The sequence below is a fragment of the Neolamprologus multifasciatus genome, chromosome 1 (assembly GCF_963576455.1).
Source record: "Neolamprologus multifasciatus chromosome 1, fNeoMul1.2, whole genome shotgun sequence".
Taxonomy (NCBI): domain Eukaryota; kingdom Metazoa; phylum Chordata; class Actinopteri; order Cichliformes; family Cichlidae; genus Neolamprologus; species Neolamprologus multifasciatus.
In genome coordinates, this window is record NC_140439.1 from 23,026,293 (window position 1) to 23,170,471 (window position 144,179).

The window sequence follows — 144,179 nt, forward strand, 5'->3', positions numbered from 1 at the left end:
CTACAAGGTTGGCATTGGTGAGGACGGAGAGATGATGGGCTGCTAAAGTCAGCCCACTGGGCATGTACAGCAACACACAGCTAAACACAGCCTGACGTCTTTGGCTCCTGTTACAAACACACTGGAGGCACACAATAGGCATCTTTTTTTTAGCTCTGTTGAGAATTGTTAAGGGTGACCTTCTCCATATGTTTCTAAGCATATTCAATCTTTCTTTCTACCCAGTTCACTTGCATTCAGAAAAAGTAACATGTTCTATGCTTTTACGGCAAATTAAATGGTTTTACTGTCTCAGCATGTCCTGGATGCCTGCCAAATCAGCTTGACCAGCAAGTTCATTCAAGACTGTTTCACTCAAATCTTGTTCCTTCATTCATGACACACTCAGCCCAATGGCTCAACTCTGTTCATTTATTCTTCAGTCAACCTATAATCAATATCCCCCCCCCCCCCCCCCCCCCCACATTTCCCTTACTCAAGCTAGCCTGCCAAAGGCAATCGTCTGACCACCATGAGCCTAATTGGATTTGTGTGTATTGGTCTAGTCTTTTTTATGGTTTAGCCTCTTAATTATAGGGGATCACTACTATTTGGTGTGGCAGTCTGACCTCAACCCCAATCCGACACCTTTGGGAGAAATTGGAATACCAGGCCTTATCCATAACTAATGACTAATGCTATGGTGATATATAGAAAAAAATAACAAAAGAACAACATGCAGCTGGCTTTTAAAATCCTATAGCAAGTCACAGAGGACATTCATATTAAATAGGATTGGAAGAGATGTTCAGCAACATCCTCATGTGACCAGTAAACATCTGTAACATCTGACAGTGTATTTTTATTGCAGTGTCCACATACTTATAGAATAGAAGAATAGAATAGCCTTTTACTGTGATTGTACATGTACAACAAAATTGTGGGACTAAATAGAGATAAATGCACTGTTTTTTAAATCAATACTTGATAGGGAATACAATGGATTGGCATTTATTTAGTACTATATGTGGTACTTTTCAAGTGCTACAAGGCATTTTCACTTTTTTATATGTTTGTACTTTATTCTATTCACCAGCTGCATAGAATAAAGTACTGTGCATACAACTGCATATGACCAACTGACCCTTGACATTTGGAAGGTGGAAAGAATCTACAATCCCTGGTGGAAACCCACACATGAGCAAGGAAGCTATACAAATTTCACAAAGAAATACCTCTTGTTGAATAAATAATATTTTCAGTGTTATATAACACAGTAGTAATGTATGTATGTTATTGCTATTATGGCAAGTGTTATAAGCACAATGACTCAGTGTCATTCAGCTTCAAATCCTCCATAGATCACTGCAAACTTGAATTTGTTGCCAGTAATGGCTGAAGAGAAAATTCTTCCTGTGTCCTTAATAAGAAATGATAGGAAGACACTTTAAAAGTGCCTGTGGCAGACCTGTCAGTTGAAAAATTGATGGTGTCCCAGTCATTATCTCCTCTCAACACATGGCTCTTCAATGCAGCAGCGCTGGTACTTCAAAGTATGCTTTTACATAAGGGCCAAGCAAGTGGTTGTTTCCACCTGCTTGTTAGTGTGGTGCGCTCTGTTTACTTGTATAAGGTCAGATGTACTCCTAAGAACGAGGAAGTATTTTGGATCTGTGGATTATTTATGAGTGTTCCTTTGGCCCACAGTTCTCGTCTGGTGCCAGTGCAAGAAATTTACTGTGTCTGCAGTAGTCTGAATACTCATTGCACTATTTAAATACAGAGCCCAGAAAGACAGTGAAGAAGGTAAAAATGAAGAAACACAGTAAAGGAGCAGGAGAGAGCAAAAACAAAAGATCAAGATTACCCCATACGTGAACAAATGTGTGGTATGAGAAGAACTGTATATACAAAACATTACATTAGTGTAGTGATGCATAAAAAGAATAATAATAACAGTATGCAGTGAAAGGGAAACGAAAGAGAATAAAATCTTTTATTGATGGAGGGAATAATGTGCTACCTTTTGTTTTATTCAGAGTTATATTCCTCTGAGCAATAACTCCAGCTACACTCATAAGAGAAAGAATGTTGGTTTTATTATTTAAGGCATAGCAGCCAGCCAAGGCTGCTACGCCTGAGAACCTTCACAGACATACAGCCAGCCAAGGGTTTGGAGGAAACCAGCAGGACATGAAACAGCCATTGAGAGGGCTGGCTAAATGGCTTTTTGAAGTCACTTTGAGCGCACATATAATTCATTTCAGTTTACAGTGTCAGACATGTCACATTACATTTACATAACAGCTTTTGCAGCAAAGTCAATCCATACATCTCTTAAAATTTAAACATCAGATAAAACCTGCAGGCATTTGGAGTGGCAATGTCAAAACACGAAGTAACATGTAAACTTAACTTTTAATCTATAGTAGCTTCATTTAGCAGGGAAAGCCAGCAATAACAACTACAGTACAAGTAGTTGATCTCTACTTGTTGTTATCCAGCTCATTTATTTGCACGCTAGTTGAGGAATATTTTATCCTGTGAGGCCAGCTTATCACCTTAATTTCAAAATGATATCGAATCGTACAACCAGCCCATTTTTCCTGTATCACCACATTACATTTTTCCTAGAACCTTTGTGGTATATATATATATATATATATATATATATATATATATATATATATATATATATATATATATATCTATGTATGTATATATGCATTTTATCTGTAAAATGTTTTGACCTGGCAGATGTGCTTGAAAAAAAAATACAGAGAAAGGAGACAGAAGAATAAATATATGAATATCACTTTACTGAAAAAAAGTGATTTTAATATAGCAAATTCTCTACAGCAAACTCAATAAACTAAGAAAACTGGCAACATAAAAAAAACCATAAATCCAAAACAGTGTTACTAGGCAAAAGAGACAAGAAATGTAAGGAAAATAAAGTAGGCAGGAGATTTCAAAACAACATAATGAATTTTCCACAGATTTTTGCAAGGCTTATTTTTCCAATTAATTATTCAGGTCCAGGGATCACTAAGACACATTTATGGCTACACTGCAGCCTTGGCTGCTGCTGAGTCATCAGAGCATTTCTCTAAATTCCTAACATAAATTATTTAAACTGGACCCAGGAAACCTCTTTGTGAGCATTTGTGAACTCTGTTATTAGAGCCAAAGGACAAACTTTGGAACAGGTGAAAGCTGCACTGGTGGAATAAAAGCAGAACTGGGCCTGTGGTTACAGTCTAAAATAATCCAAAAGGCCTTAGAGAGAATGTTATCAGAAGCTCATCAGAACGTCATCACAGGAATGCAGCCATTATAGAAGCAGCACTTTGTACACAGCATGAAGACCAGAGCTGATTTTCACTGACTGGCCATATGGATTCCCACTGATTGGTGCCTGAAAGTATTAATCTGATATGGATTCCCACTGATTGGTGCCTGAAAGTATTAATCTGATAAGCAGAACTGTTCCAAAGTGTTAGGAAGCCTTCAGCACTTCTTTAAGTAAGAAAAGTTTGGCTCAACTTCCTTTGACTGTTGGCCAACACAGATCAGTCATCACTAGGAGATTAAGCAGGATCTTGTTCTTAATCTGACACCAATCTCCCAAAACAAAGCTCATGTGTAGTATGTCTATACATAGTCACACACAAAGGTTTAACTTAGCCCTCTTGACCTTTTGTATTAGTGCTAAAATAAAATACACCAGCTCTCTGATTTTACTGTCCTATGGTAGTATGATTATTTAAAATAAATAACATTGAAACAGGATTAAGGTGGGATGATTTTATTATCAGTTTATAAAGCATTTCTTCAGGTCTGGCTGTACCTTTCCCTGCTTCGAGCTGCAACCCCCTCCCCGTCGTAAACAGAATAAGGGTAGGGTGTCAGCAGCAATCGATTCAGAGGACATGTCCTAAGCCTGGTATACAATGGCGATGGCTGCAACCCGCTGCAGTGTGCTCCTTTATGAATGGGGAGCAACAGCAGCTCCTTGAAAATTAGATGCTCAGTCGACTGACAAAACGGACACTTTGGGAATGCACACATGCACAGCTCTGCAGCTGCCCTAACACTGACGGCACAGCACTCTAAATCGCAGATATCAGAGATCATGCCGGGTGGATGTGAGCTACAGGAACTCGCAGAACATTTGATTTCCATTGAAAATGCCTTTATTAACCTTAAACAAAATGAGTTACATTAAAACCCGAACATGAAATGAAGGTATGTTTCAGCTACACATGCGCACATGGTTACGTTCCATTGCAGAAAATACCTCGGGGTGTAGATGTTACAGCAAAAACTGGTCGCACAGGAATTACAGAAATCAAAAATATCACTGACAAGACAGCAGATCAAGGAAGAAATGTTGTAAAATGGTCATGGACAGAGGTGAGTTAGGCTTTCGATGGTGAGCAAAAGCAAAAATACGACAAACGATGGCAAACATTTTGTTCGGTAACTATTCACAAGAAAAGCTTTACAACATCACATTTCCTTCTTCTTGCTGGATTAGACTGCACTCACTTAGTCAACTACAATCATAAGTCGCTCATATTAAAAGTTATCAAACACTAAAATATCTCCTTCTTCACTGTCAGAGTTTACATATTTTATAGTCACTTACACTCACCATCTTAAACTTCTCTTACACATCTCTAAGTGAACTCACAGCTTAGTAAGATGAGAGTACACCTATATTTGTGTACATAGTGTCCAATATAGTCCTTATTTTCACGCTTTGTTTTTCCTTTACATTTTGATGCATATTTTCAAGATAATCTTTAACATTTCGGGAGAAAATATCAATTTGTGACTTTCCTAATTCTAACAATAGCATTTACTCAAATGTTCCTGGAGACAAATTTGTTTGCCTTAACAAGTTTTTTTTTAAAACACATTACTTTGATAACACTTTACAGCACCAAAGGACAACAAGCCTGTACCATTCTAATTTCTCAATTCTGCCTTTAAAATGACTCAAAGTACACACAACATAGCAGGAAGACATTCAATATGAAACATTAACACATTTACATACATACTTATATATCAGTGAGTTATGAATTGATTATGGTGAAAATCTAAGACCACAGACCCATCTTCTTTGCAGTAGAGATGCACCAATAGCAACAGCAGTGTTGGAGATGCCAGAATAAAAATAGCATCCAGATTTGTTGTCTACAAATGACATTTTTATATTGCAAAACTAGTTCGACAGTTGCATTAACAGGGCTGTGGGATCGCCACAGTTTTCACAGTTTTCACAGTTTTTGCGACGCTAAACCAACAGGTTCAAATGTAATGGATAACAGACAAGACAATTATATTCACACAGTCTCTTGTGTCAAGCAACCCCAACACTTTATTGTTATCTAGTAAGCAAATACCACCACATATGAGCCAAACATTAAATTCAAAAATCACAGTCTATGTTGACAGTGATCAGTTGGCTATTGATGCATCTCTCTAAGCCCACATCAGTCACCTCAGCCTGGATAATTAATGCTTTCTGGTATTGCATTGCATTGATGCTTGAACAAAGTTTACACAGACCAAAGCAGACAATATGCAAATACCCACTGGTGTAACAGCATAATACACTAAATTCTGCTATGACAGGACATTAGATATTCACAATGTATTTAAATAAACCAATGAGAGAAATTCAGCTCTGTACGTGCTAAAGTTAAGTTGCATGATTGGAACTACCATCGCTCATCTCATCAAAACTGATCTAATATGATCAGGTAGAGCACCGTAGCCCTGACATAAATTATGTCATCTTTGGAGACAAACGATACTGATGGATTCACAGTGGAAGTGCTCCAAAAACTAAGTGGTTATAGGAATAGTCTCTGTCAACATCCCAGGGCGATGTCCTCATTAAATGGAGAGCTTTCCTCTGAGGCCATGATGATGTAAACAAAGGCCAAAGTAATGTTCACATTACAGTCTGAGCACTGGAATTAAAAGCAACATGTCTGTTGTTCCTCTAGCACCTAAAGGCTAAACTTTGCACATGCTCGCTTTGATATTATTGTACAGATTTTTAAAAGCGCTGTGGATATTGCCATTTAACTAAAATGATTTGAACAACAGACAAGCTTCGTCAGCCACAGTGAAGGCGAGAGAGTTTGGAAGGCTGCTCGCCTCTGATCTAAGTAAAAAGACCTTAGATGTGAGACACACTTTTGTCCAGAAATGACAATAACATTTATAAAGGTGTACTGTAAGATGAAAGCGAGCAGACAGTTTGCAATTTGAGAACGAAAGACAGTCAATCCGTTCACATAAAGTATAAGAAGTATGAGGAGCAGCACTATTCTTGCACTGATGACTATCGTGTACATTTAAAGCAGTTAAAGATATTTAAACACAGCCACCTGTGTGACAGCTATTTGGACTATAGACAGACCTGCTCTGTGAAAAATATAGTTAAGCAGTGTTGTCAAGAATCTTAGATATTTTTGTTTCAAGGCTGTACATGTACAATAGGATGCTTTTCTTTAAATATATTAGTTAAAAAATAATTGTTGTGAAAATAAGATCTGTTCTTTAGCAGTCAACCTGAAGAAGAGAAGAAACAAAAAAGTTCCACAGGTAATCAGAGGTAAACTTAACCTTTCAAACAGCCACTTCAGACATTTTCCTTGTGATAAAAGCTATGCTGGAGGATTTCATTCATCTAAAACAAGAAATTACTGTAAAGAATAAAGAATAAGAGTCCTGAAAAACCCGTTCTTTATCGTTATATTTATAAAGAATTCTTATATATATATATATATATATATATATATATATATATATATATATATATATATATATATATATATATATATATATGTATAGAGAGAGAGAGAGAGAGAGAGAGAGATTTAACATTACTTCATCGTCTTTGAACTTTGTCAAACCAGCTTATTCTTCATAATTTAAATATGCAAAACGCAAAATAATTTATGTTGAGTAGGCTACAAATGTATTGCTAAGAGGCAGATTTTTGTATGGTTAAGTATGATGTCCCTGGATTGTTTTACATTGTAAATTTAATGACGTTAACTATCTAATGCATTTAACTCCATTCAAGCCCAATGAAGAAAATACTGTACAACACAAATCATCAACTCCCTACATTATGGCTTAGAATAAGGCATTTAAATGGCGTGATAGTAGGAAATAATGAGTTGAATATCTAAATTAAATAACCACCTTATATCGCCATCTTTTATCGGGGGGGGGGATAAGACATGTTTACCCCAGTCTGCAGGTGACCACCAGGGGCGTATGCTATCATGCGCTAAAATGCTTTCTTTTTGCTTTTGAGTCGATGTTTGCACACATGCAAACTGACAGTTACAGCATCTTGAAATGAGTAGTGATGCCTGAAGTTGGCATTACTCGGCACGTTCTCCGTGGCGCGTGTTTTTATATTACATAACGAGAACATGCCCTCCCAAAGGGCATCAAGCTGTACAGAGCCCTGACATCAAGGCAACATATCGAACAGCATCCCACACCGGGAAGCTTATCAGGCTTAAACAGCAGGCCATTTCAACCCTCGGTGCGTCGCCACCACAGGGTCACTGTTTGAAATATCGTGATAAAATATTTTCTCTGTCACGGAATGTATACAGCTGACAATGACGGAATAATAATAATATGAATCTTTTGTTTTACAGGCTTATAAGGTACCCGGGGATCAATTGCGCTCAAATGGCGCAAGAGTGTCACTGCATACGTCAAAGCTCAGATAAAATGAATCCATCCGTTTTCCCATTCCCGAGGTGGAGACATCTTGAACCGGTGACGACGGACTTTGTAGTTGTTGCCGTTATTATTGTCCCAAAACTCTTGACCGCCGACACAGTACTTAATTGCAAATTGCAATGTTCCTCCGTTGTCTGGGTATGTGGGCATAATTATCTTGAAACAGAACTTGTCAGTGTCACCGTCGCTCGAGTTAGGAACATAGGACGCCAAACTGTCCATAAAGGTTATCCAGTTGTTTAGGGAATAGCGCAAAGAGACGCTCTTTTCGAAAGCCAGATTCAACACGCGCACGAAGCCGGAGAGGCTGAATTCGTCTGCCTCCACGGTCTCCAACAGGACGTTTACCTCCCTCACTTTCTGCTCGAAGCCGGGTAATGTGCCTGGGTTGGTGAACTGCAATTCCATGAACACAGACTGCGCAGGAGCCCGGGGGAATTTTGTTTCCAAGTGATGAAGGTGAAGGGGTCCCTTGGGTAATTTTGCCATTATGCGTTCAGGCACCTCGGGAACATCTGTGTCGTCGAAATGCTTCACTGAAATGAGCTCCAGGCCCAGGGAGTCCGCGAAGCGGACTTTTTTCTTAATTGTTGGGCTTCTGCTGCGGGCGATCTCTAACTTTGCTCTCTCTGTAGGTGTAGGCAAAGACTTGCACCTCCGACGCAGATTAGGGCTCTGTGGGAGCTTCAGGGAAATCTCCCTGCCCCTTGGCCTCTCATTCACCACTGCGCTCTCGATAGGCTCACAAGTGGCGTTCACCATGTCAAAATCCTCCCCATCTTCAAGCCTCGGATTTGCCGCTGCAAGACTCCCGAATAGTCCAGCTATGCAGCTGTAGTTCCTCGGCAGGCAGTTCTTTGGGGGAAGCATGACCGAGACAGGGTGCGCAGACTCCGCTTCCATAAAACGCTGGAGTCCCTGAACTGCAGAGCTGGAGTAGTCGTAATGGAGAAAAACCGGCGATGCAAGAGATGGAGCCGTCAGGTGTTAGTGTGCAACTCGAGGATAGGTGCTCTGCCTGCGTCAGAAGCTGACACTCTGCAGCCTTGGACCAATAAACCAAAGTGTTGTTGCTTTCCACAATTAGCGCGACTCTCCTTTTGCAGATGCTTCATTAAAAAACTAAAAACCAAAAATCCATCATAAAATAAATATGGAGAACTGTTTGCTCAAAACAACAACAAAAAAACAAACAAAAACAAATTCCTTCCTCTTCGCATCAAATATCTCCTCGTTTCCACTTGAATGTGGGGAAATTCATCCGTGTTCTCTCACAGCTGATCTCTTCCCGGGGCAGAGGTTGACGTCTCATCTACATTTACGTGCAGAGATGCGCGTTTAACTGACCAAAATGGTTTCCTTCACAAGTTTTCCGCTGGTTTACTTCCCCGTTTGAACGCTGCAACATTGAAAACAAACCGCATGAAATAAATAATTTAGGTGCATCAAAAACAGTTATGTGCTTTTGTCTTCAGTCTGGTACATCCAGATATTGTGTGCATAACTAGATTATCAAGCGGTCCCGTGTAAAAAAAATAAAGCTATTGTATTGATTTTTTAATACTTAATACAGATATAGGACAGTAATGTGCCGGTAGTAGTCTGCAGCAGGAGCGCAGGAACCCCTCCCCCTTTCTCTACGGCTTGACGATACAGGCTTTTAAGTGTCACCATGACGACGGCGTTGCAGTTGGTCTCTAAAGGCATTCACCGTTTCTTCCGCTTTTGTCCTACAAAACTCTCAATCGGGAAATAAAAAAGTCGCCACCACGACAGATAGCACACAGCAGAAGTTGTGAGTAGCAACAAATATTATTCATGTATTTCTCAATTTCCTCGTTTAATAATCCAGTTTGCTTTATTTTGGTAAGCAAAATCAGCGGTAGGTTTGTTAAGTTGATCATATTTACAGTAAAAGTGCTACTCAAGATGTATTTTTAAGTAATTAAGGAAATTCTGTTTTCTATGACCCTTTCGAGATCTCACCATGAGTCAAAGGACCTAACTACATCATGACCTCGCAAGAAAGGGATTGTACAGCTGTGGACAGAGCAGACAGGGAGCTGTCAGCACCGGAGAACGCAGCTGGCGAGCACGAAATAGCAGAAAGGAGACTTATTGAAAGCCTTTTAGATACCAGCGAGGAGAACTTCTTGAATGAGAAGGAGCTAAATGAGTTCCATTGTTACTCTGGTTGGGAGGATGCTGTAAGTGATCCAATATCCTGTTACTGTACCTCTCTTAATTTGTTACCTATATGTAGTTGCAATTTTGTTTTTAAGTAAGTGTCTATTATATATACAGTTTGGACTCAGTGATAAATTGAACAAGTATTTAGACGCCTTCCCTAATTCTTATTTTTTGTGTTTTTTTACACCTATGTGTTTCAGATAATCAAATTGTAATATTAGTCAATGATAACTCTAGTAAATACAAAATGCAATTTTTAAACAATTATTAATTCATTAAGGGAAAAGGGCTATCCATTTCTATCTGCTCCAATCTATCAAAGTCATCTATCTATGAAATCTATCAAAGCCAGTCTGGAAACAGTTGCAAAATCCTTTCTAAGGCTTTGGGAGTGCAGTGAAAGACAGTGAGAGCCAATTTCCATAAATGGAGAAAACTTGGAACAGTACTGAATCTTCCCAGTAGTGACGGACTACCAAATTTACTTCCACAGCCCGTCGATGACTCATGTAGAAGGTCATAAAAGAACTCAGAACAACATCTAAAGAACTGCAGGCCTCACTTGCCAAGGTTAAGATCAGAGTTCATGATTCAACAACAACAAAGAGAGTGGGGAAAAAAAGACATCCATGAGAGAGGTCCAAGTAGAAAAACACTCCTGAACAAAAATAATATAAAGGCTCTCCTCAAATTTGCCAGAAAACATGGAAAACATGGAAAATATTTTGTAGAGTGGAAGGTTCCATTACATTGGATGTAAAGCTAACACAGAGTTTTATAAAAAGAACATCATATTAGCAGTTAAACATGGTGGTGGTAATGTGACGATCTGGGTACGATGAGCTGAAACACACCAGCAAGTCCCCCTCAGAATGTTTTAAAAGAAACAAAAACAAAATGAAGGTTTCATAGTGGCCTAGTGAGTCTTAAATGAGATTGGGATATGTTGACATGACATGACCATTGATCCCTGAAAACGTTTCAGTGTGGCTGAATTAAAACAATTCTGTAAATAACACTGGATCAAAATTCCTCCACAGCGATGTGAAAGACTCATTTCCTGATGCCAAGGGTGGCACAATCAGTTAATAGGTTTAGGAGCCAATTACTTTTTCACATAGAGTGAGCGTGATTTGGATACCCTATTTTTCTTTTTTTTTTTTTTTAAAAATCATCACTTAACAATTAATGACCCTTTCTGATATTAGTATTGATTATCTGAAGCATCTAAGTTTGACAAATGTGCAAAATGCAAAAAATATGGTCACATTTTATAATGATGGACAGAATCTGACTAAATGGAATATCTTCATTCACATATTATTAATCACATCTGTGCTTTTACTGCTTTCCTTCTATTTGCATGTTTCTTACTTGATTCAATAAGTATTTTTACTTTGTGATTTTTAGCTTTAAACATATCCGAACTTAACAAAAAAAATTTGGTTTTGCAACAGGTTTGTGGTTGGGCCAGAGTTGTTCCCCTGAGCTGCATACTTTTGACTTCAAACACATACAAGAAACCAAAGCATAAGGAGGCTGACAATGGAACTCCTTCATCTGATGACCCAGTGCCTTCTAATGGAGACAGCTCAGCCAGCATTACAGAACAGCACTGTGAGTCTCATGCAGGCCTGGATAATTTTAAGAAGTTTGTGTCAGTAAATCAGCAGACAGGATCTTGGAGTCAAACTGCTATGGCAGCTCAACAGACAGATGCTGCAGAATGTCCTTTCCTTAAAGCCATGCAGAGAAATCAGACACATCTCTTACTGGAAGAAAAGATATACAAGAGAGGGATGGATAAAGAGACACTTTCTCAGCTTCACCATCTGTCTTCAAAATATTCTGTGCCAGAGAACAAGCCTGCTAAGCCTTGGAAACATAGTCATCGTCCCAATAACAGAGTGGTTCCCATTAAAAACTTCAAATTTCTACCACCTATTAACCCACCTCACCTGATTGCCAAGGCCAGTGGTCATCTCTGTAGACACAAGAAGACTCCAGAGAAACAAACCTCAGAGAAAAACTGTTTTCTTTTAGACAAGCAGCGTGGAAAAAGGGGAACTAGAGTGGACACTGCTAGTAATTCAGATATTTCCACTTTCTCTGCAGCGCTGACCTCCAAGTACCAGACATTTTGGCAAAACCCACACAATGTTTTGATACCAAGAGGTATTAAATACAATGTCTTCCAAACTTGACTCAATGCTCTGAGGACTAAAGTCTCTGACAAGGAATTTCACAAATGCACCCGAGCTGCCTCACTTCACTTTTAAGCTGAACGAGGCATGTGAAATAAAAATCTGTCACTTGAACATTTAAGTATGCAGTAATTTTAGTTTCTCAGGTACAACTAAGAAAAGGCAACATCTTTTATTATAAAGGGCATCCTGTCTGTCAGCCTCACTCATCACATACCATTAAAATACAGTTAGCTGGCATAATAGTGGCACTGGTGGTCGCTAATATTTTTAAATTTAAGCAGACTACAACTTGGTCAGAACTTTAACATTGCACCGCAGCTTGTTTCTCATAATATAAACTGTGGCCAAACTACTGCATCTGCTTAATACAGTTTAACTTTTATATTAGTAAACAATGGATTGGTAATGGTTATGGATTATGGGTGGAGCCAAGGTTCTTTCTAAAAATGCCAAGGGTCATGTTGGTTTCCAGGGTCAACATGACTCATGGCCTGTTTTCAGTCAGTTGTTATAATACTGTTTAAGCTGTGGCAGTTTTGTTACCTTATTACATTTATCTGTATTGCTCTAATTCTTTTCCCTACCTACACAGATGTAAAATAAATGCACAGGCCTGGATTTAGTAGGTTTATACTGGGCAGGTTGTAACTGCATCAGAAGAAGAAAAAAGGTACAATATTATAAAGGTTTTTTGTTTTAGAAAAAACTACCAGTAATAGTGCAAAATTTGTTTCGCACAACCAAATCTTAAGAGACGATGACATCATGTGTGCAATTATAATACTGAACTCAAGATCACTTGAATAAAACATGTATGACCCACTTATGACCTTTTTAAAAAAATAAAAAACAAAAACAAAACAGACATTGATCATGTTTGTCCATCTTTCAGCAACTACTTTCCTATTTTTGTTTTGGGAAAAAAAAATAAAAATGAACACAATCAACACTTGCCAGCAGTTTATTAACAACATCTATAATGTATCTTGAACAATAATTAAAGGCAGCCATTAAGTCGACACATTTAGGCAACAGAAAAATCAAATAAATTCTGCAAAAACAAATATTTTGTGCTGGAAAAATATCTGCATGCACTCCCTTCAAAGAGAAAGCAAAGCACTGTAACAGACACCAGAAAGTGACATAGCTTCTACCCATTCAAATATAGGCATTTTCCCCCATTCCACTAAACCTGCAAGGAAACAGCTCTATTGTATTAGAATTTAGGAATTAAAAGTCGGAATTACTGCTTTAAAATAAAACATGTTCAGACTTCATAGGCGTGAACCTTGCTAAAATAGAGAAATAATCCATAAACCAACTGGGAATAGTGGGAGAAAAAAAAAAAGCATAATATGTCTGGGCACAGAGTCATTATTGTGTACATTCTTCAGTTTTAATAAACATCCATAAAGTGTAATGACATTAAACACTATTCATTTAAGATGTGATGGAATCAAAGTAATTATTTTCAATCAAATGCTGCAAAGGAATATTTTCATGTGACACAGCGTAAATCTTTCCATAAACATGGAGCAGAGGCATTCTCACATTGCATGCAATCACAATAAAAACATCAATACTAAACAGATAAAACATGCAAAACAAAGACTGAAAGGATTCAGATATTTTTCATTGTTTATTCATCATGGTATATTCTAGTATAAACATGACTTTGAAGCAGCAAATTATCTGTAACAGAACTCAAGTTAATACTTGGGTTAAGGCACCAACACAACAAAAATGGAAAATAAACAAGGCCTATAGCTCTGTGGTCTCATGTAGAACAGTCTCTATGTGGTGCCTATGAGGTAACTGAGGTCACAATATAACAAAAAAGAAAAGTGGGGGTGGAAAAAAAAGTTACATTTAGTGATTTAAAAAAATTAGTGTGGAAAATTGGGTCTAAAATGTAAGTCCTTTAAGTTAAAAGAACAAAACAAAACACTGTGCTAATCTGTGCTAATCCTAGCTCTAATCCACTGTTTTTGTGTATGGTAACATTACTGGATCACTTCAGCAGTGTACTGCTAATGTATACACTTACATCCAGCTAATGAATAAGTTAGAGACGATGACAGCCGAGCCTGCTTACTGACTTAAGTCTTAACTAGAGGCCTTGACACAAAAAGTGTTTACAAAACATCAGACATCACAACCACATTTCAATGCAAGGTGCGCAACACGGGACAAACATTTTGTTTTTTACTTTGTGCCAGGTTATGTTTCAACGACACATCTTCTGCTTTGAGAAATGCAAAGCCTTTACTTTGAAAAAAAAATCTCACTCGTCATGTTTTCAGCTGCCTGCAATGTCAGAGTTTATAGTCTTGTTGCCACTGACAAGGTAACATTGAAGATGCAGCATTCAGATGCACATGTGCAGAATCAATATTTTATGTTGTGCTGCTTAAAGGCTTCATGCGCATTGCATACGTATGTAAACTAAACGTACAATATTGTATACTGTACAGCTGAGATAAGATTGTTTTACAGCAGTACATCTATATTTGAAAGCTGTCATACAAGGTAGCAATTTTACAAGCCTTTCATGACAGCCATATATAGGTATGCATGTCATCCCTTTTAAGTGTAGAGCTAAACTTTATGTAATGTTAAATGTTTTTACAACTTCTTAAGACCAAACAGTGACCAGTCACAGCGGCTACGCACTGAAATATACAAGTAAGCTTGCATTTTAGACAAGACACGTACAATGTTACCTTATGTGCAAATAAATATGTAAACTGTCACGGGAGCTCATGGGTCATGCCCACTGAGCTAATAAAGTGCAGCAATGCTGTCAGGATAGACACCAGGAAGGGCTCTGGACATTATGCCCCCAGTGGAATGGTTGAAAACATATCTGCAGACTTCTTGCTGCTAAGACTATGGTTTTATTTGCCAGAGGACAGCATAAACCATTTCCTCTTATAGGAAGAGGCAGATATCAGAAACCTTTATTGCAAAGGCATGGGAAGCTTCAGCTGTTGGGTTTCTCAGAATGCTGAAACAGAGCACAAAGTTCTTCACATGTCTGGGTTTCCACAGAGCTGAAATGGGACTCCATGTTCCACGCCAAGTCCGCTGACAGGAAGTCATCCATGACAGTTTGGGTTTCGTTGCTGGTCAGGAACAGGTTTCCTAGGCCTTCTGCTTGGCTAGTCACAGTCTGTGTCTCTGTGCTGTTCAGCAGTCTTGCATTCTCTCCTTGAGTGACAGGAGTCTGAGCAGAGAGACTCGTGGCAAATGAAGGGAGATCTGTTTGTGTTTCTGTGTCTGATGACTCTGTGCTCATAGAAAAGCTTGAATGTCGCAAGATGCTGCTCAGGGGCATGTGGCTTCCGGCATTCAGCAGAAAATTGAGGTCAGTCTGAGTTTGAGTATCAAATAGCTCCAAGTCGCTGGCTTGGGTTCGGCTTGGTCCCTCACTTTGGTCCAGATCATCCATCAGTAGGAAGTCTGTCTGTGTCTGAATGTCTAGAGACTCCATTGGCGTGTCACCACCCAGTCCTCCCAGCTCACTCTCCTCGGTCTGTGTCTGGATGTGCACAGCATTGAGGAATTCTTCAAAATCAAAGTCTATGCCGTTATGTTGCTCCTGAACAGAGCTGAGACTTGACCCACAGCCTGCAGAAGCCTCTGTCAGCACCTGATGGCCTGACATACTGTCAGACAGGATGTTTTCCAGGTCATTTAACAAGGTCATTGTTTGGGTCTGGTTGTCTGCCATGTTGTTTGCACTCAGCTCATGCGTCTGCACCCCAAAACACATACCACCTTCTGATTTTGAGTCCTCATATATAGTGCTTCCTGCAGCACAAAGGGTGTCATCTATCTCCAATGTTGTTTGGGTTGACACACTGAGGGAGTCATTGCCAAATAGGTCTGAGCACATGACAGCCTGGTTCTGAGCCTTCTCCTCTGATTGTGGCATGGCAAAGTATGTCTGTGTCTGCCTGGTTTTGTACGGAAGCACAGAAGAGGATGAGCAGGGAATTTGGCTCAGGCACTGGCTGTCTGTTTGAGCTCCAATAGACGATGTGGATTTGGCTCGGGAGAAGAATGTTTGGGTTTCAACACTTACTGGCAAAAGGACTTGGGCACTGACACTGATGTCTGTTTGGGAGCAAGAAGACACAGAGGACTCACCCGCAGAGCACAAGCCTAGTCCCTCCCCAACCCCTACTCCTGTGGGCATTTTTGACAAGTACGATTTGTCTGTCTGAATGTTGGTGGAAGTGCTCCTTCCTCGCTGTGCTGCCATGCTGATGGTTGAATCCTCTGCACCTACTGGATCCAGATTGACTTGCACTCCTGTGCTAATAGGCCCTTGGCTAGAGCGGGAAGTAGGCATGCTATCCTTGAAACCCAAACTTTTAGCATCAAGTTGGGGTACCACTGCTCCTGTGGCTTGTGGAAGGAGCTGAAGGGCACTAACAGAACCTTGGCTATCTACAGCAAGCACTACAGACCTCAGAGCCCCACTTTCTGTAGATGGAAGGAGTACAGGCAAATGAGCCACCTGCATCACAGGAACACTAACCAAAGCCATCTTGGGTTTTGGTAAAAGCAACTTCTGCAGGCTCCTCCGGGAGTCTGGGATAGTAATGGTTGTATCAGAAGGGAGAGAAGTGTCTGTCTGCTCTGTGGCAGCAGGGATGATCTGGAAGGTTGAATCATTGATCTTAACCTTTTCAGAACCACTTAACAGTTTTTCCATCTTTCTCTTTTTTACTGGGGGAATTCTGCAAAATAATAAATAAATTAGATAAAATGATAACAATAATAAATACATGGAGAGAACAAAATACAGTATATGAATGAAAGTGTTGGGGTTATCCCTGTACATGCCTGTGCTCTGTTGGAATTTCATGACCCGTCCTGTAGATATGTGAGAGTAGAGCAGCCCTGCTAGCATAGGGGCAGCCACATGTACAGTGGTAGGTCTTTCCACAGTCTTCTATGTGCCTCTTTAAGTCCCACTCTGTACTGTAGCCATTGTTGCACTTGGAGCACTTATGTTTCTTTTCTGCATGCATCTTCATGAAGTGCTGAAATGAAATGAATCAAAAGCAGAAAATAGCTTTAAAATACAAATGTCCAAACAGAATTTGAAAAGGAAAGCACATGTCCATTTACTTCTTTCTAGTGATTCACCCAGTTAAACATCACAGTATAATTTAGGCAAAACTAGGAAAGAAAGGCAACTTCTCCCTGTGTTTTGCGGTGCTACAAGAATCAGAGTAGAAATGCTAAGATGGTATTTCATATTGATACATGTGTTTCACATTAGGCAGTTCTTTTTTCCTCAACCTATTGTATCAGAGGCTTTCAGTTCAGACTACAGGACACTGTATACAACGTAATCATGCAGTAAATTATTTAACATTGCTTACATTAAAAATGCAAGGTTATTTTTTTAAGTTGCACAAGTGGTTCTTAAAAATAGAACAATAACTGATTACATTTCACAGAGGAAATGCTTACTTGCTTAACCAGGGAGAACTGGGAGAAAGGTCTGTTAGGGCCTCTGGGACAACCCTCAATAGGACAGCAGTAAAGCTTCTGAGAGCCCTTCATGTCCTTTCTGACCGTGGGATTGACAATACCATCCTGGGGGTGATAATGACAACAAAGTATTAACAGAGGACAAAATACAGATATATGCATTACAGATACTTGGATCAGAAACATGTGAATGTAAGACTTAAACACACATTCCCATGCTGTGTTTATATTTAAGAAACTCAAATTACAATATAATTGCTAATGATATAAAGGTTGATTTCCCCCATATTGTCGGGTCTTTACCTTACTATAAGCACCATGGGATGACTGTTGTACATACAATTGTCTCTGATTTATAGTATTGAAGAGATTCATGTGCTTGTGCTGTGGAAAAGATAAGGCTAACAAACACTGTCTGCTTTGTGATAAGAATATAACTAAAAAGCCAAATTTTGGAGACAGCAAATCCAAATTTTGTGCTTCTCTCAACTGCATCATATGGTCGTAGGCTGAAGCCTGAGTCATGTCACGACTCTGTGATTGGCTGTAGCTCAGAAGAGAAACCAAGCAGATTTACTGTCTTTCCTATGGCATGGCTAGCCTATATCAATTATAAAGGTCAAATCTTCTCTCCAACAGACTAGCCAATACAGTGGTAAATCAAAGTAATAGTCTCTAAACTGTTCTTTCTGCTAAGGGAAGTGATATGGTTTGAAAGGCAAGCAAATTCTGGATTAGAATAGTCTCATTAGTTTTATGGACTGACCTGACTGCACACAGTCAAAAAAAAATAAATAAATATATATATATGTAATTTTTTTATTTCTAAGTCTTCATAGGGAAACGATATAAACAGTGATGAAACAGCTGTGGAGCGATGCAGTGACGTTATGGTGCTGTTAAATATAAACAGATATAGCCCAACTCTAGCTCCATCAACTATGCAGAAGCACTGAGCGAGCAACTGTGGCATTTTATGCACTTTATCATTATGTCAACCATAATATCATTACGGCTGCTGACAGAAGTTTCACATAGCTGTGGATTAAAAGTAACACAGGCAAGCTGTGCTGCCTTCTTGTTGCTCGCTTTCTTTCCTTTCCTTTGTGCCTCTTACAGGCACTGTCTGAGGAAAGTGTGAATGCACCATGAAAACCCAACACAGTAACCAATATAACCCGTTATTCATGGACTGCAACGAACATGGACCAAACACAGTTCATCCAACTTTACTGCAGCTTTTAAAGTTTTGGTGTAAAAACGGAATTATATTTAGAAACTGATTGCTTAACTTTAAACTTTAAACTACACCTGACTGCAACTCAGATTTAAATAGTAAAACCGGTGGTTTCTTTAGGCCTTTAAACGCTCTCCTTGCTGGGCCAGCATGGGTTACTTCTAGGAGCTAATTCAAATTCTAACATTCACCTATTTTAAACAAAGAGCTTAGTCTATTGCAGGACAAAGGCAGTCTTTCCCAGCAAAGAACTTCATTCATTGGGAGACAGTGAATTATTGCGTCCCACGAAGTGCCCAGTCCAGTGAGAACAGAGGAACTAGGAGTTAGTACAGCTGAGGCGGTTTAAACATTTAGACCAAAGTCTAAGTATTGTGTTCGTGATAGACAGCACGTTGTTTGTGCGGTCGTATTCCTGAGAGACCGTAACCATACAACGACAAATAGATTTCCAGCTTTGCGCACACACAGCCAATTTAGATACTCCCAAATTCCCTGCCCTAGATTACCAACTCGCTAAAAACTAATATTTAATAATAAAGGGGGTATATCTGTATATTATTAATGCAATAAGCACCGAATTTCTCGTGACAAATGCAATAATTGATAACATAAGCGGCTAGGTGCAGTATTGCTAACTCGCTAATAGTAAACAGTCACCAATTAAATAACAGTCAAGAAGAAACTTACTTAACTTTTACCAAAGCTCGATTATGTTGTCCCAGCGTTATTGGCAACACATTACTACGACCATACGTGCTAGCTAATTCGAAGTTATGGATGACTTGCGTTTTTTTAAAATGATAGTTTTCTCTAAACCGAATTAGCCAAGTTAGCATCGCAGTTGAGTTCACTTGTAAACCATCGGAATAACCTGATTTAGTAATTAGTTACCTTTATTCTGTGCGACTTAACCAGATGCATGTTCAACGCAGGTGTGTTAGGGAGAATCTTGCCACATCCTTCCACGGTGCATAGGATGTTCGTCCTCACTTCTTTGGTCAGCTCCACGATGGTGGGTTTTATCATTTCCCGAGACTGCGGCAGAGCTTCTTCGTTACAGTTTAGACTGCCGGCATTAGCCTTATCACTGTTACTCGCCTTGCCCGTTGAAGAGGCAGCCATGTTTCTGTGTTGACAGTGCATTCCGTGTTTGGCAGAGAGCCCCAGCAGCAGCATTGTATGAAAAGGATCATTCCGTCCCTCAACGCTGCCTGTAAGGCTGCATTGCCACCTTTCCACTCTCCTGTTCGGCGGCAGGGAATTTTGGCTTACGTCACATCCTAGATAACATTCGCATTTCCGTTTTGCAGAATAATGTGATTTTTAACATATACGGATGGACGAATAATTATACTTCGAGTGCATATAGCGCGGACTCTAACCCGGTTCAGCATCACTAATGACAAGTTCTAGATTTTTTCTTTTGTTTTGGATTTTTTTTAATGAATGCCACCCACCTAATTGAAAAATGACTATTTCATTTTTTTCTATATTTTATTCCTGCAACTATTTTTGATGAATGATCCCATTTCATTCTCCCCCAAAGGGAGAAATTATGTAATTAATTTTGGTGAAAATCGGGTTAAGATTGCACTAAATGTGAAAATCAGTAAAAAAAAAAAAAAAAAAAAAATTAAAAAATGTGCATCACCTGCAACCTTCACAACAATATGATAGACCTTTGGAGACATAAGCCAAAGATTTAAGCCAATTCTGCTCCACTCATGTTGATAAAAATGATAAAACCTATGATATTAATACATATATGTCATAGGGTTAGGGTCACATGACTTCACAGTGACACAAAAAGATTAATATACTATACTATATATTTCCATATTAACAATGCTGACATCAGCATAATCCATAGAAACTGCTGATGTCATCAGGATGATATAAACACACATAATCTGGGAAAACTGCACACATCATCATATTGTAATAAAAACATCATAGAACAGCAAAGTCCTTTGGCGGGACTTGTGCTCTCTGTTTGTATGTCACTAATGTTTGGAGACATGTTCTGCAAATCTTCAGACTCATTACTCGCCTTTTAATTCTACAGGCCTCTAATACAAAACACTCAAAAGAATACTGTTTATCAAATCAGAGCTTTCACTTTGTCCTCTCAAAATGTTTAGATTCAGTGTCTGGGTTTGTCATCACATCAGATGTAAACGGAGGTTTACATCAGATAGGGTCCAGTATCTTTCAAATTTCACATATCTCCCAAACTCCCCCAGTCTAAGTTTATTAGTTAACATATGAGGCTACTATGGTTGGTTAAGACAGATCTATTTAACTAATAAACACCTTTCACTTGTGTAAATCACATCATATTTACAACCCCCCCCCCCCCTTTTTTTTTTTAAATGGACACATGTTTTAACAGGACTAAAGAATTGCTTTGACCAATGATGCTTTAAATAAGCTTGAAAGGATTGTTTACAATAAACTTGAGACTAAAGCTTTTGTATACAGACACAAACAGAGTAAAAATGCACTTTGAAATAATGTGCATGTGAGGTGTGAGGGGCTGGTTTCATCTGATTGCTATGCAGAAGAAAACTTTATATTAATGTGTGGTAAAATTACACATTTGTATCAATACCAGAAAACAAATGACAAACCTCAGGGATATTTAAAATTCTGCTTTTATATGCAATGCTGACAAACAATAAAGTGACCAGCAACTACTATACCTACAGCTGAAGATATAAAAATACAAGAATAAAAATTTCTTATTGAAACAGACTGAAAGTTTTATTAACAATGACATCATTAAAGTATGAAGTAAAATGAATGGACTAATGGACTGACCATGCTACAAGTTAAATCAAGTGTCTGATGGTCATTTCTGTGATGGCTTCATTTGCGATGAAGGTCCAGGGCCATTGTCTGTGATAACAAAATAATTTTTTCCCTTTAAGGGAACGGATGAGAGAAGGGGTGTCACAGGGGTGGAAGCAACTCCTGTAAAGTAGAAAAAAAAAGTTTAAATAACCATTAGAGAAACCAGAAATACAACAATGAATATCAGGTTTTAACCTGCGTCATAACCGAGAATTCGTCTATTACCTTGTCACTATCAGTATTTTGATTGTCTCCACCCACATTGAAAAATGTGGGAAAGAGTTGCAAAGTGAGGAGGATTCAGGGACATAACAATTAAACATAAAAGCAAACTTCCTTAGAAAAGTTTCCTCTTCCCAAAGTATCATGAATATTGTGATGTAGCTTAATGTAACAGCATTACTATATGGCTATTTCTTCCCGGACTTGGGTGCCCTCTTATGGACACTTGCAGAGATGCAGTTAATATTTTACATGACTTTGTGATGTACCAGGTTATAGTAACATAACTTACTTCCTTACAAAAGACGATGATAGTTACTCTTATGACTGTTTTTAACACTTTCTGTGTACCTGAGGATGCAGAGTGTCTGAGTGACTCGAGGAGATTGGTGCTTGCAAATTTAACAACACATCTGAATGCCTCGTCCCGCTCTGTCATGGTCTTATTGGTGTGATCTCTGAATTTTGTTTCCAGCTGATGAAACATTAACAAGGAACATGGCAGCATCTGGGTTAACATCTGTATCTGCGAAGCAGTGAAACAACAACTTAGACATTCAACTTCTTTTACTTAGTCGGTGTTGTCCAGCTACCTTGTAAACTGCAGACTGTAGTTGAGGTAATAGCCCATCACCAAATGCCTCACAAGACATTTGATGTCTGTTTGCTGCAGACCCAGCTTGCTCTTTTTCTATGTGAAGGTCTGTACATATAAATAAAGACAGACATAAAACCAACATTAAAAAAATTTAAGTACATGTTTCACCATACAACAGACATGCATAGAGAAAATGGCTTAAAGAAAATCAAAAAGTTTTAAAACATACTTGAGACAACACGATTCCTTTCTGCCAGAGGGCTGGGAAACTTGGTGGGAAACACCTAGGCGGATTTAAAAGAAAAAAAGGTCAGAGCAAAATTCCACTCATTTTACTCTCTAAAGCAGTAATTTAAAAAGGTGAAAACACTGCATGCAGCCCACAAAATCTAAGAAATGAAAAAAATAAAAAATAAAGTCAGTCTTAACTAGTAAATAATTCTAAAAAAAAAAAAAATCATGCATACTTGCAGATACTGCTTCATAAGCAGATCTCTGATGGCAGTGAGCTTCCGTCCACTGAGGTTAGCATCCTTAATAGCTTGATATCGGGTGGACAGAACCAATGCCTGCAAAGCAAACAAGTCTCTTAAAGTAGGATGGAAACAAACAAGGAAACTGGATAAACAATGTGAAGGATTAACCACAGAAGTCATCTTTACCTGTGACAACAAAGGCTTTTGTTTTGAAGTTAGGCTGCTCAGAAAGACGTAAGGGGTTTGAAGATAGTGAACGACATATGTGGGTTTCAGGTGGTTGGGGCGAGAAAAGGTGTCTCCCCATGCTATTCGAATCCACACAGCTTCATCTGTGTGCTTCTTTATCTTGATAGAAACCTTCAAATATAAAATGAAAACGGACTGATAATGCAGGAGGTTAACAGAGAAGCATGTGAAATGTAATTTGCTGATAAAATGATTTAAAAATAGGATTTTTGGGTGTAAATTAGATGGAATAGCTTACATGTCTTATTAGCTCACTGAGGTGGGATTTAAATTGTTCCTTGAACTGTGTCAGCTCTACAGAGTGAGCATCATCTAGAAAACAAAAAAAGATGAAGATATTTATAAAGACAGCAAGAAATTAAAATATTATTTAGGCACTTAAAGCCATCAGCAATTTAATAAAGAAAACCTCCATTCAATTCAATTGTATTTATACAGCACCAAATCACAACAACAGTTGCCTCAAGGTGCTTTATATTGTAAGGTAGACTCTACAATAATAAAACAGAGAAAACTCCAACAATCATATGACGCTCTATGACCAATCGCTTTGGTGACAGTGGGAAAGAAAAAACTCCCGTTTAACAGGAAGAAACCTCCTTCAGAACCAGGCTCACGGAGGGGCAGCCATCTACCGCGACCGGTTGGGGTGAGGGGAGGAAGACAGAACATTCCCTGAAAACCCCAACAGCTTCAATATTCAACGAAGGTTCAAAACTTATAGGCTTTCAGCCCTTGACGACACAGAGCAGGTTACTGTTTCAACATACCTTGAGGGTCCATGAGCTGGAAGGCATACCACATGCCCAGGTTGGGATTCTCGATGACATCTGTATGAAACCAGGGCGACACAAGCACTGTTAGTGAACTGTAAATCTGTCCTTACCACTGATATAGCAAAAAGCCAAAATGATAATATATGATAGTAATAATATAATATAGTAACTTCGCTCGACTTACGTATCATTTCGAGCTCAGCTATGTGTTTAACTGTCAATTCATTTTCCTGTGAAACACAACACTTAAGTTAAACACTAATAGAGCAAACACCATAATATTTAATAGTAGTTTCAATGTGAACATTTTTACAGTGTACAATGAACACATAGAAATAACAAATTATATTGCCTAAAACCAGCTAAATACCTCGCAAATGGCAAGTAGTTTTTCTGTTAACGCCCATTTTGATTCTGTGTAATCTATGGACTGCCGCTGCGTCGCCGTCAAACGGCTCCACTTATCCAGCGTTGTCTTCAGCATTCGACTCGGTATCCGTCTTACGAGTCGCTCCAGTAAACGTTTAACAGTGTTGTCCATGCTTCCTTTAAAAGTGACCGAAATAGACAGACAGCTTGAATTTGAGTAAAACAGTCGATCTGTTCAGCTTTCACGACAACGCACACCACAGTCGATCGATTCCAAACAAACCGCCCAGAATAAAAGCACACAAATCCACCAATCAGATATTTGCAAAACGGACTCACGTATTTACTTTAGCGCCCTCTGCTGTCTTGGAGTTACATATTAATTTAAAGTGCCGCTGCTACTGACGTGACAAACCGTGCTTATACGAATCTGTATATAATAATGACCTTAATAAGACCCTTACATAAAGAGTTAAATGTTGAAAGAAATTAGTGACCGTCGTTGAGTGAAATTAATTATGACACACAAAAAGTTCATAAAGTTCACACAGCTGCTATAGAAACTGTTGAAAAAAATAGAAGAAAATTTGTCATCTCTAAGTCAAAAGTTCAGGTCACGGTTTGGAAATTTTGACTTACTAACTAAATTAGGGTCAGGGGTTAGTTAGGTTAGGCTAGGTTTGACCAATGAGTAGTTTACTTAGAGCATGAACACTATTTATTAATTTTTAGTTTAGTCCATTTATGCATGCACCTTCCGAAATGAAAAGGACAAAATAACAACCAAACATAAATAACTAAATAAATAAATAAAAAGAGGAAATATTGTCAGAGGAAAAACGGTAAAACCCATCACTCGATTGTTCAAATTACGTAAACACAAACCACACAAAATACAACCCCCCCCCCCCACACACACACACACACACACACACGCCACACACACACAAACAAGCAAAAAACAACAAAAGAACCGTAAGTAGGTAATTAAGCATCGTTGACATTTTCGAGTTATTAATTAATTCATGTTAAATAATGACATGAACATTTGAAAACAAAAAAAACTTAGTGACGGAAACAAGGTTTAATGCATTACAGTAATAGTAAGTAATGGCGAAAAAACAACCATGTGTAGCACAGGTGACCAAATAGTACCGTACCCATTCACAAAAACCGAGGTGCTTGGTGAGGAGCCTTCTTGTATTTCCTGCAAACTCCCGTCATCATTTGTCCCGCCTTTTGTGGAAAGTACGCACGCCATTGGTGAGGCCAAAGAAGAATATAGGCTACGATTCGCCCTCGACTCTTGTCACTCAAATTGTTGAGGCGAAACAGTTACGAAAGCTTCACGCCCTGTTAACAGGCAGGCACGTCCTTTAGATTGTAATTTCTTGTAGGTTAAACCGGCGATAGTACTACTACAGCTCATTTAGTTCAGTTCATTAAGGCGTTAGTGACTTGCAGCAGACCATAAAGCTTCTGCAGTTGTTTAATGGTTGTATAGATTCATCTTCTGTGAAGTTAGCTTGGAGCTAGTAGTTAGCAAGCAGTGCCTTTTTTACCCACTGGAAACTTCTCAGATGATAAAGCCTTTGCAGTGGTAAGTGTAATTCAGCTGATAATCCAGTGCTGACATGAAGTTCATTATAAATTACTATATACGCAGTACAGATCCCCAAGTCTAGTCTAGCTAACATAATGCCAAAGTAAATGTAGATGGTACATCTGACACAATGCTCTTGTCTCTGCCTCTGTGTCTGCAGGTAAGTGTCCACTGGAAAAAACTATCTCGGTCATCACTATGACACATCAGGATGGAGAGGGATGGGGAGGTGTTAGTATCCTTTAGAGGAAATGCTGCTGACGTACTACAGGGATGTCAAACTAATTTTACATCATGGGGCACATACAACCCACTTTGATCTTGACAGGATGTTTATGCACTCCTTGTTTTCCATTGCCATCCAGTGGGGCAGATTGGAGTGCTTCCCAGAATGCTTCTGGCCCCCATGTCTTATGTTTGATACCCCTGATATACGGTATTTAAAGTGCAGTTGAAGCAGTCTGTGGAATAATTCATTCAAACAGTTAAAATAATTAATTTAATTATTGATTCATTAGTTGTTATTGATTGGGCAAAAGATCAGCAGTTCCAGATGTGGCAATATTTTGCTTTCTTGCTATATGTTATTGTATACTGGCTTTGAATCATATTACTTCTAAGATGCCCCCCTTGGGCTGAGTATTTTACGTTGTTTATAGATGAGAGTATGTCCTCAGTTCATCTCTTGCTTGTTGCCTTTCAGTGTCTCTGCAGTTCTTCAGTAAGCCCTTAACTCAAAATGCACCCTGACCTGTCACCTCACCTTCACACAGATGAGTGTAATGAACTAATAAGTCAACTGAGACAGTGCCACAAAGAGGTAAGTCAATCTCCAAATGTGACTATTTCTCTATGCTTCATATGCATAGATATAAAATTGTGTAAAACTTTGTTTGCGTTTACGATCAGCACAATATTCTGAAGTTCTTTGGCACATGTAACGATGTGGACCGTGCCATGCGTCAGTGTCTGAAGAAAGAGGTCTGTCAGCTTTTTAATTTTTTTTCCACTTATGGATAGGACACAACAATCAATCTTATTAAAAGATTTTTTTTTATCTCTCTTACATTCATTTCTGTCTCCTTACTATTCAACAGAGACTGGAAAAGCGGGAGCGCAGCAAGCAGCATGCGATAGAGATGAAGAAGAGGCTGAAAGAAGGACCTAAAGACAGTCTCTAAGGGACATTTTACTGCAACTGTGCCACTGGCACAGCAAGTTAAACCTACTGAAATTTTGGCACACTGAATGAAGCTTGACACTCTGTACCAGGCTTCCTCAGCTGACATTTCATGTCAGGACAGATGAAGAGCTATTTCTTTATAAGCAGTGTGGGTGATTTCATTTAATGGTGTGCGTCTCCAAGAACAAAATGGTAATCTTGCCATATTGATGCTTATATTACTGGTATTTTTAAAGTTTTATTGAATAGCAAGTAAGCTCAATTAAGCTTACATGGGTACTTTTTATCAGCTACATAGACTAAAACTTGAAGTGTTGACAACAATGTCAAGAGGTCAACATAAAAAAACCCATCTAGTACTTGAGATTGAAGATTGAGTTTGGGGATTATTATTCCCCCACCCCATCTTTGCAGCGGACTACTGCTCCATCACTGATGTGTCTGTTGGCACAAAACCACAGCAAGGATTGCTCTGTTAACATCTAACAGTATCTATTGTTGAAGATTTCTTTGAATTGGGAATCATATTGATTCTTTTTGAATAAAGTAAAACTCTGAATTAATGTAAGAATCTGTTCTTGCTTTAACATGGTGCCACAACAACGCAGGACACAGTATCAGTTTCGCAGCATGTAACACATGTAGCAGTTATATGCATTTTGCTAACAAAATGATCGACACGAGTCTTCTTCTTTTTCTTTTTTTTTTGGTAATTAAAACCACATCAGAAGTGTGAGGTTTTCTCTGAGTGTTAGGTAAGGTTAGGCTAGCTGTGCAAACCATACGCAGAAGCCTTGTGTTTGTGCAAATGTAAAAACATGTTGTCAAAGAATTTTCTTTATTTGAAGCAGCTCATTCTACTCATCACAATGTATCAATAACTCCTTGACAAACATTTAAATTATAAGGCAACCCAAGGTGTGCTTTCAGACAGTGTAGGGAAAAAATACACATGTATGTATGTGTATTTAAAAAGTAAAATAAAATATAAACCTGCAATTTGTAATAAATAATGGAGCAAGTTATAACTGATCTACTTCAAATATTTTCATCAAGCACACTTCAAACACATGCTGAGCTGGCGATTTGGGGCTCAAATCCATTATAAACTCCCATAGCCCTAAATAAAGTTTCAAACCAAAGAGATGCTTCTGTCCAAGTTGACATTCAAAGACATTTGATATTTTACAAAATAAATAAATTAAAGTCCATGAATCTTCAGCATGAGCAACGCTCAGCAGACCTGAGTGACTTGTGTTCATTGATGCTGTACAGAAGCCATATTATACCTCTTCTTATGAAGCAAATGACACAATATAAATAATCTATCATCAGATTAGTACAATAGAATTAAAGACAGGGTCTCCTTTCATGGATCTAATAACCACAATAAAAATTTTTGTACAGAAACCTGAGTATACGGCAATTTAGATTTTGTTACATGAATCACATTTCCTTTAGACAGTAAGTGTAAAATCATTTGGTGTGACTTTAAAGGTTTTAGATTTAATGCGCTCAGGTGGAAGTCTGGCATTGTTTGTTTTTGTCAACGTTTGGTTGACAAAAACAAAACAAAAAAAGCTTCCAACCTTATTATCCCAGCAATCAATGACCACAAAATCATTTAACAATCTCACATTGCATTAAATCTTATACAAATGTTAACAATCTGTTTACACCACAGACCTCAGCTCATACTCACAAAGGTTTTAAAGCACAATGTAAAGTAAATTAAATGAGCCCATGTCTCTCACTGATCATGTACAACACCTCTATTTGTAAATCATATCTTCAAGTGACAAAAGTGTTAACATTTTGGTCATGAAGGACGTAAGTTTTTATTTATACATTTTCTGTTTTCTGGGCCTATTTTGCTAATTCACTTTTCTGCAGGGTCACGAAAAAGAAGCCGGGGTGCCTCTGGAGCAAAGTAAACCACATGGCACGGCACAACAGTTATTTCAAATAAATACAAAAATAAAACGCAACATTTCTAACAGTACTTACAATGGTGGTACAAAACATACCCTGAAATACAAGGAATTCAGACAAGCAGCACATTTACAGTATATTACATGCAATTAGTTACAGAAAAAACAGTCTACATTATATATATATATATATATATTATCATATATAACTGCAAAATGGACACCTTTTAAAAAATGTACACAGAGCTAGACACATTTACATTTTGGTAAAACAAAATAGATCCCTAAATATCATACAGAATATAAAACTTCTTGAAACTTTGAATGATCACATGCAGGTTAGGACAGGAAGTGGATTCCAGCAACAAAAATGTTCAATTTCGACATTATTGTTCAACGACAGCTGAAGATGCTTGAGAATCCAGATATTTTCATCTCTTCTGTGCTCTAAAAACACACAGCTAAGGAAAAAAAACCCACATCATCTGGGATTTGTTTGTTGTTGTTTTTTTAAAAGAATGTTCATACATTTTATATAATGACAATCCGCATCAATTACTCAATAAAGGCTCCTATATGTAGCGCAGAGTTTGATCGGATTCATCACCAATTTTCCCCTGTGAGAACTGCAGCCAGTTACTTTCAGCATTTCTATTTAGTGCTAGCATTCACAGATTTGTAACAATTATCGGTGCATTATTCCAGCAAGAAAAGAGAAATCCTGGCATTTGTCTGATTATTTGTAAAAATTAAAGACAGTATTCTTGCCTATATTGTTAAAGAGGGAAACGACTAAAGTTGGATGGATCACAATAGCTTTATTGTTAAAAAAAAATCACCTGAAATACTTTTTATTTTATTTAAATGGAAGAATTTAATTTCATCTACCAGGTTATTTTAATAATGTAAGCAAACAGAAATGCTCTTTTTAATAAAGATGTTTATGTAAGAAAATATAATTATGAGGAAAAAAAATTCCGCACTACTTCATGACTACATACAGTCAATACAAATAGGAGAGAATGTGCATGATAAGGAGCAAGCAACTGTGTCCTCATGCAAACTTTGGTTTACACTTCAATTCAAAACAGTAAGAGACTAAAAGAAAAATCCTGGAAAAATGCATCCTATGTACACAAAGCAACTCTTTTACACGCTTGTAATAAATATATATTATTCTTCTATATATTATCATCACTGTCATGTGCAGTCAGAAATACATTTAGTATTTCATCCATCTTGTTGAATAAGTCTCACATATGTACAGATGCACTCTGTACCTCCCTGCGCTTACGCAATGCATATTTGGCCCTTTGCCTCATTAACACAGAGCGTGGAAATCTGGGAAAACAAAAACCTGTTTTAGAAAAGTGATCATGACTGAATTTAATTTTTAACAGATATACACAGAAAGAAATCAGAAAGAATTCTCCTGCTGATAGATGGAAATAAAGGCCCATAATGAGTTTGACACCACAGCACTGCCAAACTGATCCCCCTTTTTTGTTTTTTTAGGTAGCTTCATACCCACACTGATCATCTATAATTTCTGTGGTGGGATGGTTACTTTTCACTTGTCTTGTTCTGCAGGTAACTGAAGAGTGCCTCTAGTCCTTTAGTTGAGCACCATAGCTGCTTCAACATCTGACATTCCTTCTCATTCACTTCCTCCAGGACGGACATGAGGATACTCCTCACCAGGCATTTAGACTCTTCTAAGACCTTTAAAACACACAGACAAAAGGGGAAAGAGTTATTTCATCTCCATCCTTAAGAGACACCTTTGCCTTCTGCATTGTGTAGATGAACAAGACTTACCACTGCGCTACAAGATGCCATTTCCTTCACACGCAGCATCACCTCTTGGTTGAATGTGGTTGGCCAGAAGACCTGTGACACGAGCCCTCGACTGCATGCTTCTTGTGCTGTGAGTTTTCTTCCACAGAAGAGCATCTCATTGGCCTGGAATGAAGGAGAAAAAATGCTATCGGTGGAACCACATAACATTACATGGAATTTTGCTAAAAAATAGATTTTGATGGGACCCACAAGAGCGACGCCCAGTATTTGAGGGAAGGTATAAGAGGAGCATCCAGAAGGAGTGAGGTGCAGGGCTGCACATGGAGTTTGGAACCAGGCCCTTTCACTGGCCCACACCACATCGCACAGTGGCAGGATGGATGCTCCTAAGCCCAGAGCAGGGCCGTTTATTGCCACCACAATGGGTTTCTTGAAGTGGATGAATGCCAACACAAAGTCCCTACAGGGGTCACAGAATGATCAGCAGTGACTCTATCAAGACTAATGGTAACACACAAAAGAGCTGCTGCCTGTAGTGGAGTGATTTCTTCTTACCGTACAGCATCTGCGATGCGGCTGCTCTCTTTTCTGCGGTCAGTGGACAGACGCCCTATCAGATACGATGGCTCCAGGCCACTGCAGAAAACAGTCCCAACTGAACTGAGCAGTAGTAATTTACTGTCATCCGCAGCGGCATTACCCAAAGCTCGACAAACTTCCTTCATGATCTGAAGAGAAAGAAGAACAAATGTGTATTACATTCAAACCAAACCAACAAAAGAGGACTGGTTGGGAAGGAAAAAGCTTAAATATAGGTTCTGAATCCTCAGAGTAAAACTGAAGCTCCACTAGGTACATCATTATTTTTTATTGCAATGCCCAGAGCAGAGAAAAGAAAAAAAGACCAGCACTGGGACTGCAAGACTTCCTTCTGCGTCCTTAGCACATCACAGCATCTAACAAAATTTCACTTTGAAGGAACAAGCTTGAGATATTCAGTTCAAACATGCTAATGCTAAATATATATAAGTGTATATATATATATATATATATATAGCATAAATACTATACAATTTACATTCTCTATTTAAATTTAAAGGGCAAAAAATAAATCAAAACAAGCTTCTAGACTTTTGCTCCAATAAGCTTAGTTTCTGTGTAGAAGGTCATCTTAGCGGTGAAATGGTTTCTAGTTACTTGATGTTACTCTGTGAGCAGGGGTTGTTGTGGGTAAGACGTTAATGTGACAACTAGCACTATGCAGCTTGTTTGTTGCTGCCCGTCAGCAACAACTGGCTTAACTGTATGTTAACAATTCCCACTCCTTATGGCTGCATGCGTTACAAAGGAAGAAAAGCTGTGTGTGTAAACTTCTAAATGTTATAATAAGAACATTTTTTTAAGAAGGGTATATTAAGAAAATATTGGTCAGACTTTACTTGAATATAACCTCCTTGCAGTATGGTATGTCAACAACTGGGCCCAATACATTTTAGTAGTCTGAAAAGAGACACGGTTCATGCTGCCAGTAAAAACAATATATGCAAAATTCAGTATTAAGAGTTTGGCCTTTGTCTCATCTGATAAACAAGAGAGTTTGCCGACATTGTCAGACAGTCAACCTGACAAACCCCAGCCCCACTCCCACACCACCACTTCACTGTCTGCAGTCAGTCTGCACACTGTGTTGTTGCATTTTAATCAGATTATCACTCCTGACCCATATTAACCATTCAACCTCAAAAGTGAACTTAATTCTCTATGTCTCACCAAGCACATAATCTGACCCCAGTTTTAACCATGTGTGCTGTGTTGTCTGCATATTTGAATTACTCATGTTGTGGGGACACAAGTCCGTTTACACAGTGACGTGGTGGGGCACAAAAAGCATGTTCTCATAATGAAATTTAATAGTAAATGTAAGGGTTAGGCAAGCATGTTTTGATTAAAGTTAGGATAAGTCTCCAGGAAATTAATGCAAGTCAATGTAATATCCTCTACAATGATGGAAACCATTTGTGTGTGTGTGTGTGTGTGTGTGTGTGTGTGTGTGTGTGTGTGTAAACGAGCATGACAGAAAGTGAGATATTACAAATGTCATTATTTTAGGAGGTGAATGAAACACTTGCTCAGATACATAAAGGAGAAATGAACAGATGCTAGTTCCACTCGATCAAACAGAGAAAGAAGAGGGTGATCAAAGTGACATTCATGAGGAGTCGGAGAACTTGAAGACGTTAGTAGACAAATCTGCTGCAGTATGCATTTAGGGATGTTTATCATCGAGACAATTAATGAGATGCTCTGTGCTTTAATCTTCAGGACATTTAGTTTAGAATAAAATGTTGTGTTAAAGTGCTGAGTCTTGGTTTTAATTTGAGAAGGTGTTCCTCAATATTTGAAGAACTGTTGAGGAGGTCCAAAAAAAGTTGTTCGGCTGCTACATGTTTCTTGAACAGCTTGTTATATGTTAATGTATAATAACACTAGAAAAGGGCAAATAACATAGAAAACTGATCAGCATCAGCACTTTTTTCAGTAAGAATATTTTAAATTTATCAGAACAGAAATTTGCTTTTTTTGTGGATGCAAGAACTCAAAGAAAATGTTAAGGATATTTCTCACTTTTTAATTTCTTACTTCTCTTTCATTTATTGATGAAATGGGGAAAAAACCCAGTTGGTTGAAAAACAATGGGATTATAATAGAAAGCTACAGTACTTTAGGCCAGAAAGGTGATAGAAAGTGTACCAGTTAATAGATAGGGGGACTTTCTCACTTACAGCCAGCACTGAGTGTTTAGAAGAAAAAGGAACTGGGATATTTTTCAAGATTTTCTCAGCCATCCAGTAAGCACATCCGTAGACCCTCTTGTTCCTGTGGCTTCAAAGACTGAGAGACATAGAAGGAGCTATCTGAGCTGTTTGATGAGCCCACAGCTTACGAGCTTAGTGTCACAGATGAAAGTACACACACATGTGCACACATAGTTTAGGCCACTTCGGTGCTTGTGAAGTACAGACTGCCGTGCTTATGATGCTGTATCAAAGCCAGAACCACCCTCTGTGGAAGATGTGAGACACATCCTACAATCTGAGAAGATGAAAATCCTGTTTGCTTAGAGTTATGAGCCGAAGGCAGATGATTTTGGGTTGCATGTAATTTGTGGCTAATGCCATAATATTTTAATAGACCTCTAAAAATAGACCTGTTAACATTGACAGATTGAACCTCATTCATTTATTAATGAGGTTCAATTTTACACAGATGAAATTTAAAATAAATAAATGTTTTTCTGTATGGTTACAGACCAGAATGAATTACTCTCAAAATATAAATGACAGGAGGTAGAAAAAAAGTGTTTATCCACAACTGTGCAAATGATGCACAAAAAAGAACATCTGAATGTTTTTAGCATACTAACGTGTTATTAATACAAAACAGAGATTCAGATACAGATCAGGGTCAGGTATGGTAGGAGGGCTGGAGGCCACTGCAGCTGTCATGGAGCAAGAAACGGTCACAACCTGGACAATAGTCACTATTCTGTTCATTCATACTATGGCTAATTTAGAATGGCCAGTTAACCTAACCCACACATGTTTTTGGACTTTCTAATACAAGACAGAAAGACCCCAATCTGGATTTGAACCCAGGACCTTCTTCCTGTGTGGCAGCACTGCTAATTATTACACATCTGTGTTGCCCCCATTAATAACCCTGATTTTATTTTTTAAATGTCAGTGGGTATATTAGTACATATTGGGGCTTGCGTGCATGTGGATGTGTCCTGTTTCTCCTTGAACTCAGCTGTCATCCATTTCCCTTGGAGGAACTCAGCAATTAGCCACTCAACACTATAAACGCTGGTGTTAACCGGTTTGGTCTCAGTGTGTGGGACAGCCCTGAGAGTGGTGAGTTGTAGTAGTGTCTTTTCTTTGGAGCTTTTACTACTCAGTAAAAGTAGACAAAAAACCTAATGTCTGTTGAAAGCAACATTTTTCTCTATTAACTTGTTTGTTAACAATCTGTCAGGTTAGGGCTGTGTGCAGGCAGGAGTGGTGGTAAGGAGGACCCAAAGTGCAGACGCTCGGAGGCAAAGGTGCAATTTAAAGCTCAGCTTTTATAGCTGGCAAAATGTAACAAAAATCCAAAAATCCCAAATAAACTTACATGCGCAGGCAGACAGACCGCACAGCATAAATGGGGGTAGACCACGACACAGACACAGAGAAACACAGGGCTTAAATACACAGGGGGAGCAATCAGGGAATGGGTAACAGGAGGGAAACACAGCAAATCAGGCCTAACGAGACAAAGGAAGCAAAACGAGACAAAGGAAGCAAAACCAGACGCATATATTTGAGACATGGACTTTCAAAGTAAAACAGGAAACATAACACAGACTGAACTAAAGACACAGACTCACATGCAGGCACTGCAACAGAGGGAACAGAGACATGGGACCAGGGCAGACAGACACTGACTGGACACGGGGATATAGCTACTAAGGATACACAGAGACGCGAACTTGACAAGGGGATACAGCTGACAGGGGAGACAGAGCAACTAGAGAAGACAGAGACATAAACCATAAGACAGAACTCAAAGAAACCAAAGACTAGAAATGATAAATAATATAATAAGCTCAAAAACCCTGGGTCAACAACCCAGGCATCGTAACACAATCTCTTTTCGGTGTATTTTAGTTTGTGGTTGTCGTTTGTTTGGTGGGTATAGCGGTGTAGCTCTCTCTTTCAGCTCTATTCTTTTAAATGAAAACCCCATTTTCATGGGTTACTCTTTTTCTTTTCTCAGTTTCTTTTCCCCTGTTGTTACTCCCCTCATCCCTTAGGCTTTTGAGGTACTTAATTTGGGGGGGGGGGGGGTCCATCTGGGATAATAATTATATTTCAGCTTCAAGCAAAAGCAAAAGTATACACCTATTCTATAAACAGTAAAATGGTATGGAAATTGCTTGAATTACTAAACAGTTTAAATAGTATCCTTTAAATTAAAACTAAAGCAGAAATCAAAATTCAGCTGCTGGTATGCATCTGGGGAGAGCGAGTTACTGAGATCACTCATAGGAAATTTAAATAGACCAGCTTGTTGTTGATTGGAGTGTGGAAATGAGCAACCAATCATGGGCTGGAAGACTCCTGCAGGCAGCCAGATCAACGAGTGAATCATCACAGTTCACAAAGCTGCATAGAAGAGAGCCATTAAATGACATCAAGTACTGCAGATGCACATGCTCCAGCCTTTCTCAAGCTCTTCACCCAGTTTTTTAAGTTTGAGTTTTATGCCTCCATTGAGCAAAGCCTGAGTAAAACTATAGTGATATATTTTAGATGAATGAGTCTATGTTGTATCTGCCTTGTTGATGCACACAAAGTCAGCTATGTTTGGACTAATACCGTCTTCCAGTCTATTTAGAGTCTACTTGGAGGGCAAATGCAAAGTTGTTACCCCAGTATTGTGGCATGTGCTGACAAATCTGTGCTCTCTCAGTAAATTGGACAGCCTTGCATTTACCCTTAATCATCCTTTGATTCACCCTCAAGTCACTTCTACCCATGTGGACATACACATGGGCTGTGGAAAGTGTGCAACTAGGATAACCCAACACTTTAATCCACTGAAGCACTACACCTGGATATACTGATAATAACCGTGTCTGATTAAGCAAAAAGAATGACCACAAAGAGATGCAACTTGAAGCAAATTCTACACTGAGTTCAAATATTTCTGTTCTCACTTCATAGGGTCATTAAGAAAAACAATAAATAAAACCTTTATGCACAAAAAAACCTGAATATACAAATATAGGTTACAGGTTCTGATCAGTAATTTAAATGACAGATTTAGACACCATCTGTTACTATGGCTATAAAGTTCAACATCTACAGTTTGTTTCACTGCTAGATTATGATTTTTTTAAGGTAGTTTGACTGATATGGAGTTAGCAGGTGATCACCAAATTACTGACAAGAGCGTAAGAAAACTCATCAAAAGTGGGAGGACACAGCTTGGTACAGATTATGCCCCCTAAACGCCTGTAGAGAAGACTCAGCTGGTATATCATTACACATAATCAGAAGTGTTTCTCAAAACAGTAAGGCCCTGAATAATCTATTAATAAATCAAGCAAAAACCTTTTGTCATTTTATACCTTAATCTTATCAAGTAATGGAGAGACTGAAAAGGCAGAATTCATTTTAAAAGTTTCTTTTTGTACTCACAAATTTACATTTTAAATAATATATTTTTTGAGAATCCACTGCAAATAAAAAAGAACAAACATTGGTTTATATTTCTCATTAACTATTTGAGGGTACTCCTATTTTAGAAGTCGGGAAATTAATGACAGCCAAACTATATTCTCAAAACAATATTCCAGTTGTCCCATTTACATACTAGGTTTAAATTTCTTTAAATGAATAATGTTTATGTTAATGATGCCCATGCCTCCTGGAGATCATAGCCTGTAGAAGCAATGGGAGTGATATTCCTAAATAGCAAACAGCTATGAAGAAATCATTGGCGATTATCTCTAGGGTATCCAGTTCCCTCTCTAAGAATAATTACATAAAGACTTCCTCAATGATCTTGCAGCATAATTTCCTCACTAGTTCAACTGGCATTTTGCTGCAGTAACAACAGATGGCAAAACACTGCATTATATGTACCCCTAATTGCTAAACATGTTGAAGCCTTGTTTGTTAGGAGGCAGCTTTGAGGAAACTGTGCCCCCTTTTCAGCAGTGCCCTGTGTTAGATTTATGCAGCTAGCATTTTCACACCTGGCAGCTGTCAAATAAAACCACAGTTTTCTAAAACCGTCTCCTGAAAAACTCCCCTTGAGCAGTTAGGGAACTACTGCATAGCTCCAGGGCATCTCTACAACAGTTACTGGGCAAACTTTCATGGTTTCTTTTTTTCCCCAGACAGAACTCCATGGCAACTAGGATACAATCAACACCAATTAACACGTGTCAGCGAAGCACAAAATATAAATTATGTAAATATAAATAAACCGACATGCACTAATCAAAATGAAAAATGTAACATGGGCAGAGGACTCGTGTGTTTTTTTGTTCTCACCTCTGGCGTCAGACCATTGTTATCTGTTGTTTGGCTGGAGAGCAGGACATGCGTGAAGCCCTCTTCCTTCCTGACCACAATGTCTCGAAATCGACAATTGCTCTCGTTCTGTCGCACGTTGTACCTGAGCCGCTTGTCAAAAACGTAGCCTTTCTCCTCAGCCAGCTTCCGCTTCACTGAGCTGTGTAGGTGCATCTTCCCATTGGCTAAAGGTGAGCCTGATTCATACAAGAAGTGACAGAACAGGTCAGTCTGTCTTCTAGAACATTTTAAAATAATTGACAGCAACTGAAAGAAAAGAAAAAATCTATTACAGTTGGCTATTGCAATTATTGCTATTGCAATTATTGCTATTGCAATTAATCCAAGTTTAAGGGTGAAATATATTTTTTAAGAAAGAGCATTAAAAAAGGGACTTTGATTTGCACTTCACACAGAGAAATGATTTGGTAAATATTAGTTTGGTTAGACTGCGGACCTTTTAAAAGCGTCAGCTGAGACTGAAGAAGTGACTTGGATGACTGACGAAATGTTTCTTCCACTGAAAACGTTACATTCAGATGAACGTAATCAACTTTTTGGGATTTCCTTACCTGGATGATTGAGCAAGCATTAAGATACAGTAGTTCATCTTTTGGATTGGATCACATGTGCCAGCCTTTGCTCCCCATGTGTGAGTGAGCCTTGGCCACCCATGACCCTATCATCGTTCACCACAGTTTCGTTCTTGGATCACTTTTCTTGCATTTTGACCACTGCAGACTGGGAAAACCCCATAAGAGCTGCAGTTTTAGAGAATCTCTGACCCAGTTAGTCTAACAATCACAATTTGGCCCTTTTCAGGCTCGCACAAATGCTTACACTTGCCCATTTTTCTTGTTTCTAACACATCAACTTTGAGGAGAAAATATTCACTAGCTCCCTAATATATCTCACCCACTAACAGCTACCATGATGAAGAGATAATGAGTGTTATTCACTTCACCTGTCAGCAGCCACAATGTTGTGCCCGATCAGTGTATTTGAAATCTGGAGCACACCCAACCCTTCCTTACAGCAAATTATCTTTGCTGCCACAGTGTGGCCTGAGTCTTTTTCATGTCACAGTGTTAAACAAATCCTGCAAAGTTACTCCAACTATCAAATAAATGTTGTGTTTAGCCTATCAAGGCTACAAGTTCCTAATAAAAAAAATGCATCTTCTTAGTTTTACTACATTTCTTTACTATAATATTATTTCTTAATACTTAGAGCTGAAAGCTGAAGGAAAAAAAGAAAAAAGATACATAGTCCATATACAGAAGTCTAGAAAATATTACATTATCTGAACTCAAAAAAACAGATTTTTTTTTCAGTAATGCATTTTGTTTTGGGGTTTTTTAGCCCGAATAATTTTATACTAGCAATGATTTTAATTAATTTTGAATTTCTTAGTCATTCCCAGTGTTATTATGCGATGTGGACAATTACACCTACTTTTACATATACATGTGTCATCTAAGGGTATTCTCGCTGCACAATATCACAACTCTCTTGGTGTGATTCAATGAATTTCAACTTGATTGCATTAACATTTCAACCTTGAAAATTGCCCACAGTTATATTTACATGCAATCTCATGTTCACATTTGAAAAGCAATCAGTGTAATTTTCAGGTCTTGTCACACAAAGGAGCATTAACGTACAGGAGCAGTGTAATATCTAATGCACAGAAATCACTGATTCATCTGCACTGAGAAAGAAAAAGAAATGTCCAAGAGGGTCGAGTACCACATTCTCAGCTGTAGACTTTTACGAGATAAATGATTAAAGGCAGAAAGAAAAATGAGTCAGACAAAGCACATGTTCCTCATCTAAGAACATCTAGTGATGCTGTGGTAATTTTAAATGAATATCCTTATGAGGATATTCATTTAAAATTTTGATAGAACAGTAGCAGTATAATGTCCCCGTAAATAGATATCAGGCCCTTGTAGAGCAAAATTGAGTATTTTGGTCAAAATAACCCAAAATGTGATGTCCACATATGTGGACGCCAGGTCCTAGGAGGTTAAACAATAAAGTTCATGTTGACTGAAGAAAAAAGTAAAGTGTTTCTTGCCTGAAAATATAAGAATGCACTTTTAAATAATCATCATACATTGGGGATTTGTTTCTTTAATTAACACAATCTGAAACTTGACTAATAGTGACATAATTTAAAAAGCTAATTTGATTTAATTTTTACAGCAAGCTTGAAAACAAAACTAATTTGTAGGTACTGTGGGGGTTTTTTGGGTGCCAATTTTGAAATGGTGTCACCACCTTAATTGGGTCCATTAATGTTTGGACAATGACTTTTTTTGTAATTTTGACTTTGTGCACCACCACAGCAGAACTTAAATGAACAAAAAAGATGTGATTGAAGCGCAGGCTTTCATCTATTATTCAAAACTAAATTATTACATACATTGTTAAGTGCTTACAAGAGACTTGGAAGTAATTCAACAAGCTAACATCATTTTAAATATTATGACTTTTTAAAATATTTTACTTATATTTTTACTTGTATGTAAAATCTTGCAGTCAATGACTGCTGTAAGGCTAGAACGCCTGTAGTTCATGAAATGCTGTGTTTCCTCTCTTGGGATGCTCTTCCAGGCTACTGCAGCTGTCTTCAGTTTCTGCTTGTTTATTTGTATTTCTGTATTCAATTTTGCCTTCAGTAACAGAAAGGCTGCTCTACTACACTGAGATCAGGTGACTAACTTGGCCACTGAAGACTATCCAATTTCTTTACCTTGAGAAACTCCTGGGTTGCTTTGGTAGTATGCTTAATTATCCATTTGCACTGTGAAGGGCCAAAGAGTTTTGCAGCATATGGCTGAATTCAAGCAGAGTACAGCCCCATGCATGATGTGACTACTTCCATCAGAGGTAATATTATCAATAAACAGTAGAGGCCTGAGGGGTTTACTGCACACTTACACAGCCAGGGTTTCTTCGCATTAGCTGGCCTGACTTAAAACTCCAAAAATAACAGCTATTACATTGGTGGTTGTCAGCTTTCTCCACTAAGGCCAGCTTCCTGCCTTATGCTTTATGCATGTTCACTTCAAAGTTTTAAAAAAGGGCATTTCACAGGTCATATGACTTCTTTCCCACAAAAGTGATCCCTATGAGTGCCACCTACTCCAGTCACAGACAGATGATAAGGATGGTGATAAAATGGTAATTAAAACTCTATAAAGAACAGTGGCGGGCTCAGCTGCAAGGGAGGGGTGGAGCAGTGGGTTCAGAGGGCAGTGCTAGGGGAGGCTGGATATCAGCTGGCCTTCATTAATTCCATCATGTCTCCCCTATTTTATTTTACAGCACTCTTCACCAAGTGGCACGGTGTGACTCAGGTCATATCTTCACAAGAACATAAAAAAAAAAAAAAACCAAAACAGAACGGTGAAATGCAACACTTACACAAATAAAGAGATTAACACTACATTTTAGTTCAAGTTAATTATTTTTATTGCAGAGTGCCGCTGTTCTAAGGTGACAGCTGCACATTAGGGCTCCGAAACTTTAAACTGAAACATTTAAACATTCACATCTCCTGTCTAATATCTAATAAAGGAAAATGGGAATCACTTTAATTTGTTGGCAGATAAAAAAGTGAAATTAATTTTACTGATTGAATAGGTACTCTTCGTGAGAGTTCTGTGTTCTAATCGCTGCAATTCCAGCAGTGCAAGCGATACTTTAATCTACTGGTAACATTTATACATTTTATGCATCAGCAAATCAATACACAGGTATTCTTGTAACAATATGATGGACAGTTTGCGCTTCATTCAGTGGTTTTAGTAAGGTACAGCCTTACCACTTGCAAAAATTATATTTCCCTGGCAGAGAATCTGTAAGATATTACAGTGATCTAGGCGGGTAAAAAGACACTTCAGAACACTGACTTTAACCTGAGCATAACTCTATCCTATTAATCTTGCATTATAGTACATTCCTCTAGTTCCAATTCCTCTGGTTCTCGAGCAGGTCTATGTACCTGCTCTTGACTTGGCTAGATACTGAAAAAGTTTTTTCCTAACCAATTCTGCAATCATCCACTAGTGTTGAGCACTTGAAAAGAAGGCAACCGGATTTCTTTCGGTAAAAAGAGGTCCAACACTCAAAGAAGTCCACCTGTCTTGTTTACAAGGTCTCAAGACTACCATGACGTGGATGGCTGAGAACCTTAACAGATATCATAAGACGTGAACAATGGATATAAAATAATACAGCTTGAGTGAAGCAACTGGAGGGACACTTGACTGTGAATAGTTGTTTGGATAGTTTGGATCCCACATAAGAACTGATCCAGTCTAGAACTAAAAATTTCAGAAATGATCTGCAAAACAGTGACATCTTTATAGGGACCCGTTTGACTTCAATGGGTTAATGGGTGGAGCACAGGATTTTGGATGAGGTGAGCAGGGCAGTCTTTTGAGGCTTATGAGATTAGTATCTATAATAGCTCCCAGGGTGATGGCCATTAGGATGGGTTAGTGCTGCAGCCCTACCATACTCATAAATAAACGACAGACTTTTATAAAGTATCACAATCACTAGGATGCTTTGAAATTAATGAACAAACGAGAAATTGAATTGATATGTTGATATGTTGCCATGACAGTGATGTCATTATATCCAAAAGCAATAGAAATTCAGTTTGCAACTGGAAATTTAGGCTTATCAGAAAAATTGTATCCACAAAAAGCAAGAAGAGGGCTTAGTTTGACTTAAGGTGATTAAAAAGAAAAGTGAAAATTGTTTACATTTTACCTCAGAATTGTGTAATTGTCTTTATTTATGAAGTAATTTAAACAAAATCAAACCAGATGATCTGTTCTATATGGGGTAAATATGGTTTACATGTTTTTGGCATATTTATTTACAGTCATCTTGTTCATGTTGCTACAGTGCCACTGAATGAAAAGACAATATAAAGCCTTACATAGCATGTTTCATGACTGTATAGCCAGTAGATACTCACAGTTAAACAAGCACATGACGCAAGTGGCCATAAAGCTAGTATCTTTATATCAGAAAACATCCTCTGAACTAAAAGCAAAACGGAAACACTCAACCTACAACTATGTACTAGTATGCTTAGTTATTCAGCTTTTTTCTCTGATTTTCTGCTAAAACAGATCAAGATGACTTTTTAAAAACACAATTAATGATTAACTATAGTGGTTGAGGCACTGGACTGTGACCCAGGAGTGAAATTCAAAGGTGTTATCAGCACGAAAGAACCACAGTAGGTATGTGAGGCCATTTGTATGATACAAGAGCGACTGAGGTACTGTGGTAACATTAAAATATATAAATAAATAGCTTCTACTACTGCCACTATTACTTCTACTACAGGTTACTGGTTATTGTCATGGTGTAGTAAGTGTTATGGGTGAGGTGGAAAAATATAATAAATCATCCTTATCCATATACAAGCCACTACAGGACATGGTGTTGTGATAATACAGAAAAGCTATGCTCAAATCTGTATTCATCTTAAGGATGGTGATAAAATGGTAATTAAAACTCTATAAAGAACAGTGGCGGGCTCAGCTGCAAGGGAGGGGTGGAGCAGTGGGTTCAGAGGGCAGTGCTAGGGGAGGCTGGATATCAGCTGGCCTTCATTAATTCCATCATGTCTCCCCTATTTTATTTTACAGCACTCTTCACCAAGTGGCACGGTGTGACTCAGGTCATATCTTCACAAGAACATAAAAAAAAAAAAAAACCAAAACAGAACGGTGAAATGCAACACTTACACAAATAAAGAGATTAACACTACATTTTAGTTCAAGTTAATTATTTTTATTGCAGAGTGCCGCTGTTCTAAGGTGACAGCTGCACATTAGGGCTCCGAAACTTTAAACTGAAACATTTAAACATTCACATCTCCTGTCTAATATCTAATAAAGGAAAATGGGAATCACTTTAATTTGTTGGCAGATAAAAAAGTGAAATTAATTTTACTGATTGAATAGGTACTCTTCGTGAGAGTTCTGTGTTCTAATCGCTGCAATTCCAGCAGTGCAAGCGATACTTTAATCTACTGGTAACATTTATACATTTTATGCATCAGCAAATCAATACACAGGTATTCTTGTAACAATATGATGGACAGTTTGCGCTTCATTCAGTGGTTTTAGTAAGGTACAGCCTTACCACTTGCAAAAATTATATTTCCCTGGCAGAGAATCTGTAAGATATTACAGTGATCTAGGCGGGTAAAAAGACACTTCAGAACACTGACTTTAACCTGAGCATAACTCTATCCTATTAATCTTGCATTATAGTACATTCCTCTAGTTCCAATTCCTCTGGTTCTCGAGCAGGTCTATGTACCTGCTCTTGACTTGGCTAGATACTGAAAAAGTTTTTTCCTAACCAATTCTGCAATCATCCACTAGTGTTGAGCACTTGAAAAGAAGGCAACCGGATTTCTTTCGGTAAAAAGAGGTCCAACACTCAAAGAAGTCCACCTGTCTTGTTTACAAGGTCTCAAGACTACCATGACGTGGATGGCTGAGAACCTTAACAGATATCATAAGACGTGAACAATGGATATAAAATAATACAGCTTGAGTGAAGCAACTGGAGGGACACTTGACTGTGAATAGTTGTTTGGATAGTTTGGATCCCACATAAGAACTGATCCAGTCTAGAACTAAAAATTTCAGAAATGAACTGCAAAACAGTGACATCTTTATAGGGACCCGTTTGACTTCAATGGGTTAATGGGTGGAGCACAGGATTTTGGATGAGGTGAGCAGGGCAGTCTTTTGAGGCTTATGAGATTAGTATCTATAATAGCTCCCAGGGTGATGGCCATTAGGATGGGTTAGTGCTGCAGCCCTACCATACTCATAAATAAACGACAGACTTTTATAAAGTATCACAATCACTAGGATGCTTTGAAATTAATGAACAAACGAGAAATTGAATTGATATGTTGATATGTTGCCATGACAGTGATGTCATTATATCCAAAAGCAATAGAAATTCAGTTTGCAACTGGAAATTTAGGCTTATCAGAAAAATTGTATCCACAAAAAGCAAGAAGAGGGCTTAGTTTGACTTAAGGTGATTAAAAAGAAAAGTGAAAATTGTTTACATTTTACCTCAGAATTGTGTAATTGTCTTTATTTATGAAGTAATTTAAACAAAATCAAACCAGATGATCTGTTCTATATGGGGTAAATATGGTTTACATGTTTTTGGCATATTTATTTACAGTCATCTTGTTCATGTTGCTACAGTGCCACTGAATGAAAAGACAATATAAAGCCTTACATAGCATGTTTCATGACTGTATAGCCAGTAGATACTCACAGTTAAACAAGCACATGACGCAAGTGGCCATAAAGCTAGTATCTTTATATCAGAAAACATCCTCTGAACTAAAAGCAAAACGGAAACACTCAACCTACAACTATGTACTAGTATGCTTAGTTATTCAGCTTTTTTCTCTGATTTTCTGCTAAAACAGATCAAGATGACTTTTTAAAAACACAATTAATGATTAACTATAGTGGTTGAGGCACTGGACTGTGACCCAGGAGTGAAATTCAAAGGTGTTATCAGCACGAAAGAACCACAGTAGGTATGTGAGGCCATTTGTATGATACAAGAGCGACTGAGGTACTGTGGTAACATTAAAATATATAAATAAATAGCTTCTACTACTGCCACTATTACTTCTACTACAGGTTACTGGTTATTGTCATGGTGTAGTAAGTGTTATGGGTGAGGTGGAAAAATATAATAAATCATCCTTATCCATATACAAGCCACTACAGGACATGGTGTTGTGATAATACAGAAAAGCTATGCTCAAATCTGTATTCATCTTACTTTTACAGTCGTTGTCAGAAATTTATGTACACTTATCATGGGTGTGATTATCCTGGTAATTCTGGGCTTTTAATTATTTATTTGAACTTTATTTACTTTTGGTGGAATTATTGTACGCCACACTTCCTTAAAGAGGTAGTAAGTAAAATCTCACCACCAGATGTCAGCAAATTTGAGACTGCAGTCAACTGAATTCTGTTTTCTTACCACTTCCAATTCAAGTGCATAAATCCAGGTACAGTGGACACTGTAGGACAAATAACTCAGGTTTTAAAACTTGTGAACTGAGTCAACGAGTCAGTGACACTCACTTCTATCCAATGACAGTGATACTGAGGTGAGGTGTTGAGGATATCTTGAACTCCTCTGTTGGTGAGGGCTGCTGTTTTTGCCAGGGAAACAAACTGAATTAATTGTGATATGATGCGAGAATGTAATCAAACTGTTTATCAGGGAGAAAGTGTGATTTTTAGGACACTCAAGCCTCATAGTATCTAGCATAAGGTTAACAAGCTGTTGTTGCTGTTTGGTTGGCTTGTTGTCAGCTGTGCACAGGACAGTAGCAAGTCTAATCTGCTGACAAAAACTAATGGCAACAATTTGGAGAATAAATAAAAAAAAATGTTTATGCACATTTTTTGTGTGTTACAACCCTGACTTCAGTTCAAGAGATGAGAGTTGATGTGAGGAGGAATAGGATGGGGTGGAAATGAGAGAAGCCAGCAGTTGTTGAGGATGAAGAGGAGGAGAAAAATTACATACTGAGAAAGATACAAAAATGTTAAATACTCATAAATTGTTTGAAAGAGTTAAATATGATCTTTACATTAAATGTAACATAGAGGCATGCAGCCAGTCTTTAGACACACAAATAAAACGTGATTAGGCAGAACAGCAGTGTTCATCTTGGCCACTGTATTCCAGATGGCAGGGCAATATGGTGGCTTACAAGAACCAGCACCCACTCCTACGCATCTTTGATAGATTAATTCTAAGTTCATGAGAATGCATTAAGTTGTTGAAAGATGTAATCACACAGCAATAAATCTATATTTATGAGCAAAACCTTTTTCTATAAAAAAATAAAAAATACTTACTGTACCAATATTACGTTTTAAAAACAAGAATCAGGAGCACGGGTTTGAATGGGCATGCATAAGAACAACAATCACATTTCTATAACAATACAGTATGTGCCTCAAAAATCCAGCATCACCTCATCTCAGTTTACCATACTATCTGCTTTTTCTTAACAACTTACCTAGTTCAGTAGTAAACTGCTGTCCGCTGGCTTCCGTATGTCCTAGTTCTCCATCCACCCTGTCTGAGGGCAATCGCTGTGACCTTGCTGCAGTCCTGTACATGAGAGAGTCCATCTCTCCGTTCTGAAGTCCATTATGAGGAACCCTCAATGACGGGACAAAGGGAGGTCCGCCTGGTGGAGGAGCTTTAAATGTCATGGCTTTGCTCATTCTGTCCCCTAAAGCATGTTTTCCAGGTCCTACACCCACTTTCTTCTGCTTTTGAGTGGTTGCTGATCCTCCACTTCCAATCCCTAGAACAGTCCCTACTCTCACCCCCACAGTAGAGCCACTAGTCCTTTTCTTTTTTCGAGCTTCAGATCTAGCTCTTGAGTCATCTGTTGCAGAAAGGTGGCTAGGAATGAAGGGCTCTCCACGGTTTTTGGAAACTTTGGGCCGTTTGTGTGAGTGCAGTCTTGAGCTATTGAACTGATCAATAAATTCTTCACAGTGTAGTAGATGGTGTTCTGGCTCCCAGGTGTCCTCTTTACTTCCATAGCCTTTCCACCTAATTAGATACTCCCACTTACCCTTCTTATTCCGCCTCTTATCCACGATCTGCTCCACCTTTAAAAAAAACAGTACAACATAGAAGAACGGATTATTAGACAATATTCTAATGACAAAAATGATCACAAAACACTTAATGCATTTGTGTTTGAGTCTCTAACCCTGTTTTTATTTCCAATATTTAGTCACAAGTATGGCAAGTATGGCATGTTAAAGATTCTCCGAGTTCACAGTTCAGATAATACCACAGCACCACCTCCCAGCTTCTTCTGGGAACCCATTTGAGTTATGCAGCAGCCCAACTTAAAAGTAACACAGCTAAAGCTAGAAGACGGATGATAGACAGTACATTAAAAAAAGGAAATAAAATAAAAATGGTTGTTGGCACCATGGTGTCACACATTCTGTCCTGAAGCCTGAACATGAGTATTTTAGCCATCATCACTTCATAGTCTTGAAACTGGATGTGACAAGTGGAGACTTGATCTGACTGAAGAAATGAAGGTTACTGCATGCTCACATGGTGGCAACTTGTCACTCTGGACTATCTTCTTCACAGACTTAGTATAGCAGCTTCTTTTTTGGCACCTAGATGAATATCCTTCTGCAGGACCACAACTTAAATGAATAACAAAGCAACGTGTAGCATGCAGTGCCTGTGTCTTAGTAGATTCGACTGTAGTTATCATATTGAAAACTTTAGGTGACTCCTTTTTCAATTTATCACAATCACAACATTTTCAGAAAACCTGGCCTTTGACCTTGAGGTAACTGGGATTCAAATTTTTAAGACATTTACACATATGGTATCGATTTGAAAATCTGAAGTGACTTCTTAATTTATTGCATTCACAAGATTTTCATAAAACTTGACCTCTAACCTTTAACCTTGAGGTTGAGATCACTGAGATTCAATTTTGTCTGAGATTTTTCACAATTGTGCCTATGGTTTCATTTTCAAAAATCCTAAATTGCCTCATTCTTGCATTCACAAACGTAGGTGTCCACACCGCCTGAACACCCACCCACCGGTTGTGGTTACGACAACACCTAATCGGCTTTAAAGTTAAGTAAAAACTAAAAATTGCTTTCAGCCAAAACTAAAAATAGCAGGAATAAAATTGATTCCAAAACCATCTTTTTTTCTTACTGATGTTCATCAAGGAAACACGAAGGAATCAGAAGGGATCTTCTAGGAATATTGTGTTATTTTCAGATAACTAATTATTCAGCAGACTGATTTCATACCTGTTGATCACTTGAACATAACCTGCTCCATATATTAAGGTTTGGTCTTCAGCATAATTTACCATGTACCCAAGCAAAAACCACCTATGTAGCACTGAAAACTTAGTGTTAACTCTGAAGTTACCTGCTAACCAATAAATCACCGCTCTTAAGAGGGTTCAAACCCATCTAAGACTAAAGTCAAGAGTTGACTTCCTGGTTAAATAAGGGTTAAATAAATTCCTGTTTCACAGTACAGGCCTCTGGTAATGCTTGATTATTGGGCTAAAACCTTTATCATGAAAATAACAAAAAGCAGAACTGTTTTACTTAAATTAAAAATATATATTTATTTATTGTCTACATTCAGATAGCAATCTGTACCAGGTAAATTTGATTTATCTTTGTGACCTACTTATTTTAATTTATCTTAAAGGGTCTGAGGCCCTTAATATGATTTTATGCTGATGAAAAAGAGGGTTTTGTGTGTGCTGCACTTTTGGATAAACTTGATGATGATGCACCTTCAGAGGTCTGATTCTGTGTCATTTACCAGATTTGCACATAACTAAAATCAAAAGCTAATGGGTACACTGAATTGCCTGACCATATTTAGTATGTTTTCCAGAAGATGATCCCTTATATTCTGAAACATTGCCAAGGAGTGCCAGATCGTTAAAAAAAAAAAAAAAAAAAGGAGAAACATTGTGTGACATGTGTCAAGTTCAAGATAAGAGCTAACTCCCTGTATAAGAAAGATAAGAACCAGGGTGAAGCCAAGATGAGCTGCAGGCTGTTTTCATGATGAAACCTTAAAAATGGGCTTTTTGAAGCCAAACACCAGACGAGCCAGTATTTTATAATTCTATAGAGAAGAGATGAGGACAGGTGGCACACAAGCAAAAGAAGAAACTTTTACATTTAATTGGAAATCAGTTATTTGAGAAAAATACTGAGGTGTGTATAATTGTTCTTGGCAGGGGTCTAAAATGGGAGTGCTTCTGAAGTCATTGTTACAAACTGAATAAATTCAGAGTAACAAAATAGAAATTCAACTGGTACAAAGGAAACACACATAACACATAATTTCTTTCTGACACTCAGACAAGCAAATATCTCAGATTTAATTTAAAAAATGGCTATAGTCAATGGTTGTCATTCTTTTTTAATCAAAACCATGGATACAAGTAAGTTATTGTTGCATAAACAATACAAAGTCTATGGTGTTCTTAATGTGGAATCAAGATTGTGGTATACACAATGTGTAACTAATCACTTCAATAATGAAATGACTCATTAATTTGCACTTCAATTTGACTGCATTCAACTTGATTCGCAAAGGTGTTGATTAGACTGAAGGTGAAATTACAAGTCAAAAGAGGCTTTCACATGAAAGAAAAAATAGAACATTTATTTAATTTATGCAACATTATATTTATATAAATGTATGTAAATAAATGTTATGTTAAATTACATTTATGTATTTTGTTACATTTCTTCTTCTACTGGTTTTCACTTTGGAATTTTTCTAAAAGAAAACACACAATATCTTTAAATGAAAGCTACTAAGTACAAAACATACAATGGCAACAAAATGTCACTGCCAGACAAAACTAAGGGCATCACTCTCTGTCTGATCCCTCGGTCCATCGCAAACACCCACATGCACATTATCACATCACAGAGAATACAAAACACCCATAATATCCACACCAAAAACAAGTCATACATACACAGCAAACTGAAATATCCCAGTAAAATCTGTCACCGATGGCATTTTTTAAAACATACAAATAAACAGAAGCTCCACTGTTGTTACACTGAAGGCTCGGTTATGTGAAGCATCAAAAGGTTGATGAGATTTCATAATAATCACTGCCAGGTGTTCACTTGGTGTTCGCTCGCTCTGTGGTATAGTATCGCTTCCTGTTCCTGCTCAAACACAGTGGTGTTTCTGAGTAGCTTATTTGCTTAGCAGTTTAATTAACAACTTTTAAATACATTCTTTTTTCACAGTATAATCTTCACGTGCTTCATCCGAAGCACACTTTCTGTGTACTCACTACCTAATTTATAGCCAAAGTATTCACTCACTGTCTCTGTACTGTTTCGCTAGCTTAGCTCGTAGCCGACCCGTTAGCACCATGGCTACTTCACCTGTCCCTTCTGCACTTTCTTGCTCATTGTGTCAGATGTTTAGTTACTCCTCGGCCTCCTTTAGCAGTAATGATATCTGTAACAAATGTAGCATATTTGCAGCTCTGGAGGCCAGGATTACTGAACTGGAGACTCGGCTTTGCACCCTGCTCTCACCCTTAGCTAGCCAGGCCCCTGTAGCTGGTGCAGCCGAAGATAGCGTAGGCCCCGCTAGCTGTTCCCCGGCAGTTCCCAAGCAGCTGGGGAAAGACGGCTGGGTAACGGTGAGGAGGAAGTGTAGTCCTAAACAGAAGCCCCAGGTACACCACCAACCCGTTCATGTGTCTAACCGTTTTTCCCCACTCGGTGACACACCCGCTGGGGGTCACACTCTGGTAATTGGTGATTCTGTTCTCAGACATGTGAAGCTAGAGACACCGGCAACCATAGTCAATTGTCTTCCAGGGGCCAGAGCAGGCGACATTGAAGGAAATTTAAAACTGCTGGCTAAGGGTAAACGTAAATTCAATAAAATTATAATTCACGTCGGCAGTAATGACACCCGGTTACGCCAATCGGAGGTCACTAAAATCAATATTGAATCGGTGTGCAACTTTGCCAAAACAATGTCGGACTCTGTAGTTTTCTCTGGTCCCCTCCCCAATCAGACCAGGAGTGACATGTTTAGCCGCATGTTCTCCTTAAATTGCTGGCTGTCTGAGTGGTGTCCCAGAAACGATGTGGGCTTCATAGATAATTGGCAAACCTTCTGGAGGAAACCTGGTCTTGTTAAGAGAGATGGCATCCATCCCACTTTGGATGGAGCAGCTCTCATTTCTAGAAATATCGACAAATTTATTAAACCCCTCAAAACATGACTATCCAGAGTTGGGACCAGGAAGCAGAGTTGCAGTCTTACACGCCTCTCTGCAGCTTCTCTCCTCCTGCTACCCCCCCAAAAACCCATCTCCATAGAGACTGTGTCTGCTTCCAAAAAGACAAAAAACAAACTAAAAACCAGCAACAAACAACTTAAACATTTACAAAGAAAGAACAATACAGTATCCACATCTGAACCAAAGAGTAAAACAGTGAAATGTGGATTATTAAATATTAGGTCTCTCTCCTCCAAGTCTCTGTTAGTACATGACTTAATAATTGATCAACAAATTGATTTACTCTGCCTTACAGAAACCTGGTTGCAGCAGGATGATTATGTTAGTTTAAATGAATCAACACCCCCGAGTTATTCTAACTACCAGAAATCTTGAAGCACAGGTCGAGGGGGCGGTGTGGCAGCAATTTTTCACACCAGTCTATTAATTAATGAAAGACCAAGACAGACTGTTAATTCATTTGAAAGCCTGATGCTTAGCATTGTCCACCCCAGCTGTGAAACTCAGAAACCAGTCTTACTTGTTATCATCTATCGTCCACCTGGGCCTTACACAGAGTTTCTGTCTGATTTCTCAGACTTTATATCTAATTTAGTTCTGAGCTCAGATAAAATAATTATTGTGGGTGATTTTAACATCCATGTTGATGCTAAAAATGACAGCCTCAACATGGCATTTAATCTGTTGTTAGACTCAATTGGTTTCTCTCAAAATGTAAAAGAACCCACCCACCACTTTAATCACACTCTAGATCTTGTTTTAACATATGGCATAGAAACTGAACATTTAACAGTGTTTCCTGAAAACCCTCTCCTGTCTGATCATTTCTTGATAACATTTACATTTACAATAATTGATTACGCAGCAGTGGAGAGTGGACTTTATCAAAGTAGATGTCTTTCTGAAAGCGCTGTAACTAAGTTTAAGAATATAATCCAGCCACTGTTATCATCGTCAATGCCCTGTACCAACACAGAGCAGAGCAGCTATCTGAACGCTACCCCAACAGAGGTCGATTATCTTGTTAATAATTTCACCTCCTCACTACGTACGACTCTGGATACTGTAGCTCCAGTGAAAACTAAGGTCTCTAATCAGAAGTACCTGACCCCGTGGTATAATTCTCAAACACGTACCCTAAAGCAGATGACTCGTAATCTGGAGAGGAAATGGCGTGTCACAAATTTAGAGGATCATCATTAGCCTGGAGAAACAGTTTGTTGCTTTATAAGAAAGCCCTCCGCAAAGCCAGAACAGCTTACTACTCATCACTGATTGAAGAAAATAAGAACAACCCCAGGTTTCTCTTCAGCACTGTAGCCAGGCTGACAAAAAGTCAGAACTCTTTTGAGCCAACCATCCCTTTAACGTTAACTAGTGATGACTTCATGAACTTCTTAACAAATAAAATTTTTATCATTAGAGAAAAAATTACCAATAATCATCCCACAGATGTAATATTATCTACAGCTACTCTTAGTTTCATTGATGTTAAGTTAGACTCTTTTTCTCCAATTGATCTTTCTGAGTTAACTTCAATAATTACTTCCTCCAAACCATCAACGTGTCTTTTAGACCCCATTCCTACAAAACTGCTCAAAGAAGTCCTGCCATTGATTAATTCTTCGATCTTATATATGATCAACCTATCTCTAATAATCGGCTATGTACCACAGGCCTTCAAGGTGGCTGCAGTTAAACCTTTACTCAAAAAGCCATCTCTAGACCCAGCAGTCTTAGCTAATTATAGGCCAATCTCCAACCTTCCTTTCATATCAAAAATCCTTGAAAGAGTAGTTGTCAAACAGCTAACAGATCATCTGCAGAGGAATGGTTTATTTGAAGAGTTTCAGTCAGGTTTCAGAGTTCATCACAGCACAGAAATAGCTTTAGTGAAGGTTACAAATGATCTTCTTATGGCCTCTGACAGTGGACTCATCTCTGTGCTTGTCCTTCTTGACCTTAGTGCAGCATTCGATACTGTTGACCATAATATCCTATTAGAGCGATTAGAACATGCTGTAGGTATTACAGGTATTGCACTGCAGTGGTTTGTATCATATCTATCTAATAGACTCCAATTTGTTCATGTAAATGGAGAGTCCTCTTCACACTCTGAGGTTAGTTATGGAGTTCCACAGGGTTCAGTGCTAGGACCAATTCTGTTTACATTATACATGCTTCCCCTAGGCAGCATCATTAGAAGACATAGCATACATTTTCACTGCTATGCAGATGACACCCAGCTCTATCTGTCCATGAAGCCAGATAACACACACCAATTAGTTAAACTGCAGGAATGTCTTAAAGACATAAAGACTTGGATGGCCACTAACTTTCTGCTTCTTAACTCAGATAAAACTGAGGTCATTGTACTCGGTGCTGAAAAGCTTAGAAATATGGTATCTAACCAGATTCTTACTCTGGATGGCATTACCTTGGCCTCCAGTAACACTGTGAGGAACCTTGGAGTCATTTTTGACCAGGATATGTCCTTCAACGCACATATTAAACAAATATGTAAGACTGCGTTCTTCCATTTGCGCAACATCTCTAAAATTAGAAATATCCTGTCTCAGAGTGACGCTGAAAAACTAGTTCATGCATTTATTACTTCCAGGCTGGACTACTGCAATTCATTATTATCAGGATGTCTAAAAAACTCACTGAAAAGCCTTCAGTTAATCCAAAATGCTGCAGCAAGAGTACTGACAGGGACTAGAAAGAGAGAGCATATTTCTCCTGTTTTGGCTTCCCTTCATTGGCTTCCTGTTAAATCCAGAATTGAATTCAAAATCCTGCTCCTCACATACAAGGTCTTAAATAATCAGGCCCCATCTTATCTTAATGACCTTGTAGTACCATATCACCCTATTAGAGCACTTCGCTCTCGCTCTGCAGGCCTACTTGTTGTTCCTAGAGTATTTAAAAGTAGAATGGGAGGGAGAGCCTTCAGTTTTCAGGCCCCTCTTCTGTGGAACCAGCTTCCAGTTTGGATTCGGGAGACAGACACTATCTCTACTTTTAAGATTAGGCTTAAAACTTTCCTTTTTGCTAAAGCATATAGTTAGGGCTGGACCAGGTGACCCTGAATCCTCCCTTAGTTATGCTGCAATAGATGTAGGCTGCCGGGGGATTCCCATGATGCATTGAGTTTTTCCTTTCCAGTCACCTTTCTCACTCACTATGTGTTAATAGACCTCTCTGTATTGAATCGTATCTGTTATTAATCTCTGTCTCTCTTCCACAGCATGTCTTTTATCCTGTCTTCCTTCTCTCACCCCAACCGGTCGCAGCAGATGGCCGCCCCTCCCTGAGCCTGGTTCTGCCGGAGGTTTCTTCCTGTTAAAAGGGAGTTTTTCCTTCCCACTGTCGCCAAAGTGCTTGCTCATAGGGGGTCATATGATTGTTGGGCTTTTCTCTGTATCTATGAAGCGCCTTGAGGCGACATTTGTTGTGATTTGGCGCTATATAAATAAAATTGAATTGAATTGAATTGAACAGATGTGAGAGTACAGTCATGCTTAAAAAAAAAGTAGCAAAATTAGTACATCCTTAGGTATCATGTGAGGATCTTCTAGTTTTACAGCAGTCAAGTTGCTCTTAAAACAAATTTTGAATCTACCTTTTATGTCTTTTACTGCCAATGACAAGAATAAAAACAAAAAAAACCCAAAAAGAATATATGAAATAAATATCCATATGACTTCTTCTGAAGAAACAGGTTTTGAGTCATGAGACCCGTGTTAATCGGCTGGGAGGTTTTATCAGAGGCTTCAGTATAGCTGTGGTAATAACTGCTCATCATGTTCTCAGATGTGCTGTGCACATTAACAGAAGTAAACAGCCTTTGATGGGTGAGCTGCAGGGGTGGCAGCGAAATGAACAGATGATTAGGTTGCTTACAGTCTAAGATAATGTCAGAGTTAGCAGCCAAGCAGAGAGATACATGCTGAGAGGAGAAAGAAGGATAAAACCTGAACATGGTGTGCACTTGCATACACAGAAAGGAGAGGTTTAAAAACTCTTGATGCTGAAGCATCTGCTGCAGAGAATGACTTCATGTGTAGCATGAATGTGCAATGTTGAAACAATGCTCTTGCAATAAAACTGCGTCTACATTAGGTTGTCAAATTTTTCTTGGAATGGCACTATTTTATTGATAAACTTGTGTCAACACTATAATTTCCTGGTCATTTGTGCCCATAGTAAAAAAAAAAAGTCTAAACAAACAAATGATGAATAAATCTCTACCTCATGCTCTTTTCAATTGGAAAGAAATAACGAAATGCCACAATTTGGGAAGTGGGATAGACAAAAATAAAGAAAAAAAAAGAAGAAGCCTAACAAGATAAAAACACAATTTCAGCTAAGATGAACTAAGATTCAAGAGACAAGATTCATATGACAACATCAACATAAATTTAATTCGTGACTAGTGTATATTATGTTCAGCAATATCAGCATAAAATGAATGACTGAGAAATTTAAGGTACTGCAACCACCATTGGAGAATTGGAAATTTTTCGTTTCTTTATTTAAAATGAAATAATTGAGAGCAGTCCAGTAAACACATTTCACAAATCACTACAAAAATGTTTCAGAGTTAATCTAGATAAAAATTTTATTTCCAAATTCAATGGTTTTACCAAACACTGAACTCAACCTGCTAAGACAGGAAGGCTGAGCACATCCAAACAAATCATCCCACTGAAATAGACATCTAAGCTACACCAACAACCTACAGTGTAAACAACATCCCCTGAAGGCATCATTTCGACAGCAACTTCAGTTGAAACATATGACACTGATCTCATTTAGGAAAAGCAGAAATTGGGGTTGCCTCGGAGCAAAGCGTCTTAGCGGACAAGTAGTCTAAGCAGGAGTTTAAACAGTTTTTAACTGCATTATGTGTAATTACATTTTAATTATAGGTTTGGGAGCTATTATAAAAATAATTGGAGTTCCATGGCTGAGAAAAAATATTGTCAGAGCAATGTTTACACTGTACTATATTAAAGAGACGTATAAAAGCATAATAATAAAACTCAAAGGAGGTGCTCAATCCAGTTCTTTTGGCTAGTGCGACTGATGTCTCGAATAAAAAAAATGCTTGGTTCAGTTTGATTATTTATCAATTCAAGTAAATGACAAATATGTCCATGGACAGTGTGCCAACACTGTCCTAGAGAATGCCATAAAAAAAGTCCTGCTTTTCCTCTACAGGAAGGCATGCACGTGTGGAAAAGAGAATGAGAAGAGTTGAGATGCTGAGACAAACTGATGCGTACTCAGGCTCAGATTGTTAAGGGCAGTGTAAGCACGGCAGGCAGTGAGGAGGGACATTCATGCTCAAACTTCGAATGAGGCAACCGTGCCTAGTGTGAGCACGCCCTAACATATATTTCACAGATGTACAGACGAAATAAGCTCGCTGCCAACCGCAAAAGCAAAACAGGTAAAGATCCTGAATGTTCTACAACAATCAGCAAGGAGGCTGGCTATCCAACACAAGCGTTTGTGTCCAGAGGTGATGGTAACTGATGATTCATGGTATCACCTGATCAACATAGACATCAGTCAATTTCCTGATAGCACTACGTGTTTTTTTTTCGCCATGAGCAAATTAATGTTTTCTTGCCTTGCCACCATCCAGTTACCAAAGGATAATGGGGCTTTGTTCTAGTAGTTTATAGTTATAGATATCCACTCACCACGCAAACCACGGACTGGTTTCAAAACAATGAAAAAACAAAACGAAAAACTAATTTTTCCTTCTATTTCACCATGATCATAACCGCTTTTCTTGCTGACGCTTACCGAGTTCGTTTACAGGTCATTGTTGAATTTCAAACCAACACTTGAGATCGTTTTCTGTTCTCTCTGTCCATCTCACTCTTGTACATAGACTCACTTCTGATTTTTGACCTGTGTTAGAGGAAAACCCAGAGACTCAAGGAATTCAAACAACCTTTGTAGCTTTCAAAATCCTTTGTCTGCTACGCTTATAATGACCGCCCATCTCCAAAGGTCTGTGCACTATCGTTCTTCTCCCTTTTGTCTTGCATGCATAAACACACATCATGCACACGTGCAGTCTTTTAGTAAGTGGTGCTAAAAGTCCTACAATGTCTTAACTTGACATGGCCAAGGGCTAGGAACGTCTATTTAGTGATGAAGATTGATTAAACGATTGAACAGCTGAGATCCATGAGAGCCTCTGCTTAACCCGCCTTTGTTACATTAAGTCCTGGATGAGGATCAATTTCCAAAGTCTTAAGGAAAGTTAGACCCGCCCACCCAGCAGAGTGACAATACATGATCAGCCTTTTATGGCCGTGGGGTAAAAATGAAATAAGCTTGGAGCCAAAACAAAAAATAGCAGGAATAAAACTGATTCCAAAACTCAATTTTTCGTATTCATCACAGAAAAACAAAGGATCTGAAGTAATATTCCAGGAATTTGTGACGCTCCGGGGGTTTTAATAGATACCATAAGTGTATCATTTTCCTTGAGTTAGCATGTTCACAAAGTTGGGTGGTCCACACTCCTGTCCGCCTGCCCTGCAGGGTAACAACAGCACCCCATCAGCCTTTTACGGATGAGGGGTGAAAAGAATGAACATATTACCCAGTCCTTTCATGCTTCATTGCCTCCCTGTCTTTTTTAGAATTGAATTTTTTTTTATTGCTCACTTTTAAAACTTTTAAATGGACTGGCCCCTTTGTATCTATCTGAGCTGCTTCACATTCATTCACCTTTAAGAGCTCTCTCAACTAAACAGTTGCTTTTACACACAAGCTCTTAAAACTAGATTTAAAAAACAGAGATGACTGTGCTTTTGCAGCAGCAGCAAACCTACAAATCTAACCTCTCATCAGCAGTGCTAGACGTTACAGGCAATTAAGCTTTATTAAAAAGCCAGTTATTCTCCTTGGCATTTGGCTGCAGTGTGACATAATTTTAGAAGATTGTATTGCATGTTCTGCTTTTATTTTATTTTAATGTTGTGGATTCTGCTCTGTTTTAATGGATACTTATATATTTTCAGTGTAAGACAATTTAGTGAACTGTATTGTTTTAAGTCTATTATATAAATAAATATTACCTTAGCATTAACTGCAACTCCTAGTTTCTCTTTATCAGCACAAACATTGTCTTATGTGTTGTTTGACAGCGTTCTCCAGACTGACAAGTACTCTGATCAATTAGAAAGCGGATCAGTGATTCAAACAACTGAACTTAAGTAAAAGTTATTCGGATGTGTTACCACTTTGCCAAGGTCTGGAAAAAAAGCCCAAACTCTCACCTACAGATAAGAGGAAATTGGTTATGATGTTCAGGAACAACCCAGGAACTACCAACTGTCAAGCCTGCCATAAACTGGAAACTGCAGGAACACCACCATCACTGTTCACAGTAAAGTGAGTTTGCCAACCAAGAAAGAATTTACTGACTGCGATTTGCAGCTGCCCACATGAATATGACAAATGCCTTCTGGGTGAAAATTTGATGAACGAAAAAGATAAAGAGTGTCATTGTGGCCAAATGGCTCAAACGTTATTTGAACTGCTAAAGTTGACACTTTTAGAGCTAAGAACACTGTAACAACTGTTAAGCATGGTAGTGGTAGCATCATGTTCAGGCTATTTTGGTGTCAGTGGTACTGATACATTGCTCAAATGGATGGAATAATAAAGGAGGAAGACTAGTTAGAAATTCTTCAACTTCATGCCAAAACGGGGGTTCAAACTTGGACACTGGGAGCTCCAACAGGACAATGAATCAAAATTATTAGATGAGGTGTATATATACACATTTGAGCCCATGTGTATCATTTAGACCCTGTGTGGAATAAAAATAAATTCCAACTTGTGTTCCAAGTTCTTGTTTTTTTCAAGTAATTCAAGATGTATGTTGGACGCTGGAAAAAAACATTCAAAGGAATCATTAAAAGCCCAAACTTCTGACCACTACAAATAGATTGTATGTGTGTTTTTTCTCATCTTACTAACCACCCATAGTGCTTAACCCGAAACCCCAATTTTAGGGTTCGGTATGTTGCCCAAGAACTTTTACACAATGAAACAAAAAGCCAGAGATCAAAAGACAATTCACTGTAGTCTCCTATTTAGTAGAATACATTTAGCCTTCTAAAAGCTTTTCAATCCCATAAACACTATTATGGCATTGAAAGTTTAATATGACCTGATTATGTACAATACATATGCACATCTTGTGTTGCCATTGCACCATATGTTGTGAAATATATTCAAACCATAGCCACAAGCCGTAAACATAATCCAAAAACGAGGCACATTTGTCAAATTTTATATTTTCTTGATTTCTAAAAAGGAAAGGAACAGATACACTGTCTACAGTTCAGATTCTGAAAATGGCTTTAAATGCATACAAGATAAATAGATGCACAACTATGGGGAATATTAGAATATTAGAAAGGTTGGAGGGGGTTTCCTCCAAGCAGACATGAAGCTTTATCTGAACTGTCTTTGCGTTCCAGATCTTGTTTTTATACCCACAGTTCACCTTAGCTCCCCTTTCCAAATTACATGCCAAATTACATGAGTTAACTTCAATAGTTACTTCCTCCAAACCATCAACGTGTCTTTTAGACCCCATTCCCACAAAACTGCTCAAAGAAGTCCTGCCATTAATTAATGCTTCAATCTTAAATATGATCAACCTATCTCTAATAATTGGCTATGTACCACAGGCCTTCAAGCTGGCTGTAGTTAAACCTTTACTTAAAAAGCCATCTCTAGACCCAGCTGTCTTAGCTAATTATAGGCCAATCACCAACCTTCCTTTCATTTCAAAAATCATTGAAGTTGTCAAACAGCTAACAGATCATTTGCAGAGGAATGGCTTATTTGAAGAGTTTCCGTCAGGTTTCAGAGCTCACCACAGCACAGAAACAGCTTTAGTGAAGGTTACAAATGATCTTCTTATGGCCTCTGACAGTGGACTCATCTCTGTGCTTGTCCTGCTAGACTTCAGTGCAGCGTTCGATACTGTTCACCATAATATTCTATTAGAGCGATTAGAACATGCTATAGGTATTACAGGTACTGCGCTGCAGTGGCTGATATCATATCTATGGAATAGACTCCAATTTGTTTATGTAAATGCAGAGTCTTCTTCACACTCTGAGGTTAGTTATGAAGTTCCACAGGGTTCAGTGCTAGGACCAATTCTGTTTACATTATACATGCTTACCTTAGGCAGTATCATCAGAAGACATAGCATACACTGTCACTGCTATGCTGATGACACCGATCTCTAGCTATCTATGAAGCCAGATAACACACACCAATTAGTTAAACTGCAGGAATGTCTTAAAGACATAAAGACCTGAATGGCCAGTAACTTTCTGCTCCTTAATTCAGGTAAAACTGAGGTTATTGTACTCGGCCCTGAAAATCTTAGAAATATGGTATCTAACCAGATTCTTACTCTGGATGGCATTACCTTCGCCTCCAGTAACGCTGTGAGGAACCTTGGAGTCATTTTTGACCAGGACATGTCCTTCAATGCACATATTAAACAAATATGTAGGACTGTTTTCTTCCATTTGCATAACATCTCTAAAGTTAGAAATATCCTGTCTCAGAGGGACGCTGAAAAACTAGTTTGTGCATTTATTACTTCTAGGCTGGACTACTGTAATTCATTACTATCAGGAAGTCCTAAAAACTCCATGAAAAGCCTTCAATTAATCCAAAATGTTGCAGCAAGAGTACTGACAGGGACTAGAAAGAGAGAGTATATATCTCCTGTATTGCTTCCCTTCATTGGCTTCCTGTTAAATCCAGAATTGAATTCAAAATCCTGCTCCTCACATACAAGGTCACCATCTTATCTTAATGACATTGTAGTACCATATCACCCTATTAGAGCACTTCGCTCTCGCACTGCAGTCTTACTTGTTGTTCCTAGGGTATTTAAAAGTAGAATGGGAGGGAGAGCCTTCAGTTTTCAGGCCCCTCTTCTGTGGAAACTGAAAAGCTTCCAGTTTTGATTCGGGAGACAGACACTATCTCTACTTTTAAGATTAGGCTTAAAACTTTCCTTTTTGCTAAAGCATATAGTTAGGGTTGGATCAGGTGACCCTGAATCCTCCCTTAGTTATGCTGCAATAGGCATGGGCTGCTGGGGGATTCCCATGATGCAGTGAGTTTTTCCTTTTTAGTCACCTTTTTCACTCACTGTGTGTTAATAGACCTCTCTGCATTAAATCGTACTTGTTATTAATCTCTGGCTCTCTTCCACAGCATGTCTTTATCCTTTTTTCCTTCTCTCACCCCAACCGGTCGCAGCAGATGGCCGCCCCTTCCCGACCCTGGTTCTGCTGGAGGTTTCTTCCTGTTAAACGGGAGTTTTTCCTTCATGCTGTCGCCAAAGTGCTTGCTCATAGGGGGTCATATGATTGTTGGGTTTTTCTCTGTATGTATTATTGGAGGGTCTACCTTACAATATAAAGCGCCTTGCGGCGACTGTTGTTGTAATTTGGCGCTATATAAATAAAATTGAATTAAATTAAATTGAATAATAGAAAACTGCAAGCTAGAGACATATTTTTATATCCTTTGTCTGATTTTAAAGCATCATTTAGCTTCAGTATCACATTCTCTCCTTTGCTTTGTCAACCCTGTGGTCACTGGATGTTACAAATTTAATTAAAAGAAAGATCAAACTCTGGAAATGGCTTTAACTGAAAATTTCTAATGACAGTTTTTTTAAACCTTCCTAACCAGTCACTACTGGTTAGGAGTAGTAACTGGTTAGGATTTGCTAAAGCTTAATCACAAGCTTTAGCAATGTGATGAGGTTCTAAGCCCATAAAATCAAGGAGAAAAGGTGGCTGGTTTGCATTGCTTCTTAATGTTCCCAGCTTTACAATACCGTCACTAGATTTAGTGAATTTGCATATTTCTTTGGTGAGACTCCCCCCAAAATAGCATTTATCAAAAAAAAAAAAAAGAAAAAAAAAAGGAATTGTTTCCATTGCATTGTTTCCCAGATGGAGTCTGTACATGATGACAGACCAAGAAAAAAAACATTCAGTTGCCTCTAATTCTCCCTCTAAGTGATCATCTACCCATCCATTTTCTTGACTGGTTAACCAACCCAGTACTGCAACCCACAACCTCCTTGCAGCCACTGTCAAAGTGATCACTTTACATATAATAGCCAAAATCACAGTACACGCAATATCCTGTATGTGGTAATGTAAAAAATGTAACAGTTATTGGCCAGCAGTGGGCAACTCCTCTGGCTGCAAAATGGGAGTCTAGTTGTATAGAGGTCGATAGGAAAATGAACTTTGGCCTCAGTAAACACTTTCCTGATGAGTTTATGGTCTCAATCACTAGATCATGTTTTACTGAATACAACATTCGGTTCATTATGTAAATTATACTTACCAATCAGTTTGTTAGCTGCACCTGTTTAAATGGTTGTTAATTGAAATATCTGCAATGGCAGCAATTCAATGCACTTAGGTATGCAGACATGATCAAGAAGACCTGCTTCAGTTCAAACCTAGAATCAGAATGAGGATGAAAGATGATTTAAGTGACTTATTGCATTGGTTGTTGGCATCAGATAAGTGGTTTGAATTTTTTAGAAACTGCTGATTTACTGGCATTTTCCCATACACAAAAAAGAGAAAATAAATCAAGTGATAGGGAGCTCACTGGGTGAAATACCTTGTTGATGCCAGAAGTCAGAGGAGAATGGCTAGACTACTTTGAGCCAACAGAAGGGTAACCCAAAAACCCCTTGTTACAACCAAGGTATGCTGAAAACATCACACGTTAAACCTTGAGGTGTGCTAAAGCAGCAGAATACCACACTGGACCACACTGAATGCCACTCCTGTCAGCCAAGAACAGGAAACTGAGTCAATAATTCCCCCTAGCTCACCAAAATTTTATGGTAAATGTAAATGGACTGGTTTTTATATTGTGCTATTAAACTCTACTTGAGCAACCAAAGCTCAAATTTCATAAAACTTGCTTCATTCACCCATTCAAACACATTTGTACAAGCACTTTTTTCTTCACCCGAGTGCTTACTGTATTCTGCATACTGTAGCATTCAAGGATCAAAGGACTAAACTCCTTATTACTAGATGACATGCATGGTATTGGGGATATTTTCTTAACACTTTAGTGCCCTTAGTACCAAATGAGCATCATGTAAATCTCAGCCTGCCTGAGCATTGTTGCTAACGATGCTCATCTCTTTATGATCACAGTGCATTTATCTTTGGATGACTGGTCCCAGGTGGATAATGTCCCATGTTACAAAGCTGAAATAATCTAAACTGGTTTCTTAAACAAGACAATGAATTCACTAGACTGAAACGGCCTCCTCAGTCACCAGATCTCAATCCAGCAGAACACCTTTGGGACGTGGTGAGAACAGGAGATGTGAGGTATTTTCAGCACCTTGTTGAATCTATGCCACACAGAAATAAGGCAGTCCTGAAGGCAAACAGCCTCCATCCCAACACTATCACAGTTCACTCTAAACTCTTACATAAAACATGCCTCATTCACCCATTCACACAAGCATTTGTTTCTATACCTAAGTGCTTTCTATCTTAAATTCACACACATTCATAATTTGATGAACACATCAGAGAACAACTCAGGGTTCAAGATCCGGCCGAAAAATTCTAAGACATTCAGACTGGAAAGTGGAACAACCAGGGATCAAACCATCAACCTTCCGATTAGAAGATGACTTACTTTACCCCCTCTTGACTTACAGCCATCCCTAGTGGGTATATAGTCTCCACTATGGTGAGACCACCTTGTGACTGACATCCCCACTGTATGAACATGTAGTATTCCTTGCTTTCTCAATCAGATTCAGACACATCATTAAAAAATTAATGACGCTGATTGGCTTTTATTGCCAATACTGACCAGCAAATAATGTTAAGTCAACCATTTCAGATCATCTCTACATTTGCTTTTTAACCTAAAATAAATAAAATAACATGATTTGTCTCAGCTGCATTTCTAGTTTTTGTCCAACCTCTGGACTCTATATTAAATTCAGCTTTAGGTGTAAAAATATTTAATAAAAATATTTAAGCTATATCAAGGATTACATGGGTACTTTTGTAGATGTAGCTTTTTTATGCATTTTGCCCTTTCACCCACACATAAAACCAGTGAAAACCAAGCCCTTTAAAAAACGATTTTCAGATTTTAGTCCAGTGATATTTTTGAATATTCACTTAAACGGAAATTACAGTGGACCTGAAATCTGTTATTGTCTGTTTACCAAGAAACAGATGATTAGAAAGTCCAGCTGTGACCTTAACCATACTCTGAAACCATCATTTAGAGGTGTAAACAGCCCTTTGACAGGTAAGCTTTAAGGTGGTTGCTAGAACATGCATGAGAGTTAAACGCTTACAGTCCAACATAATGGTGCACTTAGAAATGTAACTGAATCACATGCAGAGAAAAATATAAAAGTGGAGGAGGTAGACAGAAGGGCTAAGTAGCATACACCAGAGAGGTTTCGTAACAATTAGTATTTAAATATGAGCTGGGAGAGTGGAGGTGGGCACGTCCTACCTCAACTGCCAATTTCATTTTCAGCATCATCTCAGACTTAACAAGTGGGAACGAGCATATGCAAAGGTCTGTGAAGGATGTCAACACAGGTATACAATGTGAAAATTCTTTATGGTTACAGCTGTAACCATAAAGAGACGACAGATAGTGACAGTGGTTAGAGTGGATTTCTAACCACCATCATACTCTGGCTTATAAGGTGTGACACAACACAACTTTAACCAATATTTAGAAATGTATCGACTAAAAGAGGCATAAAACATCATTAACTTTATGAGGTGTGTCAACAGTTGGAAGAATACTGAGTGTAAAACACATATGGTGTTGTGTAATGTAAAATCTAAGATTACCAGGCTTAACCCAAACAAATAGCATGATACTGGGTGGATGGAGAGCAAGAAAGGTAGGTCTTAAATGCTCCAGTAAGACTGGTCAGGTACTCCCAATTGAACTGATCAACTCCACCTAGGAGGAACCTGCAAGGACATACTGAGGGACAAACACCAGATTCCATACAGCAGGCCCAGCCAAGGCAGTAAGCCATCACACGCCTCTCCATAAGAATGGAGCCATAACAACAGACTGATCTCAAATGAAATACAATAGGAGACGGAATGTTTTCAATGAGAGTAGGTAACACACACACATTTGCCCAAACCACCTGTAAGTAGTTGTAGATAATCCATCCACCACCACCTAAGGATGGCAATCAAACATTGTTGCCACTTAGGAAATATTAGAACTGGTTTTCAATTATCAGAATCATATAAGTCTAAGCTTACCAATTACTTTATCAATGCCTGCAGGTACTAGCAATGCACACTGATAGATTTTAGCTAATAAAGCAGTTATACCACCACTGGCACACCAGAATTGACATAAACTTCAAAATATTTTACCATCCATGTCAATGTAAGTGCTTCTTCTTCTGTAGATGAAAAACTAAAGTGACAAGAGTTCAGTTTCTTTAAAAAGATGCATGGATTACCAAAGTTCATGTCATCAGCTTGCTGAAAGACAGTTCTCGCTCCAACATAGCAACGGCCCACCTGAAATTGCATGTATGCCTATACTGAAGCCGCCTCCTCCAATGGTGCCTTAACAAAATATGCTATTTCCACTATATTCTCGAGCACACAAAGCAGATAATGGACTTTACTATTCTACATGTCACAAACCAAAACAACTGCAATGGGTTGCATCCAGGATTCGACACAACTCATGAGCCAGAACAAGTAACAGGAGAAATACAACTTTAGCCAAAATTGACCAGTGTATTCACTGAAAAAGAAACCATAATCAACTTTATGAGACCTGTGGTGTTGTTAGTGTATTTGCAGTTGGATGAATTTGAATATTAGGTATATGGTGTTGTGTAGTGGAAAGCTTAAAATAATTAGGCTGAGGAGAACCAAACAAATGGCATGGCTGTATAGAGAGGCAGCAAGACTGAGACAGCTGGTTCTTCAGTGCTCCAGAGGAAATGAACTCCAGCTAGCAGGAACCTGCAACAGGGCAACACAGAGGAGCAAACAGCAGGAAACATGCAGCAGGCCTAGCTGAGGCAGAGGACCATCACACCTCACATATCAGGTCTGCAACAGCATTTGTATCACAGAAACACCAAGCTGAACTAGAGTTTCCACTGCTGAACATTTTCCTTCACTTGCAGAGGCACGATCTCAGTCCACCACTTGACTGCATAATAATCTAAGTTATTCAGACACTAAATGCAGACAGGTTGCAGACACAAATGTAACAAAATCCACAGTGCGTATTAGCACAATTTCATTTTCTTGGGAAATCCAGCTCTAAAAGTCTACAATTTTTTCCTTCGCCAACTCTGTAAGCCTATATTCTGCTGCACTGGTCTTTGGGGAGCATGCTAATCCTCTTGATACAGTGCGTATGTGGAGAGATTAACATCTTAAATTATTGATTCATCAAAATTATCAACAGATGTAAGATTGACCTCACTGGCTAATACAACTGTACAAATGTAAAAAGCAAACCTGGATAAAACAAAAACACAATGGAACATTACCAGTCAGAGCCTGGAGCTCAACAACAAAATATTGTGGGATCAGCTTGACAGAGAACAAAAGGGAGTAAACATCTGCTGAACATCCCTCAAGAAGCCTGGAAAATTATTACCAAAGACTACATAATGAAATTACAAAAAAAAAAAGCTGTCTAAGAGAGGTCAGGCTATGTATAAAGCTTTTTGCTTTATATATTGTATATTCATGTATTTTTGCACCACTTTCAATAAATTGTGGCAGACATTTCTCATCAAGCTATAAAGACATGAAGCATGGCTCAAGACTTTTGCACAGTATTGTATTCACTTAAGCCTGGATTATACTATGTTGCGGACATGGACATAGACAACTGAAGACCCAACAGCCGTGTAGGCATTCCTGTTCTAATTCTTCAAAATCCACAGCCTTGGCACATGTGTAGTTAATGCATTTTAATGCAAAATCTCCACGGACGAATCAGCATGGTCACAAAAAAAGGCAGGCACATGCTTATGTGCAGGGGTGCACATAAGTTATCCGCAGGTGCGCATGCACTGTCAAAATAAAAAACGCGCACCAGAAAATAAGTTGCAACGCACGTTTGCGTACATATAAAAGGCTGTTTTTGTCCACTAGAGTGGGATTTTCACGGCATATTCTGCACCAAATCTCTGTGCGTTCATCATTTGTTTGAAGCCAGCTCACCTCCTGCAACCACTTTTCCGAGAATACGTGCTTCTTTTGTGGTTTGGACTCCTGACATTTCTTTGGAGGTGGAGGAACACCAAAGTAATTGCTTAAAGGAGCTTGCTTCTTCGACATCTTTAAGAGTTCTAAACAAATGTCTGTCCTCCTCCAGAAAATCTTATGTACGCAAACGCGTGTTGCAATTTCTTATCTGGTGGCGTTTTTTATTTTGACAGTGTATGCGCAACTGCGGACCACTCATGTGCACCCCTGCTTATGTGGTCCTTCATGCTCACTATCTGATGACAAAATTTACATCACTGAGACCCAAGCGGGCCCTAGAAGAATTGCAGATGTGGAAAGCATTAAAAAACGCTTTAATGTAATGGATGCCAGACCACAGTAACTTTGACCTTTAACCACCATTATCCATTCTTGTGAAAATGTGACAGACAGACTATCCAATAATTCAAAATTATGATGCTGCCAACCACACCCGTCATCAGCGTGCTGTTTAGTCAATCAAAAATAAGTTATCTGAGCTGAGCTGAGCTGAGCCCCCCCCCAACTGCCTCCCTCTTCCCACTCCATCACAACCCCACAGATGCAGGGCCTTGGTGTACAGGTGCATCACTGAGGTGCAGGGGAGACATTCTTCCTCTGTCCCCTTCTGGCCACCTGTGCCTCAATTTTATTTCACAACCTAGACATCCACATTGCTAATATTCTCATAGCAGATACATACAGGGCCGTGGGGGTGGGCACACTATACGGCGTCCAGGTTGAATATGGTCTGTGTATTCAACCTCACCTCTGGCGCTGGTGCCCACCTCTCAATTTTAAATACATGTAGACATTGAGGGTTCTCGGGAGGGGCCGTGCTGACACCTGCTGCTTTCGGGCAGGAAGCACCATGCCCTTCCCGTGCTTTAAATGCACTTTAGAACAGCACGCAGCAACACCACATATGAGCGGGCGGAGAGAGTTATGCGATCTTCACACCCCCGTTCTCTGTTCGCCATCGGGGTCTGGGATGCTGGGCCTCCCTGCTGTTGCAGGACCGGGGCGGTCTGCTTGTCTCCACCCCAGGGAAAAGGGCAACATCTCCTGGGTCTGGGGGCAAATTGCCCCTCTGGGGGTGATGGTACCTGGACCTGGGTTATAGACTATGTTTGGGGAGTGTGAGTGTGCGTACAGTGTTCATTTCTGCTTGTCTCCACGTTGGACGAGTGCTGAATATTCGTATATGTGTGCATGAGGGTGGAAATGCATGCTTGTGTCTGTGTGTGCCCATTTCTTTATGTCTATGACTATGTGTCAGGACAGGTCTTAGACTTCACCTCTCTGGGAACATCTCAGGCACCCCCCAGGTGTGGAGGCCTATCCCCCCCCCCCCCCCCCCACACACACACACACACACTCCCTGCCAGTGGCTGATGCCCTCAGCCGTCAGTCCACTGGTGGTTCTTGGTGTCCGGGGCTGGGCGCTCAGGCATGTACTGGGTCACTCCCAGTGGCTGCTTGGAGGGGCCTGGCTCAGTCAGTCAGTCTAGAGCTCTCCTCAGCTCTTTCCAGGTTGGCTTGGTTGGCTGCTGCCGGTCTTGTGTGCTGCTCAGTAAGATTCAGTATTTATTATTTACAGATACCTATGCTTATGTTGGTTGTTGCTATAGTTTCCCTTCTGTGCTGTTTTCTTTTTGCTTGTTTTTTTTCTCAGCAGGTAGTGAAGCAGATTTTTAATGTCTTTTCTCTCTATCCCTCTCCTCCTCCATTTGCCTTTCCCTCTTCTTCTCTTAACTCTCTTCCCAACTTCTCTGTTCTTTTTATTTCTCTTTCCCATCCCCGAGTCCTGTCCTTTCTGACTGTAATAACTTAAAATAAAAATAAATAATAAAGATCGAATAAACTATGAAAATCAAGTGGAGCAGTTTGGCAAAAGGTCCACTTGGGAATGTAAATTGTTGGGCATTTTTCTTGGCCTTCAGACAATAATTCTGATTGCTACAGTGTCATACAGGACAGGCAAAATAAAATAAAATAAATAAAGTTATCTGTGTATAAGTTATTGGTCATTTGCCATTCTCAGCTAATTCATATTTCTGTCTGGGTGCCCTGACAACTTCAACAACTTTCAAGTCTTTGATGATTTGAGGGCTTTGTGTGTTCAAGGTTGTGTTTTGTACATTCCAAGACACTTGTCTGCATGCCTTGGGTTGTGTTACTCTTTAATTCCCCTCAACTCGAAGCAGACTGGCTACTGTATTCTGACCTCCGACATCAACAAGGCATTTTCACCCAGAGAACTGCCACTCACTGGATGCTTTCTCTCTTTTGCACCATTCCCTGTAAACACTGAAGATGCTTGTATGGAAAAATCCCAGCAGCTCAGCAGTTTTTGAAATACTCAGACAACCCATCTGGCACTAACAACCAAGCCACATTCAAAAACACTTAAATGACCTTTCATCCTCATTTTGATGTTTGGTTTGAACCAGAGCAGACTTTATCATATCTACATTCCTAAATGCATGTTGCTGCCATGCTATGCTTTGATATTTGCATTAACAAGCAGTTAAGCAAGTGTACCAAACAAAGTGGCATGTGTGCGTGCGTGCGTGCATGCGTGCATGCGTGCTCAACACAACTCACCAATAACTATTTTCAGCTAAGAAGGAAAACAATTATCTGGTTTACTGAGAACTAAAGAAATGAATCAATAGATAAGTGAAATTTAAGAAGAAACACCAAATTTAAGAAGAAGAAACAAACTTAAGAAACACCCTCCAGAGAAAGCATTACAGACCAAATATTGAATCCAGCCACATAATTGCAGGTCAAATATTTAACTTTTTTCCCCAACATCAAATGATACCACTGAAGTACTGAATTTTAATATACAGCACTGGTCTCAGCCTCTCTCACTTACTCTTGGACATGACTACATATTTACTCCAATGCCTTTTGGCACAGATTCCATCTCATTGACTCCTCAACATGTTTAGAGAACTTTGCACAGCAAAAGATAAAAACACGGGTTTCCAAACATTCCAATAGAAACCTACGAGAAACCTTAAGGTTTTCCTCTTCAAATAAAAGTATCAAGACTTGGTGCCTTTCTTTATAAATGTGAAAAACAATGCTGACTGTGATCACCTTGCTTTTATTTTCATCATGAAATTAAATACTAATGAGCATGCTAAATGCAATGCACAGCCCATAGGTTTTTGGACAATTACACATTTTTGTATTTTTGCCTCTCTACACCCCCACAGCAGAGTTTGTTTTTAATGATTTGATTGAAGTATGCTTTGTTTAAAGGTTTTATTTAAAGCCTTTGAGAGAATGTTGCATTAGGTGTTTAGAAAGTGCAGCCATTTTTATAAGTACTTTCCCATTTACAAAGGATCAAGGATTTATAAAGTGACTAACGTCACTAATATATAAAGTGAAGTTTGAATTGTTTTTAATACTTGCTTGAAGTTTCAGAACCCACAGCCATCACCAAATGCTCCATTTCCTCCCTTGAGATGCTCTGTTAGGCCTTTACTGCAGCGACCTGCACCTGCTATTTGTTTGTGGGTTTCTGCCTTCAGTTATGTCATCAATAACTGAAAGGCATGCTCTAATGAGTTTAGATCAGGTTTCTAACTTTGTCATCGAAGGATATCCTATTTCTTTGCCTTGAGAAATTCTTGAGTTGCTTTTCCGTATGTTTTGGGTCATTATCTATTTGCACTGTGAAGCACTGTCAAATCGGTTTTGCAGCATTTGACAGAATCTAAGCAGAGAGTACAGTCCTGCACACTTTAGAAGTCATCCTGCTGCTTTTATAAGCAGTCACATCAACAACTGCCAGCAAGAGATTTCCATGCCATATTATTGCCTCCACAACATTTGACAGATGTGGCATTCTTGACACGATGAACTTTTTCACTTTCCTTGTTTATATTTTACTCTTCCCATCATTCCGGTACTAATCAATCTTGGTTTCATCTGTTGAAAGATTGTTTTTACAGAACTGTGCAGGCTCTTTAAGATGTTTTCTGGCCAAGTCTTATCTGGCCTTCTTGTTCTTGAATGTAATCAATGCTTTGCATCTTGTTGTAAATTTTCTTTAAATTCATGAAAGAGCCTCTTGATTGTAGACTGTAACAATCATACACCTACCTACTTAACAGTGTTCTTAAATGGGCTAGATGTTTTGAAGAAGTTTTCTTAACCCTTAGATGCATGAGTGACTCTACCCTAAACTCTTCCATAAGTGTGCCACTTTTGTCATTTCAGTTAATAATAATCATTTGTATTATATGGGGAGGGGTGTCCTCTTTCTGTTTTTTCCATCCACCATTTCCACTAGCTTCCAGGCCATACTCTGCACAGGTCTTTCTGTATACTATGCCCGCCACTTCGTTATGGTATTCCATGTATGCCCTGCCTGCTAGCATCTTGCACCCTGCTGTTATGTGCTGGATTACACAGCCTACACCTGGGGTCTTGTCTGGTGTGATAGACCCCAGCCTCTATGGATCTTGTGCTCAGAGCTTGTTCCTGTGCTGCTGTGATTAGTGCCTCTGTGCTGTCTTTTAGTCCAGCCTCGTCCAGCCACAGGTAGGACTTCTGGATGTCAGCCACTTCCTCTATCTGCCGGTGGTACATACCGTGCAGGGGCTTTTCCTTCCATGATGGTTCCTCCTCTTTCTTGGGTTTCTGCTGCCTGAGGTATTCACTGAGCATGCGGTCGGTTGGGGCCATCTTCCTGATGTATTCATAGATGTTCGTGGTCTCATCCTGGACTGTGGTACTGATGCTCACCAGTCCCCGGCCTCCTTCCTTCCCCTTAGCAGACAGCCTCAGGGTGCTGGACTTGGAGTGAAACCCTTGATGCATGGTCAAGAGCTTCCTGGTCTTGATGTCAGTGGCTTCCATCTCATCCTTTAGCCAGCTTATTATCCCAGCAGGTGTACCTCATCACAGGCAGGGCCTAGGTGTTGATAGCCCAGATCTTGTTATTACCGTTAAGCAGCTGGATAGCGTAGTGGTAAGAGCGGGAGTCGCAAGTTCGATTCCCGACTGGGGCGTGTGTATCCAGTAAGGGTCCTAGGCTAGACCCACTATGCTAACCAAGCCCACCGCAGACATGAGCAAAACAGATAAATATGAAGCCATACTGGCTCGGATGTCGCCCGCATTAACAAGGTCCTCGTCAGGTACTAAGGAACCAGGGCTCCCTGATGAGAAGTGGACTACTGGAACAAGAAGCCATCGGAGGACAAGAGACGAAAATAGGGCGCTGCTGGAATGCTACTACGCAAGTAACCCCAGTCACATGAATAGGATGAGGAACCTATGGAATCTTCGATACCCACTACTGACGGTGAAACAATATTCGGTAGAAGGGACTGCTCTCACAGCTAGAGGTTGACGAAATACAACACACATGCTACGGCTAGGGCTGCGCTATATCATACTGTCCACGGTAATACCGGTGTAATGTTGGGCAACGATAAGAAAATGAAATATCGCGATAGAATATGGGTAAAACGCGCATGCGCAGTGCCTTTGTTTACATACGCACATGGCGGCGATGCAGAATGAGAAGAGCGAAAGTGGATTGTTGAATGAAACAGATGAACCAGAATTGGTTTGTAAAAATGCTGCAACTTCAGTGATGTGGAACTGGTTTGGCTTTCATCTGTCAGATACACAACAAAGCACTGTTTTTGGTAGAGCATGCTAGCGGACCGTCGTTATTAGCGTGTTTTTTTGGAAAATACGGCACACTTAAAATCAAACCTTTGATTTTTCTGAAAATCGACACTGCCTCTTATAATCCCGTGTGCTTTATGTATGAATTCTGGTTGTGTTTACTGACCGGAAACGATTTTATGTGGTACACGGCGCTGAAAAATCTGTCAAATGTTTTAGTACGACTTTGCTAAGCTACGAACCCTTGATGGATTGTCGGAGCATTACGGCTACCGTAGGCAGGAGCCTCGCGGAGTGATAAGTACTGTGCTTCAACATAATATTACCGTATTTTGTGTGTATAACCTCTTTTTAAGTTTTGTGGATATTATACATGGTTATGCTGAGGATATGTCGGCCAATTTCCACTGGAAATGCATTTGGCTGAACTGTCAGCAAGGAATTTGCATTTGCACTGTTAAATTTTTTATATAACTTTAATGCACTTAAAAAAGCTGCTTGTTTAAGTGAAAATACATTGATGGTTTTTTATTTTTTTGCACTAATAAAGTTGAGGAGTTGTAAAGTATTTTGTCTAGTGTCAATTATATCGTCAGTTATATCGTTATGGCAAATTTTCAAATGTATATCGTGATAAATATTTTGGTCATATCGCCCTGCTCTAGGTACGGCAAGGGGGAGCCAGGATGACAGGTCAGGGGGTAGATATCATCACTCCCACCCGAGATTGGGTACCAAGCTCCAAGTACAATGGAAGAAGGAACAGAGTGCGAGAGGAACTGACATTCAATTTATCATGTTTAATTTATCATGGATCAGGTAACAGGCCGCAAAACTTATTACTGAATTAAATTAGCAAGAGTTAATTAACTCTTGCAGCAATGTCAAACAACCCTTTTCCATGGTCATTTTTAAACTAAAAGGTACGCAGCACAGGTAAACACTGGTCAGCTTCTCCAGTTAAAAACAGTTTAACTGTGGCAGTTGGCAACTGTGGCATCAGATGCAGCTGTAGTCATTTTAGCAGAGAAATGACTCAAAGACAGATTATTGTTAGCAAAACCAGCTCAGCAATGATCAATCATTTCAGCTCTATACAAAACTGATCAGTCTTGAGGTTTATAGTACAGGCTGCCACATGAGGCAGGTTTCACATAAAGGCAACAGCCCGTTTAGAACAAGAAGAAGTGTCAAGAGTCAAACTTCAAAACAAAAGTACAGAATTGCTCAGAATAACTTCACCTGTGTAAGGGTACACTCACACAGTTACAAGTGAACAGCATGCTGACGGATTTTCCCCACACATCAACAGTAATTACTGCATAATGTCTTGAAAGTAGCTTTCATAGCTCAGTGGTAGTTCATGAATGCATGACACCAATGTAATGATTCAGTAAAGCACTAGATGTTACAATCCCGGACAACGCATTGCTTTTAATGGAGAAAATCTTGAGGGATGGCTTATGAGGAAAGCAGCCCAGAAACTTTACCAGCAGCACACATCTTTGTGAGCCTCAACTTTCGTTCTTTTACCCAAGCTAGCCTGCCATTTTCCCTGGTTAGGTTTAGGGATTCGATTCTGATCTAAATTTTTAAAATTTGGGACACATCATCAGTAGTAGACCTTGGATTCATCGGTAGAGGAGGCCAAAATTTATGCTTAACAAAATGGAGCAATTAAGTAAATACTGTTTTTTTTAAACAAACTAAATAATAGTGGCAGTAGTAAGAGAGTGGAGGGGTGGTGGTGTAAAGATCAAGTGTAAAACGTAACCCAATGTGTTCTCTTTTTGGAAACCTTGTGTTATCTTACTTTAGTTTTAATGTGTTTCTGGGACAAAGAGCACTCATTTACTGAATATTAAAGTCAGTGGTTCTAACTATTTGGGAAAATGCAATTAATGCCACTCACTTATTCAGTCTATTGTATTTTAGCTGACATCCCGCTTCACTCATCATGCGTTATTTGGCAGTGTTGTGAGCTGATAATGTTATCTACTTAAAAACACTCAGTGGATGCCCAAGCTTTTCCTCAGATGGACTTTGTGACATGTTTAAACTTTGTACATTACTTTAAATAAGTACACTTGTTTGTCCTTGGGAGACCCATCTGTGTCTCTACCATGAGCTCAAACACGAGACACCACACCAGAGTGACAAAAGCTAATGACAGCATGTGTCAGATTTGACACAACTGATGAGGGAGCCAGCCTTTGTGCAATTTCTGAACGGCCCCCCCGCCGGGCCCCCACACACTCCCAGAGTGATGTTGCGCACGGGGGCAGCGTGACCTTCCTGTCACCCATTCGGGCAACTTTTAAGCCCATAACTACGAGAGTCACAATTTCACAAAAATCACGCATCAACCATGAAAGAAGCTCGCACCGAGTTGCGTACGCCGTTTGACAAAAATAAACCGGTGTCTGATTCTGTCTGCCAAACAGCCTGTGACACTAACGCCGCTGTCGAGGCTGTGATGACAAAATATCTTTTGGCACGTATGTGCACCTTCAGAACCATCACTCCGTCTGTAGCTATTCACCATGCTCGTTCGCTCAGCGCTGCTGTCACTTTACCACGACTTTCAACTCGGCGACACACTGAGGAGTTCAGCCCGTAAATTACATCTTATCCATTTACTACAGTCGTGAAGAATTATGACAAAGTATATCAAAAGCGACATAAAGTATAAGCTTAAATTAGGCAATCTTGTCTTTGCCAAGCTTGAAAACGGGTTAGTTTCGTCTGTTAAAGGGCTTAGGACACCGCTTTTTGCATACGCGACGCCCTTCCCTTTACTTCCTAATTCCATTATTCGTCAATATTACAGAGCATTTTCCTTAGACATGTTTTTATCCTACCTCGTAAAGGTCTCCTGAAGCCATTCTTGGGTGCAGACAGCGGCGGCGCGGCGTTCTTGCCTGCCTTGTTGGCTTTTTTTGGACCCTACTCTCTCGGTGTTTCGGCGAAAGCCCCGATAGACGGGAATTAGCGAGCAGCCTTGTTATTCTGAGCAATCCGCAGCAGCAGCTCAGACAGTGTCAATCGAGCCCGGCGGATCGTTCCACGCTTAAAACAAGCAACCATCGGGGCGGTGCTGTTTACATATACCGAAGTACAGGACTAAAAATTAGTCCCGGACTAAGAATGTAGCCTGATGGTTTGCATGCGCCCAGCTCATCTGAGCTCTGTTGCAATCCACTCAGCGGGAGACGTTATACGCGTTGTGTTTACACACACCAGCTGGGTCAGATCCCTTTCTATGATCCCCTTTACCTGTCCACTGTGGCGTCATAGAAAGATCTGACCTACCTTATTTGTATTCACCGGGAAATATCTAGAACAAGTTAAGCGGAACTATCTGTAATGATTAATCACTAGCTACTGATGTTGGTAGACCTTCTTACTGAACTTTGCATCAGCATCAAATATATTTAAAATATTTATTTATTTATTAATAAATAAAATGTAAAAAATAAAGCGATTAAAAACAAAAGGTTTGTTTTTCCCTGTTTCCAGGGGTTCTGATGGGTTCTCTCCGGGTCACCCAGCTTCCTTCTGAGTCTGGCACTTTTAAACTGGCTATAGAGCGTGAATGGCTGTCTGTCTCTCTGTGTTTGCCCTCCACAGACTAGCTACCTGTCCAGGGTGTGGCCATCTTTCTTCCCATGACAACCGGGTAGGAACCCCTATCTAAAATCTGAAGAATAACTGGTTGTTTGGCACAGACCAGGTCTTGATCACAACATCTTTCACAGAACCTTGGATGAATTACCTTAGAGTATGAAAACCTTAGAGTATGAATGCTTTTGCAGCATTTTCATATCCGCTCTACCTTAGAGCAAATGTAAAAATTACCTGAAAAAAGACGCTGACTACAAACAGGAGAGTATTTTTCCTTCTCTAGGACTCTAAGTTTTCAGTTATTATATGAAAATTAATCCAGAGTTGTATCACTTGAAACTGTTTTCAACAATATTTTATGGATTGAAACAAATCTGAAAATAAGATGTAAATATAAAAGAGCAAATGAACAACAAATTGCTCCTGTCAACTGAAAAATAGAAATCCACACTCCTCTAGTGAAATTCATGCAAGTACATGAAAATAAAGAAATGAAAATTAGCATAAAAATATTATTTGTATTAGTTCAAAAGAAAGAATAATCCAAACACTGCATGGTTTAAACAGTTATTCTGTCTGACTTTGCGTCAGATCCAGATCTTTGAAGTTGGGGCCCTCAGACCATTTCAGATGTTTTTGTTTGTCTTTAAATGTATTTCATTCTTTCTAGTAAAATGTTCAATATTGCATGTCTTATTCAGTGTGAAGCAGCTGATTTCTAAGTTTTCCTTCCAAATAATGCCGTTACCTTTTTGGCAGTTACAAAACTGAGGTTTATAAAGGTTTGTTCATTTCTGTTATAACTTTAATCTTTAGGATAAACATCGAATACAAATACTCTTAGGTATAGTGACAGTCCTTTTGCAATCTTTGCACTTGTCGCTTCCCAATATATTTCAAAATATTTCAGTGTTTCTACACAGTCACTGCATCAAGTGATTTTACAGGACAATGACAGGCCAGACATTTTAAAACACTGATCACATACACATTTGCACATGCTCATTACCTCTGTGTAAACGTTGAATAACACATAGTCTAAAAAGCTATAGGTCTCAGAAACCATATAAAAGGCAACACAAGATTTGGATAATAACCCCTCCTATGTGTGCTACAAAGCAAAAATATCTGTGTATAAAAGCGAATACTAACATTTTAACATATTTGTTCAAAACACTAAGAAGAACATCTCAGTGTAACAGAGATGCAATTTGCCCCCATATTTTGTCCTTAATTTCTTGTATAACATACATACATACACAAATACTGCACTAAACATCTTTATGATAATACCAGAATTTTACTTTGTTGCAGTTATGCTTATAGGCCTTCATAACAATATGATATGAGATTATGAACAGGATTATTTGTTTTTGCCTTGATACATATAACAGTTTTCCACTTGCGCTACAGAATACCAATAAGTCATAAAAGATTAGAATATAAAATGGACTTTAAGACATTTTTTAAAGAGGGAATAATCTTAAATTCATCCTGAATACTGGATATACCAAAGGAGAATCAACAAGTTATTACATCTAAGATTTTATTTACTTTCTCTGTCAGTCCTGGGGATGTATTTATTTAATGCGTATATTCAGGAAAAACAAATATCATCACTTTTTGTGTATTTAGAGTTTGATACCAAGTGGTATATAAGGGTATCACATTTAAGTTAAAATGAAACAGTAAAAACAAACAAACAATAAAACAAACAAAAAAAGATTTAAAAAAAAAAAGAAAAAAAGAACTGTCTTCTTTACTAATTAAAAACACCTTACTCTCTTCTTAGCGTCTTCCCAGCACGGAGTACGCTGCGTGGCTCTGTCTTCTCCATTTGGGTTGGTCTTGGGTGACCTCTGGGGTGAGATCCACTGAGTGCATGTCTTCGATGATGACGTCCGTCCACTGCTTTTTCAGTCTTCCTCAAGGTGAGCGGCATCCAGTGTCGAGTTGGAGGGCTGTTCTTGACACCAAATTTTCTGCGCATGGCCATACCACTCTAGGTGCGCTTCCCTCATTTTTTTTTCATTGGGGCAACTCCTTCATTCGTCACATGATCCAGGCGGGTTAAGCCCACCATCCACCTGAGCATCTTCATCGCCGTAGCATTGAGGATCTACTCATGTTTCTTGGTGGCTGGCCAAAAAGATCCCTTAAAATAGTGAGAAATTACTAACAGTTGGGTTGTACTGGGATTAGCTGAAGTGTTAGCTTCAGATCATTTACACTACTGTGCAAAACTCTTAACCCACCTTCATTTCCAAATACTTTGCAAGGGAAATGAATGCAGTGACGTATGGAAAAACTTGTGCAAACACTTGTGGAAATACAGTATGTAAGGCATAAACAGAGTGTGTGCAATTCTAACAAGCTTAAAAGTCTGAGATTTCTTAGGCAAGCTTTCTAATAATTTATTTAAGTAACCTTCGGAAATAACTCTCCAGGCTTCTTGACGGGCATTCAAAACTCTTCTATGGATGTTGGTTGCTTTTTGTTCTCTCTCAAGATGATCCCACAGTGTTTTAATGTTGAGGTCCAGGCTCTGGGGAGGCCAATCCATGACTCATAGTGTTCAATTGTATTTTTGTTCTATTCAGGTTTGCTTTTACTGCTTTGGCACTGGCTTCGGGATCACTGTAATGCTGAAAAATGAAGCCGCTGCCAATCAGAGAGTGTCCAGATGGTATTGAAAAATAATGTTGAGGTCTGGGCTCATGACTGATAGTGTTCCAGTCAGTGTGTGTTTTACTATTCAGGTTTACTTTTATTGCATTGGCAGTGTGTTTGGGATCACTGTCATGCTAACAAATCAAGCCAGTCAGACACATTTTAGACAGTATAGCTCAATGATTTAAACTGTGATGCTACTCCATTTTTGATAAGATCTGCAACACTAACTGAAATGCAACCTCAAACCATAGCAGAACCTCTACCATGTTTTAAATATGGCTGTAGACACTCTACTGAACTCCTCTAAAGATTGATTGATTGATTGATTGATTGATAATACTTTATTCATCTCGAGGGAAATTGGGTTAAGGCTGCCAGCCTTGCCAGCGCCATCTTACCCTTCTGACCATACATTCATTACACAAACATCACATGGGGAAGACAGGTCAGAGAGGTATAATAATGGAAAATGCACAGCATGAGGAAAGTCATAAAGATAATGACTTGAAATGAAAAAAATAAAATGTAGATTAATCAGTCCTTAACATCCATTGTCACAAATTTTCAGTCCAGTTCTTGTGTTCTAATTTGGCATATCATAGCTTTTTCTCCTCATTTCCCATAGTTAAGAATGGCTCGTTGACAGCCACCCTTTCACTGAGGCCATTTCTGGTGAGGTTTCAGTAAACAGTAGCTGAATCAACGAAAGGCCAGCTGCATTTCACATGTCCTTCTTTAGGAGTTTTCCCAACTATTTCTTAAGGACATGACTTTTAGAAACTGTTCATCTGGAGTAGATACTTTTTAGACCTGCCTTTTTTCTTTCTTTCTTTTTTTTTACACATTTATTTATTGGTTTTAACAAGTTTTAAAGTTGTAGAATTTTGACCATATGGCCCAAAACCTCCAAACTTGTCCAGTTTGTTTCTTAATGCACAAGTTATTTCTCCCAGTGTTAGTATATATGTCCATTGAGCCAATGAGATAGTCCACATATTTTTTGATCTTTCCAGCATTTAGCAATACATCACTTGGCTTCCAAAAGTTCGATCGTTAACAGAGCTCTAATGTTTGCAGCAGGTACAAAATTATTTGGGTATACATTTAAAATACATAGTTTGGGATCAAGTGGAATCACATCACCAATGATTTGGCTTAACAAATTTATTACCTTTTCCCAAAACACTTCCACATGTGAGTACTCCCATATGCAATGAAACAAAGAGTCCCTATCCACTCCACACAGGTGTCGGGGATGTTTGGGATAAAATGATGCAATTTTGAGGGGGTAATATACTGTCTTGTTCACCATTTATATTGAAATAGTTTAGATTGTACATTGATTGTCTGATTCTGGGCCAAGGAGCATGATTTATACCAGTTATCATCAGATACATCCATTTGCAAATCACTCCTCCATGCCTCTAAAATAGACTGTGTTGATTCTTTGGAGTTTTCCATAAACATTTTGTACAATAAGACCTGCCATTTCTTCTTCTGTTTTCCACTTTTTTCTTTTGTTTTTTGTTGACACACAGCACAGCATGCTGAGATAAGTTTTAAACCAATATCTCTTTGAGAATTGTCCTGCCAACTTTGAAAAACTGGACTATGAGACTAATATAGAATATAGTTTTTAACCATATGAAGGTGATTTGTCAAAAAACTAGGTGGTCTTTCTTTGTATATTGCCAGGGATGACCTTGTCATTTTTTCTTAGATTTTTTTAAGGAGATACAGAATAACATGCTGAGATATACAGGGTTTCCAGCTGGTTTCCAGCTGTTAGCTGAAAACTAGTTTAATAATAATAATAATGGATTGGATTTATATAGCGCTTTTCAAGGCACCCAAAGCGCTTTACAATTCCATTATTCATTCACTCTCACATTCACACACCGGTGAAGGCAAGCTACAGTTGTAGCCACAGCTGCCCTGGAGTAGACTGACAGAAGCGAGGCTGCCATATCACGCCATCGGCCCCTCTGGCCAACACCAGTAGGCGTTGTTTTCCTGTTGAAAATAAACGGCTGTGCTCCCTGGCAATACGGGGAAGCAAGACCAAACCTCTGTCTCCTCCTTGTCTGAGCTCGCCACAATACACAGTCCAACAGAGTTTTTTCATCCAACGACAAGACATTTGGAGCACAGTAAATGACAAATGTAACATCATACATCTTAAATATAAATATGAAAAATCAGCACTCTCCATATTACTATATTATTGTAATGTTCAATGTTCACATCACCAGTGATCACCACATCACCATTAATTAATTAATTAATTAATTAATTATAAAGAAATTGTGATTCTCAGAATTGTATTTGTTTTGAGTTTTGTATCTTTGATTAAATAGATCTGTTTTATATTTATAGTTATTTATATTTATTATTTATAGTTTAGATTTGTGTGTTGTATGTATTTTTAATTTTTTCTTAATTCCTGCTTTGTTCATTAGTATTCCAGCCTCCCTCTGTTCCCATGTTTAATGTTCAGTGTGAGTCATCTTGTTGTTATGGTCCTGAATGGCTTGGGGTGTATGTCTCTCTTTTTCTCTCTCTTCTCTATAGTCTGCTTCTCTCTAGATCTTTCATTCTCATGTAGAGTTGTGTCCACTTACTTTTTCCAGTGAACTTAATGCAATAAAAGCTATTAAAATCTAATAAAAAGTCTCCTCAGTCTCCCGAGTCTCTGAGTCCAACTCAGGCAGCAACATTATACTTGTCTCTGAGTTTGCTAGGGTTAATTTCCTGTATTATTTTCAAAACTGCTGTCTCCTGTGTCTGGGCTTGAGTTTTACTTCTTCCCTTTATGATTGTGTTGATTTTCTGGACCTGTGTCCCATTTTCCCCACCTATCTCCGTTTTGCTCATTACCTTGTGTGTATAAATAGGCCCCTTCTTCCTCTTAGTCTTTGTCAAAGTGTCTATGATATTTCTCTTTGATGTCGGGATTTGGATTTCCTTTTAGTTTTAGACCTGGTTTTTTAATTTTGCATTCAACTAAAAAAAGGCTTGTTAAAATTAAAAATGTTGCCTATGGGCCCTTCAGTTTACAAACTCTGACACACAGTAAAGATTAAAGCATGGCTAAAAGCACATTAGCTGCAACTTTTTATATTGTCTATTTAAATGCCCAAGTATATGACAAAGGGTATAAATCAAAATCTTCTGAGTTTGTGGCTATTAAAAACCTTTATACAATCCAGCTATTTCATGCTCTCTATTGTGACTTTGTTAAACTGCAGCACACCTATAAGAAAAGGTAAAAGTAATAAATTTAAATCTTTGGGTATGTCATTTTTTACTGTTTTTGCAATATTTACTAAGTTGAGTGTCATGATAACTACAAGACAAGACATACTAGCAATATTTTTATGAACATGTCTGCTTTTATATCATGCATCCAGATTGAAAATAAGACAATTGTTCACACAGTCTGGGAGGCCTAAAGTCTTCCAAAAGCTTGCTGTTGTCAAGGTTTGCTTATATATAGCTGATTTGGGAGAGTTTAGACAAAACCGTTCCATTGTGTTATGGTACATGTATTTAGTTATGGTCAGTTAACCATGTGGTTTTGGTTTAAACTTTCATGGGAATGATGAAAAAAAGACAAAAATTGACTGTCAGGAATTGAACAGCTGCTTCCAGTGGCATCCATCCCATCCTACTCCCTCTGCCAACTTTGTGATTCTACAGTTCATCACCCAACTTTCTCTTTTACTTCCAATGAGCAATATTCAGAATTAATATTGCTGCTAAAGGGCTTTGCCTCTTGAACAGTTATCTCATGCTTACTCATCCAGCTTTGGACCAAATAGCCTTGTGGTTAAGCAGTTGTCAGCCAAAATGTAATGTGTTTGCTAAATTGCCAAAGGAGGGCACTTGCACCAAAAAGTAATTACTTGCTCTTTGGCCCACAGTCTGCTTCTCCCCCAAATTGGATTTGAATCTGCTGAGGAGAAACAAATAGAGCAATATAAAGATACTTACTGGATGTAATGAGAAAGGAAAATGGTGGTTAAAGCATAAATAATTATTTAAAAAGGGATTAATTTTAAATAATCCACTGACAAGTTCAATCAAGTTGCATAGAGAGAGCAAGAAGTCATGTTTTTACAGGTTTAGGATTTGACCCTATTTATAACTAAATATCCCACTTTATGAAGACTTACAGCATATGAAACAAAGATCTTGAGTGCATGTAAATGTTTGAGGGTCCAATCCATCATCAAATTGTAGAGTCCACATTGTTGAACCCTACCCCCCACCACAAGTGGTAAACTGTTCTCTCCAGGAAGTGCAAGAAATTGTTAATGCTTAATGCACCCATTTCCCAGCATTGAACCCTTCCTTTGTTTACATCCATTATTGATTTCATAATTACCCACAATCAATTAAGACCATAACAACAGAATCCTGCACACTTGCAGTCGCATGAACCGAATCAGTTTCTGACTAATTCAAATTGACTGACTGCGGCTTCAACACTGCATTGAAAATTTGCTCCTGGGTTTTCTCTGGCACCTTTAAATGTCCCCCAGTGTATGTGGAGGCTTAAACATGCTTCAGTTCCAATAAACATGTATTTATACAAAGACTTTCTGTGTAGCATTTGTGAATGTGACTGGATTTGATTAGGTCAAGAACGTGCCTTATATGCAGAAAAAATATCCTGCACCATTATATTATCTTGAAATTGCTGTCACTCATATCCTTGTTGTAGTTCATTTTTTAAAAACAATTCTATCAAACTCCTTTAGCCAGTTTAGATGGTAAATGGACTGGTTCTTATATAGCGCTTTTCTACTCTATCTATATGTACAAATGTACAACTTGTTCATTCACCCATTCACACCCATTCGCACAAGCACTTTTTTCTAGGCTGTTTCCAAGTGTTCCCTATCTAACATTCACATACATTTATACTCCGATAGATGCATCTGATGGATGACCTGCTCTACCACCTGAGCTACAGCCACCCCGTATATAAACAAGATTTTTTTAGTTGACAATAGCTGACTAATATCAAACTTATACAAAATCATGGGTCGACTGCCTGTAGTATTTTTTTTGTGTCAGTGTAATAATATTTCTGTCAAGTGACATTTGAATATTTCATAATATGATAACTTTGATAGCCCTCTTTCCAATTTCACTCAGACAGATTATACTATCTGCAGGTAAAGTAGCTTTAAACATCATGCAATGTTTGTGGGTTATGGGACCGATTTTGATAAAGAGAATGCAATCAGTTACTACATCCACTGCTTTCACAGTCCTGTTGAGAAGTGATTCTCTAGCCTTTTCATACTATGTTTTTGTTAGAGTTAGGCTGTCTACACTATTACTGTAGCTTCAAACACAAAACAAACTTTGTTAAGTTAACTTAGTTTGGTGGCTGTAGCCATTCCATTTTGATTCCTGGCTTCTACACTCCACATTTAGTGTCCTTGGATATGATGCTAAACCCTAAATTGCCCCTGATACACTTTCAACTTTGAGTGTGTGCATAATAGATAAAAAGCACTTAAAGTTATAGAATAAAGCACTTTATCAATGTGTGTCTGAGTTTTCATGTAGTAGAAAAGCACTAGATCAGTAAATCAATAAATTCATAATTTAAACCAACAGCTTGTAAAATACAGTTGCTAACCAGCTTTTGACACTTTATGCCATGGCCTAACCCCACCCGCAGTGCACAAGTAAATGCACTTGTGTGCCTCCCCCAAAACCACCTTCTGAAAATAAATACCTACTGTTACGGATAACGGTGTAGTAAATCATTTTCATTGCAGAAATTCTGACTGGGCTTGGGACCACAGGTGTAAATCATGGAGTGAATGATAGCTCTGTTCCATTCAAGTGTCTCCATAAGCCATTTTTATACCTCTATTATTTCCTGCAGTGACATGTTAAATTCTTTACTGTAAAATAAATCCTATTTGTCCAAATTTAAAAGTGAGAGTTCCATATAGGTTAAACGCAGCCTGCATATGCCCACAGAAGAGGTTGGGTGAGTTACTTGAACTCAGCCTGTGTAGGTATTTGCAGGGTCTTTAAATATCAAGCAAATATCTAAGTTACAGTGGTTCAAAATAAGATAAGATAGGAATTATGATGTGATATTTTTTTAAGTTGCGGTTTCTATCTGGGGACTCGTATATAATCTACTGTAACTTGTAACTTTATCCAATGTTTTAAAAGTACCAATCTCAGTGCAAGTGCTGTGATTTACAATACTTCTATGAGATACAGTTAACACAGCACAAATTATAAAGTAATTGCAATAACTTTATAATAATTAGTTAATATGCTCTATTTGTTCTTTTTTAATCTAGTCTATCACCTAATCCAAAGCCGCAGCAATAGTAACTTAAATAATGTTCATATCCATCTAACAATCTCAGAAAAGTTTGATGAAAAAAGGTTATGCAAAATCTCCCCCAGTGAGCCAAACTTATGTTATGAAAATATAAATATAAATATATATCTCATATCTATCAGACACCAATTGGCTCATGTAAATGGGGATTCTTCTTCACAAGCGAACATTAATTATTAGTTCCAGGGTTCTGTGCTTCCCTTAGGCAGTATTGAGTGAAGGCATAACATACATTTTCATTGCTATGCAGATGATACCCAGCTTTATCTATCCATGAAGCCAGATAACACACACCAATTAGACAAAGTCTGGGAATGTCTTAAAGACTTAAAGACCTAGATGCCCTCTTATTTCCTGTTTCTAAATTCAGATAAAACTATTGTTCTTGTTCTCTGCCCTAAAACTATTAGAAACATGGTGTCTAGTCAGATGCTTACTATGGATTGCATTTCCTTGGCCTCCAGCTACATTCCAGGAATTATTTGTGACCACAATATTCAATGTGCATATAAAACAAATATGTAGGACGGCTTTCTTGCATTTGAGCTTCAATACTGTTCAAATGTTTTAGGCAGGTGAGAAACAATGTTGTAAACAAAGAATGCTTTCAACAATGGAATCTAAATCAAATGAATATTTGGTGTAACCACCCTTTGCCTTCAAAACAGCATCAATTCTTCTAGGTACACTTGCACACAGTTTTTGAAGGAACTAGGCTGGTAGGTTGTTCCAAACATCTTGAAGAACTAACCACAGATCTTCTGTGGATGTAGGCTTCCTCACATCCTTCTGTCTCTTCATGTAATCCAAGACACACTCGATGACGTTGAGATCAGGGCTCTGTGGGGGGCCATACAATCACTGCCAGTACTTCTTGTTCTTCTTTACACTGAAGATAGTTCTTAATGACTTTGGCTGTATGTTTGGGGTCATTGTTCCAATCATTTATGTTTCTGAAAGCATCTTTTGTTTACAAAACCTTTATCCAAACATATATGAAGCTAAAAGAAAGTGCTAGACAGACAGGCATGACTGTTGGAGGCAGAGTCAGTGTGGAGCTGCCTTGTCGCAGGTACATGAAACAATGCGTAGGAAGCACAAGGAAACAAGTAGCAGCTCAACAGGTTAAGCAACACCTTAACTAGGTCAAAATCTCTTAAGCATTAGCACCACAGAAATAAACTGAAACATTTGAAAAATAAAAAATAAACAGATGAGTCCACGGGGCTATAGTTACAGCAGTGGTCATTAACTTTTTTCATCAGCTTTCTGCTTTAGGCTCTGTGTGCCTTCACATAAAAATGGGGATTCAAGCATCATATGCCTCTTCTGCAAAAAAATTAGATCAGTTTGTTGTCAGATCAAAGTGAAATCAATTTTACTGATTGATCAGTGATAAATACCCTAATCTTTGCACTAGTAGCTGCGATTCCAGAACTGTAAAAGGGACTCTGCAACAGATTAAAACCACATACAAACAACATTTATTATAAACTTTCTGCTTCACCAATTGATTCCATGCAAATTCCAGTGATAATTCAAAGCACAGTTTGCACTGCTGCAACTATGTATAAAACATAGTCCTACCGCAGAAAATCTATAGTTTACTTAAAAGATCCTCTAAATATAAGAATCAGCAAAAATATGGCGCTTACAATCAATTGCAAATCGAATCTTTGAACATTACCTGCCATGATTTGTGTGTAACATAAATTAGCACAGTGATCCAGCAAAGTTAAAGCTGATCCACTTTCATGACACAGAAAGCTTAAAGCCCAACATAGCTCAGTAAATTGTTAATCTCTTTTTATAGTACAGCCCTTGGATATATGGAGAGGGGGAAATAATTATTTGATCCCCCGCTGCATTTGCTCACACTAAGTCTGAACATCTGCCGTCATCCCAGTGAAAGCGATGTTCACCAATTAATTTAGAAAATAGAAACACTGTGTGAGTTCACATCTTTGCTTCTCTTTGCTTGGTGACATGGATGGAAAAGCAAATTTGTCACAGTGTGATCATTTTCTTGTGTAAACCCATTTTCTTGTGTTTTTTAAATAAACATTTTGTCATGCTAATGATTTAAATAGATAAATGTTAGATAAAAAAATGTTGTTGTTGCTCTTATTTGTGTAGTTCTTATGGTGTTCTAAATTGGACTCACTGCAGGCCACAACACGCCATCATTATGGGGTTCCATGTCTGTGCTCTTACTGTGGTCATTGTATTATGCTGAGCGCAGAGAGGAAACCGCATCTAACCAGGGAAACCCAGTTCATGTTATACACTCTGGCTACAAAGTGGCACTGAGCATTTATAAGGAAGTGGCTGGCACAGTGGTGCAGTGGAGACCATTGGCGGGTATGGATATCAGTGTTAGTAGGACAGAAATTCAGAGTACAATACGGCACAAAATGAAAGAAAGGTGGCAAAAGCAATGGGAGGAAGAGAGGAAAGGCCGATGGTTTTACAAAATCCAAAGGAAAATAGGAGAAATGAGAAGCACAAGAAGGAACAGGAGAGAGGAGACAGTTATATCTCGACTTAGATTTGGACACACTGGTTTGAATAGCATGTTTTTTAAATAGGAAAACACTATACAGGGGAGTGTGACTGCAATAGACAACAGGAAACAATAGCACGTTTCATTGCATTGTCAAAAACATGACGCAGAAAGAAGACAATTGATCAAAAACCTTGGCGATATAAAAGTGAAACTGGACTTGGTTGATTTATTTTGTAAGAACTCGAGAAGTGAAAGTTATGATGCCATATTTTTAGGACAGACTCATTTGTTTGGGAGGATTTGAATGGTTTTTTTTTTGTTGGACATTTCGGTCCACACTCCACACCAGTTGGTGGCGGTAAAGCACCATTTCGTTGTTTGCCGATAAACAATATAAAGAAGAAGAAGACAAAGAAGGGGTGATGTCACGGGAGGGGGTGTGGCCGCCGAGGCGCCATTTTAGCAGGCCAAACAAAGTAGTGATGGGTTTTCCGGCTCTTTTTAGAGATCCGGCTCTTTTGGCTCGACTCACTAAGAAAAGCCGGCTCTTTCAGCTCCGAACCGGTTCTTCAGGTTGTTTTGTTGCTTTAATTATTTAATCATTAACAATAATATAAAATTATGCAGAAAAGGAATTACTAATGTAAAAAAAAAGTGGTTTTATTTATATATGTTTATATATGGCCCCTAGAGACAAAGCACATACAAACTCTAAAGCATATACAAACTCCAAAACACATTTCTAGCGTTAACTGAACTTCCAAAACAGAGGTACCCAGATCACTTAAATTACACAATTGAAAGCATGTGTGTATTGTTTGTGTATTTATAGACAAGCACTTATATTTATTCAAATAATTAAAAATTTTTTTTTACCTGTTACTACCACACACCAAATCCGGTTGTTGATACTTCCTGGCTTGTGTAGCCACTAGGTAACAAAAGCTCAAAACTGCGCCCTAGCATCCTGGAGCACTTCTGTTGTCTTTTGTACATGATTCTGAGTTTGTACGTGCTTCTGAGTTTTTACGTGTTTTGGAGTTTGTATGTGCTTCTGAGTTTTTACATGTTTTGGAGTTTGTACGTGCTTCTGAGTTTTTACATGTTTTGGAGTTTGTACATGCTTTGTCTCTAAGGGCCACCATAAATATACCTTATTTATTCACTCCACATAAAATGTAATAAATAAATCATATAATACAAAAAACAACTATTTACATTTTAAATTTTTAACTATTTAAATTTTCAGCTTTTTCCTTTTAAACAAATTTAACGTGAAACAACACAAAACACTGCAAACCACAACACAATTAAATATAAATTAAAAATATCAAAACAAATAGAAGATGCACATTCTCTGTCATATGGGCAGGCATGATTTCTGAATCCTTTATCATCTACAACTGAATATAGTGGATGATTACTATACCTTTCTAATGTGACGTTGTTGTCCCTCGCTCTCTTTCTCTCTGGCTCTGTTCCTGTGCTATTGCGAGTGTAACTAACGCCCCTCCCCCCTCTGCCCAGCGCAAAGTACAGGCTGCGCGTGCGGAGTTTAGCGGAAAAAAGGGCAAGACAGAGGATGAGAGAAAGAAAAAAAAATCTCACGGCTCCCAATAAGGAGCCGGCTCACGTCGTTCACTTCAAAGAGTCGGCTCTAAGAGCCATTTCGTTCGCGAACGACCCATCACTAAAAAGGGCTAAAGGAGTGAAAGCATCAGCAATAGTTTGCACTTGCTGTGTTGTCGGTTGTAATGTTAGATTGCCTGGATAGCAGCTGTGAGACGAGCTGATACCCAGTTCTCTACCATCCACAGATATCTGTTGGTGCTCCAGACATTTTCATTCAGGTGAGATCTAAATAAGTTCATATTACTCTTTATAGCCTATTAGTTTTATTTTTAATGCGCTCTGAGGTCATAGCAAATCAGAGCAAACATCCTAATGAGTGATTTTGGAGATATAGAATAGAATAGAATTCAATTCAACTTTATTGTCATTGCACATGTCACATGTACAGGCAACAAAATGCAGTTTGCATCCATCCAGAAGTTCTTCAGCCATAATATAGATATATTACAGAAATGGGTCTGTTATAGGTATGAGGGTACAACATATGGGTCTATTATTGGTGTTACAATGTACACGGTATGAAGGTATGTTATGAATATGCTATAACTATAAGTATGTACAGGCTGTAGTGGGTGTACAAGGCTATGAACAGGATATAAATATGAAAACTATACAGAAATATGAACTATGCAAGTTATAAACAGTTGTAGAATTATAATTATTGTATATGTTCTATTTATAGACTTGCTAATTGTTTTTCATTATTGCAGCAAACCAGCCTATGAAATGGATGAAACAAATCCTGACTGGGTTCCAACGCTACACATGGGGCACTACGAAATCCCTGCTTCAAACTACATGTTACATACCACCATGTCAATCAGATTACATCTTCCATGTGAGGGTGAAGAGGTGACCCTTCTGGATAAGATGGTGAAGGTTTGCTGCATTTTGGTGAACATGTGCCCGAGTGTGGTAGTAAAACCAGGGAAAAATGCTCTTGTTAAATACTCTTAAAAGTCTTGTGCTGTATATGTAGTGATAAATTTTCAAAAGAGAGTAAATTACAGAGTGCTCGTAGTGGGTGAGAGCACTCTGTAATTTAAACGCTGTCATGATTATATGTGAACATTTTGTCATTTGTAAACTATACATGACATGGATTCTACACTGTAATTGATGTGATGTTCTACAAAGTGGTTTTGATTTAAAAAAAAAAAAAAGGCAAACATTTGTTTCTTTATTCAACTTTTGAACAGTGTTACTTAGTAAGTACATATTCAGTAAATGCAAATTATTTACATGGCAATGCACTTCAGACACAAATGTAGACCCCCTAAATAAAACATTATGGGTTATTCAGAACAGAACTATGCTTGGAGAAATATTCTCCCATCAGTTGAGACAACTCCTCCACAGTAGCAGGTGAAATTTTTCTTTTCTGAGGACGGCTTTTTTAAAAAATTTTTTTACCTGTCACTACAGATGGTCTGTTTATGTTTTGATTGAGAACCTTTTTTGGGGCAGCTGAAGAGGAGAAGTCTATCTTATAGCCGACCACTGACTGGATCTTGGTCATATTACCCAGCAAAACCCAGTATGCAGGTTCATCTGTAACAGTCCTCGAGCCACGGATCAAAACTGTTGCTTCTACTTTAAACAGAAGAGCAGCGACATGGGTGCAGGTCTCCGCGACTCCGGTCATACAGGTGCAGTTCAACCTTCCCTGTGATGCTCACTATGACCCATGGCTGCTATGGTTCATTCAGTCTTTGAGAATGCAGTACCTGAGATGTACACAGCAAAGTTAATTTAAGGACAACAACTAATGTGTTTTATCTACTTTAAAATCAATTTATCATAAAAGTAACAAATAAAGTGTTTAGAAAGTTAGCACATGTAATTTTTTAAAATCTTTTTATGTATCCATCTATAGAACGCTGCATGGTATATTCTAAATCTGCCTAGTTTTTTTTTTTTTTTTTTTTTAAATCTGACCGCAAAAAAATAACCTAAAGTATGTAATGCAAAGATGTAATCACTTCAAGAGGGAGAAAGCACAAGTTTGACTTTAAGTGACAGTTATGAATCACTTAATATGATAAGGAGATTCTGCAGGTCATTAATCAATGTATAAAACCAAACAGAATGTATTTTTAGTGACACAGCGCACAAACACGGAAGCAAGATGTGTAATTAGGATTATTTATAATAAATATGAATTAATTAGTGCAATTTCTTTAACCATAGAGAATAACTAAATCCTTCAGGACATTGTCACATCAATGCACTGAACTCACTGTGTTATCCATCTGACAGAGCCTCCACGTGTTCTCACTGTAATTTCCCCTCCATGAATGAATTTATGCTGCACTAATCTGAATGTTCAGGGGAAAATCAAAAGCATTTTACTGGCAGTACTCAAGCTGACTTACCTTTGTTTGAATGATGGCGAATTCACAACGTGGAGGCTTAAAAATAGCCAAGTCTTGTACCCAGTCCTTTGTGGATGTGCGCCTCCAGAGATTTATAATTGCGAAATTGGTTCGCCCTATAACTCCACAGGCAAGGTACTATTTCAGGCTAAGTCAATAGCAGTTGGTCTTCAAAAAAAACAAACTGCTATATTTCATACAGGTCCACATTTCCAATGCACGCTATTTTTTGCAAGTACCGTCTCTTTGCATCCGGACACAATCTGACTTTATAACGTCCTTTTTCTTTTGAGCTACTTTTAAGTATGGTTAGTAGCAATCTTCCTTCCAAAATGTGTTTGTTTTGATTCGTGACCTGCTAAAATGGTGGCGCGCTCCCACAATGCATTGCGGCGTGACGTCGACTTCAAAGCCCTATTGTAGCGGGTAACGATCCGTGTTGCATGTTCTTGTACCTGTTTGTCTCTCACGGTTCAACCACATGGTGATTGTGAGTAACTGCCCAGCATCTACCACTTTTTGATGGAAAACAAAGGAATAATGAAATGACAAAAAAACCAAACAAAACAAACCCCCAAACTGCCTAGATAAAACATAAAGGCCTTGTGAAGTTAAACACAAAGTTATCTTACACAATACCTATATTTCTCGAGGTAAAGTTCATGTAGCCTGCTAATAGGCCTCCTAGCAAACCAACTAGCTTACAAATATTTGTACTCACGTGAGCGCCTTTTCTTTTCTTTCTTCAAGACTTGGTCAAAACATTTCCCGAAGCAGACTGAAGTCATGATAATACCGTCTTTGAGGTAAGAAAAGACACTCTGGTTGTGTTAATCTCCGGTTTAATGACTATTGTGACATTTTTAGGGCTTTATGATGAATACTTTGATAAACGGAAAAACAGTGTGAAGTTGACCTGCTGAGATTAACACGATTGATTTTTTTCCCCAAACTGTGACCCTGATTTTTTCTTTCTTTTATGCCTCTGTGCAAACTGAGGAAGGCAAAGTACAACAAAGGCCTATTAAAGGTAAAGTGCGTTGGTATAGTAATATTTAATGCTGATTTAATAATTACTGCAGTGTTTTAGAGGCTATGTGATGAATGTTTTACCACCTGGTAAAATAATCCTGGGCATAGTCCGCTGTGAATTTGTAGTTTGCTTTTCTTTGACAAAGGCAGTGTGTGGTTCACTGGAGTGAATGTGTGACATTGTTATTTTTATGGGCTATATCCTTTATTGACATTCAATATTTACTTTGATTGGGCAAACAGAATTAAATGTTTTATTGACGTTGGTGCTAGAGTTTTTGTGGGTTTGTGCATTGGTAAACAGGTTTCTTACTTTGTTGTAGCATGACTTGGCATCAGAGAAAGTGGAATTTCTGTGTTTCTTGTGTGTACATGATTTCCTGGTCCACAGTTGCCTGAGTACTAAAAGAATGTTTTGTCCCAGATTTTCTTTGTCTCTTTTTAACAAAATGTATGTATTAATTTTCTAGATGGATTTTTATGTCATTTTATAAAGCAATCCTAGGAGATTAAGATGAACCTAAGCTTTTGGATGTACATGTGCATCTATATAGATATACTACATTACAGTTACAGCTCTGGAGGGCTTATTTTTATTAGCCTGGCAATTAAAAGTGCTTTATATCCAGAGCTATTTGATCATCAGTGGATCGCTTTGTTTTTTAAATTATCCTGATTAAATTAAGAATTTTCAAATTACTTTTGAGTAAAGAACAATTGAATTTGAATCACAAACTACACCAACCTTTTGTCGTGAAAGGAACGGATATGTTAAATTACTGTCAAGGCTGCATTCATTAAAACTTTAATCACCCCTTAAACCCGTATTTAGTTTATCCAAGTGCTTGTGGAAGTCTGGCAAAACTGCAGGCCGGCAAAAAAAGCTAAAAGAAATACTGGTATTTATTAATAATGTATATTTTGTAGCAAATATCTTTTCTTACAAGACCCAGTCTCTCTTCTCTGTTGCCAATGCAAAAAAAAAAACCCCTTTATCAGCACATATACTGAAGATTACATAAGCACCCTTCCTAAACCCCCCCCCCCCCCCCAAAAAAAAACACACACACTAAACTGAACTTGTAAAAATGGCTTTTTTTCAGCTGTCTGTCCATACTAAAACTATATTTTTCTTCATCAAAAATGCTTTCCCAAAACTGGCTCAGGAGTGTGCCTGAACAGACCGGCTTTGGATCTGTAGTTTGCATGTTCTCCCTGTTTCTGTGTGGATTCCCTCCAGGTACTACTGTTTCCTCCAAAAGTCCAGAGACATGCATCTAAGGGTGTTAGGTTAATAGGTTATTATGATTGTTTAGCCATTTGCTGGAGGTCATTTTGTTGGGTTCTGGCAGCAGTCATCCTGTTCCTCCTTGCACAAGAGCTGATACCAGTCCTGCTAATGGGTTAAGGATCTTCTAAGGGCTTGTCCAGCTCACCTAGAGTAACTGCCTGTCTCCTGGAATCGCACACTCTTGAGGCTGTGCTGGGAGGCGAAGGAAACTGTTTTGTAATGGCATGTATTGATGTCCCATTCTGAAGGGATTGGACTACCTGCGCAATCTCTATAGGGTCCAGGCATCACTTTATACTGCCAGTAGTGGAACTGACCCGAGCCAATTGCAAAACTCTGAAAAAAACAGAAAACATAAAGAGGGGGAAAAGTGTAAGTGCCCTACACCTGTAAAGAAAGTTTAATTTAATTTTTAATTTAATTAAACTTAAAGTTTAGTTTAATTAACATTAAAATAGCGGAAACTGAATAACGTCCACTTCTGCGGGGCTAAAACAGAAACAAACAACTATTCACACTCACACCCATGGGCAATTTAGATAGGCCAATTAAACTCGCCCACTAAGTGCATGTCTTTGGACTGTGGGAGGAGGCCAGAGCACCTGCAGGGAATCAATGTAAACACAGGAAGAACATGCAAACCTCACACAGAAAGGCCCTGGCCAGGTGGTGGAGTCAAACTCAGGACCTTCTTGCTGTGATGCAACAATGCTAAACACTGTTTTGTTGGCTGGAAATTTTTTCTTTTACTTTTAATTTTATTCTATAAGCTTCATACATTATCAATAAGCGCCTGTTTGTACTTGTGGACCTTCTATTAAATTGATTAAATATGTAGACTAAGCCTCCCTTTAAATCCTGTTTTTCTTTTTTTCTTTTTTTTAACAGTTATTTCTTAGTTTCATACCATTAAACACCACAAGGACTGCAGCTGTAAAAAAAGAAAGAAAATAGAACTGTCTTATGCACATCTAAATATTAATTTAATGGAATAACAGTTGTGATCCATCGGATTCTTGTGTGTCTTAATTACAGACCATTAACACTCTTAACTTACACAGCATTTTTTGGCAACTTCTTCTCACTTCAAATAGGGTAAACATTATTACTATATTAGGTCATTAATTATATTAGGGCACACTCAGTTCATCTCAATATACAATCTGCCAAGCATTGCAATTTAGAACTAGGTTACAAACCAAGAGATGATATTTAGCTGCAAGTAATTACTAACAGGACAAGTTCTGTTTATTAAATGTAACCAGAAAACATACAAATCCAATGTAGGACTGTAAGCCATGCAAATATTTTGACATTGGGTTCTGTAGCATTCTTTTATTAAGAGAACTTGCACTACTTCCAAGGATAAAATGAATCGGAAATGCCTGATTGTCAAAAAATGTATGGGTGCTAACATTGCTACCATAAGTGATGGTAAGTGAAGTAATGGAAAGATACCCTGAGAATGTTTGTACTTGCTTCATGGAACAAAGCCCAGAAAGAAAAGGGAGAAGAATTTAAAGAAAGAAGAACCTAACCAATTTCTTAGCTGGCCGATAGTTTGGGCTGATGTCTTGATGTTACATTTACAACAACTGGTAAACAAAAGTTGAAAAATTAAAGAAGACATGGGCGAAACTCTTTTCAACCATGTTGTGAGTGTTGACGATGCATAATTTGACCACCAGAGGGCACTTTGCAAGTTCCCTGTGGGAAAGTGTGTTTGGAACATAACGAAAAACAATCACTTGATATGAAAAGAGCTGGGGAAGTAAAAAAAAACTGCATGTAACACATTTAAGGGAAATGGGCCATATAAACATAGTAGCCAAACAGCAGCATTATGGACACGTTCTGATAGAAAATACATGCCAATTGTTTCATGCTGGCTGCAGTTTAATGAGGGCTTTAGTAGTAATCAACAGCATGCTATTGAAACTTTGTCCTGCTTCCCGAATAGTTCAAGAGTGCTTTCATATCTCTGCCAATAATGTATAAAAACAAAATATATGCCAGAATAAAACAATGCACAAACAATAAGTTGTCAAGGAGCTGTGTGATAACCATGATAACCGTGCCCTTGTACAAACCATGTTTTATCATCTATTTTGCTCCAAAAGGGATTCGTAATTATAGGTTGAAATTCATTCTGGTATCTGGTATACTTTAAACAATTTAGCAATTGACGTGGGAAATTCCCTCACACACTTACAATGATCTAATAATGTTCAGCCTGTGTGCACCGGTGTAAAATGACTGGGCTGAAGTGCTGCAGAGGTGGATGTATTTACTGATTTGCTTTTCACTGCGGTTTTGGTCGGAAAAAACTTGTCGCTTCTGTTAAACCTTTTGATTTTCTTCCCCTTGTTTTGCTCTCTTCTGACAGGCCGTGGCATACAGACTGACTTTTTCATTCAATGTGTGCTAGGATCGTATCCATTTTTATGGCGGTACTGCATTGACTAAGCCGTTTAACAACTAACAGTTATTATAAAATGCCTTCCAAAACTCAGTAGCAGAATAGCAAGTATCATTGGCACAATGCAATCAGAGTGAAATGCATTGGGAAGCGCAGTGCAGTAAATGCCTTGTGTGGTTAAATGTTGTGAGAGTACGGAGTTGAAACAAACTGTTATCAGATCATTCCCTGCTAGGCACAAATGTGACATTGCAGGAAGTTACAAATAGAGAAATTAAAGTTTTTCTGAATCTGCTGTTTTGGCAGTGGAGCTAAATCGGGCTTTAAGAGAAGGTGCTCAGGTGCCTGTCCAGTAAGTGGTCGTTTATGTCTACATCTATAATCCATGTTATGACATATAACATGGATTATAGATGCCTCCTCGCTGTAACGGTGTGTCATTTTGGCAGTAATTTTTGCATTGGGAAAGATTGCCCCATTTGCTAATTTATTAAGGGACTGATAAAATGACTTTTAACACTTGGAAACTTATTACGTGCTACAAAAAGTCTACAATTAAAAATGGGAGGAACCATGTTTATGCATTCAGTTGCATGACTTACTTTCACTATTCTCTCCTTGGTTTGTCAGAATAATGTTGATGAACACTTTCCTGTTGTAAATGTAAGCTGTGTGTTAGGGATGTCTGCAGCATGTTGATCTATCTGCTATGGCAATACAGGGAGCAGTCAAAATGACCTTTACATAAGGGATGGCTAATTTAAACTACACACTATACTGCATTACTGCACATTTTGGAGGTAATAGGGTAGTTTATTTTGGCCATTTACCATTTACAGATTGAATTTGGTTTTATGAGTGGACAATATTATTCAGTCGGGTCTCTTTTTTCCCTAGTGTCTTTTTTTTTTTTAATTTTTTTTTTTTTTTACATTTTTCAACAGAAATGTTTTTATGTCAGATTTTTTGTTGTGTTTGCTTAATTTTTATTTACTTGAGTGATGGCATCTTTCAAACATGTAACTGTAACAAAACTGTATTATGCCAGCCTCAGGTAACAAAACATAAATCACAACGAGGGGCAGTAAAAAAATAAGACAAGTATAAAAATCAAAGTAACAGAAACAGAACTGGATTAACAAATAAATAAGTGATACATGTGTATCCTTTTTTTTTTAGTTTTTAACTAGCACACATTGTCTGCATTAATGATCTTATCATTTCCTTCTATCATTTCTTTAATATTCAGAAGAAGTAGCCACTTCATCTGTGACATGAAAGGAAATATTTTTCAAATGGATATGTTGTTTTTCTTTTTTAAAATAAATTAAAGCTATGTCTACAAATCAATAGCTTACAGAGTAATTATCTTAAAGGAAATAGCCGTAACTGACATGGAGAGTAAAAAGCGGTAAATAGAGAGTAAATGCTCAGTGCAGCATAGCAACATAACTAAGAGATAGGGTTGGATCAGGTGAGCCAACCCTATCTATAAACTTTATCAAAAAGGAAAGCTTTAAGTCTAATCTTAAAAGTAGAAAGAGTGTCTGTTTCCCAAGTCTCAAACTGGGAGATGTTTTTACACCAGAGGGACCTGATAGCTTAGGACTCTGTTTCCCATTTAAGTTATGGAAACTCTGAGAATCAAAAGCGAGCCTGTAGTCTGGCAGTTATTCTATTTAAGTAAAAGATTTTTACATTAAAGTGGGCTTAAACAGAGCAGAGAAGCTAATATGGGAAAAATATAAGATATTTATAGTACGTTTATAATACACTAAGGGATCATCTTTTTAAAGACTCTTCTTATAGTCAGTGTATAACTCATAACTGCTTCCTCCAACAATTTTCTCACAGCTTGGGTTTCTGGCATCATTTATTTCCACTATTTAGTCACGTTCACACTGAATTAACAAACATTACACTATGGCAACAAATTCAGCAACTGCTGCTTGAAGAAGGGATGATGAATGTACATACAGAGTGTTTACAACAAGGTGAAAACCACTGGTTACACGAAAGAACAAGAAAATCAGATTAGACTCTGCCAGAAAACTTCTAAAGACCCTGCAAAGTTCTTGAAAAAATGTTTGGACAGATGAAAGATTAACTTGTATCAGGATGACGGTAAGAGAAAAGTATGGAGGAGGAGAGAAACAGCTCTGAAACGTACCACATTATCTGTCAAACATGGTGAGTTTATACAATTCATTTTGAGACAGTGAAAATGAGACTTTCAGTCCTAAACATATTTTTTGTTAAGGCACTTGAATTTGAACTGATGCATCACAGATAAGATTAATATATGGATCAGCTGTATTCTCCGTACTATCAACTCTATATAAAATACTCTATTTTTAAGTTTGGGGCTTTTTAGTTTCCCAGATGATAAAATACAATCCAGTGGATTAACACATAAATTAGATGAGAAAGAAAAGCAACAAATATGGCTTTTCATTCACAGACAAACTGCTGTTCTTTCAGTGAATTTAATATAACGAAACTATTCTATAGCAGGAAAAATAAGAAGTGTTGTTGTTGCTCACTAGATGGCACCATTGTCTTACTATAAACCGAATGCACTAGTCTCTCAGTTGCATAACATTGGAAAAGTACTGCGCTAAGTGGGTCAAATAAAATTTTAAATCTTTGTTTCTAAAGAAGTTCCTTTAGTGCTGAAGAAAAAAGGGAGTTGTTCTTGTCACTTATGAACGAAGGCTATCTCTTATGTAAAATGGTGACTCATAAAGAAACACCACCCTGAGTCATAATGAATTCCTTTAGTAGGCTGCACCATCTGGGGTTAGTGTAAGATAAACCATTAACAACCAACAGAGATGTCAGACGTTACAAACTATGTTACACTTTTTGTCCTTACGTGGCCCTTGTCAGGTTTCTGAGAGTGGAAAAAGTCATCTAGAGAAAACGGGAGACCTAATTAGTCTTACAGGTCATATTTAACCTTTACAAAGGCTTGAGGCTGATATCCATATTTAACCTTAAAATGTGTCTATTTTTTCTCATTTATAAATGAGACAAGAATGCCTTTAGAGTTATTTTGAAAATATATTATTTTCAAACTGTATACATAAACTTGGTTGTTACACTTTTAAATTTGTTTATGTTCAGTTTTGAGCATTTCTCTAAACAAAATTAATTTGTTTGGGAAATTTGGAAATTTTGTCACATTATGGCCATCATGGGTAAAGTCATGGTAAAAGTAAGTACACATATCAAGACATACTAGAAAAATCATCTAGTCCTTACCAGGTCTAAAAAATGTGGTAACTATAACCTCATATATATAACAACAAATATTAAACCATGTCCTTATTTAACAAAAAATAAGCTATAATGCTGAAGCAGTGTAAGAAAAACTCCACTTCATGATTCAGTGACCTGGAGGAATACCTTTAGCAGCAATAACTTGATTGTGAATCATGTGAATCTGTGTGACTTTATTGGTGTCTTACATAGCAGTGGAAGAACTCTTGCCCACTCTTCCTTGCATTGCTCTCTTAAGGTCTTGCACACATTTCAATCACTTGAACTCTGGAGTTTGAATGGGCCAGTGTAACACCTTGATTTGATAGATTTGCTGGTTTCCCTGTGGGTCATTGTCTTGTAGCATGAGTCCGTTTGGGCCGTGCTTTCGCTGTCACATTTGACTCTACAATACTTTGGTAAAAAGAGGAGTTCAGACTGCAGGGTGCCCAGCTCCTCTGGCTGCGAAACAAGCTCAAATTGTTCAGTCTTTTTTTTAAATTGAACTATTGAACATGTTAACAGAGGCATGTAGAGTCTGACATGTAGTTCTTGTGCTTTTTGCAGTTTCTCAGCATTGCATAGTCTGACTCTGGAACAAATTTGTTGGAATATCCACTCCTGTGAAGCTTGGGAACTGTCTTAAAAATGTTCTGCTTGTAAATAATCTTTCTCACTATAACATGATGCATTTTATATTGTTTGTAAATGGCAAAAAATATGAACTCCGTACATTGCCGATATCTTTCCTCTATGGTGTTGTGTTAATCCACACCTCAAAGCTCCAGAGCACCAAAGTGCCAAAACCTCTGCTTTGATTGAGATGGTTACAACTGCTGCTGATCAGTTAATCAAGGGCATTTGATTAACAGTACCTGGTACGCAGCTTTTGCTTTTTATTGTAACTTTTGTTAAATAAATTATGACACAGTATGATATTATCATGTTTATCAGAGGTTGTATTTTCCCAATTTTAAGACCTGCTAACGACTAGATTATTTTTATTATGCCCTGATTACTGGTATAAGAATTCCTTTTACATTGTTGTATGACTTTAGGTAAGTCACTACTTGTAGAAACGTCACCCTTAAGTACAAATAAAGGTACAAAGTAATGCATAGAATGAATTATACTTAATTCTTGTCCTATCTTAGACCTGTGTAGTTGGTTTCATACACAAACACACAGATTTCACTGTAATTAAATTGTAACCAATATCATGTTGCACTGAGTTCTTGGAAGATGAAGTGCACATTTAAAGGTTGTGTCCAACAGAGGGCAGCCAAGTGCTACAAAAGCCATTACTAGTGTTCAATGAGTTTCACTTAACTGTGCGTATATATATATATATATATATATATATATATATATATATATATATATATATAGTATAAATATCTATATTGCTTTCATAATGTGCACTCAGCTTTCATCTTCAAACTAAACCTATTGCTAGACAATTGCTAGACATATGCTGTGTGGGAATATGGTAAATCATGTTGTAGCTGGTATTAATTGCTAATGGGTCTCCTTAAACGTGGCCTAAAAAGAATCCATAATATTATAATTGCCTACTAAGGAAAATGTCTACGATTTTCAGTTAGTCACCATTCTACTCTGATTGTTAAGGATTAATTATTCAGCTACAATTAATGTTATGTTAGTTGTACTTCCTGTCAGTGCAGAGCTCTTCTGATGAAAGCAAGCGTAAACTTGTTATATTAACATTTCCTGTTTATATCAAGTCACTTTTTGTGTTCACGCCCTTTTTTTACTCAAACAGAGGCAGTGACACTTTCTCACATCCACCCAGGAGTAGCCAAGTGTGACTACGCTTAGATAACCCACTCTAATGCAAGCATACAAACTCACACAGAATAAAAACAGTTAGTACTTTGAGTAAAATGAGAAGTATTAATTATATTTTCTTTTATAGTTTTAACATTTTCCATGCCTTTTGAGAACTCCTTACCCTCAACATTTTTAACAACAATTGTTCCACCCTTAATTTAATGTTGCAACTAATGGAGAAAAAATACTGTAATTATAAAATGCATTTCAATAAAGTTATATCTGTTATTGGTGTTTGTAAGAAATAATGTTACCTAAACTGAAATTTGTAGATTTTTAAATTACAGTGCCTTTGGTCAGGAATCAAATTTAATATATTCTTGTTGAATCATACACTTGTTTACATGCATATATTTTAAAAGCTTAAAAAGTTAAAGGCTTACCTTAGAGTGATAATCTAGGCTGCGTTTGTTTGCAGTGTTGATGATGGCAACAGAAACAATGTTTGCTAAAGAGTATCTTTGTTAGAATGGCGAAATTTGCTGTCGCTTCCTTGGAGTGTGTGTGTTTAGGATGATATTACAGTTTTTAACATATTTTGCTCAAGCTTCATCTTGTGCTCTGAGAAAGTGTTTCATGTCTGTGTATAAATTCAGTTTGTAGCATGTTGATTTAGATTTACATGAGAGCTCTAGCGTGATGAGTCTACGTAGATGTGAAGATCTATGGAAGATCAAAAATATCTTTTTAAAAAACAGGAAGAAAGCAATATTCATACAGCAATGACAAACACAATGTCCTTACAACATAAAAAAAATGATAATTTAAATATGATACGGAACAACTTCACGATTAAAGTGATAAATCCAGTCGAACAGGAACTGTTGCCATTTCTCCATTAACTTCTAACAGATTTAATATTTTGTGCAAAAGGTTGTTTAGTCAAACAACAAGAATTTTGCTATATCGGTCTAACCTGTGCAGCCTGTGCAAGAAAACGATTGAAAAAAAGGTTTAGGTAAGCTTCTACCTGATATGCAAATGAACCGTGATAATGCAAAATGTATAAAACATTAACTAACTTCTGTTTCAGGTTGCTTTCCAATCACAACTCCTATATAGTTTGTTATAATATAGTATGTGTTGGTTGGGCTCATAGTGTTTGTGTCTGTTCTAAACACACCTCACTATGAGGCTAAGAGTATTGATGGTGGTGATAAAGATTTGTAATAATGTCATAAAGCCATAGAAGACAAGGAGCTATAAGTGGAGATTGGCTAAACAGTGTAACCAGTAATCAGTCAGCAGGGTGAAAAATGACAAGGCCAACGTTAGCAGACAGAAATGGGGAATAAAACATGGGGCTCGTGCAGGCTGAACAGACCAGAACAGGAGCAGGGCGGGGGAGTAGAGGTGACCTGCTCTCAGAGGGGACAGGCCTGTCGCATTTTGTGATTACAACCAATAGGTCTCAATTTCACATGACAACCCCAAGTACTCATTTGGGGACAGCGTCTGTATTATAAAGGTTGGAGGCGAGAGGGGAGGTGGGTTAATGTCCCATTGGTTTTGAGTAACCTCTATGATGAAGAATACTTTTGCTTGTGCTTTTCCTAACCTGCAGCAGAACCTGCTCTCTGTCATCAACTCATTCAAAACTGGCTACAATAAATTTTAAATTTAGACATGTTTTAAAAAAAAAGAAAAAGAAATGTAATTATTTTTTAACTGTGGGAGTTGTACTTAAATGAAGTTGAGTTCACTTGTTGGAATAAGTATACTGTTTCATACTTTTGATGCGATCGGACAGCATTGCCTGTAGTTTGTGGGAGGAAATCATTAAGTTTATCAGTAATGCAAAATGTTTTCAAGTATGGATGAAGATGTTTAGCTGGTGCTAATGAACCACAGATGGGGGTCTGATTAAAGATTATTAGCTACAATAGGTTGTCTGTGTACCACCTGTGGGTTATAGGATACTGATGCACACACAGTATTTCAGGGCTGCTTTTTAACACATGAGCTTGAAAATTGCATAGTTAAAATAGTAAGAATACAATGTTTATGTCAGGTCTGCTCTTGAGTCAGTGTTGTTTAGAATATAAATATATATTTTGAATGTATAATCTAAGTTGGAAAAACAACACTCATCTTACACTTTTCCTGAAATTCTGTTTTCTTTAATCTTTTGATAATTGACCGTGAACGTAGTGCAACAGGAACTCGTAATGGCTAATTCACAATCATTTTAATGATGCCAATTTGCTAAAAATGTAAAAACAAATACCAGTTGAGGAAAAAAATGACTTGAAAAGTTGAGCCCATTGTGTAACTTTATGGTGTTTGTTGCACCTTAAATAAATAGAAAGAAATAATAACTGACTGAACAGATTTTCTTGTTTGTTTTCAAGTTTAGACAGTTAAGTACCAGTTAACATGTGTTGTTCCTTGCAAACATAGTAGCCACAACTGCAGCTGATATTCTTATGCTTTCATTTGACAGCTTGTTGGTATCTATGCCTGTGCCCCTCTTTTTGTATTTACATTTTTATGCAGTCATCATTGCATCTGATGACGTTTTCATCATTTATTTTCAGCCTGTGTCCAATATGAAATAATCAGGCTGTGCTCTTGACTTGTTTTGTTGTTTTGATTTGCAGTTGCAATATGTGTTAGGCTTGGGTGTCACTCTTGAAACAAGGACTAACATTGTACTTTTTGGAAAAAAAAATCTTGATTTAAATAGTTTTGGAAGTTAGATTATTAGAGGACTTAATGTGCACTTTCACTTAAGCCACTCCTGCGCCTTCAACTTTTATGCAGATAAGAATAAAGGCATTCCCCTTCCAGAGCTGGGCGCGTGCCCAGTATGCAGGAGTTTATCTGGCACATGTGTCCCTCCCTCCGTATTTCACTTCTGCTTCCACTTCTCTCCTTCTGATAGCTTTATCACTGCGGAGGGGTCAGATGCTGACACCAGCATAAGGGCCGCTTAAATCGCTCTAAACAACATCTATCATGGACCCTATAAAATAAGCTTCATGGCACACAATACCCTGGCCTTGCGCTTGGAAATGCTCGTCTATCATATGGCTACTTGACTCCAGAAGGCTATTTTTTTGATGATATGTTGAAGATTCAGGAAAGGAAGGCTCTGATTTAGCCCTAATCAGTCTTTATGAGTAATTTTAGATAGCAACTGTATGGGAGATCTATCACTCGTCAGGAGTGAAGATTTGGAGGTGATAAATGGCACTAGCCTACAGTTCTGTTTATTGATCAGCAAGAAGCTTGATATCAGGAAAACCTGATAGCTTAAAAAAATATCATAGAAAGAAAGCATCATTTTTCCCCCTTTTTTATTTTTTAAAGGCATAGCATAGTGAAGAATTAGGTGCTTAAAGGGAGGGAAGTAGGATGCTAATTGACTTTGATTATTGGCTTAATATTATGACATGCAGACATGTTGCTGATACGGCTTAGAAAAACAGAAACAAATGATATTCAGGTGCTTGAAAACAGAGAGTATGCTGTTGTGGCCACTATATCAGAACAGTCCTGCAGGCTGTTCAGTAACCACTTGATTAATAGCTGAATGCTAACAGATTGCAGCAAATTGTTAGTTCACTAAGGTCAGAAAAAAGGAAAAGAAAGATAAACTGCTGGCTGTAATCTGACACAAGTTGCTGGTTTTTCACAGCCTCGGTGTATTAAACGAATGCTGTTATTATCTATGAAAGTTTATTAAGGTCTTTACATTCTAGTGGCAGTTTTGTTCAAGCTTTCTAGATGAGCCTTTTAGTTTAAAGGTTAAACATTGCTATTAGCAGGGTGCTTGGCAGAGATATATCATTCAAATTAAGAGTGAAAATGAGCAAAATTTGATTGATAGGCATATTCATATATTCAGACTACAATTTATGGTAAACGTTATCATCCTCTTAGATTTAGACATAAAATTCTTGTAATTTATAAGCTCATTTAATTAAATTGTCTTTGATGTTAGATAATGTCGTATTAATATTGCTACTAATGTTTTATCCTTGTACAATACAAAATTGTTCTTACTGACAAGCCCATTTAATTTGTGTCTGCTCTTAACTAATGATATGTCCGTGTACACTGCATAGATATAAATATTTGGTGAAGACTCCCTACACCTCATTTGTAGATAGTGTGCTCCTCCTCTTTTTGTAGTTTGTATGGCTCCTTGCTGCTAAATAGCAGTATGCATAGAAATAGATATCTTGATTCTTCATTGTCTTTTTCACCCATTATTGTGCTTGAGTAAATAGGTAGCTCCAGAAAAAAGTAAGAAATCCATGAAATTCATCTACAAGATAAATATTTTAATTACCACGTTTTAAAATTAACAGCTCAGAAATCTCAGGCTCCTGACTGGGGTTATAGACATAAGAACAAGGATCCCTGAATGCAAATCTTAAGTAGAAGAGCAAAATGTGTCCGGAAGAGCCAAAAAAAGAGAACAATCAATGACCCAGAAAAGAGGAATTATTGTTGAAGCCCATCACTTAATTTCTTTAAAAGCCTTTTGAGAAGTCAGAAGCGCTCAATGTGCATCCACTAAAGTTAACACTCTGGGTATGCCATACAATTTAATTATTAGGACATGATTCATTCGGTGAGTGGTCACCCATTCAGTGAGACCATTTATGGGCCCAGCGTATTCTTTACAGCTCAAAAATCCTCCTTTTGGTCAGTAATCACTGAACTGTACAAATGTAATTTAGATACTTGATTGAGAAAGAGATTTTGCTAATTAAGAGTTTTTGTAGAGGGTATAATCATTTTGACTGGTTATTCATCAGGAACAATGTGATAATTAGCCCTCATGCAGTCTAAGTAAGAACAGTAAAGTCTCTTAGAGGATGCTTTAGCATATACAATAACTAATCGCCATTTGTAAGCTGAGTGAGTGTGTGTTCATGATTTTTTTTAAACTGCACATTTTAAACTATATTAAATGTATAATGCACACAGTGTTTTATTCATCACATGAAACTTGCTGAGAGATAGACGGATTGTGCTTTGCCCATTTGTATGTCTTAAACTTGTTTAATTCTAAATGATTGTGAGAATAACACTGTATAATGTTTTTGTTTATTCAGGATCTATTTATGAACTGGGACTCTTTTATAGATCTGGCTTTCCATCTTTTTAAAGTTGGATTTTTGTTAAATAGGTAATGTACTTTACACAGACCACCATGTGCTTTTTGTCATCAATTTGTTTAATTCATGTACTTAAAGTGTGTGCTTTCAGTTTCTGTGATATTGGTATTGACTAACATGTTTCTGGTCCTTAAACATCCACAGTCCATAAGTAATGTCTGGTTAGTGTAGGAATGGGATTGTTAGTATCTTTAAGTACTCTTTCGTTATTCACTTTTAAGTAGGAAAAAAGGATCAGGATTTTTTTGATACTATATTTATGATATGTTATATTTAATTTTACTTGAGGAAAAAAGTTTTAGTATTTCTATTCCCAGTGCCAGCATTAATATAGAGAAGAGATGGATGCAAGTTAAGGAAGTACACCCCCTGAAAGACCTACCCTTATCTCTTCACATTTAATTTTTGAACACACCTACTCCAAAACAATTGGCTCTTACAATAAACTCATTTGTCACAGGTAGTTAATAGGGGTGCAACGATACACAAAATTCACGGTTCGGTTCGGTTCGATACTTTGGTGTCACGGTTCGATATTTTTTCGATACAAAAAAAAATGTTCATGCTGTTTAATTTGTAATTTATTAAATTTTCACGGCACATTCTGCACCACATCTCTGTGCGTTCATCATTTGTTTGAAGCCAGCTCACCTCCTGCAACCACTTTTCTGAGAATACGCGCTTCTTTTGTGTTTCGGACTCCTTCTGACATTTCTTTGGAGGTGGAGGAAAACCAAAGTAACTGCTTAAAGGAGCTTGTTTCTTCGACATCTTTAAGAGTTCTAAACAAATGTCTGTCCTCCTCCTGAAAATCTTATGGACGCAAACACGCATTGCAACTTCTTATCTTGTGCGCGTTTTTTATTTTGACAGCGAATGCGCACCTGCGGACCACTTATGTGCAGCCCTGGTTATTTATCTCGTCATATTGCAGCCACAGAAATTCTTTTGTCCATGAAACCATAAAGCCGCACTTTCTTTTTGCCTTATAGTCTGATTTGTCATAACTTTTCCGTTTTGTGGTAAGCTTTTCTTTGGCTGTCACTTCTTCACCCTGACCTGTCTTATTTGGCTCAGCAGAACTAAAATATATATCCTGCTGCTTTTACACACGCACTCACATAAGGCTCAGCGATTCTCTGCGCCATCAACCTCTCACATGTTTAAGCTGCAGGAGATTTCACTTGTCATGTTTGCATAGTAAGCTAACGATTGATAAGACGATGTCAGAGGAATTGGTGCGCAAATTATCATCACTCACCAATCAGTGCTGTCGCTCTCTATACACAGTTCGCACGATTGCAAAGTGAAAGCAAAAAACAAGCGCAAATTCAAACGCGATTTCAATATGTCACATATTGACAGTGGCTCACCGATGCCAATGACATAATTACCCAGCTACATTTCCAAAAGAATGCAAAAGCATTGACATATATTTTTCCTTCCTACGATAGGCCGACGGGCAGGGCAGAGATAGATTTTGGTTGCGCAACTGGAAAGATCGCTAGCTGGGCTAGCGATTTTGCGAGCCCTGTATCTGATTGAGGAATCACTCATCTTTGGAAAAGAGTTTATTACAGAGAAATGGCTCTTTCCAAAATAAAAGCTATACTATACGCTTCTTCTGGGCTATATTCTCAGCAGCATATTAAACATATCAGGTCCCCATAAGGAGAATCATGTGCTAACGGCTGTCTAAATGACTCGGGTAAAGTTTGTAGCATGCTGCTTGTTGTTTTTGTCTGCTTCCACTTGTCTTTGCACTAGGATGATGTCGACATAAATGTGCAGTCATATTCGTTGTGTTCCCACTAGTGCTGTCAGCGTTAATCTGAAATGAGGTTAACGCCACAACACGGCAAATCTCCGTTAACGAGCTACCGCGGATCACCCCGTGCGTGGGGCTGGACGGCCAACACGTTAACCAGCTAACTGCGCTAACACACTAGTTCCCACCCTTGCAATTGAGCATTGCTGGCACATCCAACATACTGTTTTACTTTAGTCCATGACGCGCTTACCTTCAGGGTCATACATCACATGAAAACCAAAATAGTTCCAAACGCCAGATCTGAATGAGGGTGGGGGAGGTTCAATTTGCCATGTTGCAACCAGAGCTTAGCTTCTGTCTGCTAGCTTGCCCTGCGCTCAGTGAATCTGCATTAGACTACTCCGCCTAGGCTGCACTGTCGAGCGCAGATCCACTGAGCGCTCAACACAGACAGCATCGTCAGAAGGAAAGTTGATAAAATAAATTAAAAATGTTGTATTGTTCGATACATATGCGTACCGAACCGAAAGCACTGTATCGAACGGTTCAATATCGATACGAGTATCGTTGCACCCCTAGTAGTTAATTATGCATGCTATAAGTCATTTATAGCTTTTAAAAAGTATTTAGGAATAGATGGCTTAGTCATTAGATTTGCAAAACAATGTTCTTTTTGTATGATTTCTGATAGATTAGTTTAAGTTTTCCTTGAGAATGAAACAATATAGACGTGTACTTGCAAAGTGCAATTACAAACATGCCGCCACAAAGTGATGCCTCTTTCCTTTTTGTTGCGTTGAGCTAGAGTTAAGAGTTATACACAGACCCCAATGGGGATTCGCATCATGTATGTCTTGTGAATGTAATGCTGTAGAGACCCAACGTTAAAGCACCATCGTGGACGTCTCACTTCCTGCACCACACAGAGCTTTCTTGCCATTCTTATCTACAGTAGGTCTTCACTGACAGTACCACACAATAGTAGTTGCGCACCCACATACAAGCATCAAACTTTCTAATTTAGTAGGAAATGTTGTCCACACCAGTTCATATAGAGCAGGGGTTCTCAAAGTTTAGACAACTGGTGTACTGTCAAAAGCAGGTTGAAGGCTGCACATACCAAAAACTTTGTTTGTTAATGTTATAAAGGTTTAGTCTGCTAAAGAGAGATAAAACTAAAGAAAATGCTCCTTTAATCTCATGCTGTGCTGCTTTATACATACAGTACCATGCAAAAGTCTTATGCTACCCCTCATTTCTTTATATTTGTAAGGAAAATGGGAAATAAGTACAGAGGTTTGTTGAAAGATCTGCAAACAAATAAATAAAAGACAAAGACATTGACATTCAAAGCTATTTTTGGTTGTTGGGTGCCTTTTGTTCAGTTCTCTGTCAAAATGGTATTGTGTATACTTTTGGTGCAATCTTGAGTGTGATGCACATTCATGGTCATTTGAGCATGTTTAAACCAAAAGTGCAGGATGTTCATTGAATGCCACAGCAGTTTTCACACTTTTTGTGTTCTATGTGATCACCAGGAGATTTACCCTTTAAATATCTGCAAGGCAGATTAATGAGGCACCCTGACTCCCTCTTATATGGCCTTCCATAAGTAAATATTTTAAGAATCAACACTGATGTTCACAATAGGACTCTACAGTGGTGTAACTGGAACAATATTTTCTTTCCACTGCTTTCTTTAGGCTCAATACAAACTGTCTGGTCAAAGGACATTATATACTGTACATTTTTGAGTCAAGGAAGATCTGTCATAAACTATGAGGATGTTTTTGGTGATCATTTCTATATATCAGCTAAAATGAATGCATACCACAAAAAAAGCTCTCTGTCTCTGTTTGGATCAGCTGGCTGTAGAATTTGTGGTCTCAGTCTTTAATTTATGTACTAGATCTTAAGTAACACACATCCCTATAGCCTAGTCTGAATATTTACCCAATCAAAGGTTTATTGAATTCAGATAAACCAAAACAAAAACTATTCAGGTTTTTGCAGTATGTCATTTTTTGTACCATTCTAAGTGCTAAAATTTGTTTATCAAAAATACAATATAAATGTTTATCGCCCATTTATGTTCATCAAATTTGTAAAATGGCATAAAGCTTTCCACCACTTGTCTCCAGTCCCAATTTTCTAAATCTGATTACAAGAATTATATGAAGAGGATAGAATAGAATTCAACTTTATTGTCATTGCACATGCACAGGTACAGGGCAACGAAATGCAGTTTGCAAGTGCTTTAGTGATATAGATATATTACAATATATATTAGCAATAATATAGATATGTAAGTATATTACAGAAATGGGTCTATTATGGTATGTTATAATGTACACGGTATGAAGTATGTTGTGAATATTCTATAACTATAAGTATGTACAGGCTGTAGTGAGTACAAGCTATGTACAGGCTATAAATATGAAATAAAAAACTATACAGAAATCTGAGATATACAGTTATACAGAAGAGGATGTGAAGGTCGCAGAGGAAGAGAAAATCTCAGGAGTCATATAGGAATAAAAATACATAAAGATCATTAGATTTTTATTATTGTTGGCGATTTCTTTGTTGTATTGCAGTGGGGTAATTTTCTGCTGTGTTATTTCTTTCTTAGTACTTTGCGTTTTAAAACACATGCTTACCTGTGAATATGAGGGGCTCTCTGTTAGCTTGCACTTCAAAATGAAAATCAACCAGATTCACTAGTTGGGAAATTGTAGAATGAGAGAGGGAGGGCAAAGACCAGCGTAAAGCAGAGTCTGTCTTGGCACCAGAGCTCTGATTCTATTTACGGCTTTTAACAGAAATCTGATTAACGGAGGCATTTTAAGCAGAGTGACCTGGAGGAGGACTGAGGAATGGGGGAAGAGGAACAGACGCTTTCATTAAATCAGCAATCGATGCCAGCACTCCTCAGAGACCAGCGTACAGGAATAAAGGAATAAAATAAAATGAAATAAAGGAACCATTTCTTATGTTTATCTAAACTGTTGGGGTTTGAAGTACACTGTGGATTCAACATTGCTTTACAGCGAGGGAGATTTTCTGTCTCTTACTCTCACTCTTGTATGCCTACATTATGTCTGGTATATTGTTTTGTTCCACAGAAGCAGTAAGACTGTACAATCTTTTTACGATATAAACATGAATCATTTAAATAATGAATAAAACTGATTTTCTGGATTGTCAAACAGCCAGCTAACTGCAAAAAGACATAGTAATATAGCTTAGTGATCACAACAAGCATTTGAGTGGAAATTATGAAACACTTAAGATTACTCTCTGAAACAGACCTGAGGCGATGGCCTGAGGGGGTGCTGAGAAAGCGGTCTCTCCCCAGCAGACAGAGCCATTCAACCTTGCATTACTATAATCCATTAGACATGGCTATTGCAACGAATGGCTTGCTTACCACCCATAGTTTCTTATCGTGACTGATCTATCAGGTTACAGAATAAGATAAAAAAAAACTAAAATAGTCACACTTTTAAGGCACTGTTTTTATCGATTTGGACCGGGCCTTCTGGTGTAATGGACAGATTCACTAGAGTATCATGAAATCATGAAGTTTCATGGTGTAATTCACCTGCTTCAGCACTTTAGTGCAGTGGAGCGGAGGAGAAAGAGTGGTAATGGTAACAATGCTTATTAAACAATACATGTGAGGGTCCAAAATTACCAAACCTCTGAGGCTGCAGCTCTGAGGAGTCTATGTAATGCATCATAATGAGACAATTTTATCTGTTTCAAAATGTCCCATTATGCTAGTTCTTAACTTTTCCCTGAATTCTCCTTTCAGTGCAATATAGCAGTAATAGTAAAGAAGGGAGGCAATTACTTGCACACACCACGATCATTCAGTTACTTTAACATATCATGCATAATTACTGGTATTTTAAAACCACTTTAGTAAAGGATCCACACACTGCAGAATACAGCGGGGCAAAGTAGCTTTATCCGTGTGACTAACACTACTGTAACACAGACAGATAGCCCCCTGGAGAGTGTAAGTCTGGTGAACATAATCTGTCTCCCACTTTGTGTGTGTGTGTGTGTGTGTGTGTGTGTGTGTGTGTGTGTAGACCTGCTGCAGGGTAGCAGTGTCAGTAATACACAGTAGCAGCAGGAATCACTCTTTCAATTGTGACAACTATTTAGCTCTTGCCTGCTCACGTGACAAATTGAGCATGGAAATCACCTATTGGGAAGGGAAGATGTGGAGATGGACATGTAGTGGCAGGGGAACCACCGCTGGTTAACGCTGACCCAAATCTGAAATGTTTTTAGGCTGTAACTTTTATTTATGTATAGTTTTTGATGGTCTGTTTTGATCTTGACTAAAACCTAGGGACTTTCCTAGAAAAGCAACAGGGATTTGGATAACGATGTGGTCGTCTGGTCAGGCTTTCAATGGGAATACTGTTCACAAAAAGCAACAACAAAGCACGGCTTTTAAAGTTCGTGCCGTTCAACATAATCCAAAGTGCGATGAAAGTCAAATGGCACCCCTCAAAGCGGTGCCCAACTCTCTATATTAATTTGTCCTCTTTGACAGCTGGAGAAGTAATATTTGGCTACTTCATCCATACAGCTTGTCTTGATTCATGCATTTGATTTGCTTTGTGTGGGCTGATAGTGCTGCCATGAATAAGGGGTTGAATGGAGAGGAGGCAGGGGGAAGAGTGACAAGTCAAGTGGCTGCCACACTGATAAATAGCCTTGGTTTGTTTTAGTTTTTTTTCTTGGCTTCATCTGTTTAAGAGAGGCTCAGAGCGCTCCTGTTAGCTTAAGAGTCCCAGGGAGATTCTTATCCCTGGGAAGGTGGTATTGGTACACAGCTCTCCTCTTTGGGTAAGTAACTCTCCTTTAGCCACATGCCTAATGATGCTAGCCAGCATCTGGCACAGGTGGCCCGAGTGATTCTTTATATTGAAAGAAGAACTGACAGCAGGACGCTGCTAATTCTCTTTCCTTTCCCATAGATCCAATTTTAGGTTATTTCTCGTCCTTCTTTTACTTTACTCTCTTTTTTTTTCGTTTTTTTTTTTTTTTGCCCGGGCACTTATTATCGCTGGCTTACAAAATCATGTTGTTCAGTATTAGATCATAAATACCCAAACAGAATCAGTTTCTCTTTTGCTGCTATATTGTAAAGTTTAATCCCTTCTTGATTTTGATTCAGCAGTGAAAGAGAAGTTACACTGGCTGAACCAGAGGTGCACCACAAGTATAAATATTATTTGATTATGAAAGGACTTTTATTGCTGGTAATGTTTAGCTTCTTAGGATGTGTGTAGAAGATATGTTTGTCAATTCAGAAATATTTCTCCTTTTCCTCTCACTTTCGGTCCCCTGATTGCTGTCCCTGTTTCCTGTAAGCAACAGTCTAGTTTGTAAGATTTGTAGAGTTCACACATAAAATATAGCATTTACACATTCAGCTTGCTTCACTTCATAAGTATTTTTTCCTTTTGTTTCCTCAGAGGTGCAGCTCTGGGCTCTTCTGAGACCAGGGCAGCAAGCATTAGCACGACAGTTCAAAGCCATCGCTGGGGGTGGGTTCAGAAGAAAGCACATATAAAGATGTGATCCAGCCTGGGTGTCAGAAGCACACCTGTGCATGTGGTGTGAACCACAAGTTACCCCATCTGATTGTTTCAGGGAAAAGAGAGGATCATCTTAGTTGTCTCTGATGGAACTGGGATGTTTATTTATGTCTAAAACAAAATTCACTGCACCCAAATGCCTGCTGATCTCCTACAGTGTTTATTAAAAAGTTGATTAATTTGGTCCCCTATCACCTGTCAGAGAAGAAGCGACAGGAGTCCTAAGAGAATTATTCTTGCTCACAGTTTACACCGTGAGCTGTGTGAGATAATTGTAATTGCATCTGTAAAATAGGTTTATAGGATACTCCCACAGCACCCAATACCCTATATTTTTGGGCAATTAGTATAAATATAATGTGCAACAGCAGCGGTAAGTGTTTTTAAAAAAAGAGATTCAATGATGCTGCCATCTTATCTATTTATGCGATCACTAACCTAAATAATGTAGCCACTTATTATCCCTTCCCTCACTGTTGTCACCGTGGAACAGCTCATCATTCCTCAGTCAGATCTTGTGATAACAGTGCAGGTCCCATGTGTGCTTACCTGTAGGAAAATTGCGCTTGGTGATATTTTCGTCAAGCTCCTAATTTTGCTTCATGATTTTTGAATGTTATATAAAATGGTTAGTTAACTTTTGCTCTGTCAGCGATGTGCTGAAATACTTACATGTAGGAAATATATTTTTTGCTTATTTTTTGCTTTTTGGCAGGACATAAACTGTAAACACTGCAGTGGTAACTTCTCGGTCTCAAATTAAACCCTTATGTGCTGTTACAGATTTTACAGGCAATGTTCAATCAGTGAGAGTAGGAAAACACAACATTGAGACAAAGTAAAAAACAAAAAAGAATTCAAGCAGAGCTAGGTGAAAAGTAGAAGGTAATTACTATTTAAACCCCAAATGTTTGCAAAGAAAGCAGTGTGGTAACTATTATGTAATTCTTTTGCCTTGCTAAAATGATAAGCGCACTTGTCAGCATGCAAGTGTAGTAGTCTATCCTTACGTGCTGAGGAAGAGGAAGAATGCCTGCAATGCACAGGAAAACCTACACGGGGAAGATGGAAATGACTGCAGGTCTGCCCCTACTTGTTGATTAGAACGGCAGTGCGGTAAACGTTTGTTATGGAAGCACTTTCCATTGTTATACAATGTTATAATATTTTACTTTATGCTTTTATTTGATGTTGTTTCCTATCTGGTACATACAGTGTGGCAAAAAAGTATTTAGTCAGCCACCGATTGTGCAAGTTCCCCCACTTAAAATGATGACAGAGGTCAGTAATTTGCACCAGAGGTACACTTCAACTGTGAGAAACAGAATGTGAAAAAAAAATCCGTGAATTCACATGGTAGGATTTGTAAAGAATCTATTCGTAAATCAGGGTGGAAAATAAGTATTTGGTCACCTCAAACAAGGAAAATCCCTGGCTCTCACAGACCTGTAACGTCTTCTGTAAAAAGCTTTTCTGTCCCCCACTCGTTACCTGTATGAATGGCACCTGTTTGACCTCATCATCTGTATAAAAGACACCTGTCCACAGCCTCAACCAGTCAGACTCCAAACTCCGCCATGGCCAAGACCAAAGAGCTTTCGAAGGACACCAGGAAAAGAATTGTAGACCTGCACCAGACTGGGAAGAGTGAATCTACAATAGGCAAGCAGCTTGGTGTGAAAAAATCAACTGTGGGAGCAATCATCAGAAAATGGAAGACATACAAGACCACTGATAATCTCCCTCAATCTGGGGCTCCACGCAAGATCTCATCCCGTGGGGTCAAAATGATCATGAGAACGGTGAGCAAAGATCCCAGAACCACACGGGGGGACCTGGTGAATGACCTGCAGAGAGCTGGGACCAAAGTAACAAAGGTCACCATCAGTAACACACTACAACGGCAGGGAATCAAATCCCGCAGTGCCAGACGTGTTCCGCTGCTGAAGCCAGTGCATGTCCAGGCCTGTCTGAAGTTTGCCAGAGAGCACATGGATGATACAGCAGAGGATTGGGAGAATGTCATGTGGTCAGATGAAACCAAAGTAGAACTTTTTGGTATAAACTCAACTCGTCGTGTTTGGAGGAAGAAGAATACTGAGTTGCATCCCAAGAACACCATACCTACTGTGAAGCATGGGGGTGGAAACATCATGCTATGGGGCTGTTTTTCTGCCAAGGGGACAGGACGACTGATCCGTGTTAAGGACAGAATGAATGGGGCCAAGTATCGTGAGATTTTGAGCCAAAACCTCCTTCCATCAGTGAGAACTTTGAAGATGAAACGAGGCTGGGTCTTCCAACATGACAATGATCCAAAACACACTGCCCGGGCAACAAAGGAGTGGCTCCGTAAGAAGCATTTGAAAGTCCTGGAGTGGCCTAGCCAGTCTCCAGACCTCAACCCCATAGAAAATCTGTGGCGGGAGTTGAAAGTCCGTGTTGCTCGGCGACAGCCCCAAAACATCACTGCTCTTGAGAAGATCTGCATGGAGGAATGGGCCAAAATACCAGCTACTGTGTGTGCAAACCTGGTAAAGACCTATAGTAAACGTTTGACCTCTGTTATTGCCAACAAAGGTTATGTTACAAAGTATTGAGTTGTATTTTTGTTATTGACCAAATACTTATTTTCCACCCTGATTTACGAATAAATTCTTTACAAATCCTACCATGTGAATTCATGGATTTTTTTTTCACATTCTGTCTCTCACAGTTGAAGTGTACCTCTGGTGCAAATTACTGACCTCTGTCATCATTTTAAGTGGGGGAACTTGCACAATCGGTGGCTGACTAAATACTTTTTTGCCCCACTGTACATGAGATTTTATACATTTCTATATTTTTGAGGAATAAGTTAAATATAATCACTAGCACTAAAAAAAATGTTATACAGTGGTAATGAGTGAAATTTTCCTTGCTGTGTGAAGTGAATCCAGGATCCATATCAGTGAATTCCTACGTAGCAGTTATAGCAGCAGCATCACCACTCACACACCACAAACCTGGACTCCAAAAACAGAAATGAACTTTGAACTGTGGAGAAAATGGACTTAAGGTGGCATTACCAGTAGTAGCAGCAGTGAATAATTTGGCTGCATATGTTTTATTTATTTACTTTTTTTTGTTTGCTATAAAGCATTTTTTTCACCAAGTGCTCATTAGTTCCATGACTTTGGCTCCCGAGTCTAAACCTGGAGGATATAGGCCTGAAGATTTCCGTTCAATGAACATTCGCTGCAGTTGAGTACACAGTTTTGTATTCATGTTGGCATAATAAAGGACAGGTGTAAAATAAAAATGACATCATTACTTGCGCTCAGAGATCATCCCCTCACAGTGTACCTCAGATTTTTGTGTTGTACCTTAAAACCGAAAACAATTACATTTTTGTGTTTGCAGCCTTTAAGGAACCGTTGAGCTCAGTTGCATTGTAGAGTTCAACAGAAATGATAACTATAGTTGTGGGAACTATAGTTATAGTTGAACTATGTGTGCATGCAATCATAACTGTTACCAGTATTATTCTTTTTTGCCTATCCCTTAATTACAGCTAGTCCATAAGCACTTTATAAATGAGTATTCTCCACCATCTTCTAAGCACTTAAAAAAAACATTTTTAGTTCTTGCTGTCATTTATGACTGCAATTTCCCCCACCCCTGTCCAATTTATCCATATCTCTCAAACTGCTTAGTTTGATATGCGTAAAGAATGCAAATTAGCCACTTAGTAACCACATCAATTACCCACCTGGCCTCTTTTCAGCCCCACTGTGTTGTTTGCAAAACACTCGTTACGGTCCTGTAGTGATGAAGGCGGACAGTCGTTGGTGGAGTCCGCGTTATAGTTCGCTGTGGAACCAATTAGTACTCAATGCCCGCTGTCCTCTGAGACCTGTAAAACGGAGAAAGAGGCCGAGGCTTAAAACAATAATGTGTAACCGGGCTCCACCTTTATAATATCTAAGTATATTATTTAACAAGGATCAATGTCAATACTACTATGTCAGAAAGTTAACATATGTTTTACAATGTGTATACCTTGTGTATTACATTATGGAGGAATGGAGCATAGAGGAGAGAAAACCAACAGAAATAATCGAGAGAGACACACAGAACATGGGAACTTGCAGAACAGAAGCCATATTTCAAATGTATTTTTAGAGGCTGCTAATTGACTCACTGTCTCCCCCGTGTCCCCTCTTCTTGATAAGGTGACGTCAGCAAAAGTCTTTTTCCGGCCCTCCTCTATTTCTAGAGGGAAGATTGGCCTGGTATCATCCGGTTGTGCTCTGAGTATAGGTCCTGTATCTCAGGATGGCAGGGCACAGAGACGGGAAGGCCTGGCTAGGGAGGAAGAGGAGAAATAGATGGAGGTGAAACCGATCTGTCTCTTGTTATGTCCTCTGTCTTTGTCAGATAACCCAGGAAACATCTCAGACTCATATGCAGCTTTTAGAAGCTTGATTTAGATCCTCTCTTCTACACATAGCCTTCTCCATGAAACAAAAGAATTATGGTGGTATTGTTAGACAAAGGAACCTTGTGTGTAAAGTATGTGAGTATCACTGGGAGGAAGTCGTGCCTCTGCACCCGGGTGTGCATGTCATGCAATCTTCTGTTGAAAGTGTTTCTATGAAAGGAGCATAACTTTGGTGAACCCAGAGGAATTTTAATGTAAGCTCTCATGTCGCTGTCTCATCCCATGACTTTTAATGACCTATACGACCACTGTCATGCAGTGCGAAAAAAGGGTGAGTATTTATAGTGTGTATACAAATGTCAGTGTATGTGTATTTGTACAAAACACTGCCATACCATACATTTGATAGGAATGGATACTTTTATCTGGTGAATATAACATGGCATCAATTGCCAGTCCAGTAAAAATGATTAATTTGCACAATATCTTTTTAGATAGTTAAAATAATACATTTTTGACCATTTTAGGTTTGTATAAGTGCAGTGTTGTAGTTATATTGGACAAGCAAATTTACTTTGTGTGACTTAAGTTACAGTTGCTGACTGTGTTGACGGTTGACTGTGTTTCTGCCAATATTCATTCAGATGCTACGAAGACGAGAAGGTATTTGAAAGCCATTTTGGACTATAATAGTTAGATCTCTCATATTTTGCACACATGGGTCATAAAACAGAAAAGCACCCAAAAATGTGGAGTTTAGCACCACTAGCTTTCTCATCACTGCTAACTGACTGCAGTGGTATTTTCATCACAAATAACCTCTGTTAGCATCTTATGTTCTTAAAAATAATACATTGCATATCATTTTACTATAAAAGGGAGGATATGGTTTTGATAATTTGTTCAGATTTCTTAAGAGCTGTTTGCCCTAATAGCACAATATTTCTCTATGAAGGAAATGATAACTGTCATACAGTCTCCTGCAGCGTAGTTTTACTATGCTAGGGTGTCAAGCAGATAGTTACTGGTGCTCTGTTATTTACTTTGATATTATGTAAGCTTTCCTCATGACAACAAATATCTAATCATCCAATCAAATGGCCACAACTCAATGTTTTTAAGTACACAGACATGGTCAAGACGACTCGCTAAAGTTAAAACTGCGTATCAGAACGAAGAAAGGAGATTTAAGTGACTTTGAACTTGGCATGGTTATTGATGCCAGATGGGCTAGTCAGAGTATTTCAGAAACTGCTGATCTACTGGGATTTTCCCTCATAACCATCTTTCAGGTTTACATAGTGTTGTCTGAAAGAGAGAAAATTTCCAGTGGATTAAAATACCTTGTTGATACTAGAGGTCAGACAAGAATGGCCAGCTTGCATCAAGCTGATAAGAATGTAACAGTAACTGAAAAAACAAGTTGTTACAACCAAGTTCACAATAGTGTCTCTGAAAGCACAACATGTATTGGTAGGAAACCACAGTGGGTGCCATTCCTGTTTCCTAATGGCTGTTCCCAGCAGGAAAACCCACCTTGTTATAAAGCTCAAATCATCTCAAACCATTTTTTAAACATGAAAACGAGTTCACTGTACTTAAATGGCCCCCACAGTCACCAGATTTCAATCTAATAGAGTACCTTTGGGATGTGGTGGAATGGAAGATTCACATCATGGATTTGCAGCTATAAATCTGCAGTAACTGGATGATGCTATCATGACAATATACACTAAAATGTCTGAGGGATGTTTCTAGCACCTTGTTGAATTTGTGTCATGAGGATTTAAGGCTGTTCTGAAGGGAAAGGAACCCTAGGGTGGGCATCCAAGCAAGATTTCTCTGTTAAAGTGTTTGGTGAGTGTAAATCTTCTTTTTAATTATTTTTTAATCCTCATTGTCAGTATCCCTATATCTTGATACTTGTATATCAGACATGGCTGTCATCACCTCTTCTGTACAGCTATTTAGCTAACACTGGAAACATAAGAAAGTGCTTTAATTCCCAACTTTAGGTCAGTGTCTTCTTGAAGGCTGCACTGCTTAGTCTGCTGTTGTCCTGGACACTGGCAGAACCCATGATAGACCGAAGTCTGAACTTTGTTTTGTTGTAAGAAAAAGCTTGTAATAGGGTTGTAATAGGGTATTCAGTCCTGCCAAGGATGTGCAAATTTCAGTGCCCTGCTATACGGAAGTGGGTGAAAAAACATGTAGAGCCCACCAGAAGGCCAAGCCTGTGCACAACAGAAATAGACTGGATTCTTTTTAAGACAATGATTTAAGATAGATTCTTGAAGTTAATCAGATAAATATCATTACCACCCAAAATACCACAGCATACTAAAAAAACCACTGTTTTAATACAGCCAACATTTTCTGGCCAGAAATATGATAACTAATACACAGCATAGAAAGTATTTTCCTCTCACGTTTGGCTTATTAAAAAAGTGAATAATGTGACCTGCTAGTGTACATTTCCTCATTCCTTTTTTACAGCTTCGTTAGCTACACCTGTACATTGGAAGTCACACTCCATTCAGCCTCCTTTTTTCTTTTCCGCTTATGCTTCAAATAAAATGCAGTTTCAAAGACCACGCCATATGTGTATTTTCCACACTTTGGAATATGTAATATATTTAGTTTGGTGGTAATCACTCACACACTGGGACAACAGAGGCAAAGTACTGACTAAGAGAACAGAGTGGGAGAGTCGCTGATGTTTTAAAACATGTATGGATGATTAATTACCTGGAGCTGCTGGAGGAAAATACTGGTTTTAAAGAACACAGAGAGAGCCTGCCACAAAACGAGTGTGCTTCCTCTCCTCCATTGGAATAATTGAAATTTGATTAAAAGGGAAACCAGAACCTTCTTTTGCCCGGTAAGCAGAATATCCAGAGTGAAATGCAAAAGTATCTGTTCCTCCTTCAATATGGTAAAATGTCCATGAAAGTTTGCACAGGGTCATTTGCCAAAGGACAAGAAGGGAAGTCATTATTACCCTTCCCTTTACCTGTAACCTCCAACCAATGCATATCACATTGAGTGGGGTGCAGTCAATCAATTGTGACCATACAATTACAATCTATCAACAAGGCTGTCAGGTTGAGCAGATCCTCAGGCTGGAGTTAGTAATGATGAGTTCAAACACCTGAAACGGGTCTTTCAAGTCCAGTGTAGTTTGTGAAAACGTCTGTGGCTTTGTGTGTGTGTGTGTGTGTGTGCGTGTGTGTGTGTGTGTGCAAGGTTTTAGGATAGTGAGGAAGCAGACGTACCAGATTTGAGGAAAAAAAAAGTTAGATAGAGAGAAGGCGCTAAAGTCTCTTTTGATTGCCTTTTTCCCTCAACACCCACTGCACTGACAAAGAAGGCATTTTGGTAATGAAAGTAATGAAAGGTCTGAGCTGCTTGTGACCTGCCAGTACACCGCGCCATTCTTTAGTGTAACAGCTTGGGATTCATCTTTAGACCTACTCTTTCTTAAGTACAGTGTCCTCTTGTTTAAGCGCTGTGCAACACAAGCGAAAAGTACATGAACCATTGAAGAGAAGCTAAAATCAAGCCCCTGACTGCAATGATCGTTAACAAACTGGTTCTTTAACCTTTATCCTGATCCCCTTTTCCTTGTAGCTGTGTCGTTATCAGCATATAACCTCCTTAATATGCTATCAAGCAGACTACCTTCAGATTGTAAGCAAAGTATTATTGTGAGGTTAAGAATTTTTTTTTTTACAATGTAGAAGTTTGATTGATGAATAGCTGCAGCCTTAATAAATGCCCTTAAAACTAAGCAATCTCTCTGAAATGACCTGTGGATGTGGACTTCCAGGATGTTTTTGGGGTAGAGGAAGACTTTTCTAACTCTGGAATAACTACATTAAAAACCCATCTGACATTTGCAGGTTTCAAAGTCAGTGTTTAAGTCATTATTTCCTGTCACAAACCCACAAGAACATATCAGACAACTACAGAAGTTGCATTTAAAACATGGCTCCATAAATGACCAAATTCGTTTTTGCAATGGCCCAATCTTCACAGGATAACGATGCTAGAAAAAATAAATGTCTGGCCTGGAAGATGGGCGGAGGTCGCGTCTACAGGAAATGGTTTTCTTGGGGGTCTGAATGCTTTCAGGTTTTACATCCCTGTGATGGATCAGTGTGTCTTGGAATGTTCAAATGGATATCTTGAGGTGTAGCTACAGTTTCAGATGGATTAAGAGGCAGGAGGTGGGGTGGAGTGGATCCAACTATAACTGTGCCCACATGGCTTTAATCAGTGGGACTCTCTGCATGCTATATCAAATCACTGGACACCACCTATGGATTAAAGGGGTGTGGGTAGACCGCAGGCATCCAAGTAGTTCACCAAGTACTTCAAAAAAAGGAATTTTTTATATCAACATTAAACATTTTAGTCCTCTTTTTTGATTTGAAATCGTGGAGATGACAGGGTCTTAAAGGTCTTTATTATATATCAAGTTTAAAGAATATTACTGGTCACTGTTTTTGTGTTTGGTTTTTTTTGTGCTCAAAGGTTCAATGTACTTGAAATTGTAATTGCTCAAGTGTAGCGTAGAGAAAAGTTAAAAAAAACAAACAAACCCAAAAACAATACAAAACATGGGAAAAAATGAGGATCAGATGGTGCATGTTGATAAAGAGGATGAGTAATACAGTAGTAAAGTTGTTTAATTATTTAAGGCTAAAATCAGTAGACACAACATTAGAAAATATTAGTCTTTCACTTGTGTCTAGCCATTATTCTCCAATTTGTTTTGTGTTTAATCCCAGAGAACTGCCACTCAGTTGATATTTTCTCTTTTTGTTGAACATTCTCTTGAAATAATAGAGATGATTATGTGGGAAAATCACAGCAGATTGTGAAACACTTAGACTAAAAAAAAATCACAAAGTCCCCTTTCTTTCCCACTCATGTTTAAACTTAAGCAGAACATTTTGACCTTGTCTATTATATGCTTCAACCCACTGAGCTGCTGCAGTGTAATCGGCCGGTTAGATGTTTGCATTGATAAACAGTTAAACAGGTGTACCTAATGTAGTAGCCGGTCAGTGTATATTACCTTTAAACAGTGCAAGACTGAATAATTTATTTTAAAAAAATGTTTAATTGATGCACTTGTTGCTTACTGATGTGATTGCTGTGTGTTGATGTCAGTGAGTACATGGGATGCGCTGATGTTTTTGAATATATCAGCTTTGCTTCCGATACTATCATTTGGAGGTATACTTAAAAATGTTATACGCTGCTATATTAGCATACAAATTCCCTATTGAAGACAGGAGGAGCCGTTCTGCAGTAGGATTCTGGAGGACAACAGCCCCCCCCCCGCCAAAAAAACCCCACCCAGCTTACAAGTTAATCCACATTTTATTATGGCTGCTGAGCCGGCGAGGGGTAGATTAAAAACAACATGTTTTCGAGCAAGTTTGTGAATCAACTATATTAAAGGGGAGATTAGTTTGCCTTGGCGCAAGTGTGGACTTCATACATTATCATCTACTAGTTTAAATATGTGTAGGACAAGTGTTTTGCTTCCCAGGATATTCTTTTTCTTTAAGTAGAAAAGGTGTGGCTTGATAGAAGGTTCACTAGGATCTGGGTGACTCTGTCAGGTAAATGTTGCTCTGGATGAGTATCAAACAGTGACATGTCACGCCTGGCTCTTATGTGCTTGATTTGTTGGCATCAAGTACAGCGGACAGCTTTAAAGGTATCACATTCCTATCCTATTGTAAAGTTCAAAATCTCTTGATTGTTCAGTAGTTGTACCACAGTAAATTCAGTTGAAAGTCTGTTTTGGAATTTACAGTATAAACTAGCAATTGAGCCCTCTGGCGAGTGCAGTGTATCTCTAAGTACTGTCCGCTGTTTAAGCAGCAATTGTCTAGCACCACTGGAATAACAGTTCATACACTTTCATTGCTATTACTGCTGCTTTAGGACCTCAGCCAAGAAATAACACAGCTAAGCAGGCCAGCACATGGACAGCCCCTTCTTTCTGTGTGTTGTCTACAGACTTCATCCTTAGAAAGACTGAAATAATAGGCACATTAGCCTACAAGAAATATTCAGCCAAAATATTGTCCATTAGAAGAAATGGATATTAAGTCTTCCACTGTATGCCTTGACTGCTTTTCCTCAAACGGGTTCGGGCTGAAACCCACACACACTGGAACGTGCACGTTTCCACCCCACTCTCTCCCAAACCAACCTTAAACAAACCTGCTCTAACACCTCTCTGGGGGACTTGTCGGTTGGCAGCTTACGGACCACACACAGGCGTACACACGCACACATAAGCAATTCCACACACTCTAATTTAATATCCATAACAACATAACCTTGAAGGATAAAATGCAGGACTCATTTAAATGCTAATTTGTTTGTTAACATAACATCAAGATTCAGTGTGGGACAGGTTACAGAACTAGGCTGTCACTTGATATGTATATTTTATTCTACTTTGTTATTTTTATTGGAACTTTGATTATGATAATACAAAACACTAAATAAAACATTAATATAAACAGGAAAGACTTGAGCAAAATCTTTTATGTATTCAGGTCCTTATTATGAAGCAGGAAATAAGGATTGCATGAAGAGGGAGAGCGATAAGGGGTGGAGGTTTCTGTGCAGATGTCAATATTGAAATTGATGGACTAAATCATATTTATTTGTGTGGGCGTCCATATACACACTTCACATGCAACTTCATCAAAACCCCTGGTGTATATCGTAATAATAAGCAAGCTATGAAGATTGTTGTATGTATTTCAGTGGAGTTTTCCTTCATGTTTTCAGGAATAATTTGAGACTACGACAAGTCAATCGCTGGTAAGTTGTTTAACACCGTTCATATAAAAAGAATTTAAATGAAGAGGTTCTGTGGTTACTAAACTCTTGACTGATTGTGTAAACACAAATTGTGCTTTTAGCAGTGCAGAGGTTTCTTGCATTGCTGTCTTGTATAGATTTAGGACACTTGAATTACTTTGGGGTAGTTTTTTTTTTCTTTCTTTATTTGTTTATTTATTTATTTAAATCTCAAAAAATTCCCAAGGATGCAAGAGGAAGAGGAAGAAGCCTTGGGGGGATAGCCCAGGGACAGTAGACCAGGAGAAATACAGACATCAAGTAAATAGATTGGTGTCTTGATTACTAGGGTCATTTGATCCCTGGGTGAGTAGCACCTGGAGAAGTGCATTAAAAAAAAAAAGCACAGTCAGATAAAACTGCACAGTATCCCTGCCGTAAGGGAGGCCAGACTGGCTGGTCTCCTCAGACAGGAAACTTGGAGAATGATTGTACAATTGAGGTTGCCCTGGGAAACAGCTCAGAGACTCAACAGATAGTGAGATAACTCCAGAGGACAGTGGGGCAGGTAAGCAGACGGACAGCAAATGTGGGAACCATTCTGTAGGCTTGTGACAAAAGTGGAACCCTCCTGAAAAATGGAAAGAAGTCTAACAGCAAAGGGGAAAACATTTTAGAGACTGGGCTGGAAACTGGCAGTTGAATCTTGGATTATACTCTGTTGCGGACATGGACAGCTGGAGACCCATTGACTGAGTCTCTCCTGTTATACTTCTTTGAAGTCTGCTTGAAGTCCACTGCCTGGATGCATGTGTAGTTGGTGCATTTTAATGTAAATTATCTAAGGACAAGTCCACGCAGTCACAGAGAACAGGCATGTGGACCCTCGTGCTCACTGTTCAATGACAAATTTTACATCACAGGGATCTAAGTGGAACCTAGCAGACTCGTGGATGCAGAAAGTACTAAACCTGCTTAAGGTGAAACCACTGTGGTAGTCAAGCGCGAAGACTGAAAAGCAATGCAGCCAGATCCCACCCAGGTTGCGGCTGTCAGGGTGCACTGTACTCTTTGGGTAGAACCGGGAAAAAATGGACTATGGCTCTAGTAGAAGATTGGCTTACAATAACATTGGCTGGAGAACTCTGCCGACCAACAGCTTTTTTTTTTTTTTTTTTTATTACGCATGAGAGAAAATAACTTGTAACACTACTTGTCTTTTATTTTTGCATTGCTCTCCACTAAAGATGGTAATTAACCGGTTCTCGGTAGTCCAATTTCTTGGAATTGTTGGTCTGCTTGCCTATTGATCCTGCTTTTCGCTTCCACTTGCACTCAAGCTACAATCAGCTGATTTCAATTCGTGTGCATGAGGAAGAAAATAGTGGTGCATTCTACAGCACAAATATGGACATTACTTTTAATTGCACAACAGGACGAGAGCACGATGGTAAAGTGCAAATTGCATCCAGGACAGAAACAGCTGCATTATATTTTTAACACAACTTTGGCTTTTAGCAAGTATCTGCACAGACAGCATGCTAATACTAAGCTAGTTAAGAACCCAGAGTGATGTTAAAGCTGAGTCAATGCTGATTCCAGCCACAGTGTGAACAACAAGTAACAGGCAGTTACTAGCATAAAACATCAAGCATAAAACAAGGTGCCAGTACTGGCAGTGAGGTGAAAAAACTGAAAATCTGGGTGGTAGCAATCGCACAAAAAAGGTCAAACACAGGTCTGTTGCAGTTCAGTCGTGATAATACAGCTGTTTCACAAAACACTAACCAATTCATGAAAATAGATATTGCTTTCACCAGGTATGGGTGGTGTCAGTTGGGACAAAATTGGTGTCAATAAAGTGGTCTGTAAGGAACAAAACTATAATGAAAGAACACACATTGGATTTTTTTCTTTTACAGAATTGCTCTTCTACTTTATTGTCTCAAAATTAAGCCAGTGTATCACTGCCTTTCATGGTTCTACAGCAGCCTCATTGTGAGTTATGGGATGCCTGATGCTTTGGTGCCAGAAATGTTCAGTCATGGTATTGTTTGCTTGCCACTGAGAGTTTATCCAATCTATATTTTACCCCTCTCTGTTGTCTGTCTATATGTGTATGTCTAAAATGTTCCAGTGACAAAAATCCTCGAGTGTGCTCTCATAAAAAAAGGATAGCCTTACTAAAAAGCTGTATAAACTTCACTCCTGCTTCTAGCAGCATTGATGCCACTATTCTGAAAGAAGAATGTTAATAGGAGGAACATTTTAGCGGTGAAGTGGTGGTGGTAATGGGGAAAGGTTTGATCTGACAGGGCATGACTCCTCATTACCAGTCTCCATGCCCTTAGAAATGGGATCTGTTTATTTGACTCAGTCTCCCCTAAGAGCATTGGGCTGGTGGAGTAGTTTTGGCATGTGTTGTGGCAAATGTGTTGTAGTGTGATTATTATATCACTTGCCAAATCTCATCAAAGAGACATCGCTTCTTAGAGCGTTTCTTGGCCAATGGTTGTGAGTTTTATTTGGGTATTCAAGTGAGCGAGTGTGGGATTTGGGGGGAAAAATAAATAAATTAAAAAAAAAAAAAAAAATATATATATATATATATATATATATATATATATATATATATATATAGAAGCGCTATATATATATATATATATATATATATATATATATATATATATATATATATATATATATATATATATATATATATATATATATATGTATATATATATATATATATATATATATATATGTATATATATATATATATATATATATATATGTATATATATATATATGTATATATATGTATATATATGTATATATATATATATATATATGTATATATATATATATATATATATATATGTATATAACCTTGCCATATATATATATATATGGCAAGGTTATGTTCAGGACGTACTGGGTCTATTGCTCTATCACAGCTAGAATCACAGCTAGAATAGGTTCTGAATTGGATTGGTGGTAAATGGTAAATGGACCATTTCTTATATAGCGCTTTTCTACTCTCCCAGAGTACTCAAAGCGCTCTATACAACATGCCTCATTCACCCATTCACACCAACTTCTAAACTCAAGTGCAACCTAAACTACATTCATATGCCGATGAACGCAACTCGGGGTTAGTATCTTGCCCAAGGATATTTGGCATGCAGACTGGGGAAACCAAGGATCAAACCACCAACCTTCCGATATAGCTGATCTGCTCTACCACCTGAGCCACAGCCACCCCTGGAAATAAACATTGTACGCTGAAGACATACTGTAGTTTCTCTGTTTTCTTTTCAGGCTGAATAGACCTGTTTTAGAAGCCTGTACATGCTGAGGGAGAGCTCTCTCGCTCTGATGATCTATAGAGTAAATGGTTTAGACGTGCCTTCTCTTGATTTGAGCACCACTCCAGCTCTGCTTGTAATATGTCAGTGTTGACTGCAATACACTGAACCATATGTTGGCTCATGGGTCTTTTACACTGAAGCAAAGACTTTGCCTTGTGACAGTGGCACAGCATTTTCATCATTATACATTATAAGGATCTCCTCTGTCATCACATACAATGGGAGTTGCAGGTAGGGGGTTTCACAAATGGTGAGAGGACAGTGATTTTTCTATGCTGTAGGGTTGAAAGTCCCTGGCTCTTTATCCCTTTCTTTGAAATGTCCTATCTCTTACAGAGATGGCATTTTAAGGCTGTGTCCACAGGTACACGGGTATTTTGGGGAAAAAAAATGCCTTTTTCTATTAGTTTTGGCCTTTTGTCCACACATAAAAGGTGTTTTGGATCACTGAAAACTGAGCTTTTGAAAAATTCCTACCAGCCTGAAGATTTTTGAAGACTCGGTTTCTTGCTTTTAAATGTGTTCAAGGAAAACTTATTGTCAATATTTTCTTGTGCAACATCAGCGTTGTGCACCTTTTATGTCAGTAACACGTCAGACTGTGCACCATGTTTGTGAGGTTCTGTTTGGCCAATTTTTTTCATCACAGATAGTGTTGTATTGTATCACCAGTTGCTTTGGTATGCTCTTGACGACACACACAAAACCCCACTGAAAAAATAAGGGCCGCACAGTGGTGCAGTGGTTAGCATCACCTCACAGCGTCACTGAGTTCAATTCCACCAGCAAGCCAGTCCAGAGACATGCTTTTTGTGGGGATAGATTAATTCCTGATTTCAAATTATGGGGCAAAAATCAATAGATTAAGCCCTAAATTGTTCAACCTAGATCTTATATCAAGCAACAACTGGAAACCTTTGCCTTCCATAACTGCAGCTGTTGGTCTTCTAAATTCTCAAACACTTTCTGTTTTTAAAACAAGAGATGATGCAGCGTGCTGGAAAATATTTTCCTTTCTCAATTTTTTCTCCCCCCCAAAGGACAGAATATGCAATTGGTCCCTTTTGTTTGTCTGTCTGTCTGTTTGTTAGCAGTCTAGCATCTAGTTTTCAAGGTATCATTTTTAGTTTTTGTGCAAAGGATAGATACTAGTGAAAATACTAATTGTTACTATTCTCACTAGTTGGAACCAAACTTACTAGTCGTTTAATCTAATTGTTTTACAATTTAATTGATGCCCAGTGCCAGTACATAATGTGTGCCACCAGGTGGCGCACCATTGTTGAGAATGTCATGAATCTGTTAATCTAGGCCTGATCTTTTTGTTAACACTATTAGACTGAGAACGTGGATACAAGCGGGGGATATTAGCTTTCTCCGAAAGGTGAATCAGTCTAGGGTGAGGAGTTCAGTCCTTCTTGAGGGGTTCAGAGTAGAGCCGCTACTCCTCCACATTGAAAGGAGACAGCTGGACATCTTCTATTGGGAGGAGGCCCCAGCATAGACCCGGGACATGCTGGAGAGATTACGTCTATTGGGTGACCTGAGAAAGGCTCGATGTTTCCCTGGATAATCTGAAGGAGGTGGCTTGAGGAAGTTCTGGGCTTCCGTGCTGCTTCAGATATGTAGAAGAAAATGGATGGATGATTTATCGTCTTCTTTTAGAATTTAACTTAAGTAGTTTTCATGAATTTTAGAACAGCATACACCATTCATAATGCATGGCACAATGTGCCACACCTTTCAGTAGCAGGTTTTTTTGTAATTTTTGTCATATTTTAGTAATACGTGAACGTCTTTTGTAGGAACATGTTTTCATATCATATTTAACAACAGTTTGTTTTAAGTTTGTTTGGAGCACAATGTGTAATGTTGATAAGGCAGGATGCAAGGTGCCGCATATTTCCGCAGCATGATTCATTACTGAAGAATGTGATAAATGGTTTAAAATGCATTTATTAGTCTTTGACTTTTACCATTAAACATTTCTGAAATTTAATTTGATATCTGAGTGCTTCTTAGTTTTAGACTCGTTAATTAGTCAAATATTGTTTTTTCCTCGTTTATTCAACTAAAAAATTAGTCGGCAGGAACATCTCTAGTATATACTACTAATGGCTTGAGCAGATTTAATTTTGGTAAAAATTTAGTTAAGGTCACACTAAATGTGAAAATCAGTAAAAACATCATATTACCCACAAGTTTTTATGGATTTTAAAACTTCACAAAATAAACTAAGCCTTGGGGCAGACATGAGTATCTAGGTTGGCTAAGGCTTTGACCTTGACCTTCATTGTTGGGGCCCAAGGTCAAAGTTGACCTTAGAAATTTTTCAAGAAATCATGAAGAGTAATATATCACATGAAATGGCATGGAGAGAGCTGTACAACACTTTTTTAGTCTTTCAATGTGATCCCCTGTGACATCACAAAGATGCTATAACAGGCTGACGCCAGCATGATGTAATAAAAACACCATAAAGCATCAAAGTTTCGACTCCATGAGTGCTTTTGTTTGAAACGTGTTGTAATTAAATTATGTACAGATAATTGCATTCTGTTAATTTCATTTTACATAGCTGACTTTTTTGTCATCCTTTTCACAAATGTTATACTTCCCACATTACAGAGGGGGAAAAACAGTTTTACAAATTGATCTGCCACGATAAAATCCTCTTTGACAACCCACAGTTGACAAATTAAGAAGGTGTTTTGGCTCATTAAAATTTATTTTTTTTGTCGAAACATGATTTAAAAAATTGTATGTTAAATTTGAGACAGACCTCTATCATAATATACAGCACAGCATACATCTGCTTGCTCTCTATGTATATTTTAATCATGCGCTTAGATTAATCTGATGACACTCAGTTCAGATATAGACCGAGATTGGTGTATTTCTCAGCTGAATCTGTAGACATCTGATATCTGGTCAATGGCTTGGAATTCGGTTGACAGAGATGCTTAGTCAGATATGATTTTAACAAGACATGTTTATTTAACACAGTCCATGTATAAATTGAGCTTTTAAGTATATATGTATTAATATAATGTCGTCTAAATATTCACACTAGCATGGTTAAGCTTTGGAGAGTAATTGTTTATGTAAATATACCTGTGTGATGGATAGGGCTGCCACGATTAGTCGATTAGTAACGATTATGTCGACTATCAAAATCGCCGACGACTTATTTAATAGTCGACGGGTGGTTTGAAGCTTTGTAAGATCACAAAAGATGCAGGAATAAGTAGTAGGATTTAAGAGTGTAATAACGGACTGATACAGAAGATGGCAGCACTGCATGTACAAGGATGCCAGCTGCCGTTAAACCCCGAAGAAGAAGAAGCTGTGTCCCAGAATTCATAGCGCAGCCCAGCTCAGTTTACAACAATGGCGGCAGCTAGTTAGTTTTAATATTACTCTTATTACTCTTTCTGGGTCACAAAATAAACGTTTAACATATTTTCAGGCGAGAATGTAGCTGTGTAAACCTCAAATATCTGCTCAGTTTATCAAGACACCACATATTTTCAAAAGCGCTCCGACGTTTTCGGAGACGTCCGTTACCCACTAGCTCGATAGCTAGCCGGGGGAAAGGCTCATTAGAGCCGGTGAGAACACCGGACTCCCGGCAAATCGTTTTCAAACCCACCGCCGTCTTTCGCTACTCAGGTTAAATATATATAAGTCACTTAGATAACTTCAAAATGTTATTGTTTGGCTTTTTTAGTATTTTATTTGTTCCTGAGTAAATCAGTTTGGCTGAGATTAAAGTTATAGTTTTTACACAGCTGAATAAACGTCAAGCAGACAACTGATTATCAGAAGTGTGAGATGCTCGAGAATATACTCCGGTGTCCTGTTATATTTTAGATAGCAAGGAGTTTATTAAACTTCACCGAAACATTCTGCAAATGTCATTAAAATTTAATAAACTATCATCTTGTCTTTATTTTTAGTTAGCACATACCTTAAACATTTAAAGCTGTAAGCTAATGATAGTTATATAAGAGCAGATGCATGCTGGTGCAATAAGCTGTATGTTTTATGTTCAATGGATGCATGATCTGATTAGTCGACTAATCGCAAAAATAATCGGTGACTAGTCAACTATCAAAATAATCGTTTGTGGCAGCCCTAGTGATGGACAAAGATCAAGGTTGGAAGTGAGAGTGTGGACTGGCCTGAATAATGTATCCTGCCAACATTGTCGGGGTTTCAAGTCTGTATACACAGTCACACCCAAAGTGTTAGTAGGAATACTTTGGCAGACCTGCATTTACATGCATCTTTGGGTTAAGCACACAAGTACACACATGTTTCCAATTCAGTAGACAGGCAGGAATATAATGCTAAGTGGCAGGAACGGGGTCAGGTTCCCCATAGGTCCGCCTGCACTGGGGTGGGCGATGGGTTTAGAAGTGGCTCCAGGAGTGTGTATTTACATATGGGTTTGCCAAAAAAGAGTGTGTGTTTGAGATTGGGTTGTTTTCACAGAAATGTGGGTGGAAGGAGCGGAACCCACCCTGAGTCACGAACAGAGGGCTGATTGTGCAGCAGAAAGAGTGGGCAGGATGGCCCGAATTGGCTCTGGGGAGAAGGTATGACAGAATGCGTTTCCCCTAAAGCCACGCTGTGACAGGTGGCAGAGAGACTGCTGTCACATTACATCTTTTCCCACCTTCAGACCAAAACCATTAGCGAGAGAATCATGTATAAATAAACGTATATGTGATATTTTTGTTTTTTCACTTAGTAACTGCTCACTTCAGTTGTTGATTCTAGTAACAATGTTATATAAAAGTATAAAAATGGGAAGGAATGCACAGTGTATTGTGGTTCCATGGTCTGAACTGCCATCTTTCATTGACTATGCTCAAAATCACATCTCTCCCACTGTACCTTTCAGACCTGAAGTGTAATTTCCCAACTCTAAATCCAGAAGTGCTACCGGGGGACACGTTGGGTAGATTACGAGGTTAAAGCTTCATTTTGTCCCTGAGCTGTGGAGAAAACGAAAAGCAACAAACTTGAGTGTGACCTGCACTGGTTTGTGGTTCCATAGAGAGCCCAGGGGCAGCCCCTAAAGCTCTGAGGTGTCTGAACCACCTCCACTCACTTCTCTCACAGCCTCAAACTGTTATTGAGCTGGGGGCCAGGAGGGGCTGGCTGGAAATATTGTTTAATGTTTTTGAACAGAGAAAGGGCAAGATACAGTACAGCTGCACACGGCCAAAAGCCACAACCCTGATAGTACAAAGTAACGGATACAATTCACACACTGTATGTGTGTGTTTGAACTATACAAGGACCACCGAGCAGAACTGAAAAACTAAACACTGATCTAAGTTTATTTCCTTCTCTTTATTCAAAGAAACTCCTCTTCTCTGTACCTGAACTGGGTGAATTTGCTTTCATGTAAGGATAGGTCAACTTATTATTATTACTTTGGTTATGGGAGAAACATGTTTGGTCAGAAGGCTGTTCTCCAGCGAGAAATTTCTCCTGAGAATAGGATATGCGGATATGCTGACCACATCAGGGGAGAAGAACAACAAGGTGTGTGGTTTTATAGTATATCTTCTGAGGCCATCTGTAAAAAAACTTGCACTGTTGCCATGAAATCTCTTTAAAAAAAAAAAAAAAAGAAAGAAAGAAAAGGGACGATTGTAAACGGACAGAATATTGCAAGTACAAATTCACATTTTATTATTTTTAATGAGTTTTGGGTATAACAACGTAAGATTTGTGTAGCACTAATTAATTTTTATTTCAATTTCCAAATTGCTTTATGAAGTAAAATGAAAACAAAAATGTGACATAAAACAAATGTTTGTTCAGCAAAATGTGAACAACAGTAACAATATGAATACAGCCTATTTTAATTTAGCTTAAACCAATTTTCAAAACAAAAAGAAGGAAAAAGCATTAAAAAATATTTTCTGAAGTATCTTCAAAGAAGATATAGCAGTGGTGCAAAATGCAGTTTAACAACATTAAATAAAATAATTAAAGGGGTACAATCTAATGTTAGTCTTACTTGCAGAAATGTACACAGCTTTAAAATAATACTATTCTACAATTTCTTTTTTAGACGTCATTGTTTTCATTGCCACGGCCTAATTTCCTACCACTGCTAGTACTAGTTACTTTCATCACAGCACCAATTGTCTGTTCAACTTATCATGAAGGACAAATAAACCAAATGATTCAGAGAAGTCATGGCTCGTAAATGAGATTCAAAATGATTTCTACCCTTAACAATGTTTTGTATAAAGTTAAACAGAAAACTGTTACTGACAGCAGGACATTATACACCAATTCCCCTGGTCTCCCCCTAGCCTTCCACTGCATTCATAAATATACCCTCGCCTGCTTCCCCTAATTACCTAGCATGAGCATGGCTGTTTCCACTTCCCTCTCACACATAATAGAAACTGCTTTTTAATATCCAGGCATCATAAAATGTCATGCTGACTTAACAGACATGAGGAGCAGAAGGAGCAATAACAGAAGGGGAGGTAGGGCTTGGGGAGGGGGGCTAAATGGAAGTAGTTCAGAATAGGGAATACGGTTTGGGCAGAGGAGGTTCAGACTCAGGATAGAACCTGAACTCACTACTTTACTTTTTTTCCTTTGTTTCTTGCCACCTTCTGTCATTCCGTCTTTTCTTCTTCTTTTTTTTTTTACTTTCTTCCATTTGTTAATGTGTTTCGCTTTTCCACTTTTTCCAAACAGCGGATTCCTGTGGAATGAAACAATTTAGCAACTGTTAACGCATTTTTAGTTTGATTTGATTACATTAAGTACTTTGTTTCTCTTCATCAGTGGGTTACAAATGAACTGCTTTCATCCTAACAGTTTCTAACCTCAGCCTTTTATACTGTTATGACATTTTCTTATTCTAAAACTTTAAGAGCTCTCATCGCTGGAAAACGGCCAGTAGATTTCAGATTAGTTGACTTTATAGTCAGCTTAGCTTTTATAGCTTGTCATTACTCAGACATCTGAAGCATTTCAACAGGAACATTAGTCAACCTGTAGCCAGCACCACCCACTGGGACAACAGAGACGAATGACCTGCCAGGTTCTGCTGCATTTTTCACCATCCCAAGGAAAGACAGAGATGGCTTTCAGTAGGGAGAAAATTCAAGTTATATCCCATGTTAGCATCTTGTTTGGACAAAAATTAAAAGAACACCTGCTTGTTCTCTTTTCTTTGCGATTTTGACATGTGTTTTCATTTAGTCTTGCAGGTGCTCAGGTCTTGTATAGTATAAATGGCAGAATTGGGTCATTGTGACGATGGCTGTTGAAAAGTCACTTCTTTTTTTTTCTCCCTTTTTTTTAAAGATAAAGTATAATAATTTCCACTCTTCCCGTCGGCTAGGTCCAGCCTCTTGCTTGCCTCTCTGGGCTTTCATTAATTTTTCACTGGGCAGTATGTGATGGATAGGTTGTATTTATTCACTGCTGGGCGTCTGCTATGTGAATATGACTCATTTTGGGGCATTACGTATTCATGGCTTGGGATAGGCTGTATACAGGAAGTTATAATTAATGTGTCACAGTAGGAGGTGTTGGTAGACGGAAGGTTTGTTGGAGGGTGTTGTGGAGCATAATGTGATTTACAGTACAAACAACTGGGAAGATGTTTGTCTGCTGTCCAAAAACTGAAAGGCAGTGCTTCCTTCTCAGTAAAGACCCTGACGAGTCTTCCAGGAAAATAATGTCCTGCAAGACATAATCCATACCGAAAAGACTAACTGCGATTTTAAATGTATGGAATAGGATTCTTTGGGCAAGTGGAGTGTATTGGAGTGCGATTTAACCCTAATTTGTTATCACTGATTCTTACTACTACATTATTTTTGTGATACGTGTTGTGGATGCTCAAATCTCAAAGACTGACACAGTTGAGTTTCACCGCCCAGTCACCGGTTGAGACCAAGAATGGAAATCAGGCTATTTGGTTCATCTGCTGGTGGATTGGTGCATCACCAGTTGTTTAGTTGGGGCACCATGGTGGTTATGTGGCTGGTACTGTTGCCTCAGCATTGGTTTGTGTATGTTAGCAGCAGACTGTCAGATCCTCTAATGAACATTTCTTTCTTTCTATCTTTCAAAATTTGCTTATGTCAATAATCCTTTGTTCTTAAGATTCGTAAGTCACAGTGGTACCTATCCCCACTTCTCTTTGGCACTAGTGTGTGCCAGGGTCCTGGGTAATAGCCAACCTTTAATCACATACAGTCTGTTAGTGTCTGTGGCTCTGACCATTTCCAGGTGCATGACCTGATTTTCCTGCTGGGTAGGTGGTCCAGAGGAGGCACCGGACCGTTTATCACAGAGCAATAGTCCATTAGAGGAAAAGCTTTTGTGGATGTGTGGATGTGTGTATATGTGCATTTACTAGAGTAATTTCTTCTCTAATGCAAAGTGACAGACAGAATTATGGGTGTCCTTTCTATCTTTTTTTATTCACTTGCTCCTCTGCGAAGCTCACTGCTGTAAATAGTTCTTTCCTTCTCTGTGGAAGTTTGTGTAAATACGACTGCTGCCCTGTATTCGTGGATGTCAGCAGATCTAGATCCCTCCACTGAGCCTCATAACCTTGTGGGAAGAAACAGGTATGAGGCCAAGGGAAATGTGGTAACACCAGTGTGAGGCCAGTTCTAATGGTAAATGGCGTTAGTTAAAGCACAAACTGGCAGTTTCCTTGATCAAAGAAAGCACACTGATTTAGTAATGTTTAATTGAAATTGAAAATTGAGAACAAAGGTTATCATCTTACTGTTTTGCTTCGGGTGAGGAATTTTCCAGAGACCCACTAAGTAAACTCACTACAGTTTGAAGCCACAACCCAGCATACAGTCACGGGCCAGAAAGAATTAGATCTGATCCACAGTTTGGGAAAACTTCACAAACCCTCTCCACCCTCTATTCATGCCTTCTTTTGAGTTTTTGTAATTTTTAAAGGTACCCTACTTAATTTTCTTTTTTCCCCTGCTTTTCTCTCTTTGCTCTTTATTTATATTGTGCCTCGTGTGGACATATTTCACCTATCTTAATCTTATTAAATGCATTTTTGTCATTTATTGTTCGACAGTATTAGATTGGGTGAGGAATAATAAGAAAGGGGTGAGATTCTGAATAGAGTCCCTGTATCTACTGTTAGCTTTAACAACATTTGTTATTGTATTATGTTATATAATCAGATCTGTTTCCATATCGTGAAGTAGTTTTGCTTAAACTGCCTACGATACATTGGCTTTACTGAGAATCAGCTGTGGTACAGATGGTGGTTATTTGACATAGATTTTTGGGCTTGGCAACGGTTTATTTAGAATTTTGACAGAGACTGCACCATATGTGAACCTCAGTATGATAACTAGTGAAATGTATTGCACTAGGGGACTAATATTGCATTAGGGGTGGGCTTAAAGAATTTCAGAGCAGTCTGTTTTCTGTACTGAGCGTATTGCTCAAGAATATCTTCCTTTGTGGTTCAGAGCTGTTTCCTGTTTACTACATTTAAAAATGCATGCACTTAGACACCTATGGTGATATTGCGGATAGTGTTAGCTGATTCCAAAGTACAATGAAACCGTCAGAAAGGGACATGGTATGTAAACCTGTGCTGAATAATCATGATCGACAATCGGGGGTGGGGGTTGGTGCATTACTCGTGGGTACTAAATGTGATTGCCATCAATACAAAGATTTTGGTGGATGTGGTGATGTTGTGGTGTGATGTATATCTGTATGTGTGTGTTTTAAACTGTGGATGTTAATACTCAGTTGGTATTTATAGTTGTGTTATCTAATATACTACACTGATACTTTGGTTGTGACTCCAGCTATTCTGAAGTAGAGTGAAATATTAAAACGTTTGAAAAAGAAAGCACGGAAAAAATCTTTGTCTTCAAGAACGATAAATTCTAAGGATTTTACTGCTTTGGTCTCTCTTTCAAATGCAAAACAGCTTGTTATTTTTGGGGAATTTTTAAATACATACTGCCCAACAAATCTAAAAGGATTGGCAGTGCCCTTTTAGGTTATATGTTTAAAGATTTCTGTAGTGTTTATGGTGTGTGAAATGCACTCTTGGAAAATGTCCAGTTTGCCTACGGAGAGTGTACGTTTTAATTGAATTCCAACACATTTCAGAGGCTCCTCAAAACTTACCCTCAAATGTAATGTGAAAGCCAGATGCTGCATCGGGCGTGTAGTGTGTTGGTTTGAGTTACAGGCGCAAAAAGATAGACTCTGGTCCAGCAGACTCAGTTATTGCTCAAGTCAAACACAATCAAAGTGACTTTAAACAAAATATATGCTAGTTTATCATGAAATGCTGAGTTGCTGAATGCTGAGGATGTTGTGATAATTATCTACAGTTCTTCTTTTGAGTTGCCAGACATTTTCAAGTAGCCTAAAAAAATATTTATTTTTCCTGAAGGGGAAAATACATAAGTAAGTATATATAAAATATGCATTTATCTTTTCCCACTATACACACCCACTCTCAAACTAATACACTTAAGCACTGCTAGACCATTTACAAAACAACATTGCCTGACTGCTAAAATTATTATTATTATTGTGTAAAATTATTTGAGCTGCATATTTAATTTAAAGTGTGTCTAGGATATTGTTAAACACCAGGGGTGGGAATTGTCAGAAACAACATGATACGATAATCAATATGATAAACGATATTATCACAATACTTCACTCATGATACAATATTATTGTGACTTTTTACATTTTGAGATACGGTGAGTTTTGTGTGTATACTTCAAATTCATCCATCCATTTTCTTCCGCTAATCCAATTCAGGGTGTCAGGAGGTTACCACAGGGTGAGAGGCAGGGTACACCCTGGACAGGTTGCCAATCGGTTGCAGGGCCAGCACAGACAGACAGGAATCATTTGCATTCCCATTCACACCTGTGGGGGAATTTAGAGTCACCAGTTAAGCTAACCCTCACCAAGTGCATGTCTTTGGACAGAGAACCTACGCAAACTTGGCAGCTGAGTTGCTGAGAGACCTCAGACAGCTGAGTTGGACACAATAGAGATGGCTTCACCTTGGCCACATGGAAGGTGGGATGAATTTTTAATCTTAGTCCCACCAAACTTACTTTGGAAATAGTGAAGACTTTAAAAAAAAACCCAGAGTATTAGTAAGCACTTAGTGGGTTGTCTTGAGTCGACTGCTAGACCTTTGGGACAGTTTTGTAGGTTGGAGCAGTTTATGTTTGTGGTTAAGTGATCTTTTCTATAGTTTACTCAGTGCATTGTCTCGCTGTGAGACTGACAATAAGTTACACCATTGTTGCTTGGGTGCAGAAGGAAGTGGGTAACATGCACTTGTTAAGGTAGCACTTTCCACCCCCTATAAGGCAAACTTTGTGGCCCAAACATTAAAAACACAACAACACTTTCTCAGTTCAAGCACGATGAGAAAGATCAGCAGGCCACATTTATATACGATGATGAAAGATTTAGCTTAAAATAATTAGTGCGCAGAAATGAGCTGAAGAGCTAAAACAGCGCTAATTCAAAAGATTGCTTACTGAGGAGATGAGTTAAACAGATGAATTAGTATCCTGTTAAAATTCGCATCATATTAACCTAAAAGTTAAAACATCCTGTTTTGCCTCGTTTTTAATAATGACAGTTGAAAGTTGCTTCCCAAGTACACATTCATTTCGTGTATATGTGTGAGAATAAAATGAGCGTGCCAGTTGTTTGCAGTTGTGCTGAAATGAAACTGAAGTGAGACAGATTAAATTTGATTCAATGTAATAATAATAATATAAATTTTAAAGTAAAAAAAATTAATCTTGATTGCCAGTCTGTTGAGGATTACACTAAAACTCAACTGTCCCTTAAGGTTGGGCAGTCAATTTTGCCAATGGACCACAATGCTGAACTCAGTTCCTCCCAGTAACAGTTAGCTCTCTTTTTAAACTTTAGGGTGCAGCCCTCCACAGCACTCTATTTTCTCATGTAGTCCCTTCAGAAAATTGGTTAACAACTTGGCAATAATACCTCATCCATTGGCACAACCCTAGCAATGATGATCCACAGCCTTTTAAAGTTCTAGAAGAAACCTCCACAGCCCTTATGCAGGTGCAGGCACCTCAGCTCCAGGCCTTTCCATGTTTGCAAAATGTTGAAGCTGATAACTGTAAGCACATGGAAACTGGTGGCAGCACTGAGCATGGTGTTGGGACTTGGGAGCTACTGTGGGCTTCACAGGCACAATGTTAATTTTGTCATCTAATCTATGAGGAAAAATATTTTTTGACTAACTAAAATAAATGTGTTGCATTGTTTGTCATCAACAAAAAAAACAAAAAAAAACCCAAAACGCAACAACTGAAATAATCCTCAACACAAAAAACTGGCCAAATTATTTTTTAAATGTTTTAATATAACGTCTTATTTAGTGACCCATGGCATAGCATCTTTGAATTCACATACTGTGATAGTGACCAAAATTTTATCTTAATATTTTTAAGTTTCATAGTTATAAATAAAATGGCTTTTATCACTAATCAATTAAAAATATCAGCTCAGGCATTGTGGTTGAAGTTTTACAGTTTTTCCATGAGACATGATTTAACCAAGATTTTAATGTTTTCCACCCATGATATAATAAAAAAAATGTCGAGAGAAAAAAATGTGAACATGTTTTCATAGCTTGTGAAATAAAAAGCACACAATTAACCCCACATGTGCACTAAATGATCTCAATTTTTTCTTAATGCTGAAGATTTAATAAAACATATTGTGACTACAGCTATCATAAAATAGCTAATAACCCCGTGTGGTAATAATTAATATGAACTATAAAATTTAGCCATGTAGCTTTCTGCTGTTATTCCCCATATGGAAAAGAAATTGTAAAAACATATAAAAGACTTGCATAAGATGTGGCCTACTTCATATAGTGAATCATATAAGGCTTATATGATTTACTCATGAAAGTGGCCACTTTCTCATTACTGTCATCTATTGTTTTAGTAAGTATCCAAAACATACAAGTTTCATTTATATAATTTTTGAAGGGATCTTGTATCTGTTTTCACTCTTGTATGCTTTTCATACAAGTTTCACACAAGACAGATACAAACTTCATAAGATTTATATTTATCTTTTCCATATGGGTCTGCTCAAGTCATATCATATGGCATAAAGCAAAGAGATGCTGTCCCAGGCTCATGGCATTTACATAAAAAGGATGGAAGCTCAGAGAAAATAAGAAATTAACAATAGCCGAGACACAATACCACTTGCAAAAGCATTTTATGCAATAAGCATAATTGTTTTGTTAACGAACACGTGATTTATAAAATGGTTCTTTTCCTTGAGCCCACCAATATCTGATTAGTGGTCATAGATTTTTATTGTAGCCCCAATTGATTCTTTTGCATGAGAAAGTGGCTTTTGCCTTCTCACACTGCAAAGGTCAATCAGTCTATTAATCAATTGACTGTACAGGTAGTTGCATCTGTCCTATTATACACACTCACTTTTGTGCTCTGCCTGGAAATGATATCAACTGTTTCAGCTAACTTTCTATAGCTTTATAATCTTAACTTTCCCTTTAGGTCACATCAGACTTAAAGAGAAACATATTCAACAACTTTTATATGTAGAAAAAGCAGTTTACACATTTATCAATACACCAGCTTTGATGTTAGCGTGTCTTTGAAATGCTTTGTAAGCTGCATTTCCTCTAAAATACTAATGTCTAACTTTGCTCTGTGTCCTTTGGTTTCCCCAATGCACTGGACACACGCACTCAAAAAATAGAACGCAAAGAGCCTTTTGATGTCAGAAAAATATTCACTGCCACCCTACCTCCCTTTCTCAAGTCATC

At 38.3% G+C, this 144,179-nt stretch overlaps 6 protein-coding genes and 1 long non-coding RNA gene across 13 annotated transcripts in view; 3 read left to right on the plus strand and 4 right to left on the minus strand.

Moving 5' to 3' along the window:
- Positions 1-6,841: 6,841 nt before the first annotated feature.
- On the minus strand, positions 6,842-9,371 carry LOC146525763 (protein phosphatase 1 regulatory subunit 3E). Its single transcript, XM_085155565.1, has one exon. The coding sequence runs from the start codon at positions 8,671-8,673 to the stop codon at positions 7,750-7,752; it is 924 nt and encodes a 307-aa protein (XP_085011691.1). The 5' UTR covers positions 8,674-9,371; the 3' UTR covers positions 6,842-7,749.
- Positions 9,372-9,430: 59 nt separating this feature from the next.
- Positions 9,431-14,035, plus strand: LOC146525764 (uncharacterized). Of its 2 annotated transcripts, none has more exons than XM_085155564.1 (3): positions 9,431-9,636; positions 9,750-9,977; positions 11,418-14,035. In XM_085155564.1, exons 2-3 carry the CDS (start codon positions 9,783-9,785, stop codon positions 12,162-12,164), a joined length of 942 nt encoding a protein of 313 aa, XP_085011690.1. In that variant the 5' UTR covers positions 9,431-9,636; positions 9,750-9,782; the 3' UTR covers positions 12,165-14,035. The 2 variants fall into 2 exon arrangements, with proteins under 2 accessions (XP_085011690.1, XP_085011689.1); XM_085155563.1 differs by having other exon boundaries at positions 9,433-9,565.
- On the minus strand, positions 13,113-20,198 carry atmin (ATM interactor). The gene is made up of 4 exons (XM_085155560.1): positions 19,810-20,198; positions 17,658-17,783; positions 17,022-17,221; positions 13,113-16,915 (listed from the first exon to the last, which is right to left on the minus strand). The coding sequence occupies exons 1-4, from the start codon at positions 20,092-20,094 to the stop codon at positions 15,151-15,153; spliced, it is 2,376 nt and encodes a 791-aa protein (XP_085011686.1). The 5' UTR covers positions 20,095-20,198; the 3' UTR covers positions 13,113-15,150.
- A 1,457-nt stretch (positions 20,199-21,655) lies between these two features.
- Positions 21,656-24,761, minus strand: cenpn (centromere protein N). Its single transcript, XM_085155562.1, has 10 exons — positions 24,463-24,761; positions 24,277-24,322; positions 24,087-24,146; positions 23,555-23,628; positions 23,254-23,427; positions 23,059-23,160; positions 22,821-22,875; positions 22,587-22,696; positions 22,345-22,468; positions 21,656-21,891 (listed from the first exon to the last, which is right to left on the minus strand). Exons 1-10 carry the CDS (start codon positions 24,631-24,633, stop codon positions 21,770-21,772), a joined length of 1,038 nt encoding a protein of 345 aa, XP_085011688.1. The 5' UTR covers positions 24,634-24,761; the 3' UTR covers positions 21,656-21,769.
- Positions 24,762-25,763: 1,002 nt separating this feature from the next.
- Positions 25,764-27,810, plus strand: cmc2 (C-x(9)-C motif containing 2). 2 transcript variants are annotated; one of them, XM_085155566.1, is made up of 5 exons: positions 26,005-26,061; positions 26,225-26,299; positions 26,814-26,884; positions 26,974-27,045; positions 27,162-27,810. In XM_085155566.1, exons 2-5 carry the CDS (start codon positions 26,263-26,265, stop codon positions 27,243-27,245), a joined length of 264 nt encoding a protein of 87 aa, XP_085011692.1. In that variant the 5' UTR covers positions 26,005-26,061; positions 26,225-26,262; the 3' UTR covers positions 27,246-27,810. The 2 variants fall into 2 exon arrangements, with proteins under 2 accessions (XP_085011693.1, XP_085011692.1); XM_085155567.1 differs by lacking the exon at positions 26,225-26,299 and having other exon boundaries at positions 25,764-26,061; positions 26,768-26,884.
- A 216-nt stretch (positions 27,811-28,026) lies between these two features.
- Positions 28,027-77,322, minus strand: LOC146525768 (chromodomain Y-like protein 2). The gene is made up of 7 exons (XM_085155561.1): positions 76,940-77,322; positions 47,236-47,842; positions 38,085-38,302; positions 31,534-31,706; positions 31,228-31,438; positions 30,997-31,140; positions 28,027-30,900 (listed from the first exon to the last, which is right to left on the minus strand). Exons 1-7 carry the CDS (start codon positions 76,961-76,963, stop codon positions 30,742-30,744), a joined length of 1,536 nt encoding a protein of 511 aa, XP_085011687.1. The 5' UTR covers positions 76,964-77,322; the 3' UTR covers positions 28,027-30,741.
- Positions 77,323-93,407: 16,085 nt separating this feature from the next.
- The window catches only part of LOC146525769 (uncharacterized), a 170,230-nt gene continuing 119,458 nt past the window's right edge, over positions 93,408-144,179 (plus strand). For 4 of the 5 annotated variants that reach the window (XR_014873635.1, XR_014873632.1, XR_014873639.1 and 1 more), the window contains exons 1-2: positions 93,408-93,926; positions 94,024-94,079. This is a non-coding gene — a long non-coding RNA (uncharacterized LOC146525769). The other variant, XR_014873633.1, reaches the window with a different exon arrangement.

Bases quoted from the DNA above. Each gene is read 5' to 3' on its own strand.
- LOC146525763 (XM_085155565.1), bottom strand. From the start codon at position 8,673: ATGGAAGCGGAGTCTGCGCACCCTGTCTCGGTCATGCTTCCCCCAAAG.
- LOC146525764 (XM_085155564.1), top strand. From the start codon at position 9,783: ATGACCTCGCAAGAAAGGGATTGTACAGCTGTGGACAGAGCAGACAGG. The intron at 9,978-11,417 runs GTAAGTGATCCA...GTTTTGCAACAG, and splicing joins ACTCTGGTTGGGAGGATGCT to GTTTGTGGTTGGGCCAGAGT.
- atmin (XM_085155560.1), bottom strand. From the start codon at position 20,094: ATGCTGCTGCTGGGGCTCTCTGCCAAACACGGAATGCACTGTCAACAC. The intron at 17,784-19,809 runs GTAACTAATTAC...TATCACCCCCAG, and splicing joins TTAAGTCGCACAGAATAAAG to GATGGTATTGTCAATCCCAC. The intron at 17,222-17,657 runs GTAAGCATTTCC...ATTTCATTTCAG, and splicing joins AGTTCTCCCTGGTTAAGCAA to CACTTCATGAAGATGCATGC.
- cenpn (XM_085155562.1), bottom strand. From the start codon at position 24,633: ATGGACAACACTGTTAAACGTTTACTGGAGCGACTCGTAAGACGGATA. The intron at 24,323-24,462 runs GTATTTAGCTGG...TGTGTTTCACAG, and splicing joins AACTACTTGCCATTTGCGAG to GAAAATGAATTGACAGTTAA. The intron at 21,892-22,344 runs GTACACAGAAAG...TCTACTTTACAG, and splicing joins CAGACACTCTGCATCCTCAG to GAGTTGCTTCCACCCCTGTG.
- cmc2 (XM_085155566.1), top strand. From the start codon at position 26,263: ATGACACATCAGGATGGAGAGGGATGGGGAGGTGTTA. The intron at 26,300-26,813 runs GTATCCTTTAGA...AAATGCACCCTG, and splicing joins AGAGGGATGGGGAGGTGTTA to ACCTGTCACCTCACCTTCAC. The intron at 26,885-26,973 runs GTAAGTCAATCT...GTTTACGATCAG, and splicing joins TGAGACAGTGCCACAAAGAG to CACAATATTCTGAAGTTCTT.
- LOC146525768 (XM_085155561.1), bottom strand. From the start codon at position 76,963: ATGGCTTCAGGAGACCTTTACGAG. The intron at 31,439-31,533 runs GTAAGAAGAAAT...TGACCCCTGTAG, and splicing joins CGCATCGCAGATGCTGTACG to GGACTTTGTGTTGGCATTCA. The intron at 30,901-30,996 runs GTAAGTCTTGTT...TGTGTTTTAAAG, and splicing joins TGGCATCTTGTAGCGCAGTG to GTCTTAGAAGAGTCTAAATG.